This window comes from Leucoraja erinacea, chromosome 11 (genome assembly GCF_028641065.1).
Source record: "Leucoraja erinacea ecotype New England chromosome 11, Leri_hhj_1, whole genome shotgun sequence".
Lineage (NCBI taxonomy): Eukaryota > Metazoa > Chordata > Chondrichthyes > Rajiformes > Rajidae > Leucoraja > Leucoraja erinaceus.
This window is the reverse complement of record NC_073387.1, coordinates 58,419,778-58,563,956: the sequence shown is the minus strand read 5'-3', so window position 1 is coordinate 58,563,956 and position 144,179 is coordinate 58,419,778. Positions and strand designations below refer to the sequence as shown.

The following is a 144,179-nucleotide window of genomic DNA, read 5'->3' as shown; positions in this document are numbered from 1 at the left end:
AACGGGGTACTGATTGGGGATGATCAGCCATGATCACATTGAATGGTGGTGCTGGCTTGGAGGGCCTCTACTCCTGCACCTATTGTCTATTGTCTATTGTCTATTGTCTATTAACTCCAACTCAGCGGGACAGGCAGCATCTCTGGAGAGAAGGAATGGGTGACATTTCGGGTCGAGTCTGAAGAAGGGTCTCGACCCGAAACGTCACCCACCCCCTTCTCTCCAGAGATGCTGCCAGAGGTCCCGCTGAGTTACTCCAGCATCTTGTGTCTATCTTCAGATATCTCCCCTTCTTGTCCTTGTACTCCAGAGAAGACGTGTAAGTAATGTTGAACGCAATATTTTATTTTTAACTCCCTGGTTTTACATTTCGGAGCCGTACACTGTTACAAAGTTGATTAGATTTCTACAGCCTTCAAATAAAACTGGGTGATTTGCTCGTTTAGTTCTCGTGCCCTTTTAATCATTCATTAGCTTGCTATGAGATCAATAACAATGCTGTAATGGCTTCTCAGGCCAGTAGTAAATCTTCCCACTAGCATGGAGATTCTAAACTCAAGAATGATCTCCAATTGTCTCTTGGCAGCAAATTTCACTGCAGTGAGATTGTCAATGCTGGTCTTATGTTCAACTTCTTTACAGTTTCCGAGATGAGAAAAACATTTTTCACACAGAGAATAATAATAAGAATAATGCATTTTATTTGCTGCTGCCTTCCTGGACACCCACAGACACCTACAGGACATAAAGTCACAACGCATTTATCAATATTAAATATTATTATCAATTTATCAATATTAAATATTAAGTCTGAAGAAGGGTTTTGGCCCGAAACATTGCCTATTTCCTTCGCTCCATGCAAAGAGTTGAACAATCTCCACTATAGGAAATAGGTAACGTTTCGGGCCGAAACCCTTCCGGGTTTCGTCCCGAAACGTTGCCTATTTCCTTCGCTCCATAGATGCTGCTGCACCCGCTGAGTTTCTCCAGCTTTTTTGTGTAACTATCAATATTAAAACCAAGTTGATTAAAAACAAAAAATTATTAATACACAAAATATTTAAAGTCATTAAAATCAGGGTGAAGCTGGTGGGAGTTATGTCGAGTATGCTAATCTAAACAGGTGTGTTTTGAGCTGTGATTTGAATTGGTCGATAGTGTCCAGGTGACGTGTGGGAGGTGGGAGAGTGGTCCAGAGACGTGGGGCAGAGCAGCTGAAGGCTCTGGCACCCATGGTGCTGAGTCTAAATGTGGGGACAGTTAAAGTTGCAGCTGAGGAGGAACGAAGGAGTGTATGGTGGCAGCAGGTCAGAGAGGTATTGGGGAGCGAGGTGGTGTCGGGCTTTGGAGGTCAGCGGTAAAATCTTGGCGATTGGCGGCACGACTCACCCGTTGCAGCCTGTCTGTCTTTTTTTAATTTTTTGTCTAATTAAATGTAGTGTTGGTGTTTTTTATTATACTGTTTTTAAATGTGTATATGTGGGGGGGGCACAAAACAGGGGGGGGGGGGGGGGGGGGGCCAAACTGTTGGGTCTCCGTTGTCGTTCTGGGGCCTAGCACCGTGGAGCGGGAAGTAACGACCCGGGGGCTCGGGAGACGGTGGAGCTACGGACTACTCACCAGCCTCGGAGCGTGGGGAGCGGTGGTGACTCGCTGCTGCGACTCGACTCCTGGGGCACGGAGGCTCCGGCAACGCAGCCACAGGTCCGGTGGGAGAGACCGCTTCCCGGAGCTCCCGCAACGCGACTTCTCCAGCCCGTGTCGCGGAGCGGGGCCGTACATCGCCCGGCGCGGCTTCATGGCCGCGGGACTTATCAGCGCCCGCCGGGGGCTCCAACTTTGTGACTTTTAGACGGGGAGCGGGGACCATAACACGCCCCGCGCGGCCTAAAATGGCCGTGGGGTTTATCATCGCCCGCCTGGGGCTTGGGCATCGGGAGAGACACGGAGAACAGGGGAGAGAAAAGACTTTGCCTTCCATCGCAGTGGGTCCACTGTGATGGATGTTTGTGTGAATTAAATTGTGTGTATGTCTGTTGGAAATTGTCTTTGTTTGTATGGCTGTGGAAACGCAGTTCCGTTTGAGCCTCACTGGGGCTGAAATGACAATAAATATTGTATTGTATTGTAGTTAATCCGTTGGTGGACAGGGAGCCAGTGGAGCTGAGTGGGGATGGGTGTGATCTGGTGCGGGTGATGGTCCGGGCTGCAGGGTCCTGAATGCATTGGAGGCGATGAAGAAGTTTATTGGAGGTGCAAGTGAGGAGGGCGTGGCAGTCATCGTTGCAGGATGAGGACGTGTGTATTGTCTTTGGAGAGGGACGGGGCGGAGTCTGGAGGTGTTGCCGAGCGTGTGTGTGTTATTGCTGGTGTGGGGGCCAAAGGAATGTGTACTGTCCAGAATGACCAGAGCGGTGAATCTGTGGAACTCTCTGCCACAGAGGGTAGTTGAGGCCACACAGAGAAGGTTCACCAGACTGATTCCTGGGATGTCAGGACTGTCTTATGAAGCAAGACTGGATAGACTTGGTGGCTAGAATTTAGGAGATTGAGAGGGGGATCTTATAGAAACTTACAAAATTCTTAAGGGGTTGGACAGGCTAGATGCAGGAAGATTGTTCCCGATGTTGGGGGAGTCCAGGACAAGGGGTCACAGCTTAAGGATAAGGGGGAAATCCTTTAAAACCGAGATGAGAAGAACTTTTTTCACACAGAGAGTGGTGAATCTCTGGAACTCTCTGCCACAGAGGGTAGTTGAGGCCAGTTCATTGGCTATATTTAAGAGGGAGTTAGATGTGGCCCTTGTGGCTAAGGGATCAGAGAGTATGGAGAGAAAGGCAGGTACGGGATACTGAGTTGGATGATCAGCCATGATCATATTGAATGGTGGTGCAGGCTCAAAGGGCTGAATGGCCTCTACTCCTGCACCTAATTTCTATGTTTCTATGAAAGCCGAACCCCTTTGATGGACATAAGGATCCTAAATGAAACGAATGTGAGCTGCGTTCCCAGGTCCAGGTCCATGCCACAGAGCTGTATATAATGGGCCAGTAATGAGCAGTAAATTGGCCCAGTCTATCTGGACGCCCGCTACTGCAAGGGATTGCCACGCAGGTGCTGTCGGGAGGTGATTATTTCACAATGTCTCAGCTGCAGCGGCAACGATATTAAATAAACCACAACTCAGTGAGTGGGGGGAGCAGCACCTCTTGTTTGGCATGGGCACCTTACACCCCAGCGGTATGAACATTGACTCCCCTGGCTTCAAGTAAAGGGCCTGTCCCACTTACGCAACTTTTTCGGCGACTCCCGGCACCCGTCATTGTCGCAGCAGGTCTCCGAAAGTTTTCAACATGTTGAAAATCCAGCAGGGACCAGAAAGATGCTACAACTCTTTGGGAGACTGAGGAGACGACTCACGACCGTACAGGCGACATGTCGCGGGGTGAAGCCCGTACGGTCGTGAGTAGTCGTACCTTGTTCTGGTCGCCACTGAGTCGTACCCAAAGAGTCGTACCTTGTTCTGGTCGCCACTGGATTTCGAACATGTTGAAAACTTTCGGAGACCTGCAATGACTATGACGGGTGCCGGCAGTCGCCGAAATAGTCGCGTAAGTGGGACAGGCCCTTTATTCAAACTTTGCTCACCGTTGATAGGGACAAAAAAAGGAGAACGTTCCATTTTCTTTAGTGGGCCTGTCCCACTTACGTGTCCTTGGCAAGCAAATTACGCGACCTCGTGGTCACGTTGAGGCGTACAGTATCGAGACTGAAGAAGAGTCCCGACACGAAACGTTACCCATTGCTTCTCTCCAGAGATGCAGCCGGTCCCGCTGAGTTACTCCTGCATTTTGTGTCCATCTTCAAATGACGTCACACGCTCCAGACGGCTGTGCGGGCGAATGAAATCGCGCGCGACCTTCGTGGGACCGTCGCGCCTCAACGCCACCACGACGTCGCGTAATTAGCGTGCCAAGGACATGTAAGTGGGACAGGGGCATTACTTTCCTGTGGCAGAATAATACAGAAACGAGGCACATTGGTTACATTTTGGCAGCAGATGCTATTGGAGAGAAGAAACATAGAAACATAGACCATAGGTGCAGGAGTAGGCCATTCGGCCCTTCGAGCCTGCACCGCCATTCAATATGATCATGGCTGATCATCCAACTCAGTATCCTGTACTTGCCTTCTCTCCATACCCTCTGATCCCTTTAGCCACAAGGGCCACATCTAACTCCCTCTTAAATATAGCCAATGAACTGTGGCCTCAACTACCCTCTGTGGCAGAGAGTTCCAGAGATTCACCACTCTCTGTGTGAAAAATGGTTTCCTCATCTCGGTCCTAAAAGATTTCCCCCTTATCCTTAAACTGTGTGTGGCCCCTTGTCCTGGACTTCCCCAACATCGGGAACAATCTTCTTGCATCTAGCCTGTCCAACCCCTTAAGAATGTTGTACGTTTAAGAAGTTAGAATACTGTAAAGTGGGCGGTGACTCTACAAGACATTTAATCTGAATGTTAAATGTTGGATGCCGCTGAGTAGGAACATCGTGGGTCAGCAGAGGTGAACTTGTGGTTGTAGCCTTTGATGACAAGGTACCCCGTACACAGACAGCAGCTCCGCCTGTGAACGGAATGATGCTGGCTGTCACCAAATTTGGTCTCCAAATCTGAGGAAGGACATTATTGCCATAGAGGGAGTGCAGAGAAGGTTCACCAGACTGATTCCTGGGATGTCAGGACTGTCTTATGAAGAAAGACTGGATAGACTTGGTTTATACTCTCTAGAATTTAGGAGATTGAGAGGGGATCTTATAGAAACTTACAAAAATTCTTAAGGGGTTGGACAGGCTAGATGCAGGAAGATTGCTCCCGATGTTGGGGAAGTCCAGGACAAGGGGTCACAGCTTAAGGATAAGGGGGAAATCTTTTAAAACCGAGATGAGAAGAACTTTTTTCACACAGAGAGTGGTGAATCTCTGGAACTCTCTGCCACAGAAGGTAGTTGAGGCCAGTTCATTGGCTATATTGAAGAGGGAGTTAGATGTGGCCCTTGTGGCCAAAGGGATCAGAGGGTATGGATCAGCCATGATCATATTGAATGGCTGTGCAGGCTCGAAGGGCCGAATGGCCTCTACTCCTGCACCTATTTTCTATGTTTCTATGTTTCTATGTTTCTATGTCACTCAAAGCCAAAGATAAGACAAGGTGGAATGACACAATGCCAGTTGTGTGAATGGCTGGCTGCTTTTGAAGCATCTGAATGACTTTACAAGCTTGCAGGACCAGGAGACTGCAGTGGTGCAGCGGGTAGAGCTGCTGCCTCACAGCGCCGGAGACCCGGGTTCCATCCTGACTACGGGTGCTGTCTGTACGGAGTTTGCACGTTCTCCCCGTGACCTGCGTGGGTTTTCTCCGGGTGCTCCGGTTTCCTCCCACACTCCAAAGACATGCAGGTTTGTCGGCTAATTGGCTTCTGAGGGATATGGATCACATGCAGACAGAGGGGATTAGTTTAACCCTGGTGGGAACGGACAGTTTAGAGATGCAGCGCGGAAACAGGCCCTTCGGCCCACCTAGTCCGTGCCGACCAGCGATCCCCGAACATTAACACTATCCTACACACACCGGGGACAATTTGCACTTGTACCAAACCGATTAACCTGCAAACCTGCACGTCTTTGGAGTGTGGGGGAAAACCGGAGAAAACCCACGGGGAGAACGTGCAAACTCCACACAGACAGCACCCGTAGTCAGGATCGAACCCGGGTCTCTGGCGCTGTGACACTGCGCCACCGTGCCGGCCCTTCCATGGCCATTCTATGTTCTATGTAAGCGGTCAAACAATTTGGAAACTGAAGGGTCAGAGAAGTGGTGCTGTGTCTTATACAGTGTGTGTGTGAAACCACCTGGGCTATTCTGGACAATGTCTTTGAGTGATGGTACGTAGGTGAGAGATACCAGGGGCACAGGCTAGCTCACTGCGACCATCTTACTTGAGAATCATCTCGACCCGAAACGTCACCTATCCATGTTCTCCACAGATGCTGCCTGACCCGCTGAGTTACTCCAGCACTCTGTGAAACGTCACCTATCCATGTTCTCCACAGGTGCTGCCTGACCCGCTGAGTTACTCCAGCACTCTGTGAAACGTCACCTATCCATGTTCTCCACAGATGCTGCCTGACCCGCTGAGTTACTCCAGCACTCTGTGAAACGTCACCTATCCATGTTCCCCACAGATGCTGCCTGACCCGCTGAGTTACTCCAGCACTCTGTGAAACGTCACCTATCCATGTTCTCCACAGATGCTGCCTGACCCGCTGAGTTACTCCAGCACTCTGTGTGTGTCTCTCTCAAGTTTAGCTTTGTCTCTGAAAGAACCGAACTGTTTAACCCCATTCAGAAATACAAAAATGCAACACCCCCCCCCCCCTCCCACAAATTGAAAGAAAACAAATCATTTTACATAAAAGTGAGCCAATAGCCTTGGGCCCTGAGGCAAAAAAATAAGAAATGAAATTGCAAAAGTGACTGTGCTTCGGATGAAAGCCGCTGTAAAATGGAAATTAGCGATGAGATAGAGGGAGAGGCAATTAGATTTTCCAATTTATTCACCGCCTGCAAATCACTGTCAGAAAATAGTCTGACGTGAGGTTCTGGACGGGTGACAGATGTGGACAACCCGTACATGTTTACAGAGCGTGCAGTCAAATGGCTCTGCATCGAGTATAGAAGTCGGGAGGTCATGTTGCGGTTGTATAATCCGTTGGTGAGGCCGTGTTTAGAAAACATAGGCGGTGCAGGAGTAGGCCATTCGGCCCTTCGAGCCTGCACCGCCATTCAATATGATCATGGCTGATCATCCAACTCAGTATCCCGTACCTGCCTTCTCTCCATACCCCCTGATCCCTTTAGCCACAAGGGCCACATCTAACTCCCTCTTAAATATAGCCAATGAACTGTGGCCTCAACTACCTTCTGTGGCAGAGAATTCCACAGATTCACCACTCTCTGTGTGAAAAATGTTTTCCTCATCTCGGTCCTAAAAGATTTCCCCCCTTATCCTTAAACTGTGTGTGTGACCCCTTGTTCTGGACTTCCCCAACATCGGGAACAATCTTCCTGCATCTAGCCTGTCCAACCACTTAAGAATTTTGTAAGTTTCTATAAGATCCCCCCTCAATCTTCTAAATTCTAGCGAGTACAAGCCGAGTCTATCCAGTCTTTCTTCGTATGAAAGTCGTGACATCCCAGGAATCAGTCTGGTGAACTTTCTCTGTACTCCCTCTATGGCAAGGATGTCTTTTAGTGTATTGTGTTCAGTTCTGGGCACCGTGCTGTCAAGTCAAGTCAAGTCAATTTTATTTCTAGAGCACATTTAAAAAACAACTCTCATTGGCCAAAGTGCTTTAGAAACATAGAAATTAGGTGCAGGAGTAGGCCATTCGGCCCTTCGAGCCTGCACCGCCAGAGTATAAAACCAAGTCTATCCAGTCTTTCTTCATAAGACAGTCCTGACATCCCAGGAATCAGTCTGGTGAACCTTCTCTGCACTCCCTCTATGGCAATAATGTCCTTCCTCAGATTTTGGAGACCCAAAACTGTACGCAATACTCCAGGTGTGGTCTCACCAAGACCCTGTACAACTGCAGTAGAAACTCCCTGCTCCTATACTCAAATCCTTTCGCTATGAAAGCTAACATACCATTCGCTTTCTTCACTGCCTGCAGCACCTGCATGCCTACTTTCAATGACTGGTGTACCATGACACCTAGGTTCTCGCTGCATCTCCCCCTTTCCCAATCTGCCACCATTTAGATAATAGTCTGCTTTCCCGTTTTGCCACCAAAATGGATAACCTCACATTCATCCACATTATACTGCATTATACTTTACATTGGTGGAGGTACTAACGTTATACAACATTGGTTCATAGATTAAGTACATACATCACAACATACATGTAGCCCTCACTCAGAGGACGTCAGGAAAGGCTTGGGAGTAAAGATGAGTTTTAAGCCTCGACTTAAAGGAGTTGATGGAGGGGGCAGTTCTGATGGGAAGGGGGATGCTGTTCCACAGTCTAGGGGCTGCAACCGCAAAGGTGCGGTCAGTCGCCCCTGAGCTTATGCCTAGACCGCGGGATATTCAGCAACCCCAAGTCGCCCGATCTGAGGGGCCAGGAGGTGGAATGGTGGGTGAGAAGACTTTTAATGTAGGAGGGGGCAAGCCCATTGAGGGCTTTGTAGACATGAAGGAGGATCTTGAAGGTTATACGGAACCGCACAGGGAGCCAGCGGAGAGAGGCCAGGATCGGGGTGATGTGGTTCCTTTTTTCGGGTGCCCTAGTATAGGAAAGATGTTGTCAAGCTGGAAAGGGTTCAGAGATGATTTACGAGGATGTTGCCAGGACTCGAGGGTGTGAGCTACAGGGAGATTCTTAAGGGGTTGGACAGGCTAGATGCAGGATGATTGTTCCCGATGTTGGGGAAGTCCAGGACAAGGGGTCACAGCTTAAGGATAAGGGGGAAATCTTTTAAAACCGAGATGAGAAGAACTTTTTTCACACAGAGAGTGGTGAATCTCTGGAACTCTCTGCCACAGAGGGTAGTCGAGGCCACAGTTCGTTGGCTATATTTAAGAGGGAGTTAGATGTGGCCCTTGTGGCTAAAGGGATCAGGGGGTATGGAGAGAAGGCAGGTACGGGATACTGAGTTGGATGATCAGCCATGATCATATTGAATGGCGGTGCAGGCTCGAAGGACCGAATGGCCTACTCCTGCACCTAATTTCTATGTTTCTATGTTTCTATGAGAGGTTGGGGCAGGCTGGGACTCTATTCCCTGGAGCGCAGGAGGATGAGGGGGCATCTTATCGTGTATACAATCATGAGCGGAATAGATCGGGTAGACGCACAGAGTCTCTTGCCCAGAGTTGGGGAATCGAGGACCAGAGGACACGGGTTTAAAGTGAAGGGGAAACGGTTTAATAGGAATCCGAGGGGTACATTTTTCACACAGGTGGGTGGTGGGTGTATGGAACGAGCTGCTGGAGAACGCAGAGGCAAGGACTATCCCGATGTTTAGACAGGTACATGGATAGGACAGGTTTGAAGGGATATGGACCAAACGCAGGCAGGTGGGACTAGTGTAGCTGGGACATTGTTGGCCGGTGTGTACAGGCTGTGTAGGGTGTCCACACTGTATCTCTTTAAGACATTTGTTTGCACAAAGACAAATGCATGAGGTGGGAAGTAACTGGGTTCGATGCACAGGAGCTGAAGATGGTTTCTCAGCTTCACACCAGGAGTGAAGGCATCATGTTGTAGACCTTGGTGAGACCATACTTTTGTGTTCATTTTAATACAGAGCTCCTTAATGCTACACTCATCAAACATCATCTAATCGTTAGGGCGGCACGGTGGAGCAGCGGGTGGAGCTGCTGCCTCACAGCGCCGGAGACCCGCGTTCTATCCCGACTCCGGGTGCTGTCTGTACGGAGTTTGCACGTTCTCCCCGTGACCTGCGTGGGTTTTCTCCGGGCGCTCCGGTTTCCTCCCACACTCCAAAGATGTGCAGGTTTGTAGGTTAATTGGCTTTGTGTAAATGTAAAATTGTTCCTTGTGTGTGTAGGATAGTGTTAGTGTGTGTGTGTCGGCTAGTGTTAGTGTGTGTGTGTAGACTAGTGTTAGTGTGTGTGTGTAGGACTAGTGTTAGTGTGTGTGTGTGTGTAGGCTAGTGTTAGTGTGTGTGTGTAGGTTAGTGTTAGTGTGTGTGTGTGTGTAGTGTAGTGTGTGTGTGTGTGTAGACTAGTGTTAGTGTGTGTGTGTAGACTAGACTAGTGTGTTAGTGTGTGTGTGTAGACTAGTGTTAGTGTGTGTGTGTAGGCTAGTGTTAGTGTGTGTGTGTAGACTAGTGTTAGTGTGTGTGTAGACTAGTGTTAGTGTGTGTGTGTGTGTGTGTGTAGACTAGTGTTAGTGTGTGTGTGTATACTAGTGTTAGTGTGTGTGTGTGTAGACTAGTGTTAGTGTGTGTGTAGACTAGTGTTAGTGTGTGTATGTGTGTGTATGTGTAGACTAGTGTTAGTGTGTATGTGTAGGCTAGTGTTAGTGTGTGTATGTGTGTGTGTGTGTAGACTAGTGTTAGTGTGTGTGTGTGTGTGTGTAGTATGTGAGTGTGTGTGTGTAGGTTAGTGTTAGTGTGTGTGTGTGTAGGTTAGTGTTAGTGTGTGTGTGTAGACTAGTGTTAGTGTGTGTGTGTAGACTAGTGTTAGTGTGTGTGTGTGGACTAGTGTTAGTGTGTGTGTGTGGACTAGTGTTAGTGTGTGTGTAGACTAGTGTTAGTGTGTGTGTGTAGACTAGTGTTAGTGTGTGTGTGTGGACTAGTGTTAGTGTGTGTGTGTGGACTAGTGTTAGTGTGTGTGTAGACTAGTGTTAGTGTGTGTGTGTAGACTAGTGTTAGTGTGTGTGTGTAGACTAGTGTTAGTGTGTGTGTGTAGGGTAGTGTTAGTGTGTGTGTGTAGACTAGTGTTAGTGTGTGTGTGTGTGACTAGTGTTAGTGTGTGTGTGTGGACTAGTGTTAGTGTGTGTGTAGACTAGTGTTAGTGTGTGTGTGTAGACTAGTGTTAGTGTGTGTGTGTGTGTGTGTTAGTGTGTGTGTGTAGGTTAGTGTTAGTGTGTAGACTAGTGTTAGTGTGTGTGTGTGTAGACTAGTGTTAGTGTGTGTGTGTAGTGTTAGTGTGTAGTGTAGACTAGTGTTAGTGTGTGTGTGTGTAGACTAGTGTTAGTGTGGGTGTGAGTAGACGAGGGTAGTGTTAGTGTGTGGGGATCGCTGGACAGCATAGACTAGATGGGCCAAAGGGCCTGTTTCTACACTAGTGTTAGTGTGTGTGTGTGTGTAGGGTAGTGTTAGTGTGTGTGTGTGTGTGTGTTAGTGTGTGTGTGTGTGTGTGTGTAGGTTAGTGTGTGTGTGGACTAGTGTGAGTGTGTAGTGTGTGTGTGTGTAGACTAGTGTTAGTGTGTGTGTGTAGGGTAGTGTTAGTGTGTGTGTGTGTAGACTAGTGTTAGTGTGTGTGTGTGTGTAGACTAGTGTTAGTGTGTGTGTGTAGACTAGTGTTAGTGTGTGTGTGTGTAGACTAGTGTTAGTGTGTGTGTGTAGACTAGTGTTAGTGTGTGTGTGTGTAGACTAGTGTTAGTGTGTGTGTGTAGACTAGTGTTAGTGTGTGTGTGTGTAGACTAGTGTTAGTGTGTGTGTGTAGACTAGTGTTAGTGTGTGTGTGTGTGTAGACTAGTGTTAGTGTGTGTGTGTGTAGACTAGTGTTAGTGTGTGTGTGTAGACTAGTGTTAGTGTGTGTGTGTGTGTAGGCTGGTGTTAGTGTGTGTGTGTAGACTAGTGTTAGTGTGTGTAGGGATCGCGCATGTCGGGCTAGTCCAGTAAGCCACTAAACTCTTCCCATCCACACATGGGTTTCAGCAACTAAGTTACAGAGAAAGGTTGAACAAGTTAGGGCTTTATTCTTTGGAGCGCAGAAGGTTAAGGGGGGACTTGATAGAGGTTTTTAAAATGATGAGAGGGATAGACAGAGTTGACGTGGAAAAGCTTTTCCCACTGAGAGTAGGGAAGATTCAAACAAGAGGACATGAGAATTAAGGGACTGAAGTTTAGGGGTAACATGAGGGGGAACTTCTTTACTCAGAGAGTGGTGGCTGTGTGGAATGAGCTTCCAGTGAAGGTGGTGGAGGCAGGTTCGTTTTTATCATTTAAAAATAAATTGGATAGTTATATGGACGGGAAGGGAATGGAGGGTTATGGTCTGAGCGCAGGTAGATGGGACTAGGGGAGATTATGTGTTCGGCACGGACTAGAAGGGTCGAGATGGCCTGTTTCCGTGCTGTAATTGTTATATGGTTATATGGTGATATCTGTACAAGAGTCATTTACATGTTGTAATTATATCCACTTTGACAGCTTCCAATGGCAGCTCGTTTACAGATGCAGACAATCCTCTGAGTGAAATCGTTGCCCTTGAGGTCCCCTCTTAAATCTCTGCCCCCTCACGCTAATCGTGTGCCCGCTAGTTTTAGAGTCCTCCACCCTGGGAAATAGACTCTGGAGTGGAGACAGTGTTCCGGTGGGATTTTGTGCATGCCTGCCATTTAATTTTCTCTCCAGTGTTGAGATTGTGAATGCTGGGTCCCCTCTAGACCAGGAGCCTAGGGAGAACGATGGCACGTGAGGCGTCTCTCCTCGGCCTCTCCTGTCTGTCTGCTTCCACAACTGCTGTTTTCACAACCTTTTCACTCAGAGGATCGTCTGCATCAGGAACGAGCTGCCATTGGAAGCTGTCGTAGAAACATAGAAACATAGAAAATAGGTGCAGGAGTAGAGGCCATTCGGCCCTTCGAGCCCACACCGCCATTCAATGTGATCATAGAAACATAGAAAATAGATGCAGGAGTAGAGGCCATTCGGCCCTTCGAGCCTGGACCGCCATTCAATATGATCATGGCTGATCATCCAACTCAGTATCCCGTACCTGCCTTCTCTCCATACCCCCTGATCCCCTTAGCCACAAGGGCCACATCTAACTCCCTCTTAAATATCGCAAATGGGTATAATGTTTAAGAAGGAACTGCAGATGCTGGAAAATCGAAGGTAGACAAAAAGTGCTGGAGAAACTCAGCGGGTGAGGCAGCATCTATGGAGCGAAGGAAATAGGTAACGTTTCGGGCCGAACCCTTTGGGTTTCGGCCCGAAACGTTGCCTATTTCCTTCAGGGTTTTAGAAACATAGAAACATAGAAATTAGGTGCAGGAGTTGGCCATTCGGCCCTTCGAGCCTGCACCGCCATTTAATATGATCATGGCTGATCATCCAACTCAGTATCCCGTACCTGCCTTCTCTCCATACCCCCTGATCCCCTTGGCCACAAGGGCCACATCTAACTCCCTCTTAAATATAGCCAATGAACTGGCCACAACTACCCTCTGTGGCAGAGAGTTCCAGAGATTCACCGAATCTTTAGGCCCGAAACATTGAGTTTCCCCAGCGTTTTTGTCTACCTGCTGCTAACTCTACCTCATTCAGTTCCCTTGGACAGGTGTATGGATGGCAAGGGTTTTTCGTTGGTCTTGCCCAATATGCCAAGTTGGCCAGTATGGATAAGATGGTCCAAAGGGCCTGTTTCCATACTGTACTGTTCTGTACTCTTTGACTCCCTGAGTGACTGCATGGACTTTCGAGGGTAAATCTTCCTCCTTGTATCCGGACTGGACAGCGCGCAACACACACTGTACCTCGGTACACGTGACGAGAAGCTGGACACATAACTGAGAACAGACCCAGTGCAGAGTTACACCCCTGGCTGACCTGGCCCTACCACTGTACTGATCAGCCCTGCAGACTTACTGCAGCGGTGAGATACTGGAATCTAATGTGGCCTGTTCTTAATCACTGAATGATTTAATTCACAAGGTCATGTTCGCAAGTGTTAACATAGAAACATAGAAACATAGAAATTAGGTGCAGGAGTAGGCCATTCGGCCCTTCGAGCCTGCACCATTCGCCATTCAATATGATCATCGCTGATCATCCAACTCAGTATCCCGTACCTGCCTTCTCTCCATACCCTCTGATCCCCTTAGCGACAAGGGCCACATCTAACTCCCTCTTAAATATAGCCAATGAACTGTGGCCTCGACTACCCTCTGTGGCAGAGAGTTCCAGAGATTCAGAGTGTTAGGAGAAGAATTAGGCCATTCGGCCCATCAAGTCAACTCCCCCCATTCAATCACGGCTGATCTATCTCTCCCTCCTAACCCCATTCTCCTGCCTTCTCCCCATAACCTCTGACACCCACACTAATCAGGAATCTATCTATCTCTGCCTTAGAACTATCCACTGACTTGTGGCCTCCACAGCCGTCTGTGGCAAAGAATTCCACAGATTCACCACCTTCTGACTAAAGAGATTCCTCCTCATCTCCTTCCTATAGGAACGTCATTGCTACTTGATATTTAAGGCAGAGATAGATAGATTCTTGATTAGTGCGGGTGTCAGGGGTTATGGGGAGAGGCAGGAGAATGGGGTTAGGAGGGAGAGATAGATCAGCCGTGATTGAATGGGGGGAGTAGACTTGATGGGCCGAATGGCCTAATTCTGCTTCAATATGAACATGAATCCTTCATCTGCACCCTCTCCAGAAGCTCCTCGTCCTTCCTGTAACCGATCAGAACATAGAAATTAGGTGCAGGAGTAGAGGCCATTCGGCCCTTCGAGCCTGCACCGCCATTCAATATGATCATGGCTGATCATCCAACTCAGTATCCCGTACCTGCCTTCTCTCCATACCCCCTGATCCCTTTAGCCACAAGGGCCACATCTAACTCCCTCTTAAATATAATCAATGAACTGTGGCCTCGACTACCCTCTGTGGCAGAGAATTCCAGAGATTTACCACTCTCTGTGTGAAAAAAGTTCTTCTCATCTCGGTTTTAAAGGATTTCCCCCCTTATCCTTAAGCTGTGACCCCTTGTCCTGGACTTCCCCAACATCGGGAGCAATCTTCCTGCATCTAGCCTGTCCAACCCCTTAAGAATTGTGTAAGTTTCTATAAGATCCCCTCTCAATCTCCTAAATTCTAGAGAGTATAAACCAAGTCTATCCAGTCTTTCTTCACAAGACAGTCCTGACATCCCAGGAACTGCGTGGAACAGAATACTCCAAAACCAGCCTGAACAAGGGTTTATAAAGCTGTGACTTTACTTCCTGTCTCTTACATGCTCTGCCCCGACCGGTGAAGGCAAGCACGCCAAATGCCACCCGATACACCTGTGTGTGGCCACTTACACAGAGCTATCTAATTAGACCCAAGTTCCCTCTGTATATTACAGCCGTTTAAGGTCCCTGTCATTAACTGTGTCCTTTCCCATTCCATTTGACCTTCTGAAGTGTAGCAGCTGACACTGGACAAGAAAGCTGGAGAAACTCAGCGGGTGAAGCAGCATCGATGGAGCGAAGGAATAGGCGACGGTTCGGGTCTCGATCCAAAACGTCACCTATTCCTTCGCTCCATAGAATGGTGGTGTGGACGTGATGGGCCGAATGGCCTAATTCTGCTCCTATCACTTATCACCTTATGAACCCCACACAGACAGCACCCGAGGTCAGGATCGAACCCGGGTCCCTGGCGCTGTGAGGCACACTGCGCCACCGTGCCGATACTTGAAGTGTATCTACACCATGGTGGAATCTCATGTAGATAGGGTGGTAAAGAAAGCTTTTGGTGTGCTGGCCTTTATAAATCAGAGCATTGAGTATAGAAGTTGGGATGTAATGTTAAAATTGTACAAGGCATTGGTGAGGCCAATTCTGGAGTATGGTGTACAATTTTGGTTGCCTAATTATAGGAAGGATGTCAACAAAATAGAGAGAGTACAGAGGAGATTTACTAGAATGTTGCCTGGGTTTCAGCAACTAAGTTACAGAGAAAGGTTGAACAAGTTAGGGCTTTATTCTTTGGAGTGCAGAAGGTTAAGGGGGGATTTGATAGAGGTTTTTAAAATGATGAGAGGGATAGACAGAGTTGACGTGGAAAAGCTTTTCCCACTGAGAGTAGGGAAGATTCAAACAAGGGGACATGTCTTGAGAATTAAGGGACAGAAGTTTAGGGGTAACATGAGGGGGAACTTCTTTACTCAGAGAGTGGTAGCTGTGTGGAATGAGCTTCCAGTGGATGTGGTGGAGGCAGGTTCGATTTTATCATTTAAAAATAAATTGGATAGTTATATGGATGGGAAGGGAATGGAGGGTTATGGTCTGAGCGCAGGTATATGGGACTAGGGGAGAATATGTGTTCGTCACGGACTAGAAGGGTCGAGATGGCCTGTTTCCGTGCTGTAATTGTTATATGGTTATATGGTAACATGTTCACATTGGTCCACGGGCCATCTTGTCTGCGGGAAACTCCGGAGGACTGTGTCTGTTTCCCCGCTATTAACTTCTACGCTGGAATGCGGGGCCCTGTGAGAAAGGCTTCCACTCACCCCGGCGCAGTCATTAGGAACGTATTAGCCAGCTTTTGCCATCAGTTAATGATGTCAAACTGCCAGAGATTCACACTGCATCACATCTGTCTGCAAGAGGAAGACATTTTAATGAAATCGCCCGATAAATATGGGGCTGTGATGGCAATTAGATGGAAGTGACTGAGTATAGGTTGTTAGCAGAACTACTCAACCTGCAGCTTTTCCCAATATTTCAGCATCTGCCTTCAAGTGAGAAGCAGCGGCTAAGACAGATTCTCAATCTGTGCAGCTCTGACTTCTGTAGTCCCCAGAGAGTTGGTGGAATAAATATTCCATCTTTAATAATTATTAGTAATAGTGATTTACACTTAGATAAGTGCGCGGAAACACACTTAGAGCACCAGCGATCACCCCGCAGACTAACATTATCCAACACACACACACATACACACACCACACACACACACACACACACACACACACACACACACACACACACACACACACACACACACACACACACACACACACACACACACACACACACACACACACACACACACACACTGGGGACAATTTACAATTTTACCGAAGCCAATTAACCTACAAACCTGCACGTATTTGGAGTGTGGGGGAAAACCGGAGCTCCCGGAGAAAACCCACGCAGGTCACAGGGAGAACGTGCAAACTCCGTATAGACAGCACCCGTAGTCGGGATGGAACCCGGGTCTCTGGGGCTGAGAGTCAGCAGCTCTACCCGCTGCACCACCGTGACAATCAAAGGTATTTGAAACAGACTGAGTTTAGTTTATGTTCATGTGTACTGAGGTACAGTGAAAATTTGTTGCGTGCTATCCAGTCGGCAGAAAGATAAGGTGGTTCATTCTAAGTGGAAGCCATTCCTCCTTCTTCTTATCGACCCCACGCACAAGATCAGGAGTTGTTCGGCCAGAGGTGAACACACGTCTCAGCATCTGTGTATACAATGGTGTCCATCTTGTCACTTCTTGCGCTGGGCGGTGGGAAGATTGGCAGAAACAGGGCCGCGATCGACGTGAACGCCTTCCCTTGACCCCAGTGCAGGCCACTGCCTGGATGGTTATTAATACTGTACTCGGGAAAAGGCAGTGAAGAAAGCGAATGGTATGTTGGCATTCATAGCAAAAGGATTTGAATATAGGAGCAGGGAGGTTCTACTGCAGTTGTACAGGGTCTTGGTGAGACCACACCTGGAGTATTGCGTACAGTTTTGGTCTCCAAATCTGAGGAAGGACATTATTGCCATAGAGGGAGTGCAGAGAAGGTTCACCAGACTGATTCCTGGGCTGTCAGGACTGGCTTATGAAGAAAGACTGGATAGACTTGGTTTAACTCTCTAGAATTTAGGAGATTGAGAGGGGATCTTCCGGGTTTCGGCCCGAAACGTTGCCTATTTCCTTAGCTCCACAGATGCTGCTGCACCCGCTGAGTTACTCCAGCACTCTGTGAAACGTCACCTATCCATGTTTCTCCACAGATGCTGCCTGACCCGCTGAGTTACTCCAGCAATTGTTGTCTACCTTTGATTTTTCCAGCATCTGCCGTTCTTTCTTCAACATTATGTATTTACCAAATGTAACTAGGAAAACATCTGCTCGTTGATGGAGCTTCCTGCTAGACTGCCACGGGGAAAAACATCTTTGCGAAAAATAAACCTTCAAACGTTAATTTACTTTCATAAGTGTTCGTTCACAGTTTGAGATTTCACATTTAATTTCTGTCTTCAGTCTAGGAGTTGAGCAAGATGTTCGACTGTCGTGCGTTCAGTCATTAGTCGAGCTATTAAGTTAAATCACTTTTGTGGCAGGCAGTTGAACATTATTCAGTTTATGAAATTATTTAATGTCTCCCAAGATGACTGCAAGGCTAAAAAGAAACATTAGATTCCTTTTAAAGACCTAAGTGGATTGGATTTCTTTAATCATTCATAATTGGTGTCCTGAAGTATCTGGGTGGGATTAAGAGAAAGGTTGTGCATTTGTTCTTTCACGTTGTATAGTCCCGCCATCTGTGGCTCTTCACAGAGGAAGGACCTGCCCAGTGGGACACAGATTGGAGAGAAAGCGACATCATTATCCATTTCACAAATCACTCACTAACATCATGATGTATAAAGGGGATTAATTGTTATCGAAGGGTTGCAAGAACATAGAAACATAAAAAATAGTTGCAGGAGTAGGCCATTCGGCCCTTCGAGCCTGCACCGCTATTCAATATGATCATGGCTGATCATCCAACTCAGTATCCTGTATCTGCCTTCTCTCCATCCCTTTAGCCACAAGGGCCACATCTAACTCCCTCTTAAATATCGCCAATCAACTGTGGGCTCAACTACCTTCTGTGGCAGAGAATCACCACTCTCTGTGTGAAAAATGTTTTTCTCATCTCGGTCCTAAAAGATTTCCCCTTTATCCTTAAACTGTGTGGCCCCTTGTTCTGGACTTCCCCAACATCGGGAACAATCTTCCTGCATCTAGCCTGTCCAACCCCTTAAGAATTTTGTAAGTTTCTATAAGATCCCCCCTCAACCTTCTAAATTCTAGCGAGTACAAGCCGAGTCTATCCAGTCTTTCTTCATATGAAAGTCCTGACATCCCAGGAATCAGTCTGGTGAACCTTCTCTGTACTCCCTCTATGGCAAGAATGTCTTTCCCCAGATTAGGAGACCAAAACTGTATGCAATACTCCAGGTGTGGTCTCACCAAGACCCTGTACAACTGCAGTAGAACCTCCCTGCTCCTATACTCAAATCCTTTTGCTATGAATGCTAACATATTTATGCAGTGCTCCAAGTGCTACAAGTACTCTGGTTGAGGCCTCACTATAGATTTGGAGAAATCTACATCTGGATTGTTCACAGCCAAGTTGCACTAACAGCTAATGGGAAGATGATCTGTTGCAATGAGTGTGAAATGCTCGCGGCCTTTGTCATCCTTCACATAGTCATGTTTGAACAGGTGGCGGAGGTATGCGTTGGGGAACAGTTTGGGTCCAGTGATCACAATACCATTAGTTACAATATAATTATGGAGAGGGTCAGAACTGGACCTAGGGTTGAGATTTTTGATTGGAGAAAGGCTAACTTTGAGGAGATGCGAAAGGATTTAAAAGGAGTGAACTGGGGACATTTTGTTTGATGGGAAGGATGTGGAGGAGAAATGGAGGACATTTAAAGATGACATTTTAAGAGTACAGAATCTTTATGTCCCTGTTCGGTTGAAAGGAAATAGTAAAAATTGGAAAGAGCCATGGTTTTCAAGGGAAATTGGACACGGTTCGGAAAAAGATAGAGATCTACAATAATTATAGGCAGCATGGAGTAAACGAGGTGCTTGAGGAGTATAAAGAATGTAAAAAGAATCTTAGGAAATAAATTAGAAAAGCTAAAAGAAGATATGAGGTTGCTTTGGCAAGTAAGGTGAAAGTAAATCCAAAGGGTTTCTACAGCTATATTAATAGCAAAAGGATAACGAGGGATAAAGTTGGTCCATTAGAGAGTCAGAGTGGACAGCTATCTGCAGAGCCAAAAGAGATGGGGGAGATATTGAACAATTTATTTTCTTTGGTATTCACCAAGGAAAAGGATATTGAATTATGTGAGGTAAGGGAAACTAGTAGAGTAGCTATGGATACTATAAGGTTCAAAGTAAAAGAAGTACTGACACTTTTGAAAAATATAAAAGTGGATAAGTCTCCAGGTCCTGACAGGATATTCCCTAGGACATTGAGTGAAGTTAATGTAGAAATAGCCGGGGCTATGACAGAAATATTTCAAATGTCATTAGAAATGGGAATAGTCCCCGAGGATTGGCGTACTGCGCATGTTGTTCCATTGTTTAAAAAGGGTTCTAAGAGTAAACCTAGCAATTACAGACCTGTTAGTTTGACGTCAGTGGTGGGCAAATTAATGGAAAGAATACTTAGAGATAATATATATAAGCATCTGGATAAACAGGGTCTGGTTAGGAACAGTCAGCATGGATTTGTGCCTGGAAAGTCATGTTTGACTAATCTTCTTGAATTTTTTGAAGAGGTTACTCGGGAAATTGATGAGGGTAAAGCAGTGGATGTTGTCTATATGGACTTTAGTAAGGCCTTTGACAAGGTTCCTCATGGAAGGTTGGTTAAGAAGGTTCAATGATTGGGTATTAATGGTGGAGTAGCAAGATGGATTCAACAGTGGCTGAATGGGAGATGCCAGAGAGTAATGGTGGATGGCTGTTTGTCAGGTTGGAGGCAGGTGACTAGTGGGGTGCCACAGGGATCTGTGTTGGGTCCACTGTTGTTTGTCATGTACATCAATGATCTGGATGATGGTGTGGTAAATTGGATTAGTAAGTATGCAGATGATACTAAGATAGGGGGTGTTGTGGATAATGAAGTAGATTTCCAAAGTCTACAGAGAGATTTAGGTCATTTGGAAGAGTGGGCTGAAAGATGGCAGATGGAGTTTAATGCTGATAAGTGTTAGTTGCTACATATTGGCAGGACAAATCAAAATAGGACGTACAAGGTAAATGGTAGTGAGTTGAGGAATGCAGTTGAACAGAGGGATCTGGGAATAACTGTGCACAGTTCCCTGAAGGTGGAATCTTATGCAGATAGTGTGGCAAAGAAAGCTTTTGGTGTGCTGGTCTTTATAAATCAGAGCATTGAGTATAGAAGTTGGGATGTAATGTTAAAATTGTACAAGGCATTGGCAAGGCCAATTCTGGAGTATGGTGTACAATTTTGGTCGCCTAATTATAGGAAGGATGTCAACAAAATAGAGAGAGTATAGAGGAGATTTACTAGAATGTTGCCTGGGTTTCAGCAACTAAGTTACAGAGAAAGGTTGACCAAGTTAGGGCTTTATTCTTTGGAGCGCAGAAGGTTAAGGGGGGACTTGATAGAGGTCTTTAAAAGGATGAGAGGGATAGACAGAGTTGACGTGGATAAGCTTTTCCCACTGAGAGTAGGGAAGATTCAAACAAGGGACATGACTTGAGAATTCCAGTGAAGGTGGTGGAGGCAGGTTCGATTTTATCATTTAAAAATAAATTGGATAGTTATATGGGCGGGAAAGGAATGGAGGGGTTATGGTCTGAGCACAGGTATATGGGACTAGGGGAGAATGCGTGTTCGGCATGGACTAGAAGGGCCGAGATGGCCTGTTTTCCGTGCTGTAATTGTTATATGGTTATATGGTTATTTGTTACTGACTCTTCCATGCAGTCAATGGGAATTCACAAACGCAAATCATAATTAGGACGTTTATCTAAATGGATGTGAAACGTCACCTATCCATGTTCTCCACAGATGCTGCCTGACCCGCTGAGTTACTCCAGCACTCTGTGAAACGTCACCTATCCATGTTCTCCACAGATGCTGCCTGACCCGCTGAGTTATGGTGCAGCAGCATCTATGGAGCGAAGGAAATAGGCAACGCTTCGGGCCGAAATCCTTCTGGAAATAGGCAACGTTGCCTATTTCCTTAGCTCCATAGATGCTGCCTGACCCGCTGAGTTACTCCAGCACTCTGTGAAACGTCACCTATCCATGTTCCCCACAGATGCTGCCTGACCCGCTGAGTTACTCCAGCACTCTGTGCCGTACAAATCCTTTTTAGGAAACCCTCAGAATTTCAGCTTGCGATCAATTCATTTGACATTTTGCACCATCATGTATGAATAAGCTCTTTGCACTTCCTGTTGTACATTTGTACGGTTTGATTATATTCTTGTACAGCTTCATCTGACTCTAGTGAATAGCGCGCTTTCAAAAACTTTCAACTGTCTTGGTCCATGTCATATTATAATAATAAATTTTGGAGAGACACATATATTGCAGACGCGGGAATCTTGAGTCAAACATTAAGTGGTGGAATAATTCGGTGGGTCAGGCAGCATTCCTGGGGGATATGGATAGATGACGTTTCAGGTCGGGACTTCCTCAGACAAATAAACTCTTTGTTGAAGAGTGAATGTTCCACGTATAAACTTCCTTTAAGGATATTAGGATAAGGGGGAATTCCTTTAGGACCGAGATCGGGGTACTGATTGGGGATGATCAGCCATGATCGGGATTGTTCCCGATGTTGGGGAAGTCCAGGACAAGGGGTCACAGCTTAAGGATAAGGGGGAAATCCTTTAAAACCGAGATGAGAAAAACATTTTTCGCACAGAGAGTGGTGAATCTCTGGAACTCTCTGCCACAGAAGGTAGTTGAGGCCAGTTCATTGGCTATATTTAAGAGGGAGTTAGATGTGGCCCTTGTGGCTAAGGGGATCAGGGGGTATGGAGGGAAGGCAGGTACGGGATACTGAGTTGGATGATCAGCCATGATCATATTGAATGGCGGTGCAGGCTCGAGGGGCCGAATGGCCTCTACTCCTGCACCTAATTTCTATGTTTCTATGTTTCTATGTTTCTAAACCTGACGTTCCTGTCCATGTATCCGATTCCAGTCATCTCTCCCTGAGCCAGTGAAAGGCCTGGAAGATCGAGTTTCAAGAAGGAACTGCAGATCCTTTAGGAAGGAGCTGATGAGGAATTTCTTCAGTCAGAGGGTGGTGAATCTGTGGGAGGTCGTGGAGGCCACAAGTCAGTGGATATCTTTAAGGCAGAGATACAAAGATTCTTGATTAGTGCAGGTGTCAGAGGTTATGGGGAGAAGGCAGGTGAATGGAAAGGGAATTCAGGGAAAGATAGATCAGCCATGATTGAATGGCAGGGTAGACTTGATGGGCTGAATGGCCTAATTCTGCTCTTAACACTTATGCCACTGTCCCTGATCCTGGGACCAGGTCCTGTTTGATAATAGTTTAGACAAACGGCTTTTCTTCATTACTCCAGACCTGTGATCGTGAAGTCTAGGCTCCTGTTGGGATTTTCATCACCATTCTCACTTTGTAATAGGTCCATAAATTATCGGAGCGGAATTAGGCCATTCGGCCCATCAAGTCAACTCTGCCATTCAATCATGGCTGATCTATCTCTCCCTCCTAACCCCATTCTCCTGCCTTCTCCCCATAACCCCTGACACCTGATCTATTCACTGTATGTGAAATGAAAGTGGCGAGCATTGCCACTTTCATTTCACTGCACATCTCGTATGTGTATGTGACAAATAAACTTGACTTGACTTGTATCTCTGCCTTAAAAAAATATCCATTGGCTTGGCCTCCACAACCCGTGACACTCGTACTATCACCAGAGATGTGTGTGACCTGCCAATCCCATCCTCTGGTCCACCTAAACGAGATAGTTTCTCAGCTGACGAAAGTTAGCGTGGGAAGATCGCTGTCAATAATTTAATCCCAACAAGATATTTTTCCTTGTCCTGTCCCACGACCACTCTGAACCAAACTATATTGTAACCATATAACCATATAACCATTACAGCACGGAAACAGGCCATCTCGGCCCTACAAGTCCGTGCCGAACAACTTTTTTCCCCTTAGTCCCACCTGCCTGCACTCATACCATAACCCTCCATTCCCTTCTCATCCATATGCCTATCCAATTTATTTTTAAATGATACCAACGAACCTGCCTCCACCACTTCCACTGGAAGCTCATTCCACACCGCTACCACTCTCTGAGTAAAGAAGTTCCCCCTCATGTTACCCCTAAACTTCTGTCCCTTAATTCTGAAGTCATGTCCTCTTGTTTGAATCTTCCCTATTCTCAAAGGGAAAAGCTTATCCACATCAACTCTGTCTATCCCTCTCATCATTTTAAAGACCTCTATCAAGTCCCCCCTTAACCTTCTGCACTCCAGAGAATAAAGACATAACTTATTCAACCTATCTCTGTAACTTAGTTGTTGAAACCCAGGCAACATTCTAGTAAATCTCCTCTGTACTCTCTCTATTTTGTTGACATCCTTCCTATAATTGGGCGACCAAAATTGTACACCATACTCCAGATTTGGTCTCAACAATGCCTTGTACAATTTTAACATTACATCCCAGCTTCTATACTCAATGGTCTGATTTATAAAGGCTAGCATACCAAAAGCTTTCTTTACCACCCTATCTATATGAGATTCCACCTTCAAGGAACTATGCACGGTTATTCCCAGATCCCTCTGTTCAACTGTATTCTTCAATTCCCTACCATTTACCATGTACGTCCTATTTTGATTTGTCCTGCCAAGGTGTAGCACCTCACATTTATCAGCATTAAACTCCATCTGCCATCTTTCAGCCCATTGTGATCAGTGTTTTCTAAATGCTCCCCCATCGGAGAAATCTCCACCTGTTCTTCCGTTCCGCTTGTCGAGATCCATCGACACTTGGTAGTAAATGCCTACTATGTTCTGTGTGTTGAAGCAGCGCTGTGTGGTGGTGGCAGCAGCAGCGGCAGCAGAGACCCGACTCGGCCCCCAAAATGAGAGAGGAGAGAGAGAGAAGAGAGAGAGAGGTAGAGAAGGAAGAGAGGAGAGAGGGATAGATAGAGGACGAAAGAGAGAGAGGGTGGGGGGGGATAGATAGATAGAAGAGAAAGAGAGGAGAGAGAGAGGAGAAAAGAGAGAGAGAGAGGGATAGATAGAGGAAGAAAGAGAGAGAGAGAGAGGGGGGGTAGATAGATAGATAGAAGAGAAAGAGAGGAGAGAGAGGAGAAAAGTGAGAGGAGAGGGGGATAGATAGAGGAAGAAAAGGAGAGAGAGAGAAGAAAAGAGAGATAGAAAGAGGAGAAAGATATATAGAGAGAGGAGATAGAGAGATAGAAAGAAGAAGAAGAGAGAGAGAGAGAGAGAGAGACAGGAGAGAGATAGATAGAAGAAGAGGGAGAGAAGGTTGGATAGAAGAAAAGGAGAGATAGAAAGAGGAGAGATAGAAGAGAAAGAGATAGACAGAAAGAGAGAGAGACAGAGAGAGAGATAGATAGATAGATAGATAGATAGATAGATAGATAGATAGATAGATAGATAGATAGATAGATAGATAGATAGATAGATAGATAGATAGATAGAAGATCACCACCTCCAGTTTAAATTCCATTTGGAATATTTTGGAGGACCAAGAAACTAAGAAACCACGAAGCAAAGCAAGACTTTCACTGTCCTATCAGGGACACATGACAATAAACTCTCTTGAACTTGGACTTGAACTTGGAAGGAACTGCAGACGTTGGTTTACAACGAAGACAGACACAAAATGCTGGAGTAACTCAGCGGGACAGGCAGCGTCTCTGGAAAGAAGGAATGGGTGGCGATTCGGGTCGAGACCCTTCTTCAGAAGTCTGTAGAACCGTCAGCCATTCCTTCACTCCAGAGATGCTCCCCGTCCCGCTGAGTTACTCCAGCTTCCACCTTCTTTCTTTGTCTGGGAACTTTCTAAACATACAGTACAAAAGTCCCTAATTCCCCCACGCACCAACCTTATTATTTTTTCCAGTCTATTTTGAGATAATTGCTGCTTCCAATTGTGGCAATTTGAAGTACTCTTGCATGTCTGAACTTTGTGTAGCAAACTGCATCCTCCTCATCCAGAATAACACACAAGAGGAATCGAATATAGGAGCAAAGAGGTCCTTCTGCAGTTGTACAGGGCCCTAGTGAGACCACACCTGGAGTATTGTGTGCAGTTTTGGTCCCCTAATTTAAGGAAGGACCTTCTTGCTATTGAGGGAGTGCAGCGTAGGTTCACAATGTTAATTCCCGGGATGGCGGGACTGTCATATGCTGAGAGAATGGAGCGGCTGGGCTTGTATACTCTGGTTTAGAAGGATGAGAGGAAATCTTATTGAAACATATATGAGATTATTAAGGGTTTGGACACGCTAGAGGCAGGAGACATGTTCCCGATGTTGGGGGGAGTCCAGAACCAGGGGCCACAGTTTAAGAATAAGGGGTAAGCCATTTAGAACGGAGACGAGGAAACACTTTTTCTCACAGAGAGTGGTGAGTCTGCGGAATTCTCTGCCTCAGAGAGCGGTGGAGGTTGGTTCTCTGGATGCTTTCAAGGGAGAGCTAGATAGGGCTCTTAAAGATAGCGGAGTCAGGGGATATGGGGAGAAGGCAGGAACGTGGTACTGATTGGGGATGATCAGCCATGATCACATTGAATGGCGGTGCTGGCTCGAAGGGCCGAATGGCCTCTACTCCTGCACCTATTGTCTATTGTCTGACACTAGAACGCACTGAATTCCCCCTCTCACCCTGTACGGGGATGTCGCCAGGACTGAAGTGTAGATGGAGACATTGGTGAGTCTATTTGATGCATGTGATGGACTGGGCTATAACTATCATTCTCTGCAATTCAAATACATATGAGGTCATCACGGTGGCGCAGCGGTAGAGCTGCTGCCTCGCTGCGCCAGAGACCCGGGTTCCATCCTCACTGCAGGTGCTGTCTGTACGGAGTTTGCACGTTCTCCCTGTGACCTGCGTGGATTTTCTCCGGGCGCTCCGGTTTCCTTCCCCGCTCCAAAGACGTGCGGGTTTGCAGGTTAATTTGCTTTGGTAAAATTGTAAATTGTCCGTAGTGTGTGTGTGTGCGTGTAGGATAGTGTTAGTGTGCGGGGATCGCTGGTCGGCACGGACTTGGTGGGCCGAAGGGCCTGTTTCCGCGCTGTATCTCTAAACTAAATGGATATAATGTACAGCATTGGATGCGCTGACTCCGATCTCACTCTTGATTAGTGCGGGTGTCAGGGGTTATGGGGACATACACCTGTCACTTCTGATCTTACGATCACTCCTTGTTTTGTGAATGGACACGTGGAGTTTGCGCTGGACTCTAAACGCTCACGGCTGCTCCACTGCCCCACTAGATTAGGCTCACACTGAGAACATTGATTCTCACATCGCTGAAGTGTAACGTTTATATTTTGTACAGGGTTTTGAATATTTAATTCAGTGTACAGAACATATTAATGTTCCCATTCTCAATTTGATTAATTATTCATTGCGGATTTTATTGGATGCAGTTTCAAGCTCCTTAAAACAAATTTTAAACTTTCTCTGCTGAGATATTTATACAGCTACTTACATCCAGTTGCTCCTTGACTTTAAATTAATTAGTATTCCCGCAGCGACCTCCCGCAATCTGATATTCCCTACTGCAACTGCGCAGCCAATCCACAAACCTCCCACTAAGTTCTGAGCCCAGGACTGCCTGTTTAAGCCCCTGTCCCACTGTACGAGGTAATTCACGAGTTCTCCCGAGTTTTCCCCTGATTCGAACTCGGAGAATGCCCGTAGCGGGTCCGTAGGAGTTTGTGGATGTGTCGTAGCGGCTCGTACGAGTAAAAAATAACCGTTTTTTTCATCGCGAGTCATTTTTTACTCGTGGACATTTTTTCACAGTGTTGAAAAAACGTCACGGGTTTACCGGATTTCCCGAGTACCTACCGTTACTCGTACGAGCCGCTACGGGACATCTACGAACTCCTACGGACCCGCTATGAACATTCGCCGAGTTCGAATCAGGGGAAAACTCGGGGCCTTTAAGGGGCTGTCCCACTGTACAAGCTAATTCAAGAGTTCTCCCGAGTTTTCCCCTGATTCGAACTCGGAGAATTACGGCAATGGCCGCTCGTCGGTCCTCGGGGCTCTCGTGGACATTTTTCAACATGTTGAAAAATCTTCACCAATCTTCCCGAGCTTACCGCGTTTCCCGAGTACCTGCCGTTAGCGTTACGAGCCGCTAAGAGACGTCCCCGAGCTCCGACGTACCCGCTACGTACATTCTCCGTGCTTACCCCGAGTTTGATTTTTTTTGAAACTCAGGAGAGCTCTTGGAATTAACTTGTGCAGTGGGACAGGGCCTTAAGTAGCAAAACTCTTAGAAAGCTGCTATTTCAGAACTATTTCAGAACTATTCAGAACAATAGAAGCAATATGAATGACCACTTGAATGGATGAACATTGTATGGTCACAGTGAAAATCTTTGCTTGTATTCCCGAGGTGTGCAAATAGTAAAAAGGTCATAAGGAATAGGAGTAGAATTAGGCCATTCGGCCCATCAAGTCTACCATTCAATCACGGCTGATCTATCTTTCCCTCTCAACCCCATTCTCCTGCCTTCTCCCCATAACCCCTGACACCCGCACTAATCAAGAATCTATGTATCTCAGCCTTAAATTATCCACTGACTTGTGGCCTCCACAGCTGTCTGTGGCAATGAATCCCACAGATTCACCACCCTCTGACTAAAGAAATTCCTCCTCATCTCCTTCCTGAAAGAACATCCTTTAATTCTGAGGCTGTGCCCTCTGGTCCTAGACTCTCCCACTAGGTTCCATCGAGAGCCTGCTGACATACTGCATTACAGCATGGTATGGCAGCTGCACCATGGCAGACAGGGAGAGGCTTCAGAGGGTAACTAGGACAGCACAGAAGATCATTGGTTGCCCTCTTCCCTCCCTGATGGATATCTACACCTCCCGCTGCCTTAGCAGAGCAAAGAAGATCACCAAAGACAGCTCCCATCCTGCGTTTGGACTGTTTGACCTGCTGCCCTCTGGAAGGCGCTATAGGTGCATCAAATCCAGGACAAATAGACTCAGAAATAGTTGCTTTCCAAAAATTATAACTACTCTTAATTCAAATTCACACATGCACTGACTTCACAGCCCAACACTCGGACTTCCATCTGAATATATGTATGTAGCGCCGCAGAATTGTGCACCTATCCCCCCCCCCCCCCCCCCCCCCCTTCTCCCTTCTGTTTTTGTTTTTCTGTTTCTTGTTTTTTGTGCTAATTGTATGTATGCACTGAGTACGAGCAGCTTTCAGTTTCACTGTACATGTATAGTGACAATAAATGGCATATCTATCTATCTATATCTAGTGGAAACATCCTCTCCACATCCACACTGAAGTCGCCCATAGAGGGCACTAACAAAGTAGTACCCCCGTACCAGTTCCCCCTTTGTTCCCCCTCATGGTGGACCCCCTCACGCCGGCTCCTCCTTCGTCCCTTCCCCCGGCAGCGGCGTCCCCACTTCCACGTGTCCGTCCTCGTCCGCCGCCCGGCGCCATCATCGACCGCCGTGCCGCGCCGACCTGTCCACCATCACCGCTGGCTCCTCGCTGGAATATCGAGTGTTTAATGGGCTGTGGGGAACCTGTTACCGAATATAAAAGTGACCCAGGCATCTCTTTTAAAGAGCTTCAGGTTAGTAAGCAGGAACGATCAGTGGCACAGCGGGTGGAGCTGCTGACTCCGCGATCCAGAGACCCGGGTTCGATCCTGACCTCGGCTGCCGTCTGTGTGGAGTTTGCACGTTCTCCCTGGGACCGCGTGGGTTTCCTACGGGTGCTCAGGTTTCCCCCCACCATGTCTTAAAGATGTGCGGGTTTGCAGGTTAATTGACCCTCCGGTAAATTACATAGAACTGACCCCTCCCAACATAGAACTAGCGTGATCGGTGGTTGGCTTGGACTTGGTGGGTCAAAAGGGCTTGTTTCCATGCAGTATAATTAAACTAAACGGTGCATCTGTGGAGAACATGGATAGGTGACGTTTCACAGAGTGCTGGAGTAACTCAGCGGGTCAGGCAGCATCTGTGGAGAACATGGATAGGTGACGTTTCACAGAGTGCTGGAGTAACTCAGCGGGTGCAGCAGCATCTATGGAGCTAAGGAAATAGGTAACGTTTCGGGTCGAAACCCTTCCGGGTTTCGGCCCGAAACGTTGCCTATTTCCAGAAGGGTTTCGGCCCGAAACGTTGCCTATTTCCTTCGCTCCATAGATGCTGCTGCACCATAACTCAGCGGGTCAGGCAGCATCTGTGGAGAACATGGATAGGTGACGTTTCACAAAGTGCTGGAGTAACTCAGCGGGTCAGGCAGCATCTGCGGAGAACATGGATAGGTGACGTTTCACAGAGTGTTGGAGTAACTCAGCGGGTCAGGCAGCATCTGCGGAGAACATGGATAGGTGACGTTTCACAGAGTGCTGGAGTAACTCAGCGGGTCAGGCAGCATCTGTGGAGCACATGGATGGTTGTCGTTTCACAGAGTGGTGGAGTAACACAGCGGGTCAGGCAGCATCTGTGGAGAGAAGGAACGTCTGTTTTTACAAAACAATGAGAGTGGCAACTTGTCGAGATGTGCGATTGGCGGAGTTTGTCTTCCACGCGACAGGTTTCTGGTCAATTTGCCGAGTTGTAAATCTCACGCCGTTATTTATACATCGTAACCTGGCTCTGTGTGTACAATTACATTGTGAATGCAATATTTAACGCGCAGACTATTTATGCTGGGTGATTAATGATCACAGCTTGAAATGCAAAATAAAATGCTCCCCTATTAAATAAAATATTCTGTTGTTAAACCAGTTAGCGTGTGTAATGTGCCAATGAATTAGAAACGTTGCTCACTTGGAAACTATTGTACAGCCTTAAACCACAGCACAAGTAACAGAAGCCAGAACCAAACCGTACAAGATTATTCTCTCTTAGTTAAAGTACTTCAATTAAAAGTGAGAATATTCCAACAATTTAGATCAGGGATTGGCCACAATTTGAGTGGCAAGCTCTCTCTGCCAGTTAATTAGTTGCTATAACTTCAAACCATATAACCATATAACAATTACAGCACGGAAACAGGCCATCTCGGCCCTACAAGTCCGTGCCGAACAATTTTTTTCCCCTTAGTCCCACCTGCCTGCACTCATACCATAACCCTCCATTCCCTTCTCATCCATATGCCTATCCAATTTATTTTTAAATTATACCAACGAACCTGCCTCCACCATTTCCACTGGAAGCTCATTCCACACCGCTACCACTCTCTGAGTAAAGAAGTTCCCCCTCATATTACCCCTAAACTTCTGTCCCTTAATTCTGAAGTCATGACCTCTTGTTTGAAACCAAATTCAGTATTAACCGTACATTCATTGTTCTTTATTCTCTCTCCAATATATCCCCACGTTGTGGATAGCCCGCTCAGATTCCTATTCAATCTTTTCCCCTTCACCTTAAACCTATGCTCTCTGGTTCTCGATTCACCTTTGTACTTATCTGAATGGTGGCCAATTGGGAAAAGGGGAGATGCAACGAAACCTGGGTGTCATGGTACACCAGTCATTGAAAGTAGGCATGCACACAAAAATGCTGGGGAAACTCAGCATCTATGGAGCGAAGGAAATAGGCGACGTTTCGGGCCGAAACCCGGAAGGGTTTCGGGCCGAAACGTTACCTATTTCCTTCGCTCCATGGATGCTGCTGCACCCGCTGAGTTTCTCCAGCATTTTTGTGTACCTTCGATTTTCCAGCATCTGCAGTTCCTTCTTGAACACATTGAAAGTAGGCATGCAGGTGCAGCAGGCAGTGAAGAAGGGGAATGGTATGTTAGCTTTCATTGCAAAAGGATTTGAGTATAGGAGCAGGGAGGTTCTACTGCAGTTGTACAGGGTCTTGGTGGGACCGCACCTGGAGTATTGCGTACAGTTTTGGTCTCCGAATCTGAGGAAAGACATTCTTGCCATAGAGGGAGTGCAGAGAAGGTTCACCAGACTGATTCCTGGGATGTCAGGACTTTGATATGAAGAAAGACTGGATAGACTCGACTTGTACTCGCTGGAATTTAGAATATTGAGGGGGGGATCTTATAGAAACTTACAAAATTCTTAAGGGGTTGGACAGACTAGATGCAGGAAGATTGTTCCCGATGTTGGGGAAGTCCAGAACTAGGGGTCACAGTTTAAGGATAAGGGGGAAATCTTTTCGGACCGAGATGAGAAAAACATTTTTCACACAGAGAGTGGTGAATCTCTGGAATTCTCTGCCACAGAAGGTAGTTGAGGCCAGTTCATTGGCTATATTCCTCAACTGATCTGGGATGGCGGGACTAGTGACATATGATGAAAAAATGGGTTGACTGGGCTTGTATTCACTGGAATTTAGAAGGATGAGAGGAAGATCTTATAGAAACATATAAAACTCTTAAGGGATTGGACAGGGTAGATGCAGGAAAAATGTTCCCCATATTGGGAGTCACAGTTTAAGAATATAGATGTCGGCCATTTAGGACTGAGATGAGGAAAAACTTTTCCACCCAGAGAGTTGTGGATCTGTGGAATTCACTGCCACAGAAAGCAGTTCACTAGAGGTTTCCAAGAGAGGATTTTCCCAGCATCTGCAGTTCCTTCTTAAACAAGTTGCCAGAGTAGGGAGTTAGGCAGGTTTTATAACAACATTTGAAAGACATTTCAGATTCAGATTCAGATTCAATTTTAATTGTCATTGTCAGTGTACAGTACAGAGACAACGAAATGCATTTAGCATCTCCCTGGAAGAGCGACATAGCAAACGATTTGAATAAATAATAATAAGTGTCCGGGGGGGGGGGGGGGGGGGGGGGGGGGGTAGGGGGTGATTGGCAGTCACCGAGGTACGTTGTTTGAGTAGAGTGACAGCCGCCGGGAAGAAGCTGTTCCTCGACCTGCTGGTTCGGCAACGGAGAGACCTGTAGCGCCTCCCGGATGGTAGGAGGGTAAACAGTCCATGGTTGGGGTGAGAGCAGTCCTTGGCGATGCTGAGCGCCCTCCGCAGACAGCGCTTGCTTTGGACAGACTCAATGGAGGGGAGCGAGGAACCGGTGATGCGTTGGGCAATTTTCACCACCCTCTGCAATGCCTTCCGGTCGGAGACAGAGCAGTTGCCGTACCATACTGTGATGCAGTTGGTAAGGATGCTCTCGATGGTGCAGCGGTAGAAGTTCACCAGGATCTGAGGAGACAGATGGACCTTCTTCAGTCTCCTCAGGAAGAAGAGACGCTGGTGAGCCTTCTTGATCAGAGTTGAGGTATTGTGGGTCCAAGAGAGGTCATCGGAGATGTTGACTCCCAGGAACCTGAAGCTAGAAACACGTTCCACCTCCGTCCCGTTAATGTGGATGGGGGTGTGCGTGCTGCCTCGGACAGGTTTGGACAGGCACGTAGATAAAAAAAGGTTTAGAAGGATAAGTGGCAAACATGGCCAGGTGGGACTAGTGTATGGGGCAGGAGGTAGACAAAAATGCTGGAGAAACGCAGCGGGTGCAGCAGCATCTATGGAGCGAAGGAAATAGGCGACGTTTCGGGCCGAAACCCTTCTTCAGACTGATGGGGGGTGGGGGGGGGGGGGGGGAAGGAAGGAAAAAGGGGAGGAGGAGGAGCCCGAGGGGGGGGGGATGGGAGGAGACAGCTCGAGGGTTAAGGAAGGGGAGGAGACAGCAAGGGCTAGCAAAACTGGGAGAATTCAACGTTCATGCCATCCGGACGCAAGCAACCCAGGCGGAAGTGTATGGGGCAGGTTGGTCGGCAGGGGCAAGTTGGGCTGAAGGGCCTGTTTCATTCTGTTTCACTCTATGAATGTACATAATTGAGTTTCTTCTCGCCACTGGTCCGTAGGTGAAATATAAATGCACTTGGAAATCCCAAAATGTTAGGTGCTGAATACCCGACCAACTAAATATCCATTAATCAAAAGCTTTTAGTGTTAATGGCCGCATCATACTCCTCAAAGTGGTTGTTATATTTTAATAGTTGATAGTCTGATGTAGCGGGGCATTGGTTTCCGATTAATTAATTTGGCATATCATCATTTGTAAAGGCTGGGCGTGGAGATGGCGAATTACAACGCACTTTGTCCAGCTTATTGCTTACAATCAAGTACCAAGCGACCTGTTGTTACATATATCTTGATTGCAAAGGCCTCAGCTTTCTCTGTGTTGTGCAAAACAATTACATGGTTTATGAGTGTCACAAAATCAAAGCAGCAGCCGGGTTTCACGCAGAATGGCCATTGCTTGATCTGTACCGTGAGGTCACTTTAGTTTAGTTTAGTTTAGAGATACAGCGCGGAAACAGGCCCTTCGGCCCCACCGGGTCCGCGCCGACCAGCGATCCCCACATACACTCACCAAGGACAAGGCGTAGTAGATAGGGCATCTCGGTTAGCAGGGACAATTTGGGCTGAAGGGTCTGTTTCCGTGCTGTGTGACTAGGACATGTAGTCACCAAAACCGCTTCAACCTCACAGTTTCCTGAGCTCTTCAATGAAGGTTTAAGTAGTCTAGTTTAGTTTAGTTTAGAGATACAGCGCGGAAACAGGCCCTTCGGCCCATCGAGCCTGCCCCGACCAGCGATCCCCGCACACTAACACTATCCTACATAGAAACATAGAAATTAGGTGCAGGAGTAGGCCATTCGGCCCTTCGAGCCTGCACCGCCATTCAATATGATCATGGCTGATCATTCAACTCAGTATCCTGTACCTGCCTTCTCTCCATACCCCCCTGATCCCCTTAGCCACAAGGGCCACATCTAACTCCCTCTTAAATATAGCCAATGAACTGTGGCCTCGACTACCCTCTGTGGCAGAGAGTTCCAGAGATTCACCACTCTCTGTGTGAAAAAAGTTCTTCTCATCTCGGTTTTAAAGGATTTCCCCCTTATCCTTAAGCTGTGACCCCTTGTCCTGGACTTCCCCAACATCGGGAACAATCTTCCTACATCTACACACACTAGGGACAATTTCACATTTATGCCAAGCCAATTAACCTACAAACCTGCACGTCTTTGGAGTGTGGGAGGAAACTGAAGATCTCGGGGAAAACTCATGCAGGTCACGGGGAGAACGTGCAAACTCCGTACAGATAGCGCCCATAGTCGGGATCGAACCCGGGTCTCCGGCGCTGCTTGTGCTGTAAGGCAGCGACTCTACCGCTGCGCAGAAACCTGGGGTGGGCTCGTAACTCTTCACTGTGATCAGCCACGCTTGGAGACGTCAAGATGCTCTTGTCCCATCACTGCCTGGAACCTCAACCCCAAACTGGACCTGAAGTTGGAGACACAAGAAACTGCAGATGCTGGAATCTTGAGTGAAAGGCAAAGTGCTGGAGGAACTCAATGGGTCAGGCAGCATTTGTGTGGAGGTGAATGGCTAGGCGATCTTTCATGTCGGGACCCTTCTTGATACAGTTGTCCACCACAGATGCTGCCTGACCCGCTGAGTTACTCCAGCACTCTGTGAAACGTCATCTATCCATGTTCTCCACAGATGCTGCCTGACCCGCTGAGTTACTCCAGCACTCTGTGAAACGTCACCTATCCATGTTCTCCGCAGATGCTGCCTGACCCGCTGAGTTACCCGCTGAGTTACTCCAGCACTCTGTGAAAGGTCACCTATCCATGTTCTCCACAGATGCTGCCTGACCCGCTGAGTTATGGTGCAGCAGCATCTATGGATCGAAGGAAATAGGCAACGTTTTGGGCCGAAACCCTTCTGGAAATAGGCAACGTTTTGGGTCGAAACCCGGAAGGGTTTCGGCCCGAAACGTTACCTATTTCCTTAGCTCCATAGATGCTGCTGCACCCACTGAGTTACTCCAGCACTCTGTGAAACGTCACCTATCCATGTTCTCCGCAGATGCTGCCTGACCCGCTGAGTTACTCCAGCACTCTGTGAAACGTCACCTATCCATGTTCTCCACAGATGCTGCCTGACCCCGCTGAGTTACTCCAGCACTTTGTACCTATCTTCGGTTTAAACCAACATCTGCAGTTCCTTCCTTCACTTTTCTTTGAACTAAGTTTGCTTCATTCTTTCTTCTAACTGATGGTGCCTTTAACATTTGTCATGAAGCTTAATCTCCTGACATCGGCAAATGTTGCTGTTACGTTGCAAAGTCCTAATTATTCATGAATATGATAAGAACAAGACCATGTTCTCATGTAATGGATTTCATTAATGAAAGACACTGCTGTAAGTTCCTTTTCCAAAATGCTTTTCAGCCAATTTATGAGCTGAAGAGTGAAAGACTGGTTAGATGGATGTCACTGGACATCCCTCCAGGTCTCTCAATTAGGAGTGGAATGAATTATTAGCATGTTGGGAAATCAATGCCTGGTCAGTAGCATGAGAAGCTTGTCCTCTGACTCGGAAATTAATTCCATTCAAATCATTAGAATCAATTTAAACTACAGAGAGACAGTCATGGTGGTGCAGCGGTAGAGTTGCTGCCTCACAGCGCCAGAGACCCAGGTTCGATCCCGACTACGGGTGCTGTCTGTACGGAGTTTGTACGTTCTCCCCGTGACCTGCGTGGGTTTTCTCCGGGCGCTCCGGTTTCCTCCCGCATTCCAAAGACGTGCGGGTTTGTAGGTTAGTTTGGCTTCGGTAAAATTGTGAATTGTGCGCAGGGTGATGTTAGTGTGCGGGGATCGCTGGTTGGCCTGGACTTGATGGACAGAAGGGCCTGTTTCCCTGCTGTATCTCTAAACTAAACTAAACTAAAGTAAACAGATGGAGTCAGTTGCTTGTGTCTACAGACGAGTTCTTTACTTTGTTTGTTCATCTGTTCTCGTGAGTTTAATGATGTTCGGGATGTGACTAATTGTGTTTCTGGGGATTTCCATAGGCACATTAAAGGCAGGTGATGTGTTGAAGTTATTCAGTCTGGGTCTAAACTACCTGAACTTTGCTGAAGGATCGGAAGTGCTCACGGATTTAAAAACATCTGATGCTTATCAATACTTCCCTGCAAGCCGATAGGTGTATTGATTTGGAATTAGTTGACGTCAGCACAGCATCAAGATTCGCATCTCAACCTCACTCTAACATTATTTTGTCAAATTAAATTGAGAGTGGTCATGAATTCAATTGACTTAGTCGTGGAGTTCTAGAATCATGGAAACCAGGCTATTCTTATTTCAAGTCAAGTCAAGTTTATTTGTCACATACACATACGAGATGTGCAGTGGAATGAAAGTGGCAATGCTCGCGGACTTTTGTGCAAAAGACAAACAACAAAACAACCAAACAAATTATAAACACAATCATAACACACATATTCTTTTACATAATAAATAATGGAAGGAAAAACGTTCAGTAGAGTTAGTCCCTGGTGAGATAGGCGTTTACAGTCCGAATTGCCTCTGGGAAGAAACTCCATTTAGTTTAGTTTCTCTTATTGTCACGTACACCGAGGTACGGTGAAAAGCTTTTGTTGCTGTCCCACTTGCGCGACTTTCTTTGCCGGCTCCTGTCATAGGTTGTTGCAGGTCGGCGAAAATGTTCAACATGTTGAAAATCCAGCGGTGACCAGAAAGACGCAATGACTCTTTGGGCGACTGAGGAGACGACTCACGACCGTACGGGCGACATGTCGCGGGGTGAAGCCCGTACGGTCCTGAGTAGTCGCCCAAAGAGTCGTACCTTGTTCTGGTCGCCGCTGGATTTTCAACATGTTGGAAATTTTTGGCGACCTACCACGGGTGCCGGCAGTCGGCGAAAAAGTCACGTTAGTGAGACAGGCCCTTAACCAGTAAAGCAGAAAGCCAATACATGATTACAATGTCAACAAAATAGAGAGAGTACAGAGGAGATTTACTAGAATGTTGCCTGGGTTTCAACAACTAAGTTACAGAGAAAGGTTGAATAAGTTAGGTCTTTATTCTCTGGAGCGCAGAAGGTTAAGGGGGGACTTGATAGAGGTCTTTAAAATGATGAGAGGGATAGACAGAGTTGATGTGGACAAGCTTTTCCCTTTGAGAATAGGGAAGATTCAAACAAGAGGACATGACTTCAGAATTAAGGGACAGAAGTTTAGGGGTAACATGAGGGGGAACTTCTTTACTCAGAGAGTGGTAGCGGTGTGGAATGAGCTTCCAGTGGAAGTGGTGGAGGCAGGTTCGTTGGTATCATTTAAAAATAAATTGGATAGGCATATGGATGAGAAGGGAATGGAGGGTTATGGTATGAGTGCAGGCAGGTGGGACTAAGGGGAAAAAAAGTTGTTCGGCACGGACTTGTAGGGCCGAGATGGCCTGTTTCCGTGCTGTAATTGTTATATGGTTATATGGTTATTCCTCTATCTAAATGCCTCAACAGCAGTAGAGTAGCTGCTTCACAGCGCCAGAGATCCGGGTTCAATCCTGACCTTGGGTGGTGTTAGTATGGAGTTTGCAGTACGGAGCAAAGAGGTCCTTCTGCAGTTGTACAGGGTCCTGGTGAGACCACACCTGGAGTATTGTGTGCAGTTTTGGTCTCCTAATTTGAGGAAGGACATTCTTGCTATTGAGGGAGTGCAGGGTAGGTTCACCAGCTTAATTCCCGGGAATGGCGGGACTGTCATATGCTGAGAGAATGGAGTGGCTAGGCTTGAATACTCTGGAGTTTAGAAGGATGAGAGGATATCTGACAGAAACTTAAAATTATTAAAGAATTGGACACGCTAGATGCAGGAAACATGTTCCCGTTGTTGGGGGAGTCCAGAAACAGGGGGCCACAGTTTAAGAATAAGGGGTAAACCATTTAGAACTGAGATGAGGAAAAATATTTTCACCCAGAGAGTTGTGAATCTGTGGAATTCTCTGCCTCAGAAGGCAGTGGAGGCTGATTCACTGGATGCATTCAAAAGAGAGTTAGATAGAGCTCTTAGGTCTAACGGAATGGGGGATATGGGGAGAAAGCAGGAACAGGGTACTGATTGTGGATGATCAGCCATGATCACATTGAATGGTGGAAGGTAGATAAAAATGCTGGAGAAACTCAGCGGGTGAGGCAGCATCTATGGAGCGAATGATAGGTGACCCTTGTGGGTCTCGACCTGAAACGTCACCTATTCCTTCGCTCCGTAGATGATGCCTCACCTGCTGAGTTTCTCCAGCATTTTGTGTCCACCTTCGATTTTTACAGCATCTGCAGTTCTTTCGTAAACATCTTTATCCTGTGTGTTTGTTCCAAGTTAGTGAGCTAATGTGACTGTTATCGTGCCAAAAAAACGTGTTGTGAATGGGGAAAGCACTGGCTGTATCAGCCTTTTGATTCGGTTCACTGTGGCACTGATGTGAACACTGAAGGGTTTTGTCAAGGACTCCTGACTTGGGAGACAAGGTCGCCCCTTCTCTGAGGACTTGTAAATCTTGCCACGCCCCCCCCGGGGGGGGTCAGAGACAAAACAGAAAGTTAAAACTTCAACAAATACATTTTGGCGCCTTCAGAACTTTCCTCAGCTCACAGTCTCGCTTTTTAAAAGTGTCTTTTTAATAGACTCGAGTGTTTCAGCTCAACACGTCGAGAATTACGTGTGCTGAATGTTCACTTTCCGAGCTGGAAGGAGGATGTTGCCGGGACTCGAGGGGCCTGAGCTACAGGGAGAGGTTGTACCAGGCTAGGATTTCATTTCTTGGAGTGCAGGAGGATGATCTTATAGAGGTGTACAAGGGGAATTCTTGCTACTGAGGGAGTGCAGCGTAGGTTCACAAGGTTAATTCCCGGGATGGCGGGACTGTCATATGCTGAGAGCATGGAGCGGCTGGGCTTGAACACTCTGTGGAGTTTAGAAGGATGAGAGGGCATCTTATTGAAACATATAAGATTATTAAGGGTTTAAGAAGGAAGTGCAGATGCTGGAAAATCGAAGGTAGATAAAAATGCTGGAGAAACTCAGCGGGTGAGGCAGCATCTATGGAGCGAAGGAAATAGGTGACGTTTCGGGTCGAGACCTTTCTGATGGATATTGACTTCTCTAACTTCAAGTAGCCCTTGCTTTCCCTCTCTCTCCATCCCTCATTCTCCCCCAACTCTAGTTTCACTGTCCTCCTGATTAATTCGCTTGTTTCGCCGAACACCTCCGCTCGGTCCGCAATAACCAAGCTGACCTCCCGGTGGCTCAGCACTTCAACTCCCCCTCCCACTCCGTCTCCGACCTCTCTGTCCTGGGTCTCCTCCATGGCCACAGCGAGCAGCACCGGAAATTGGAGGAACAGCACCTCATATTCCGTTTGGGGAGTCTGCACCCCGGGGGCATGAACATCGAATTCTCCCAATTTTGTTAGTCCTTGCTGTCTCCTCCCCTTCCTCAGTCCCCCTGCTGTCTCCTCCCATCCCCCAGCCTTCTGGCTACTCCTCCTTTTCCCTTTCTTGTCCCCACCCACCCCCGCCCCCGATCAGTCTGAAGAAGGGTTTCGGCCCGAAACGTTGCCTATTTCCTTCGCTCCATAGATGCTGCTGCACCCGCTGAGTTTCTCCAGCTTTTTTGTGTACCCTTCGATTCTCCAGCATCTGCAGTTCCCTCTTAAACTCCTGATTAATTTAACTAATTGTATGCCTCATTGTCACCTTCCCCTCCCCAACAATTAACCATTCTATGTTTCCTTACCATTATCTGCTTTGCTCTGTCATTTTCACACCCTACCCTTCCACGTCTCTATTCTCCCTCTCCCCAGACTGTCATTCTGAAGAAGGGTCTCGGCACGAAACGCTCCGCATTAGTTCGCAGCAGAGATGCTGCCTGACCCGCTGAGTTACTCCAGCACTCTGTGTCTGTCCTGTGTGTAAACCAGCATCTGCAGTTCCTTCCTCCACAAGGCAGATAAAAATGCTGGAGAAACACAGCGGGTGAGGCAGCATCCATGGAGCGAAGGAATAGATAATAATACACAATAGACAATAGGTGCAGGAGTAGAGGCCATTTGGCCCTTCGAGCCAGCACCGCCATTCACTGTGATCATGGCTGATCATCCCCAATCAGTTCCACGTTCCTGCCTTCTCCCCACATCCCCTGACTCCGCTATTTTTATGAGCCCTATCTCGCTCTCTCTTGAAAGTATCCAGAGAACCGGCCTCCACCGCCCTCTGAGGCAGAGAATTCCACACTCACCACTCTCATCGGGAACATGTTTCCTGCCTCTAGCGTGTCCAAGCCCTTAACAATCTTATATTTCAATGAGATCTCCTCTCATCCTTCTAAACTCCAGAGTGTACAAGCCCAGCCGCTCCATTCTCTCAGCATATGACAGTCCCGCCATCCCGGGGATTAACCTTGTAGGTGACGTTTCGGGTCGAGACCCTTCTTCAGACTGATGTGTGGGGGGGGGGGGGGTAAAGAAGAAAGGAACAGGCGGAGACAGTGGGCTGTGGGAGAGCTGGGAATGGGAGGGGAAGGAGGGAGAAAGCAGGGACTACCTGAAATTGGAGAAGTCAATGTTCATACCGCTGGGGTGTAAACCGCCCCGGGCATTTATTTACCCTGTCGCAACTGGAAGCTGAAACATGAAGTCATCAATGTCTTCCAAATGCTGACATCACCAAGAGTGCACTTTCAGTAATTTCTGATTTTATTTGTCTATCAATACCAGATGGGCACATTATTAACGGCAAACTTTGATTTGGCCCAATCGAATGTCCCCTTAATGGGAATTGACTGACATGTAAGTTGCAATTATTTCCCTTTTCTGGAAGATGTCATGGTCTTGGGAAACTAAGTTTGGGATTCTCTTCCCTCCCCCCCTCTTTCCCCCCCCCCCCCCGTCCACAGACATTCCATCCTCTGGCTTCACAATTCCTCACTCTTCAATCCCTTTGTCTCACAACTTTGGTTTTAATTTCTGGCCTTTGTTCCGACCACCTGCATAACAGGAAATAGGCAACGTTTCGGGCCGAAACCCTTCTTCAGACTTCTTAAACACGTCTTAAGACTTCTTGAACATGTGCAAAAAGCAATTGTCTTCCGTTGTGAAGTATCAGTCGAACTTTCTACAGATGTGTGGAGGGTTCTATAAGTTAGAACATAGAATGTAGAACAATACAGCATGGGTGATCGCTGGTCGGCACGGACTGGGTGGGTCGAAGAGCTTGCTTTCACGCTGTGTCTCTAAACTAAACTAAACTCACCTAAACTAAACGTCTAAGCTAAACTAAATGAAACAACCTATCCAGGGGTGATCTTATAGTGGTGTGTAAAATCATGACGGGAATAGATCGGGTGAATGGACAACTGTTTAAGAAGGAACTGCAGATGCTGGAAAAATCGAAGGTAGACAAAAATGCTGGAGAAACTCAGCATCTATGGAGCGATGGAATAGGTGATGTCTCGGGTCGAGGCCCTTCTTCAGGCTCACAGGGTGAATGAACAGTCTTTTACCTTAAGGGGTTGGACAGGCTAGATGCAGGAAGATTGCTCCCGATGTTGGGGAAGTCCAGGACAAGGGGTCACAGCTTAAGGATAAGGGGGAAATCCTTTAAAACCGAGATGAGGAGAACTTTTTTCACACAGAGAGTGGTGAATCTCTGGAACTCTCTGCCACAGAGGGTAGTTGAGGCCACACAGTTCATTGGCTATATTTAAGAGGGAGTTAGATGTGGCCCTTGTGGCTAAGGGGATCAGGGGGTATGGAGAGAAGGCAGGTACGGGATACTGAGTTGGATGATCAGCCATGATCATATTGAATGGCGAATGGTGCAGGCTCGAAGGGCCGAATGGCCTACTCCTGCACCTAATTTCTATGTTTATACACGGAAGGGCAATCAAAAGCAGAGAGTATCGGTAGAAGGTGAGAGGGGAAAGGTTTAATCAGAGCTGGTGAATCAACTGTATCACCTGGAGGGAGGGGGAATGTGGAATGAGCTGCCAGAGATAGTAGTTGTGGCAAGTTCAATCACAACATTGAAAGGACATTGGGAAAGGTCCAGGTACATGGATAGGGGTGTTCTTGAAGGATGTGGACCAAACATGGGCATGTGTATCTAACTTAGATGGAGCGCCCTGGTTAGCATGGACAAGTTGGGCCGAAGGGCCTGTTTCCGTGTTGTGTGGCATTGCAATTGGTCAAGGCAGCCACACTAAGGCCATAAACCAGGGTGGAAGCTGCGATGGGGTTAAGCTTTGACAGGCACCTGTTGGAAGGTAGAAGGTTGCAAGACATTCTTGCCATAGAGGGAGTACAGAGAAGGTTCACCAGACTGATTCCTGGGATGTCAGGACTGTCTTATGAAGAAAGACTGGATAGACTCGGCTTGTACTCGCTAGAATTTAGGAGATTGAGGGGGGATCTTATAGAAACTTACAAAATTCTTAAGGGGTTCGACAGGCTAGATGCAGGAAGATTGTTCCCGATGTTGGGGAAGTCCAGAACAAGGGGTCACACAGTTTAAGGATAAGGGGGAAGTCTTTTAGGACCGAGATGAGAAAAGCATTTTTCACACAGAGAGTGGCGAATCTGTGGAATTCTCTGCCACAGAAGGTAGTTGAGGCCAGTGCATTGGCTATATTTAAGAGGGAGTTAGATGTGACCCTTGTGGCTAAAGGGATCAGGGGGTATGGAGAGAAGGCAGGTACAGGATACTGAGTTGGATGATCAGCCATGATCATATTGAATGGTGGTGCAGGCTCGAAGGGGCCGAATGGCCTCTACTCCTGCACCTGTTTCTATGTTTGAAGGGAGAGAACATGTCAGTTCCCCATTTGTGATCCAGCCCATAGACCAAGTTGGAATCTCTGGCCTGCAACGGAGTGGAGAGACAGGGGAATCCCAGCAGAGGATGGAGCTGGGGGAGAGACTGTTCATGCCATGTCCATCTCCTCCGAGACCTCGGCATTCTTTATGGATCAGCAGAATTTTTGAACAGTTCTTATCGGATTGCATCTTTCAGTGGCTTTGACATAATTGTTTTGGTTTTTTGTGACTTTCCATTACGATCAATCAGAGATGACTGAAAACACAATTACGATCACCAATTGTATTAGCCAGAGCTGGAGCAGTAATTGGAAAGGCCAGTGAGACTGTAAAAAATATCATAAACACAATCTCTATTATGAAAGCTTGCAATAAGGGAGGATCAGCAGTATTGATTAAACCATTATCTCATGTGCCCATGTCTTGCATTCAATTAAAAGTTGGCCATAGTAGATTTCTGAGGAGGCTTGTGGGACTAGCAAACATCTAAAGGATTATTCACAATTACAGGTTGGGCTGATCCACCATCGCTTCTAGAGCCTTTCAAAATGGGGAATATGTTCGAATATTGTCTATTGGACTTGGATAGGTGACGTTTCACAGACTGCTGGAGTAACTCAGCGGGTCAGGCAGCATCTGTGGAGAACATGGATAGGTGACGTTTCACAGGGTGCTGGAGTAACTCAGCGGGTCAGGCAGCATCTGTGGAGAACATGGATAGGCGACGTTTCACAGAGTGCTGGAGTAACTCAGCGGGTCAGGCAGCATCTGTGGAGAGAAGGAATGTGTGACGTTTCGGGTCGAGACCCTTCTTCAGACTGATGTGGAGATGAGACCTCCCCTCCCCCACATCAGTCTGAAGAAGGGTCTCGACGTCAGTCTGAAGAAGGGTCGTCAGGTAGGCATCGTGGCATTTACACTACCAACCCAGCCACTTCTCTGCCGGAGATGAGAACAAAAGTGGACACAGAGTGCTGGAGTAACTCAGCGGGTCAGGCAGCATCTGCGGAGAACATGGATAGGTTCCAGCAAATATTAACCAATTGCAGAATGTAAATGGTTGAGATCAGCAGCACTCTGTTTTGAACATGGATAGGTGACGTTTCACAGAGTGCTGGAGTAACTCAGCGGGTCAGGCAGCATCTGTGGAGAACATGGATAGGTGACGTTTCTCACACAGAGTGCTGGAGTAACTCAGCGAGTTTCAGAAATCCTGACCCAAGGTTCCAGCAAATATTAACCAATTGCAGAATGTAAATGGTTGAGATCTCAAATAGAACTTTATTTGGAACAAAGTAATTGAACATAGAACATTACAAGACCAGTCCCACGCAACAAAAGCTTTTCGCTCTGCCCCGGAACACGTGACAATAAACTAATCTCAAACTAAACTCAAACTCAGGTCTTTGAGTCCACAGTGTCTGTGCCGAACATGATGTCAAGACCAACTCTTATCTGCCTGCACAAAATACGTAGAACAATGAAGACGTCTGCAGAAGGGTCGCAGCCTGAAACGTCACCTATCCATGTTCTCCACAGACGCTGCCTGACCCGCTGAGTTACTCCAGCACTCTGTGAAACGTCACCTATCCATGTTCTCCACAGATGCTGCCTGACCCGCTGAGTTACTCCAGCACTCTGTGAAACGTCACCTATCCATGTTCTCCACAGATGCTGCCTGGCCCACTGAGTTACTCCAGAATTTTGCGTCTTTCATTGATCCTGTAAAAACATTTCACAATTCTAGGCCAGAATTTGGTTGACATTATTCTCTCAGCTCAAACACTGATTGAGGAAGAAGGGATTTCCATTAAAGAACTGATTGCCAAAATTATGCTTTTCTCAAACAACAAGTCTGATTTGGACTTCTTATATTTTCATTATATATACTTAGCAAAAGGATTTGAGTATAGGAGCAGGGAGGATCTACTGCAGTTGTACAGGGTCTTGGTGAGACCACACCTGGAGTATTGCATACAGTTTTGGTCTCCAAATCTGAGGAAAGACATTATTGCCATAGAGGGCGTACAGAGAAGGTTCACCAGACTGATTCCTGGGATGTCAGGACTGTCTTATGAAGAAAGACTGGATAGACTCGGCTTGTACACGCTAGAATTTAGGAGATTGAGAGGGGATCTTATAGAAACTTACAAAATTCTTAAGGGGTTGGACAGGCTAGATGCAGGAAGATTGCTCCCGATGTTGGGGAAGTCCAGGACAAGGGGTCACAGCTTAAGGATAAGGGGGAAATCCTTTAAAACCGAGATGAGAAGAACTTTTTTCACACAGAGAGTGGTGAATCTCTGGAACTCTCTGCCACAGAGGGTAGTCAGGGCCACAGTTCATTGGCTATATTTAAGAGGGAGTTAGATGTGGCCCTTGTGGCTAAGGGGATCAGGGGGTATGGAGAGAAGGCAGGTACGGGATACTGAGTTGGATGATCAGCCATGATCATATTGAATGGCGGTGCAGACTCGAAGGGCCGAATGGCCTACTCCTGCACCTAATTTCTATGTTTCTATGTTTCTATTAACAGAAATTGTTACCGGTACGATCATAACATTCAACAAACATTTACGACAGGTTTAGAGGGATATGGACCAAATGCAGGCAGGTGGGACTAATGTAGTTGGGGCATGTTGGGCAGCATGGGCAAGTTGGGCTGAAGGGCCTGTTTCCACGCTGTATGACTCTATGCTAGGATAGGTTCAGAGGGATGTGGGTTTGTATTTTCTAAAAAATCAAATTTGTTACGTAGAAATAAACGCTTGGTTTGTTTAATAAGGACCAAGTATTGAAGTGTTTGCGTTATAGTGTGACCTCTGACCCCACACTCAGCCTGGGTCGACTGTAATAATGTCAGCCTCTTCATTCAGTCACTGCTTTTTCATAGCGTGGCAGAACACGTGATGTTGATGCATGTTCAATGTTCATATCTGGGTTTACACGATGGCAGCCTGCAAACAGCAATTAGCCCATCTGCTTCTGGCTGTAAAGTTTGATGGAATATTCCTTGTTCTGCTCTGAATAATGGCCTGAGGTTTTAAATATCTCATTGCCCAATGACATCCATGGCTTTCCCCCACCTACATCAAAAGTCTTCTCACCCACCACTCCACCTCCAGGCCCCCTCAGATCGGGGTTACTGAATATCCCGCGGTCTAGGCATAAGCTCAGGGGCGACTGACCGCACCTTTGTGGTTGCAGCTCCTAGACTGTGGAACAGCATCATCCCCCTTCCCATCAGAACTGCCCCCTCCATCGACTACTTGAAGTCAAGACTTAAAACTCATCTTTATACTCAAGCCTTTCCTGACGTCCTCTGAGTGAGGGCTACATGTATGTAGTGATGTATGTACTTAATCTATGAACCAATGTTGTATAACGTTAGTACCTCCACCAAAGTAAAGCGCTTTGGTCAACGAGAGTTGTTTTTTAAATGTGCTCTAGAAATAAAAGTGACTTGATAAGGTCATATGAGTGATAGGAGCAGAATTAGGCCATTCGGCCCATCGTCTACCCTCTGTCTTTTCATCTTTTTTTTGTCATTTTTAATATTTTTTAAAAGTTTGTGTAGTTGTTCTCTGGTTTGTTTTTATGTGGGAGAAGGGGGTGGGGAGGGAGGGGGGGGGGTGGGGAGGGGGTGGGGGTGGGGAGGGGGTGGCGAGGGGAGGGGTGGGGGGGTAGGGGGGAAGGGGGAAGGGGGTGGGAGGGGGAGGGGGAGGGGGTGGGGGAGGGGGAGGGGGCAACTTATTTTCAATCTCTTACCTTGCCGGAGGTGCGATTGTTTTCCGGATCGTATCACCGGTCACTCTGCAGCCTAACATCAAGGCCTTGCTCGAGACTGACTTTGTTTTTTAAATGTGCTATAGAAACAAAAGTGGCTTGACTTGACTTTTTACATTAATATCACCTCTGGAGACGTGAGCTGAGATCGTCCAGAATGGACGACGGAATAATGAATTAAACCGAATCAATGCTTTGGTTTTTCAGTGAAAGCTTAAATTTCTCATAACAAACATGGAAACGGGTGATTTATGGAATCGGTTCACCATTAGTTAACATCCCTGGTTGGAATCAAACCATTTCTTGTAAATGTATTAACAATCTTTTTTAAGAGATACAGCACGGAAACAGGCCCTTCGGCCCACCGGGTCCGTGCTGTCCAGCGATCCATGTGCACTAACACTATCCTGCACACTAGGAACAATTTACAATTTACAGGAGCCAATTAACTTGCAAACCTGTACGTCTTGTTGGATGTGGGAGGAAACCAGAGCACCCGAAGAGAATCTACGCGGTCCCGGGGAGAACGTGCAAACTCCGTACAGACAGCACCTGTAGTCAGGATTGATCCCAGGTCTCCGGCACTATGAATTTGCACGTTCTTCCTGTGACACATCCCAACGACGTGGGCCGAAGGGCTTGTTCCCATGCTGTACCTCTAATGTCTAAAGTCTGATGTCTAGCAAGCTCTTAGTCAGTGCATCGCAAGGTCTAATTCATAACATTCTGGATCTTGAAGCACCAAATGGCGGGACTGTCATATGCTGGGAGAATGGGGCGGCTGGGCTTGTATACTCTGCAGTTTCGAAGGATGAGAGGGCTTCTTATTGAAACATATAAGATTGTAAAGGGCTTGGACATGCTAGAGGCAAGAAACATGTTCCCGATGTTGGGGGAGTCCAGAACCAGGGGCCACACACAGTTTAAGAATAAGGGGTAAGCCATTTAGAACGGAGACGAGGAAACACTTTTTCACACAGTGAGTGGTGAGTCTGTGGAATTTGCTGCCTCGGAGGGCGGTGGAGGCCGGTTCTCTCGATGCTTTCAAGAGAGAGCTAGATAGGGCTCTTAAAGATAGCGGAGTCAGGGGATATGGGGAGAAGGCAGGAACGGGGTACTGATTGTGGATGATCAGCCGTGATACCATTGAATGGCGGTGCTGGCTCGAAGGGCCGAATGGCCTACTCCTGCACCTATTGTCTATTAATAGATATACCATCTGGACCCAATAGTACTATGGGGAGCCTGGAAACCGTGACCTCCAGGTTGAAGAACAGCTTCTTCCCAACAACCATCAGGCTGTTGAACACTGACCTCGGCAACTGTGGTCTTTGGCTGAGCTGCTGTACAGATGTTGCAGTAATATTCATTGTATTCACCTGTGTGTGAGTGTGTTTACGGGGCCTGTGACACGGCAACAAGTAAGAATATCATGGTTCCATTGTCGATACCCATGACACCCTGGACTCTGGGCAGATGATCTTGCCTTTTGGCAACAATAACTATCATAGTCTATTGTGTTTCGGAGCTTATTTGAGGTTGTTGTGTTTAATAGCCTGATGGCTGTGGGGGAAGACTCTGTTCCTGAACCTGGGCGTTACAGTTTTATGACTCCTGTACCTTCTTCCTGAGGGCAAGGGTGAGATGTCCAAGCAGTTATACAGGACATATGTCTTCCACAAGTGCTGAACATTCAAGCAACCTATGCCAGAACAGCTATAATGGGTGGGTGGGGTGTGGGGGTGGGGTGTGTTGAACAGCTAGGGGGGTGGGGGTGGGTAATGGGGGGGGGTGGGGGGGGGTGTTGGGGTGGTGGGGGAGGGGTGGGGGGGGGGGTGTGGGGGAGGGGTGTGGGGGAGGGGTTTGGGGGGGGGGTGTGGGGGAGGGGTGTGGGGGGGGGGGTGGGGGTGGGGGTGAGGGTGAGGGGGGGGGGTGGGGGTAGGGGGGGGGGGGGGGAGGGGGGGGGGGGTGGGGTGCGGGGGGGGGGGGCCTGGGGGGGAGGGGTGGGGGGAGGTAGTGTGTCGGGTGGGGGAGGGGGGGGGGGGAGGGGTGTTGGGGGGGGGGTGTGGGGAGGGGTGGGGGGAGGGGGTGGGGGGGGGGTGGGGGGGGGGGGGGGGGGGGGGGGGGGGGGGGCCCCTGGAGGGGTGATGATCAGCCCAACAATAACCCAGCTGTATCTTGTTTAGTAAAAGCAAGACAAATCTAACCCAATTAATTAATTACTGCCCAATTAGTTTTCTCACAATCACCTGCAAAGTGTTAAAAGCTGGTAATGTTAACACTATAACAAACCCCACCAATAGCTTTCTATAACCTTCCTTCCTCTCTCCAGGTTCCCCCTCTCTCCCTTCCATCCATCACCCCACTGCCTTCCCACCCACCCTCCTCCGCCTCTCCTCTCCCCAACACTCCCCCTCCTCCCCTTGTCCCCTCCCCACTTCCCCCTCCCTCTTGCCCCTGCTTCCCCCATCCCCTTACCTCCCCACCCTCTCCTTCCCCACCGACCACTCCCCCTCCTCCTCCCCCCCACCTCCCCCACTCTCCCTCCCCACCAACCCCTCCCCCCTCCCCCACCTCCCCCCTCCCTCCCGTATCCTAGACCCCCTCTCTCCCCCTCCTCTCCCCCCTCCCCTCTCTCCACCCCAATCCTCCCCCACCCCACCTCCCCCATCCTCTCCCACCCCTCCTCACCCCCATCCTCCCCCACCTCTCCCCACCTCCCCTCCTCTCCCCACCCCCCCCCCCCCCCACCCACCTCTCCTCACCTCCCCCAAGTTCCTCCCCCCTCCTCACCCCCCCCTCTCCTCACCCCCCCCCTCACCTCCCCCCTCACCCCCCCTCTCCTCACCCCCCCTCTCCTCACCCCACCCCTCCTTCTCCCTCCCCCCCCCTTTCTCCCTCCCTCTGCCCCCCCCTCTCTCCACCCCCGTCTCCCCCCCCCCCCCCCTCCCCCCCCCCCCCCTCCCTCCCCCAGTTCTCCCACCAGTATTACTGTCTCCACCAATATTCTATCTTTGTCCCTCCCCCGACATCAGTCTGCAGAAGGGTCTCGACCTGAAACGTCACCCTTTCCTTCTCTCCATTGATGCTGCCTCACCTGCTGAGTTCCTCCAGCATGTTGTGCCTACCTTCGATTTAAACCAGCACCTGCAGTTCTTTCTTAAACAACCCAGCATCCACCTGTTCCCTGGTTACGGGTGTGGCTTGGCTGGGACCGTTTGGCTTGAGTCTTGGTCAAGCGTGGTCTACAGAAGTGAGAATGTGTGCTCTCTACATCACGGCAGTGTTCAACAAAGTGTGGCATGAAGGCTTCCAGGTAAATGTTGTTAATACAATAGTGTGTTAGTTGACACACACACACATGCCCCTGTACAGTGAGATTAATTTTGTATATGTTACACATGTGGCCGATGACATTATTGGAGACATGGTCCATTTGGCCCACGTGCTTGGAGTACTGGCAGGTTCCTGGGGTGGAGGGCGAGGCTCTTAATTGAAGTCATTTCTCACAGTAATGGGCCCGTCCCACTGTACGAGATAATTCAAGAATTCTCCCGAGTTTCCCCTGATTCGAACTCGGAGAATTACGGTAATGGCCGCCCGTAGGTACTCTGGGCTCTCGTGGACATTTTACAGCATGTTGAAAAATCTTCACGAGCTTACTGCGTTTCCCGAGTACCTGCCGTTAGCGTTACGAGCCGCTAAGATACGTCCCCGAGCTCCGACGTACCCGCTACGTACATTCTACGTGCTTACATTATAAATGTGAGGTTATCCATTTTGGTGGCAAAAGCAGGAAAGCAGACTATTATCTTAATGGTGGCCGACTAGGAAAAGAGATGCAGCGAGATCTGGGTGTCATGGTACACCAGTCATTGAAAGTAGGCATGCAGGTGCAGCAGGCAGTGAAGAAAGCGAATGGTATGTTAGCTTTCATAGCAAAAGGATTTGAGTATAGGCGCAGGGAGGTTCTACTGCAGTTGTACAGGGTCTTGGTGAGACCACACCTGGAGTATTGCGTACAGTTTTGGTCTCCAAATCTAAGGAAGGACATTATTGCCATAGAGGGAGTGTAGAGAAGGTTCACCAGACTGATTCCTGGGATGTCAGGACTGTCTTATGAAGAAAAACTGGATAGACTTGGTTTATACTCTCTAGAATTTAGGAGATTGAGAGGGGACCTTATAGAAACTTACAACATTCTTAAGGGGTTGGACAGGCTAGATGCAGGAAGATTGTTCCCGATGTTGGGGAAGTCCAGGACAAGGGGTCACAGCTTCAGGATAAGGGGGAAATCCTTTAAAACCGAGATGAGAAGAACTTTTTTCACACAGAGAGTGGTGAATTTCTGGAACTCTCTGCCACAGAGGGTAGTTGAGGCCACAGTTCATTGGCTATATTTAAGAGGGAATTAGATGTGGCCCTTGTGGCTAAGGGGATCAGGGTGTATGGAGAGAAGACAGGTACGGGATACTGAGTTGGATGATCAGCCATGATCATATTGAATGGCGGTGCAGGCTCGAAGGGCCGAATGGCCTCTACTCCTGCACCTAATTTCTATGTTTCTATGTTTACCAAGAGTTTGATTTTTTTTTAAAACTTGGGAGAGCTCTTGAATTAGCTCGTGCAGTGGGACAGCCCCTTTTAGGAGAACAAACTTCTTCAGAGCCTTATCTTTAGCCTTTGCATCTTGAACTGCTTCGCATAATGACTAGGTTATGATGTGTGGATTAGGGGTGTGATCTACAGGTAGAGGTAGGTCAGACTCTCTCTGTCGCTCTGGAGGACAAGAGACAAAATGATCAGATCTGGCAGACAGAATGGTTTTTTTTCCTCTGCGTGATGGGGAAAGTCAAATACTAGAGAGCATAGTTTTAAGGTGAGAGGGACAAAGTTTAAGGGAGATGTGCGGGGCAAGGTTTTTTTTTTAATACATGGTGCTGGGTGCCTGGAACATGTTGCTGGAGGCAGATACGATAGTGGTGTTTGAGTGATTTTGGATATGCAGGGAATGGGGGGGGTATGCATTATGTGCATGTATGTAGGAGTTGGATAGCATCATGTCTGGCACAGACATTGTGGGCCGAAGGGCCTGTTCCTGTGCTGTACTGTGTTCTATGATGAAGCAGACTACTGCCCACATTTGTAAACTGTCCTGACCTGAAACGTCACCTATCCATGTTCTCCACAGATGCTGCCTGGCCCGGGCCGCTGGAAAATAGTTACTCCAGCACTCTGTGAAACGTCACCTATCCATGTTCTCCACAGATGCTGCCTGACCCGCTGAGTTACTCCAGCACTCTGTGAAACGTCACCTATGCGACATAGTGTTAGGGGCCAGGTCACGCTCCACAGATGCTGCCTGCCTTGACCCGCACCACTCACGTTTGTGCGTGGTGCAGCAGCATCTATGGAGCGAAGGAAATAGGCAATGTTTCGGGCCGAAACCCTTACCCTAGAATTTAGAAGATTGAGGGGGGATCTTATAGAAACTTACAAAATTCTTAAGGGGTTGGACAGGCTAGATGCAGGAAGATTGTTCCCGATGTTGGGGAAGTCCAGAACAAGGGATCACACAGTTTAAGGATAAGGGGGAAATCTTTTAGGACCGAGATGAGAAAATCATTTTTCACACAGAGTGGTGAATCTCTGGAACTCTCTGCCACAGAAGGTAGTTGAGGCCACAGTTCATTGGCTATATTTAAGAGGGAGTTAGATGTGGCCCTTGTGGCTAAAGGGATCAGGGGGTATGGAGAGAAGGCAGGTACGGGATACTGAGTTGGATGATCAGCCATGATCATATTGAATGGCGGTGCAGGCTCGAAGGGCCGAATGGCCTCTGCACTATGCCTTCTGCACCTATTTTCTATGTTTCTATGTTTCCCAAGCCATGAGGTCCACCACCAAGATGTAGTTACAAGGGACCGCCATCAGGGTCTAATGTTGCATCTTATGTGAAGAGACATAATGTTCTATCTATTTATGTAATAATATTTCTTATACATCATCCTGAATTAGTTCATAGCAGAAGCATTATTCCTTTTGAAGGTTAATGTAGAAATAAGAGAGTTACACAAAGAGGCTGTTGATATTTGGCACATGTTTATTAACATTGCAACTTCGATTTTTCTCAAAAAATGAATATGTTGTACTCTTCAGAAAGGCAACTGTATTACTGAGGAACAGCGTCTGACCCTTGTGGAACTGGATGTTAGCAAATAATTTCAAAGCAAACTGCATAAATATTAATAGTAACGCAAGGTTGTACAAGTACCAAAAATCCTTGGAAATTAATTGATCGAAAATATAAATTTCAGATTCAGAAAACTTTATTGTCTGTCGTAACAGAAAATCTTCTTTGACGTGGCTCAACATACAGACAGGACAATGTACTGATAAGCAGTCATACAGCACAGATTTCTGCGAGCACACACAGTGTGTATCGATCTTAAAAGCAAATATAAAGATTAAAAACTGTAAAGATAGACAAGATAAAAGTTGTGGATGCGTGCAAAGTGACAATGCGTCAGGGTTAATTTGTCCATTGTTCATTTTTTATTTAAGCTGTTTATGGCAATGGGTATGAATGAGTTTTTGTGGATGTTTTTCTTGGATAGGGGGACTTTATATTGGCGGCCTGTTGGCAGAAGTTGGAAAGACTTGTGCAGGGGGTGGGTGGGATGCTGTGTGATGAGATTGGCTTTCCTTTGTCCTTTAAAGTTTTCGAGTGCAGTTGTCCTCTTAAATATTGATGTTGTCCCCAATTAAAGATCTTTTGCACCCTGGCTATTTTCTCCGTTCCCCTCCCACGCTGGGCGGAAGGCACAAAAACATGCAAGTGTATATCGCCAATTCAAGGACAGCTTCTTCCCTGCTGCCGTCAGCCAGTTGAACAAAAGCATTCCGCTGTACCTCTGTACACGTGACTATAAACTAAACGGAATGGCCCTCTGCTAAGCTGGGTTGTAGGACTGGTTTTCCATTGTCCTTATTGCAGGCCCTGGAGTCTTTCCGCTGGAGCTGTAATGCCCCTGTCCCACTTAGGAAACCTGACCGGAGAGTTTGCGCCCCACCCAAGGTTTCCGTGCGGTTCCCGGAGGTTTTTGTCAGTTTCCCTACCTGCTTCCACTGCCTGCAACCTCCGGCAACCTCCGGGAACCTCCGGGAACCGCACGGAAACCCTGGGTGGGGCGCAAAGTCTCCAGAGGTTTCCGCTTGGGTTTCCTAAGTGGGACAGGGGCATGATGCCATATTACTGCAATACGATGATGCAGAATTAGAGTTGCAGCGCCAGAGACCCAGGATAGACCCTGACTAGGGGGTGCTGTCTGTACGGAGTTTGCACGCTCTCCCAGTGACGACGTGTGCAGGTTTGTAGGTTAATTGGTTTCTGTGAATTGTCCCTGGTGTGTTGGATAGAACTGGTGTATCGCTGGTTAGCATGGACTCAGTGGGCCGAAGGGCATGTTTCTATGCTGTATCTCTAAATGAAACAATTTTTCTCTTTGCATGGCCAGTTGTACATGTGTATGGCTTGCGTATGTATAGCATGAACTAACTGGACAACATTCACACTTGGGCTGATCGCTGTATCTCTGTACACCTGAGATCATTATCCCATGACAATAATGAAATGATTGAGGGGTTGAAACAGGCAGATGTACATTTCCACAAGGCATTTGCTAAACGCAGGAACGATGTGGAGCCTTTGGAGAGAGTGCAGAAGAGGTTTAGATTGGAGCATTGGAACAACTCAGCAGGTCAGGCAGCATCTGTGGAGAACATGGATGGGTGATGTTTTGGGTGGGGTACCATTCAGACCCCTGACCCAAAATATCATCTATCCATGTTCTCCAGTAACCTGTTGAGTTCCTCCAGCACTTTATTTTGTTGTTGTTGCCCAGCACCTGCAGTTCCTTGTGTCTCTAGATGTAAGGTGAATCTGGACAGGCTTGGATTGTTTTGTCTGGTATGTCAGAAGATGTGGGGAGATCTGATAGAAGTGTTTAAAGTTGAGGCGTAGGGAGGTCAGTAGCTGTGATGGACCTTCGATGGTGGGGAGGTCAGTACCTGTGATGGACCTTCAAGTTCAAGTGAGTTTATTGTCATGTGTCCCTGTATAGGACAATGAAATTCTTGCTTTGCTTCAGCACACAGAACATAGTAGGCATTTACTACAAAACAGATCAGTGTGTCCATATACTATAATATAAATATATACGCACATGAATAACTAAACTGATAAAGTACAAATAACAGAAAATGTGTTATTAATGATCAGAGTTTTGTCCGAGCCGGGTTTAATAGCCTGATGTCTGTGGGGAAGTAGCTATTCCTGAACCTGGACGTTGCAGTCTTCAGGCTCCTGTACCTTCTACCTGAAGGTAGCAGGGAGATGAGTGTGTGGCCAGGATGGTGTGTGGGTCTTTGATGATACTGCCAGCCTTTTTGAGGCAGCGACTGCGATAAATCCCCTCGATGGAAGGAAGGTCAGAGCCTTAGATGGTGGGGAGGTCAGTAGCTGTGATGGACCGGGCAGTGACTGGGCAATAATCCATGAGATTTAAGTACCTGCACCTTTTCTGTACTCTGGCTGATTTAAGACTATTAGATTTCAGTACAAGATTACCAGACACAGACTGTAAAAAACAAACCCCAAACTCATTAAGTTTTATATTTCGCACTAAGATGCAATATCTTATTTATGACTTGCTGTGTTCAAAGGCTGTTGTCTGCTTTGGAAACTTGTTAAGTGAGCTTTCACCCCCCGGCAGTATTGCAGGAACCTCCCATGCTGTGTATACTGTAAATGCTTGCCCCAGACATCACCTTTAAACTACAAACAACTTGTATCCCTCCATTCCCTGCGTATCTCTGCGCCTATCCCAAAGCCAATGTTGTATCTGCCTCCACCCCCTCACCCCTGGCAGTGCGTTCCAGACAACCACCACCCTCTGTGTAGAACAAACTTGCCCCATGCGTTGCTTTAGACTTTCTCCCTCCCACCGTAACATCCTCTAGTCTTTGACATTTCCATCCCGTCAATAGTTAAAGGTATTTTGAAGCATTTATAAGAGCCCAACATATATAGAGTTTTTTCCCCATTACTCCAAGAATAAGCAGTAAGCCATTTAGAACGGAGATGAGGAAACACTTTTTCTCACAGAGAGTGGCGAGTCTGTGGAATTCTCTGCCTCAAGAGGGCGGTGGAGGCAGGTTCTCTGGATACTTTCAAGAGAGAGCTAGATAGGTCTCTTAAAGATAGCGGAGTCAGGGGATATGGGGAGAAGGCAGGAACGGGGTACTGATTGGAGATGATCAGCCATGATCACAGTGAATGGTGGTGCTGGCTCGAAGGGCCGAATGGCCTACTCCTGCACCTATTGTCTATTGGCATGGCAGAATATTGTTGGGGCTACAACATACCTTTTAGCAACTAAAAGATTAGATTGATATTTTGGATAATTGATAATGAGTCAATGTTTTAAGACGAGCATGTGCCGGGAATGTGAATCTGGCAATGCTGGCAAATGCCACAGGATAAGGCAGCATCTGTGGAAAGCAAAACAGTCCATACAACTGAACTCCCACTCTGATCCGTCTGCCGTGACCTCTTGCACTGTTCCGATGGAACCATCACACGCTCCCAAGTGCAACACATCATTGGTTTGGGCGTGTGGCAGCCTTCTCATCTCAATGTCTAATTCAAGTTTACATGACAGCTTGGACAGTCCGGAGTCGCCTTCCAGAGGGAAGTGATTCAAAGAGTTTGTGGCCAGGGTGAGAGGGGTCAGAGATGATCTTGCCCGCTCGCTTCCTGGCCCTTGCAGTGTACAGTTCATCAATGGAGGGAAGGTTGCAGCCAATAACCTAAGTATTGAACGAAAGTTTGACGGTTGTGTTCACGTTGACTCTTTGTATTGATGACGAGTGTCGGGGGTAGCGGGGAGGAGGCAGGAGAAAGGGGTTGAGAGGGGAAAGATAGATCAGCCATGATTGAATGGCAGTGTAGACTTATAACCATATATAACAATTACAGCACGGAAACAGGCCATCTCGACCCTTCTAGTCCGTGCTGAACACATATTCTCCCCTAGTCCCATCTACCTGCGCTCAGACCATAACCTTCCATTCCTTTCCTGTCCATATAACTATCCAATTTATTTTTAAATGATAAAAACGAACCTGCCTCCACCACCTTCACTGGAAGCTCATTCCACACAGCCACCACTCTCTGAGTAAAGAAGTTCCACCTCATGTTACCCCTAAACTTCAGTCCCTTAATTCTCAAGTCATGTCCCCTTGTTTGAATCTTCCCTACTCTCAGTGGGAAAAGCTTTTCCACGTCAACTCTGTCTATCCCTCTCATCATTTTAAAAACCTCCATCAAGTCCCCCCTTAACCTTCTGCGCTCCAAAGAATAAAGCCCTAAACTTTCTCTGTAACTTAGTTGCTGAAACCCAGGCAACATTCTAGTAAATCTCCTCTGTACTCTCTCTATTTTGTTGACATCCTTCCTATAATTAGGCGACCAAAATTGTACACCATACTCCAGAATTGGCCTCACCAATGCCTTGTACAATTTTAACATTACATCCCAACTTCTATACTCAAATGGGCCGAATTCTATACTTGATGGGCCGAATGGCCTAATTCTGCTTCTATAATTAATATCTTGTGTCTGTCAGTGATGGGGGGGGTTCTAAACTCTGGGGCAGACTGAATGCTACACACTAGGGGCAATTTACTGAGTGTCGTTGGCATGTGGGAGCAAACCGGAGCACCCTGAGGAAGTCCATGCAAGCACGGGGAGAACGTGCAAACTCCGCACAGACAGCACCAATGGCCAGGATGGAACCTGGGTCACTGGTGCCGTGAAACAACAGTTCGACTGCTCTGCACCCTCTGAAACCTTTCAAATTATAATTTTTTTTATCCCCAGCTCAGGGTGACCCCAAAACAAACAATTGTGGTCTTACAATCATCAGTCTGAAGAAGGGTCTCGACCCGAAACGTGGCCTATTCCTTATTTGTGCCTTCCACCGCAGTGAAGAATGCTGTGGTGGATGTTTGTGTTAAATTCTATTGTGTATTGTGTGTTCTTTTTTTAAGTGTATCGCTGCTGGCAAATTCATTTCACTGCACCTTCGGGTGTATGTGACGAATAAAACTGCCTTTGACTTTGACTTCGCTCCAAAGATGCTGCCTCAACCGCTGAGTTCCTCCAGCACTTTTGTCTACCTTTGGCTTTCCCAGCATCTGCAGTTCTTTCTTAAACATTGTGGTTCATTTGTCTTGTTAGCAGTCCATTCCCACTTGTTCTTTGTTTAGTTTATCTTTTGTGGACCAGGTTCACGTTTGTGTTGGGAGGAACTGCAGATGCTGGTTTAAACCGATGATAGACACCAAATGCTGGGGGTGACTCAGCGGGACAGGCGGCATCTCTGGAGAGAAGGAATAGGTGACGTTTCGGGTCGATTCCCTTCTGAACTTCCATGACTATTCCACAATTGTGCTTCTGCTACTGAATTTGCTCAGTGACTTTCTGTAATTTGCAGTTTAAAAGTTGAAGATTTAATTGCAGAGGCTTTAGAATAATTGCCTGACGTCTTGGTCAGTTATTGATCAGAGTGTTGGTATAACTGCATTTATTACCAGATGTAACTGTTTTAAACATTCGATTAGATAGAACCATGCGTGTAAGCCTTGGTGGCTTTGAATCCTCCTCTGCTCCCTTGGCATATGGGGTTCCACAGGGCTCAATTTTAGGGCCCCTGCTTTTCTCCCTTTATCTACTTCCACTGGGCTCAATTTTAAGAAGGCATGGCACCTCCTTTCACTTTTATGCGGATGATAGCCAGTTGTACATGCCACTCAGGAAAGAAGATAATTATTCCCTAAAATCACTTCTGTCTTGTCTTGAGGACATTAAGTCCTGGATGGCCTTAAACTTTCTGGGGCTTAACGAAAAAAAGACAGAAGTGATTTTGTTCGGCCCTAATGGCTGCCGTGAACCTCCCTCTGTTGACTTGGGTCCACTTGCAGTGTCCGTAAAGCCAACAGTTTTAAACCTGGGTTTTATGATGGACGGTGATTTTAAATTAGATAAACAAATAGGCGCAGTGGTTAAGTCCAGCTTCTTTCACCTAAGGAAGCTGGCAAAGGTGAAGCCTATTCTCGAGCAGCAGCATTTTGAAACAGTAATTCACGCCTTTATTTCATCTCGGCTGGATTACTGTAACGCACTCTACTCTGGAGTCTCACGAGCTTCGTTGGCTCGTCTCCAGTTGGTCCAAAATGCTGGCGCTCGACTTTTAACCGGAACTCGAAAGAGGGAGCACATTACGCCAATTTTGGCCTCCCTTCACTGGCTCCCAGTGCACTTTCGAGTTCATTTTAAAATTATTTTATTTGTTTTTAAATCATTTAATGGCCTCGCCCCGCCTTACCTCTCTGAGCTGCTCCACCCATACGCTCCTGCCCGGTGCCTCAGGTCAGCGGATCAGCTGCTCCTTGAGGTACCAAGGTCTAAGCGGAAGCTCAGAGGGGATAGAGCCTTTTCTGTTGCTGCCCCAGCACTCTGGAACACCTTGCCGCTGCAGATCAGACAGGCCTGGCTTGTTCACTGGCTTTCGACACTGGCTGAGGCTTTGTTCCTGTTTTAGTGCTTTTAATGTCTTTTAATTTTTACTGTTTTTATAGTCCTGTCGTCTTAATGGTTTTAGTAGTTTGTAATAACTTTTTGTTGACTTCCCATGTACAGCACTTTGTGGTAACTGATGTTGTCTAAAAGCGCTTTATAAATAAAGTTATTATTATTATTATTCGATAGCAACGCAACACTCGGGGAAAGCTGAGAAGGTACTGACAATATCAGACGATAACATCATTACGTCCAATGCAACAAAGCCAGCAAAAAATACACAGTGCTGGAGTAACTCAGCGGGTCAGGCAGCATCTGTGGAGAACATGGATAGGTGACGTTTTGTGTCGCGACGCTTCAGACCAGAGAAAGGAAATGTCACCTATTCCTTTTCTCCAGGGGAATTTAGTCCTGAAATGTCATGGGTTATGGGGAGAAGGCAAGGATGAGGGGGAATGATACATCTGCTATGATGTGAATGGCAGTGTGGACTTGATGGGCCGAGTGGTTTAATTCTGCTCCTATCACTTGTGAAGTTGGGTAATCATTCTGTTTATGGAGTTGTTTGAAAGAGATAAGTTCTAATAGAAACATAGAAACATAGAAATTAGGTGCAGGAGTAGGCCATTCGGCCCTTCGAGCCTGCACCGCCATTCAATATGATCATGGCTGATCATCCAACTCAGTATCCCGTACCTGCCTTCTCTCCATACCCTCTGATCCCCTTAGCCACAAGGGCCACATCTAACTCCCTCTTAAATATAGCCAATGAACTGTGGCCTCAACTACCTTCTGTGGCAGAGAGTTCCAGAGATTCACCGCTCTCTGTGTGAAAAAAGTTCTTCTCATCTCGGTTTTAAAGGATTTCCCCCTTATCCTTAAGCTGTGACCCCTTGTCCTGGACTTCCCTAACATTGGGAACAATCTTCCTGCATCTAGCCTGTCCAACCTCTTAAGAATTTTGTAAGTTTCTATATGATCCCCTCTCAATCTCCTAAATTCTAGAGAGTATAAACCAAGTCTATCCAGTCTTTCTTCACAAGACAGTCCTGACATCCCAGGAATCAGTCTGGTGAACCGTCTCTGCACTCCCTCTATAATAAAGTTAGAAACTGTTACCCCTCGGGTTCCTAGTAGTTAATAGGAATCTGAGGGGTAACTTTTTCACAGAGGGTGGTGGGTGTATGGAACGAGCTGCCGGAGGAGGTAGTTGAGGCTGGGACTATCGCAACGTTTCAGAAACAGTTAGACAGGTACATGGATAGGACGGGTTTAGAGGGATATGGGCCTAATGCAGGCAGGTGGGACTAGTGTAGATGGGACTTGTCGGTAGGTATGGACAGGTTGGGCTGAAGGGCCTGTTTCTGCGCTGTAGGGGCTCTGCAGGAGAACGTGCGTCTCTATTCTGGCTTCTTCTGGGAAGTTTAATCTGTTTCTGGAGGTGTTTGATACCAAATGAAAAGTGACAGGTTCTAATGGATTGTCCAAGGTGCTCAGACACCTGTCAACTCATCACCTGCCAGAGCCCGCTCCAGCTGAGTCTCCTCCAGCTGGGATCATCCACTCCTTGACAAAGTGGCTAAACCACTTCAAGAACCGATCACAAAAGTTTGTTTCCAAAACTTTCTGCCTGCGACGAGATGAGTGGAACTGTGGAACGGACAGAGAGTTGTTGGGGAAACGCAGCAGAATGAGCAGCTATTATCACAGGGGCATTGCTGACACAAGGAGAGCCAGCATCTGTTGCAGCTCCTGTCCTTTAATGAGCAGAGCGGTGTAATATCAAGGCAGCTGTAATAGTTGTGAGGTTATCCATTTTGGTGACAAAAACGGGAAAGCAGACTATTATCTAAATGGTGGCAGATTGGGAAAGGGGGAGATGCAGCGAGACCTGGGTGTCATGGTACACCAGTCATTGAAGGTAGGCATGCAGGTGCAGCAAGCAGTGAAGAAAGCGAATGGTATGTTAGCTTTCATTGCAAAAGGATTTGAGTATAGGAGCAGGGAGGTTCTACTGCAGTTGTACAGGGTCTTGGTGAGACCACACACTGGAGTATTGCGTACAGTTTTGGTCTCCAATTCTGAGGAAGGACATTATTGCCATAGAGGGAGTGCAGAGAAGGTTCACCAGACTGATTCCTGGGATGTCAGGACTGTCTTATGAAGAAAGACTGGATAGACTCGGTTTATACTCTCTAGAATTTAGGAGATTGAGAGGGGATCTTATAGAAACTTACAAAATTCTTAAGGGGTTGGACAGGCTAGATGCAGGAAGATTGCTCCCGATGTTGGGGAAGTCCAGGACAAGGTGTCACAGCTTAAGGTTAAGGGGGAAATCCTTTAAAACCGAGATGAGAAGAACTTTTTTCACACAGAGAGTGGTGAATCTCTGGAACTCTCTGCCGCAGAGGGTAGTCGAGGCCACAGTTCATTGGCTATATTTAAGAGGGAGTTAGATGTGGCCTTTGTGGCTAAGGGGATCAGAGGGTATGGAGAGAAGGCAGGTACGGGATGGTCAGCCATGATCATATTGAATGGCGGTGCAGGGCCGAATGGCCTACTCCTGCACCTAATTTCTATGTTTCTATCCCTTGTTCAACAAGAGGTGATCTTTATCTTGCTAGTGTCTTTGCAGGTTGTTCCTTTCTACGGTATGATGTGATTACACTTCAAAAGTATATAATTGGTGGGGAGATATATTGTGATGTTCTGAGCTATGGGGGAAAAAATAACTATGGGCTAAATTCTTCTTCCGTTCTGTAATTAGTTTTGAAGTCGAGCCTTCAACAGTCATATGGGCGTTGATGCCAGCAGCCAATTTGCACAGAAGGTTTGAACAAAGGTCTTGAAGGAACCTTTCATGAGGGGAGAGGCCAGTTGATCCATGTGCCCTGCCTGTCCAGAGAGCAAACGTCAACTTGTTAGTCACATTTATCTTTGACTCAACTTCCAAGTTGTTGCCAGTTGAGTCAAGTCGCATTTATTTATACAGCACATTTAAAAAAACAACTCGTTGGCCAAAGTGCTTTACATTTGTTATAAGAATATTATATACAAACAGCCTACATACATAGTCTGTTTATGTCCAGTCTGAAGAAGGGTTTCAGCCCGAAACGTTGCCTATTGTCCAGGACAAGGGGTCACAGCTTAAGAATCCTTGTACTCGCTAGTACGGCTTGTACTCTCTAGAGTTTAGGAGATTGAGAGGGGATCTTATAGAAACTTACAAAATTGTTAAGGGGTTGGACAGGCTAGATGCAGGAAGATTGTTCCCGATGTTGGGGAAGTCCAGGACAAGGGGTTACAGCTTAAGGATAAGGGGGAAATCCTTTAAAACCGAGATGAGAAGACCTTTTTTTTCACACAGAGAGTGGTGAATCTCTGGAACTCTCTGCGATAGAGGGTAGTTGAGGCCACAGTTCATTGGCTTATATTTAAGAGGGAGTTAGATGTGGCCCTTGTGGCTAAGGGGATCAGGGGGTATGGAGAGAAGGCAGGTACGGGATACTGAGTTGGATGATCAGCCATGATCATATTGAATGGCGGTGCAGGCTCGAAGGGCCGAATGGCCTCTACTCCTGCACCTATGTTCCTATGTTTCTATTTCCTTCGCTCCATAGATGCTGCTGCACCCGCTGAGTTTCTCCAGCTTTTTTGTGTACCTACATACATATAGCCCTCGCTCAGTGGACGTCAGGAAAGGCTTGGGAGTATAGATAAGTTTTTAGTCTTGACTTAGTCGATGGAGGGGGCAGTTCTGATGGGAAGGGGGATGCTGTTCCACAGTCTAGGAGCTGCAACTACAAAGGTGCGGTCGGTCGCCCCTGAGCTTACGCCTAGACCGCGGGATGTTCAGCAGCCCCAAGTTGGCCGATCTGAGGGACCTGGAGGTGGAGTGGTGGGTGAGAAGGCTTTTAATGTAGGCGGGGGCAAGCCCATTGAGGGCTTTGTAGACATAGAGGAGGGTCTTGAAATGTATACGGAACCGCACAGGGAGCGAGTGAAGAGAGGCCAGGATCGGGGTGATGTGGTCCCTTTTTCGGGTGCCCGTCGGGAGTCTGGCTGCAGCGTTTTGGACCAGTTGCAGGCGGGACGGGGAAGATTGGCTGATGCCAGTGTGTGCCAATGGTCTCTCTTCCTTCTCACCCCCTCCCCCAGACTCGTCACTCTTTGTTTTTGGTGGCCACCTGCACTGGGTCACAGTATGCCATAGGAGCAGAATTAGGCCATTCAGCCCATCGAATCTATTCCTATAACATTGTGCCCAGAATTGAACCCAATACTCTAAATGCGGTTTCACCAATGTTAGAGAATGGAGCGGCTGGGCTTGTACACTCTGGAGTTTAGAAGGATGAGAGGGAATCTCATTTAAGCATATAAGATTATTAAGTGTTTGGGCACGCTAGAGGCAGGAAACTTGTTGGGGGAGTCCAGAACCAGGGGCCACACAGTTTAAGAATAAGGGGTAAGCCATTTAGAACGGAGTCGAGGAAACACATTTTCTCACAGATATTGGTGAGCCTGTGGAATTCTCTGCCTGGAGGCAGGTTCTCTGGATACATTCAAGAGAGAGCTAGATGGGGCTCTTAAAAATAGCAGAGTCGGGGGATATGGGGAGAAGGCAGGAACGGGGTACTGATTGGGGATGATCAGTCATGATCACATTGAATGGTGGTGTTGGCTCGAAGGGCCGAATGGCCTACTCCTGCACCCATTGTCTAGTGTCTTATACAACTGCAACATGACCTCCCAACTTCTATACTCAATACTCTGACTGATGAAGGCCAAAGTGCCAAAAGCATTTTTGACCACCTTATCTACCTGTGTCTTGACCTTCAAGGAACCATGCACCTGTACTCCTAGATCCCTCTGCTCTACAACACTGCCCAGAGGCTGACCATTCACTGTGTTGGTCCTGCCCTTGTCCAAAATGCAACACCTCACACTTCTCTGTATTAAATCCCATGAACCATTCCTCCGCCCACCTGGCCAATCGACCCAGATCCTGCTGCAATCGTTCACGACCATCTTCACTATCTGCAAAACCACTCACATTTGTATCGTCGGCAAACTTGCTAATCTTGCCCCGTGTGTTCTCATCCAAATCATTGATGTAGATCGTGGCTGATCTATCGTTCCCAACTCAACCCCATTTTCCTGCCTTCTCCCCGTAACCCCCGACACCCGCGCCACTCAAGAACCTGTCAATCTCTGCTATAACAACCCCCCTTGGGCTTGACCTCCACAGCTGCCGGTGGCAATGAATTCCACAGACTCACTGCCCTCTGGCTAAAGAAACTCCTCCTTGTCACATTTCTAATTGAGCGTTCATTCATTCTGAGGCTGTGCCCTCTGGTCCAGGAGTGGGGGGGGGGGGGGGGGGGGTGCAGAGAGAGGGGGAGAGGGTGGGCAGAGAGAGGGGGGTGCAGAGAGGGGGGCGGGGGGCAGTCGGTGGGTGAGGGGGTAGTGGGTGGGTGGGGGGGTGACAGAGGGGGGGGGTAAGAGAGGGGGTGTGCAGAGAGGGAGGGGGGGAGGGGCAGGGAGGGAGGGGGGCAGAGAGAGAGGGCAGAGATGAGAGGGAGGGGGGGAGGACAGTGGGGGGTGGGTGCAGAGAGGGGCAGGGGGTTGCAGTGGGTGGGGGGGGGAACAGAGTGGGGGTGACAGAGGGGGGGGGGGTAAGAGAGGGGGTGTGCAGAGAGGGGGGGAGGGGGGGCAGGGAGGGAGGGGGGCAGAAGGGAGGGGCAGAGATGAGAGGGAGGGGGGGAATTGGAAACATCCTCTCCACATCCACTCTGTCCAGGCCACACATTGTTCATATTTTAGTTGCAAATCTCCGTGACCAGATATTTACAGATGAGAGACTTTCTACTCGATCTTTCTAAACATTTAGTGAATGAGTGCCCTTGCAGCTGACTGACAAATCTGCATGCCAATCACAGCTTGCTTTGTAACAGTCATTTTCACCCAGAGAGTTGTGCCTCTGTGGAATTCTCTGCCGTGGAGGCCAGTTCACTGGATGTTTTCAAGAGAGAGTTAGATATAAATATGAAGGAGGGATGCATCCCTCCTCTCCAGAGATGCTGCCTGTCCCGCTGAGTTTCTCCAGCATTTTGTGTCCATCTCAGATATAGCTATTGGGGATAGTGGAATCGAGGGATATGGGGAGAAAGCTGGGACGGGGTACTGATTTTGCGTGGTCAGCCATGATCATATTGACAATAGGCAATAGGTGCAGGAGTAGGCCATTCGGCCCTTCGAGCCAGCACCGCCATTCAATGTGATCATGGCTGATCAATAATTAGCTTTTGTTTTTTTTTAAATGCTGGTAGGTTTGGTATCCAACTGGTGTAGCTGGGACATGCCCTGTGCACACTAACAATAGACAGTAGGTGCAGGCAGGGGGCGGATTAAGGCTCATTGGTGCCCTAAGCACTGACCAATCTTGGTGCCCCCATCCTTTCCACACTGACCCAGTCCATTTTAGTTGTTGCCCCTTGTGGTACACCTGGGAAGATTACCCTAGGGTGCACCATGATCAAGAAACAGAATATTATGATCAATTTGCACTAGTTTTATCAATTAAAAAAAAAAAATTTTTTACAAAAATTCATTTTTTTTTTTTTTCTTTTCACCCTTTTTCCCAACTTTGTGGTGCCCCCTTTGGCCCTGGTGCCCTAAGCACGTGCTTAGTCTGTGTAATGGTTAATCCGCCCCTGGGTGCAGGAGTAGGCCATTCGGCCCTTCGAGCCAGCACCGCCATTCAATGTGATCATGGCTGATCATCCCCAATCAGTACCCCGTTCCTGCCTTCTCCCCATATCCCCTGACTCCGCTATCTTTAAGAGCCCTATCTAGCTCTCTCTTGAAAGCATCCAGAGAACCGGCCTCCACCGCCCTCTGAGGCAGAGAATTCCACAGACTCACCACTCTCATCGGGAACATGTGCTCTCTCTTGAAAGTATCCAGATGGGCCGCATGGCCTACTCCTGCTCCCATTTTCTATGCGTCTATGTTTCAATACACCTCTGTGCAGTGGTGCATCTGAGGTTTTGGAGGGATCGGAGGCAACTTTAGCCGGCATTGGTCCTCAGCGCTGTAAACAGCTGCAGAGAGTACAGAGAGGGATCATCTATCAGACAGCGGTCATGGGCAAACGCATTCCATTCTGAGCTGACTGGTTAAATAGGAACTCCATCACACTGTTATTGGCAATGTTTCGCTCGATGTGATGCCAAAATCATTATTTTAAACTCTCTTGTTGAAATGCATTGTGAGCACTTATTTCTGTTTGTACATTGGGGGCAATCCACTGATAATTGCTTCGATATTTCTCATCAATCCAGCAAGAGGTGACTGTTTCAGCATACAATAGGTGCGATTATCTTTGTATTTCCTGGTAATTTGCTCAATATCCAAGTTTAGTTTACGCACTGGTTTCTGGCACGGTGGCGCAGCGGTGGAGTTACCGCCTTAAAGGGCCAGTCCAACTTGGCGTTTTAAAAAATTTTTTTTTTTTTTTTTTTTTTTTAATTTAAATTTTAATTTATTTTTTTTTGCCTCGTTTTTTTCGACGACTGCCGGCGTGATATCAGTGTCTCCAAAAGATTTTGTGCATTTCAAAATGCAGCGGCGACAAAAAAAATGTTGCGATGCTTGAAAAATCACCGCGCATCAAAATGGCATCACGCCGCTTATTTTTTTTGTGTTGCCGGCAGTCACCGTAAAAATCGGCAAGTGGGACAGGCCCTTGACAGTGCCGGAGACCTGGGTTTGATCCTGTACAGTTTCTCTGGGTGCTCCGGTTTTCTGCCACAATGCAAAGATCTACAGGTTTGTTAGTTAATTGGCCAGTGAAATTGGGAAAACTGTCCCTAGTTTCAGTTCAGTTTTAGTTTATTGTCACATGTACCGAGGGGTTGGACAGGCTAGATGCAGGAAGATTGCTCCCGATGTTGGGGAAGTCCAGGACAAGGGGTCACAGTTTAAGGATAAGGGGGAATCCTTTAAAACCGAGATGAGAAGAACTTTTTTTCACACAGAGAGTGGTGAATCTCTGGAACTCTCTGCCGCAGAGGGTAGTTGAGGCCAGTTCATTGGCTATATTTAAGAGGGAGTTAGATGTGGCCCTTGTGGCTAAGGGGATCAGAGGGTATGGAGAGAACGCAGGGATGGGATACTGAGTTGGATGATCAGCCATGATCATATTGAATGGCGGTGCAGGCTCGAAGGGCCGAATGGCCTCTACTCCTGCACCTAATTTCTATGTTTCTAATATATCTCCACGTTGTGGATAGACTGCTCAGATTCCTATTAAATCTTTTGTGTGTGTGCGCGCGCACAGGTTGATCGCTGGTCAGCACGGGCTCGTTGGGCCGAAGGGCCTGTTCCTGATCTGTATCTCTCGAACCAAAACTAAATAACTTGAGGAAAAACTGGGGCCCAATTAGGGTGGCCAACGTTCTCACTCCCCAAATAAGGGACAAGAGGTCAAAATACGGGACAAATTCCCGACAGCAATTCGTTGACCGACTGGGCCGTGGCTGGGTGAATGATGAGTTGGACTGCACACAAAGCCCAGCCGGCGGGCCATCTGAGGAGTTTTGGCCCGGATGTTGGACTTTGAGCTGCATGCAAAGTCCGCCGCCCCGTCCAACTCGTGAACCGATGATCGGCCACGAGAAAGAGGGGTGGGTGGCGGTGGTGTCGGCGGTGAGCGAAGGCCCGAAGGTCGGACAGCTGGCCGGGTTGCCGACCGACCGACGGGGCCACGGGCGAGGCGCTGCTGCTGCTGCTGCTGCACTCCATGGGCTGCACTACGTCGGGACGGGTGAGGCAGGGCAGGATGTGGCGCTCCGACCCGACAGTCCCCTCGACCCGAGTAGTAGCGGTCAAATACGGGACAAGGGCGGTCCCGTACGGGGCAAACCAATTTAGCCCAAAATAGTGGATGTCCCGGCTAATACGGGAGAGTTGGCAACATTAAGCCCAATAGCTCCTCAACTCGACTCCACTATTAAGATATAGGAGCAAAACTAGGCCATTCTGCCCATTGTGTCTACTCTAACATTCAATCATGGCTGATCTATTTTCCCCCCCACCACAGCCCCCGCTCAAAAAAATAAATACGTGGAAAGAGTTGCTCTTGTATTTTGCACAATGAGAAATATAGATGAACAAGCCCCACCGTAGATACAACAGCCTGCAGATGCTGGCAGCTTCAACAAGTAACCAAGCAACTCAGTGGGTCAGGCAGCATCTCTGGAGGATATGGACAGGTGACCTTTCCAGTCGGGACCCTGAGAGATTCTTAAGTGCGAGTAACATATCACAACATGATACTAAACAAGTCTGAAAAAGTGCCTCGACCAGTAATGTCACCTATCCATGTTCTCCACAGATGCTGCCTGACCCGCTGAGTTACTCCAGCACTCTGTGAAACGTCACCTATCCATGTTCTCCACAGATGCTGCCTGACCCACTGAGTTATGGTGCAGCAGCATCTATGGAGCGAAGGAAATGGGCAACGTTTCGGGCCGAAACCCTTCTGGAAATAGGCAACGTTTTGGGCCGAAACCCGGAAGGGTTTCGGCCCAAAACGTTGCCTATTTCCTTAGCTCCATAGATGCTGCTGCACCCGCTGGGTTACTCCAGCACTCTGTGAAACGTCACCTATCCATGTTCTCCACAGATGCTGCCTGACCCGCTGAGTTACTCCAGCATTTTGTGTCTATCTCCAGTGTAAGCCAGCATCTGCACTTCCTTCCTACACATTCAATAGACAATAGGTGCAGGAGTAGGCCATTCGGCCCTTCGAGCCAGCACTGCCATTCAATGTGATCATGGCTGATCATCCCCAATCAGTACCCCGTTCCTGCCTTCTCCCCATATCCCCTGAGCCCTATCTAGCTCTCTCTTGAAAGTATCCCGAGAACTGTCCTCCACTGCCCTCTGAGGCAGAGAATTGCACAGACTCACCACTCTCTGCTTGGGAAAAAGTGGTTTCTCATCTCCGTTCTAAATGGCTTACTCCTTATTCTTAAACTGTGTGTGGCCCCTGGTTCTGGACTTCCCCCAACGTGGGGAACATGTTTCCTGCATTCGGGCTGTTCAGCAGTTTGTTTTCCACATCACCAGAGGGAGAATGGATTACTAGTGACCTGTGGTGATAAAACTGAATGGGGAAACACATTCTTGGGCCTGCAAATTAACTGACAAATAAAAAAAACCTATTGGACTGTTTGAAGCACTTTCCTTCGAGAATCAGTGACTGACCCAGAGAAATACAAGCATTACAATTTACTTGTATGTCCAAACTTACAAGTACATATAAAAACAATCTTCCGACAAGCAAAAAAAAAAACAGCCTTTAATATAATCATAATAATACTTTATTAGCCAAGTATGTTTTGCAACATACGAGGAATTTGGTTTGCTAGACAGTCGTACTAATAGAAACATAGAAACATAGAAATTAGGTGCAGGAGTAGGCCATTCGGCCCTTCGAGCCTGCACCGCCATTCGATATGATCATGGCTGATCATCCAACTCAGTATCCTGTACCTGCCTTCTCTCCATACCCCCTGATCCATTTAGCCGCAAGGGCCACATCTAACTCCCTCAAGGGCCATATCTAACTCCCTGACTCCGCCATTTTTAAGAGCCCTATCTAACTCTCTCTTGAAAGCATCCAGAGAACCGGCCTCCACCGCCCTCCGAGGCAGAGAATTCCACAGACTCACCACTCTCTGTGTTTTTCACCCATAAATGTATTTAAATCCAGCAGAGATTCTGCACTTATTTTTCAAACTGTAACTGAGCAATAACAAAATTAAATAATCTCGACTAGTTTAAGATGGCCATCAACCTATTGCGGCTTATACTCGCTAGAATTTAGGAGATTGAGGGGGGATCTTATAGAAGTCCAGGACAAGGGGTCACAGCTTAAGGATAAGGGGTAAATTCTTTAAGACCGAGATAAGAAAAACATTTTAAAAGAGCCCTATCCAGCTCTCTCTTGAAAGCATCAAGAGAACCTGCCTCCACCGCCCTCTGAGGCAGAGAATTCCACAGACTCACAACCCTCTGTGTGGGAAAAAGTGTTTCCTCGTCTCCGTTTTAAATGGCCGACCCCTTATTCTTAAACTGTGTGTGTGGCCCCTGGTTCTGGACTCCCCCCAACATCGGGAACATGTTACACAAAAAAGCTGGAGAAACTCAGCGGGTGCAGCAGCATCTATGGAACGCTGCGAAGGAAATAGGCAACGTTTCGGGCCAAAACCCTTACGGAAATAGGCAACGTTTCTGGCCGAAATCCTTCTGGAAATAGGCAACGTTTCGGGCCGAAACCCTTATGGGTTTCGGCCCGAAATGTTGCCTATTTCCTTCGCTCCATAGATGCTGCTGCACCCGCTGAGTTTCTCCAGCTTTTTTGTGTAACCTTCGATTCTCCAGCATCTGCACAGTTCCTTCTTAAACATCGGGAACATGTTTCCTGCCTCTCAGTGTCGACCCTTCTTCTTCGACTCCGTTGTAATCCCAGATGTCGTTCTGCCAGTATCTGGCGCAGGTCGCAGCTGGTCGGGTCGGGTCGGGTGGGTTCAGCCAGGTCCTGGGGGCTGCACTGGGGGGCATCGTCACACTCCAGTAGGTGGGACATTGTCTGTACTGCTCCACAGCTACATGTATCTTCTGCCTGGTAGTTCCATGCTTTCATCAGTGCTTTGCACCTCCCCTGCTCCACTGGTAATCTGTTGAGGGTCTTCCAGGTTGGCCATGGGAGGTCGTGCCCGCTGGCGAGGCATTCAGTCGGAGTGAACCCTCTCTCCATCCAGTCGTGGGCTCGTGTGTTGAGCTGGTTCCATTCATCTTTCCAGATGTTGGTCCTTGCTGTTTCTTTGGTTGTCTGGAGAGGTGGGACTGTCTGCAAGAAACTGGCTCTAGATTTCAGTCGGGGTGGAGGAGGTTGGGAGAGTTTGTGGGCATCCCATGAGATGCTCAGTTGTTTTCCTGCATCTCGACCCGAAACGTCATCTATTCCTTTCCCCCAGAGATGCTGCCCGGCCCGCTGAGTTACTCCAGCTTCTTGTGTCTGTCTAATGAACTCCGGCAACTTTGCTGGATGTGATAATGAGTTGTTCCTGATGCCGAAACACGTTTTAAATTGTTTAAATACGTACGGCTCCAATCAATAAATAACTGTCATAACAGCCAGTAATTGATCGGGTTAAATCAATTGATTTAATCAGGTCTAACTTTAGAGTTTCAAAGCACAAATTAAATCAATTCTGCTCATTGTGATGTAAAATATCCTAATTAAAATCAGGTTGATGAAACCGATACACTCTTGTAACATACTGATTTTGTTTTCAAATTTTGGAGAAATTGTTCCATTAGATCTCTCCCTCTCCCTCTCCCCCTCCTCCCTCCCCCTCCCCCCTCCTCCCTCTCCCTCTCCCCTCTCCCTCCCCCCCCCTCCCTCTCTCACTCTCTCCCTCCCTCTCCCTCTCTTCCTCTCTCCCTCTCCCCCTCCTCTCCCTCTCCCCCTCCCTCTCTCCCTCTCGCTCTCTCTCCCTCTCCCCCTCCCTCTCCCTCTCCCCTCCCCCTCCCCCTCTCCCTCTCCCTCCCCCCCTCCCCCTCTCCCTCCCCCTCTCCCTCTCCCTCCCTCCCTCCCCCCCCCCCCCTCCCCCCCTCTCCCCCTCCCCCTCCCCTCCCCCCCGGTGAAGCCCCCCCCCCCCCCAAGCTTGTTCTCTCTTTGAATACCCCTCTACAAAAGATTCAAGGATCCTTAGCTGACATCCATGCAAGCGATTCCGACATAGAAACATAGAAACATAGACAATAGGTGCAGGAGTAGGCCATTCGGCCCTTCGAGCCTGCACCGCCATTCAATATGATCATGGCTGATCATCCAACTCACTATCCCGTACCTGCCTTCTCTCCATACCCCCTGATCCCCTTAGCCACAAGGGCCACATCTAACTCCCTCTTAAATATAGCCAATGAACTGGCCTCAACTACCTTCTGTGGCAGAGAATTCCACAGATTCACCACTCTCTGTGTGTGAAAAAGTTCTTCTCATCTCGGTTTTAAAGGATTTCCCCCTTATCCTTAAGCTGTGACCCCTTGTCCTGGACTTCCCCAACATCGGGAACAATCTTCCTGCATCTAGCCTGTCCAACCCCTTAAGAATTTTGTAAGTTTCTATAAGATCCCCTCTCAATCTCCTAAATTCTAGAGAGTATAAAACCAAGTCTATCCAGTCTTTCTTCATAAGACAGTCCTGACATCCCAGGAATCAGTCTGGTGAACCGTCTCTGCACTCCCTCTATGGCAATAATGTCCTTCCTCAGATTTGGAGACCAAAACTGTACGCAATACTCTAGGTGTGGTCTCACCAAGACCCTGTACAACTGCAGACATGTTTATCATTGTGATCCCACAGTGTTCTGTAAAGTGCCAAGGGGTTTTTGCAAGGACTTTAGTTCAGAGACCGTGTGGACTACGGGTCCATGGTACAGATGGCACCCGTAGTCAGGATTAAACTCTGGTCTCCAGCGCTACAAGTGCTGTAAAGGGCGTGTCCCACTTACGCGACTTTATGTCACCCATCATAAGTCGCTGAAAATGATCAACGTGTTGAAAATCCAGCGGCGTCCAGAAAGACGCTACGACCCTTTGGGCGACTGAGGAGACGACTCACGACCGTACAGGCGACATGTCGCGGGGTGAAGCCCGTACGGTCGTGCTTGTCCTCGCTAGAATTTAGAAGATTGTGAGGGGATCTTATAGAAACTTACAAAATTCTTAGGGGGTTGGACAGGCTAGATGCAGGAAGATTGTTTTTTCTATGTGAGTAGTCGCCCAAAGAGTTCTACCTTGTTCTGGTTTCCCCCCCCCATGGATTTTCAACATGTTGAACATTTTCAGAGACCTACAACGGTCTACGATGGGTGCCGGCAGTCGCCGAAAAAGTTGCGCAAGTGGGACAGCCCCGTAAGGCAGCAAGTCTACCGCTGCCAGGACTCGAGGGGCCTGATCTGTACAGAGAGGTTGGGCAAGCTTTAATTAGTGATCTGATTATTGATCTGCTATAAACTTTGTACATCTTACAGCATCGTGTTAGTTGCCTCACAGTGCCGGAGACCCTACAGTAGAGGTTCTATCCTGACCTCGGGTGCTGTCTGTGTGGAGTTTGCACGTTCTCCCTGTGACCGCGTGGGTTTCCTACGGGTGCTCCGGTTTCCACGGCCCTCTGTAAACTTTCCCAGTGTGCAGGGAGTGGATGAGAAGGTGAGATAACATCGAACTAGTGTGAGCGGGTGGTGGTTGTGTACGTGTGTGTGTGTGTGTGTACGTGTGTGTGTGTACGTGTGTGTGTGTGTGTGTGTGTGTGTGTGTGTGTACGTGTGTGTGTGTGTGTACGTGTGTGTGTACGTGTGTGTGTGTGTGTGTGTGTGTGTGTGTGTGTGTGTGTGTGTGTGTGTGTGTACGTGTGTGTGTGTGTGTTACGTGTGTGTGTACGTGTACGTGTGTGTGTGTGTGTGTGTGGGTGTACGTGTGTGTGTGTGTGTGTACGTGTGTGTGTGTGTGTGTGTGTACGTGTGTGTGTGTGTACGTGTGTGTGTGTGTGTGTGTGTGTGTACGTGTGTGTGTGTGTACGTGTGTGTGTGTACGTGTGTGTGTCAGTGCGTGTGTGTGTGTGTGTGTGTGTGTGTGTGTGTGTGTGTGTGTGTGTGAATGTGTGTGTGCACGTGTGTGTGTGTACGTGTGTGTGTGCGTGTGTGTGTGTGTGTGTGCGCTGAAGGGCCTTATTCCACGCTGTACCTTTTAATAGTACAACCATCCTCCTGCAATGTTAACTATCTTATCCTCGTCCCAGCTCGAAGGAATTTTCGTTGAGATGAATCACTGACTAACCACTGCGCAACGTTTGGGCATGTTGTCAATTTAAACTATACCTGAAAAGGGGAATGATTGTGCTGTGGTTTTACTGGATCACTTTGCCGGAGAGGAGACTGTTTTCTCTATAAATTCGGCCGTCTAAAGCTGGCTTACACAACAGTGCTGTTTGATGAGACTGTAACATATTGTTTATGGCTGCTCATGAAACCACATTTATCTGCTCAAAGCTGTTTGCATTCAGGGTTTTTGTGTGCGATTGTGTCTTGTCTTCCCAGTAAATGATAAACAGCTTGAGGTCTCTCTCTCTTTCTCTCTCTGTTCCAAATTAAATTATGCAGCCGGATTTCTAATGGGCAATTGCGAACTATATTCTGAATCTTCACAGCCGTTTTTGTGTGTAATCAATGGAGTCCGAATCATCAGCGGCAGCCACTCAAAACGAGAGTGTGACTGTCCTCTCCTCTCCAGAGGGTCGTCTACTTGTGGCTCTGCAGATGTCTGTAGACTCGCCTTGACCGAGTGTGGGATGCTTCCGATACGCGATGGGTGCATGTGGGCACTGGTGTAACATAGTCACAGAATCACACAGCATGGAAGTCTGGTTTCAGTAAAACACGGACTCCATTGCTTAATCAACTACATTTTACGGTCAGCGACTGTGTGTGGGGTTGGGGTGGGGGGGGGGTGGGGGTTGGGTGGGAGGCCCTTCGGCCCAACTTGCCCCTGCCAGCTAACAAGCCCCATCCACACTAATCCCACCTGCCTGCGCTTGTCTCGTGTCAAGAGACAGGTGCAGGCGGCTTGGAAGTGGGCCATTTTTGAGTAAATACCATACCCGGTGCTAGGAAGGGGCGTGGCTTTGCTTAAAACAATCGCCATCGCAGCAACTTTGACTTTTTGGGGGGGGGGGGGGAGGTGACTGGAGAGATAAGTTTTTATGGCCTTCCAGTTGTGATAATGGCTAGTTTATGAAATTATGTCCCTCCCCCTATTTGTCTGTAATGTATGGCTGCAGTAACGGCGTTTCGTTTGGACCTCAAGGGGTCCAAATGACAAATAAATTGTATTGAATTGAATTATTTTACCAAATTCCCGTCACAGATCACACACTGTACCTATCCCCCGCTGTGGGTTCGATCACAGTGTCTATCTGTTCCAGACCTCGCTCACACAGAGGCACTGCAGAAGATCGACCCCGAACTTCGTGATTGTGGCCTTTTATATGCCCCGCGAACCTGAGGTACAGAATCACACGGGGGTTGTCTTCCAGTTACCCAATAACAGATATCGATTAACCCCATACATAACACACATGTCCCTAACCCAATGATACAACAAATCAATGCATTGGATTCACAGCGGACTTCGAGATGAAGTCAACTTGGAAACATGTACCCTGATGAACAGAACTCTCAGACAAGGCTCAACACCCCATCCAATAAACATTCAGCAGAGGCAACATTATTTACACAATGTATATCTAGTTTTCAGCCACCCAATCCATTCTCTGCATTTTGCACCAGATTGACATGGCTTGCAAGGCTTCCCATTCATTGCATATGAATTGTATCTAAATTCCAGACTCTCTGGCACCTCTCACAGTCTGTCCCAGCTCTGCAGAGAGCAAGCCCTGAAACTCAACCCCATTTTGAAGTCCTGACTGGTCCGATTTAGCCTGGATTAACAGTTGGTATTGAGGATTGCAAGATTGTGCTTTCTTTTAAGGTACACAAAATTACTGGAGAAACTCAGCGGGTGCAGCAGCATCTATGGAGCGAAGAAAATAGGCGACGTTTTGGGCCGAAACCCTTCTTTAGACTGATGGGGGGTGGGAGGGGAGAAGGAAGGAAAAAGGGGAGGAGGAGCCCGAGGGCAGGGGGATGGGAGGAGACAGCAAGGGCTAGCAAAATTGGGAGAATTCAACATTCATGCCATCCGGATGCAAGCTGCCCAGGCGGAATATGAGGTGCTGTTCCTCCAATTTCCGGTGTTGCTCACTCTGGCAATGGAGGAGACCCAGGACAGAGAGGTCGGATTGGGAATGGGAGGGGGAGTTGAAGTGCTGAGCCACCTTCTTGTGCTTTCTGTGCTTTCTTTTAGTTTGATTTAGAGATACAGAGTGGAAAAAGGCCCTTCGACCCACCGAGTCCGTGCCAGCCAGCGACTCCCCCGCACATCAGCACTACCTTACACGTACTAGGGACAATTTACATTGACACCAAGCCAATTCACCTACAAACCTGCTTGTCTTTGGAGTGTGGGAGGAATCCGAATCACCCGGAGAAAACCCACGCAGGTCACAAGGCGAACGTACAAACTCCGTACAGACAGCGCCCGTAGTCGGGATCGAAACCCGGATCTCCGGCGCTGTTCTACCCGCTGTCGTTCCCCACGTCCTTTTTTGCCACCATTCAGGCCACGTTGATGTCCCCTATCAGAGAACATTATTTTAGAAAGGGGATGAATAGTCATTTTGTTTTTGTTCTTCTGGGAAGTAAAATGGTGACAAGTTTGATCTTCCCTCTGCCAGTGTGATGTTTGTTTACAATCCAGATGTTGGCTGGGCTACATCCGAGTTCTGTGACCAAGATCACCAGCTATAATAATTCTGGAATAAAGGCAGCTGTGCGTGTAGCTGGCAGCCGTGTGTGGTTTAATGATTATTGCAGCATCAAGACTGTCTGGGGGGGGGGGGGGGGGGGAGAGAATCATTCTAATTAATATTTTGAACAACAAATATTGCACTAATCTTTCCTAAAAGCGAGGGCATCATTATTTAATGAGCAGTTTTTGAATCATTTTGTTTTGCAGCAAGAGCTCTCAGCTGAGAATTTCTCCTCCTCCAGAGCAGAAACAATCTCAAAACTGGATTATCAATTTCTTTTTAAATCTTGCCCTGTGTGTCTCTTTAAAACTTTGGCGATTATCTTCAGTTTAAACCAGCATCTGCAGTTCCTTCCTAGACATAAGGCCAGTGAAATCTGATCAAAGATAGTCCAAAGTCCTGTCATTTATTTATTTATCCACTGTTGGCTATTTGGTGTTTTCTGCAGCTTGTTGGACATTAGTCTAGTACGGGTCACATTAAACATTGAAAAGCCCTGTAGATTCCAGCTCCTCTAAGGTGCTATGGTGAGGGTGGATGAGTGATGATTGATAGACAGAAATGCTGGTGAAAATCGGAGGGTGAGGCAGCATTTATGGAGCGAAGGAAATAGGCGATGTTTCGGGTCGAGACCCTTCTTCGGACTGATGTGGGGGGAGGATAGAAGAAAGGAAGAGGCGGAGACAGCGGGCTGAGGGAGAGCTGGAAAGGGGAGGAAAAGGCAGGGGGCTGGGTGGAGATGGCCATCGGCCAAGAACATGAACCAATTGTCGGACACGGGGGAAAAACTCCAAGATCCAAACTGAAGCGATTCCAATATTCCCGTGACTTTTCAGTTTTTTATTTGTAAAAAAAAATTGAAAACCATGTATCATTTGCCTTCCACTTCACAATTATGCGCCACTTTGTGTTGGTCTATCACATAAAATCCCAATAAAATACATTTACGTTTGTGGTTGTAACGTGACAAAATGTGGAAAGGTTCAAGGGCTATGAATACTTTTGCAAGCCGCTGTACGTATCTATTGAGAATGACTATCAGTACCGGCAAAAGTCTTTGCCTCCTGCATGTCCCAGCAACAATTAAATGTTAATTGTCTTCCATCAGTGATTGTCTCTGCATTAATTAATAATCTACAACGTTGGATCAATATACCAATAAGTCACAAGATGAGCAAACTGTTCTCTGCTCTATATTGACTCTGGTCAGGCGGAGGGCTAGCGTAAGTCATCTTCGAATGATTGGATTGAGTTGTAGCAAGTAGCCAAGGTTGTACCTTCAGAAGGGTCTCGACCCGAAGCGTCTCCCATTCCATCTCTCCAGAGATGCTGCTTGGCCCGTTGAGTTACTCCAGCATTTTGTGTCTATCTTCGATTTAAACCAGCATCTGCAGTTCCTTCCGACATTGTACATTTAGATGTTTAAGAAGGGAACTGCAGATGCTGGAAAAATCGAAGGTAGATAAAAATGCTGGAGGAACTCAGCGGGACAGGCAGCATCTATGGAGCGAAGGAATGGGTGACGTTTCGGGTTGAGACCCTTCCTCAGACATTTAGATGTGACTTTAACTGTATTTGAAGGTCTAGTTTAGAGATACAGCAGGGAAACAGGCCCTTCGGCCCACCGAGTCCACACCGACCAGCGATCCCCGCACGTTAACACTACCCTACACGTACTAGGGACAATATACATTTATACCAATCCAAGTAATCTACAGATCTGCACGCCTTTCTAGTGTGGGAGGGTGAACTGTTTTAAATATCTGGGAGTCCACATCTCCGAGGATATGACATGGGCATCACACGCCTCAGCACTCGTGAGTAAGGCAAGGCAGCGCCTTTACCACCTCAGGCAATTGAGGAAATTAAGAGTGTCTCCGAGGATCCTCCAGTGCTTCTACGCAGCGGCGGTGGAAAGCATCTTGTCCGGGAACATTACCATCTGGTTTGGGAATTGCTCTGCCAAGGACAAGAAGGCTCTGCAGAGAGTAGTGCGTTCGGCCAAACGCACTATGGGAACTTCACTCACCCCCCTGCAGGAACTATACAACAGGAGGTGCAACTCCAGAGCAAATAAAATCATGGGAGACCCCTTCCACCCCTGCAACGGACTGTTCCAGCTGCTACGGTCAGGCAAACGCCTCCGTTGCCATGCGGTGAGAACGGAGAGGTTGAGAAGGAGTTTCTTCCCAGAGGCAATTCGGACTGTAAACGCCTATCTCACCAGGGACTAACTCTACTGAACGTTTTTCCTTCCATTATTTATTATGTAAAAGAATATGTGTGTTATGATTGTGTTTATAATTTGTTTGGTTGTTTTGTTGTTTGTCTTTTGCACAAAAGTCCGCGAGCATTGCCACTTTCATTTCACTGCACATCTCGTATGTGTATGTGACAAATAAACTTGACTTGACTTGAACCAGGGCACCCGGAGAAAACCCACGCGGGTCACGGGGAGAACGTGCAAACAGGCGTCACCCCACCACATGTCGTGACTCCTCGCCCAAAGGGTCGTCCCTTTTTCTGGTCGCCGCTGGATTTTCAAAGTGTCGAACATTTCCGGCGACCTGCTGTGACTATGACGGGTGTCGGCAGTCGCCGAGAAAGTTGCGTAAGTGGGACGGGGCCCCTTCAGTCTCTCAAAGGGATGATCAGACCTATCCTCATCCATTGATGCAGTCTGCTAACACTACAACACTTCCATTCATCTCCTTCTGCTAGTTTTTATTCTCTCATTTCAAGCCCCGTGTGATATTGCGTACAGTTTTGGTCTCCAAATCTAAGGAAGGACATTATTGCCATAGAGGGAGTGCAGAGAAGGTTCACCAGACTGATTCCTGGGATGTCAGGACTGTCTTATGAAGAAAGACTGGATAGACTTGGTTTATACTCTCTAGAATTTAGGAGATTGAGGGGGGATCTTATAGAAACTTACAAAATTATTAAGGGGTTGGACAGGCTAGATGCAGGAAGATTGCTCCCGATGTTGGGGAAGTCCAGGACAAGGGGTCACAGCTTAAGGATAAGGGGGAAATCCTTTAAAACCGAGATGAGAAGAACTTTTTTCACATAGAGAGTGGTGAATCTCTGGAACTCTCTGCCGCAGAGGGTAGTCGAGGCCACAGTTCATTGGCTATATTTAAGAGGGAGTTAGATGTGGCCCTTGTGGCTAAAGGGATCAGAGGGTATGGAGAGAAGGCAGGTACGGGATACTGAGTTGGATGATCAGCCATGATCACATTGAATGGCGGTGCAGGCTCGAAGGGCCGAATGGCCTACTCCTGCACCTAATTTCTATGTCGCAATTTTCCGTCACTAAATTATCTTCAATTCAAAACCAAACATGGCTGTGAAAATAAATATCAGTTTAATTCTTTAAAAGTGGATGAGGTGATTTTTATGTTTAAGATATGATTTCTGGGTTTTATTGACCGCTATGGGAACAAGATATCGGCTATGCAAGCGAGCTCAAATTAGAATCTAATCGGCGCAGCGGTGGGTGAGGCACAGGCCAAGATGGATTTCGGATTGACTGACACACTTTTATCATTTCCTTCCGCCACTTACAAAGATTAATATCCTTTGGGATCCGCGCACTTTAGTCCGTTAATGGGCGACGCAGTTGGCCACTCGCAGAGCAGTTCTCATTAAGTGCGAAAACAACATTTCAGCGCTGGAGAGGGTGAGCAGTTGTGTGTTGGACCTAGAGAGAGAGGGGGAGAGAGAGGGACAGAGATGAGAGCATCTGGATCAGATTCAAATTCCGATTCAAATATTATTGTCATTGTGCAGTGTACAGTACAGAGACAATGATATGCAGTTAGCATCTCACCCAGAAGAGCAAACATAGAATAATGAACAATAAATATATATATATATATATATATATATATGCACATTCAGTCATAGTAGTGCAATATTTCTGGGGGAAGGAGTGTCTGGGGGTGGGGTGATTGGCAGTCACCAAGGTGCAGAGATAAGTTGTGTAACAGCCGCAGGGAAGAAGCTGTTCCTGGACCCGCTGGTCCGGCAACGGAGAGACCAGTAGCGCCTCTCGGATGGTAGGAGGGTAAACGGTCCAGCCTTCCCTGCCGCTGTTACACAATTTAACTCTGCACCTTGGTGATTGCGTACAGTTTTGGTCTCCTAATCTGAGGAAAGACATTCTTGCCATAGAGGATTTGAGTCTAGGAGCAGGGAGGTTCTACTGCAGTTGTACAGGGTCTTGGTGAGACCACACCTGGAGTATTGCGTACAGTTTTGGTCTCCTAATCTGAGGAAAGACATTCTTGCCATAGAGGGGGTACAGAGAAGGTTCACCAGACTGATTCCTGGGATGTCAGGACTTTCATATGAAGAAAGACTGGATAGACTCGGCTTGTACTCGCTAGATTGAGGGGGGATCTTATAGAAACTTACAAAATCCTAAAGGGGTTGGACAGGCTAGATGCAGGAAGATTGTTCCCGATGTTGGGGAAGTCCAGAACAAGGGGTCACAGTTTAAGGATAAGGGGGAAATCTTTTAAGACCGAGATGAGGAAAATATTTTTCACACAGAGAGTGGTGAATCTCTGGAATTCTCTGCCACAGAGGTAGTTCATTGGCTATATTTAAGAGGGAGTTAGATGTGGCCATTGTGGCTAAAGGGATCAGGGGGCATGGAGAGAAGGTAGGTACAGGATACTGAGTTGGATGATCAGCCATGATCATATTGAATGGCGGTGCAGGCTCGAAGGGCAGAATGGCCTCTACTCCTGCACCTATTTTCTATGTTTCTATGGTTGGGGTGAGAGCAGTCCTTGGCGATGCTGAGCGCCCTCCGCAGACAACGCTTGCTTTGGACAGACTCAATGGAGGGGAGCGAGGAACCGGTGATGCGTTGGGCAATTTTCACCACCCTCTGCAGTGCCTTCCGGTCGGAGACAGAGCAGTTGCCATACCATACTGTGATGCAGTTGGTAAGGATGCTCTCGATGGTGCAGCGGTAGAAGTTCACCAGGATCTGAGGAGACCTTCTTTAGATCCATCTGTGTGTAGGTGACTGGCCTCCTGGTACTCTGCGGCGGGCAATCCTACTGTACAGGGACTGTGGCTGCTTCTGGTCAGGGGACATAGAGAGAACAGAATGGTACAACACAGGAACAGGCCCTTCAGCCCATCAGCAGCGGTGGAAAGCATCTTGTCCGGGAACATTACCATCTGGTTTGGGAATTGCTCTGCCAAGGACAAGAAGGCTCTGCAGAGAGTAGTGCGTTCGGCCGAACGCACTATGGGAACTTCACTCACCCCCCTGCAGGAACTATACAACAGGAGGTGCAACTCCAGAGCAAACAAAATCATGGGAGACCCCTTGCACCCCTGCAACGGACTGTTCCAGCTGCTACGGTCAGGCAAACGCCTCCGTTGCCATGCGGTGAGAACGGAGAGGTTGAGAAGGAGTTTCTTCCCAGAGGCCATTCGGACTGTAAACGCCTATCTCACCAGGGACTAACTCTACAGAACGTTTTTCCTTCCATTATTTATTATGTAAAAGAATATGTGTGTTATGATTGTGTTTATAATTTGTTTGGTTGTTTTGTTGTTTGTCTTTTGCACAAAAGTCCGCGAGCATTGCCACTTTCATTTCACTGCACATCTCGTATGTGTATGTGACAAATAAACTTGACTTGACTTGACAGTGCCGACACTGAACCAAGTTCCTCCGCCTGTAAGTGTTCCGTGTCCCTCCATTCCCTGCATATCCATGTGTCTGTCTATCTTATCTGCCTCCACCGCCACCCCTGGCAGCGCGTACCGGGCACCCACCACCCTCTGTGTGTGTAAAAATAAAAACTTGTCCTGCACATTGACTTTAATCTTTCCCCCTGTCACTGTAATGCCCACTGTCCCACTTAGGAAACCTGAACGGAAACCTCTGGAGACTTTGCGCCCCACCCAAGGTTTCCGTGCGGTTCCTGGAGGTTGCAGGTGGTTGCAGGTAGTGGAAGCAGGTAGGGAGACTGACCAAAACCTCCGGGAACCTCACGGAAACCTTGGGTGGGGCGCAAAGTCTCCAGAGGTTTCCGTTCAGGTTTCCTAAGTGGGACAGGGGCATAAAGCTGTGCGCTCTAGTCTTTGACATTTCCACTCTGGAAAAGGTTCTGCCTGTCTACCCTCTCTATGGCAGAAGGGAATATGTGTTCCTGTGAAAATACAAGGGTAAAGCATCGATAATATCTCTCTCATAACGTCCCAAAGCACTTCACATTAATTAAAGGTGGGCAAAAGTGCTGGAGTAACTCAGCGGGTCAGGCAGCATCTGTGGAGCGAAGGAAATAGGCGATGTTTCGGTTCGAGACCCTCCTTCACATCAAATAAGTTATTTTGAAGACCCTCCTTGTGGTCAAATTCGAAATGCAATAAAGGTACATACAGTCTTCACCTATGACTGCACACCTGTACATGGTACTAACACCATCATCAAGTATGCAGATGATACAACGGTGATTGGCCTCATCAGCAACAACGATGAGCTGGCCTACAGGGAGGAGGTCCAGCACTTAGCAGCATGGTGCGCTGACAACAACCTGGCCCTTAACTGCAAGAAGACCAAGGAGCTCATTGTAGACTTCAGGAAGTCCAGAGGCGGCACGCACACCCCCATCCACATTAACGGGACGGAGGTGGAACGTGTTTCTAGCTTCAGGTTCCTGGGAGTCAACATCTCCGATGACCTCTCTTGGACCCACAATACCTCTACTCTGATCAAGAAGGCTCATCAGCGTCTCTTCTTCCTGAGGAGACTGAAGAAGGTCCATCTGTCTCCTCAGATCCTGGTGAACTTCTACCGCTGCACCATCGAGAGCATCCTTACCAACTGCATCACAGTATGGTATGGCAACTGCTCTGTCTCCGACCGGAAGGCATTGCAGAGGGTGGTGAAAATTGCCCAACGCATCACCGGTTCCACGCTCCCCTCCATTGAGTCTGTCCAAAGCAAGCGCTGTCTGCGGAGGGCGCTCAGCATCGCCAAGGACTGCTCTCACCCCAACCATGGACTGTTTACCCTCCTACCATCCCGTAGGCGCTACCGGTCTCTCCGTTGCCGAACCAGCAGGTCGAGGAACAGCTTCTTCCCGGTGGCTGTCACTCTACTCAACAACGTACCTCGGTGACTGCCAATCACCACCCCCCCCCCCATGGACACTTATTATTTTTTTAATTCAAATCGTTTGCTATGTCGCTCTTCAAGGGAGATGCTAAATGCATTTTGTTGTCTCTGTACTGTACACTGACAATGACAATTAAAATTGCATCTGAATCTGAATCTGAATCTAGAACGTTCCCACCAGCATAACATGGTAATCTTCATACGGTACGGAAACAGGCCCTTCGGCCCCAACTTGCCCATGCTGGACAAAGATGCTCCATCAATGTGGCAAGGTGGAGCAGCGGGTAGAGTTGCTGCCTCACAGCGCCAGAGACCCGGGTTCCATCCTGACTGCGGGCGCTGTCTGTACGGAGTTTGCACGTTCTCCCCGTGACCTGCGTGGGTTTTCTGAGATCTTCGGTTTCCTCCCACACTCCAAAGACGTGCAGGTTTTGTAGGTTGACACAAAGCCGGAGTAACTCAGCGGGTTAGGCAGCATTTCTGGAGACGAGGAATGGGTGACGTTTCGGGTCGAGACCCTTCTTCAGGCTCTGAGATTGTGGAATCTCACTGATGGATATATCTTTGAGTTTGGGTAGGCGAGGAGAGGCATTGCCAACGGCTTAAATTTCAGGTGATTCATGTGTAAATTGAATGTGGAGAGGATGTTTCCACTAGTGGGAGAGTCTAGGACCAGAGGGCACAGTCATAGAAACATAGAAATTAGGTGCAGGAGTAGAGGCCATTCGGCCCTTCGAGCCTGCACCGCCATTCAATATGATCATGGCTGATCATCCAACTCAGTATCCCGTACCTGCCTCCTCTCCATACCCCCTGATCCCCTTAGCCACAAGGGCCACATCTAACTCCCTCGTAAATATAGCCAATGAACTGTGGCCTCAACTACCCTCTGTGGCAGAGAATTCCACAGAATTGTTTTTCTCATCTCGGTCCTAAAAGATTTCCCTCTTATCCTTAAACAGTGACCCCTTGTTCTGGACTTCCCCAACATCGGGTAAAATGATGTTCCTTTACGAAGGAGATGAGGAGAGATTTATTTAGTCAGAGGGTGGTGAATCTGTGGAATCTTTTGCCACAGACGGCTGTGGAGGCCAAGTCAATGGATTTTTTTAAGGCAGAAATTAGATAGTTAGATTCTTGATTAGTGCGGGTGTCAGGGGTTATGGGGAGAAGGCAGGAGAATGGGGTTAGGAGGGAGAGATAGATCAGCCACGATCGGGGAGGAAAAAAATGCTGGAGCAACTCAGCGGGTGAGGCAGCATCTATGGAGCGAAGGAAATAGGTGACATCACCTATACATTCGCTCCATAGATGCTGCCTCACCAACTGAGTTTCTCCAGCATTTTTATCTACCAGCCATGATTGAATGGTGGAGTAGACTTGATGGGCCGAATGGGCCTAATTCTGTCCCTATCCCTTGTGGCGTACCTTCAGGGGAGGAGGTACTTGTCGGGGTTTGGACACGCTAGAGGTAGGAAACATGTTCCCGATGTTGGGGGAGTCCAGAACCAGGGGCCACACACAGTTTAAGAATAAGGGGTAAGCCATTTAGAACGGAGACGAGGAAACACTTTTTCTCACAGAGAGTTGTGAGTCGGTGGAATTCTCTGCCTCAGAGGGCGGTGGAGGCCGGTTCTCTGGATGCTTTCAAGAGAGAGCTAGATAGGGCTCTTAAAGATAGCGGAGTCAGGGGATATGGGGAGAAGGCAGGAACGGGGTACTGATTGTGGATGATCAGCCATGATCATTTTGAATGGCGTTGCTGGCTCGAAGGGCTGAATGGCCTACTCCTGCATCTGTTGTCTGTTGTCTGTTGTCTGTTGTCTGTTGCCTGTTGCCTGTTGCCTGTTGCCTGTTGCCTGTTGCCTGTTGCCTGTTGGGAGTGGCAGAGAATTCATTTTACCACTCAGGTGATTGTCAAACAATTCTAGGTGGCCAGCACAGGTGGAGCAGCAGGGTCCTGTTGAGATGTTGGGTGATGTTGTACCACCACTCCTGTGGTGTGCGGGCAGCTTAAGTATCGATCATTCAGCAGCAGCGGTGGTCAGTATCTCTCCCTGCCGATGGACACAACCGGCTGGAGAAATAAACCCATGTGAATCAGATGGAGCTCATCTAAATTCAGTTCAAATTAGTTTCTGCAGAAAAGCTTTTCATGCTGCCAGTAACCATAGCCACTACCTGTTTTTTTTTTTTTTTAAACCATTTCTCATTAGCAACATGTAGATGTAAAATATTTCAGGCAATTTACTCAAATTAGAATTCCACACATCTCTCCCCCCCCCCCCAAACCCCCCCTCCCCCCCCCCCCTCGCCAGAACATTACAAATAGATGGTTAAGAACCAGACAGATCCCAGTTTGCAAATCAATATTTAAGTGGTCTCTGCTTGGCCTGTAATTGCTTGTAATGGGACAAGAGTCCCCCAGCTCATCATGTTGTAAAATATGTGCCAAGAATGAGGGGGAAATAAATTAGTTTGCGACATTCTACAGCTGTTTTTGAAAATGATTATTCTTGTTTTGATGGGTTAAATAATGCAGCTGTGTTTGAGTGGAGAATTGTTCAGACAAACACAGTAACGGCTTGGATCGGAGGCTGCCAGTCCGGTGTTGCCAAGGAGATTCATTTATCTTGCCGGAGATATTTGGGCCCAGATGTGAGATTCTAAAATTATTTTCTTTCAGATTGGATTTGTACAGATGCTGATGGCTTAGTTTGATTTTTTGTTTAAATGGGATGTTATTGTGTAGGATTTTTGTTTAAGAATCAATAGACAATAGGTGCAGGAGTAGAGGCCATTCGGCCTTTCGAGCCAGCACCGCCATTCATTGTGATCATGGCTGATCATCCCCAATCAGTACCCCGTTCCTGCCTTCTCCCCATAGCCCCTGACTCCGCTATCTTTAAGAGCCCTATCTAGCTCTCTCTTGAAAGTATCCAGAGAACCTGCCTCTGAGGCAGAGAATTCCACAGACTCACCACTCTCTGGGTGAAGAAGTCGGGCTTTGCCCTTGCTGAGGGACATCTGGGATTGCAAGACTTGTAGCAAGGTGTAGCATTTGACTCATGCACTTACTCTAATACATCTTCCCTGAAGGTCTGAGTCACCGTAATTCCAAAACATTCAGAAGATTAAAATGTAGAAATGCATCGCATGGAGAGACAACTCGGATTTTATTCCCACCTTGTGGCGTTCCAAACTATATCCCGACATCACAGCCCAATGGTGAGAATATGGGATTCTCCCATTTTATGTGTATTCTGGAGGTTGGAGGATGAGAGGATATCTTATTGAAACACATAAGATTATTAAGGGTTTAGAAACATAGAAACATAGAAATTAGGTGCAGGAGTAGGCCATTCGTCCCTTCGAGCCTGCACCACCATTCAATATGATCATGGCTGATCATCCAACTCAGTATCCCGTACCTGCCTTCTCTCCATACCCTCTGATCCCCTTAGCCACAAGGGCCACATCTAACTCCCTCTTAAATATAGCCAATGAACTGACCTCGACTACCCTCTGTGGCAGAGAGTTCCAGAGATTCACCACTCTCTGTGTGAAAACAGTTCTTCTCATCTCAAGTTTGGACACGCTGGAGGCAGGAAACATGTTCCCCGATGTTGGGGGAGTCCAGAACCAGGGGCCACACAGTTTAAGAATGAGGGGTAAGCCATTTAGAACGGAGACAAGGAAACAAAGAGTGGTGAGTCGGTGGAATTCTCTGCCTCAGAGGGCGGTGGAGGCCGGTTCTCTGGATGCTTTCAAGAGAGAGCTTGATAGGGCTCTTAAAGATAGCGGAGTCAGGGGAGAAGGCAGGAACGGGGTACTGATTGGGGATGATCAGCCATGATCACATTGATTGGCGGTGCTGGCTGGAAGGGCCGAATGGCCTACTCCTGCACCTATTGTCTATTGTCTATGTGATACCCCTCCTGATCTCCTCTTCTTCCCTCCCGTCCACTTCACCCACGATCTAGCCCCAGTCACTCCGCTCCTTTCCTCTCCATCAAACTTATCTCCCATCCCCAACACCATCATTTCCCTTTTATTGCCCCCTCCCCCTCCTCCTCCTCCCATTCCTTCCACCCCCCCTCCCCATATCCCTCCCTCCAGCTTTATATTTCACTCCACACATACTCCACCCCATCACCCATCTCCTCACCTGTATCCACCTATCGCTCACCACTTTGTCTCAGCCCCATCTCCCTTTTCCAGTACCCTCCCCCCCCCCCCCACACACACACACCATTGGTGGTCTGAAGAAGGGTCCTGACCCAAAACCTTGTTAGTCCATGTTCTCCACCAGTGCTCTGACCCGCTGAGTTACTCCAGCACTCTGTGAAACGTCACCTATCCATGTTCTCCACAGATGCTGCCTGACCCACTCAGTTATGGTGCAGCAGCATCTATGGAGCGAAGGAAATAGGCAATGTTTCGGGCCGAAATCCTTCTGGAAATAGGCAACGTTTCGGGCCGAAACCCTTATGGGTTTCGGCCCGAAACGTTGCCTATTTCCTTAGCTCCATAGATGCTGCTGCACCCACTGAGTTACTCCAGCACTCTGTGAAACGTCACCTATCCACGTTCTCCACAGATGCTGCCTGACCCGCTGAGTTACTCCAGCACTCTGTCTTTTTTGTAAACCAGCAAAAAGATGATATTAAGCGAGCATTTTTCCCTCTCTCTCTCTCGTTAATTTTGCTGTTTACTGTGTACAATGTTTAGATATTCTATGTGCTGCTTGAAGGAAGAATGTCATTATTCTATCCGTTACAGATGATAATAAAACACTCTTCAATCTTTATTTTGAGCAATCTAAATTTGACAGTTTCACACTTAAGAGTTGTTAAAAGGGAAGATTTCCCAGTCTGTTGTGCAAATGGTTAGTAATTCAATGTTTTGATGATCATTGCATTATCTGTGTGACATTGTGTTTCTCTGCATGTTAAAGCTGCAGCAAACGAGACTCGCATTGTTCTGTGGCCAGCTCATATGATGACCACTCTCGACATGGGAGTTAAGAGTCTCTTGACTTGGAGTTTCATCACAATGTCTGTTGCTTGGCTATGCTTCAGACAATAGACGATAGGTGCAGGAGTAGGCCATTCGGCCCTTCGAGCCAGCACCGCCATTCAATGTGATCATGGCTGATCATCCCCAATCAGTACCCCGTTCCTGCCTTCTCCCCATATCCCCTGACTCCGCTATCTTTAAGAGCCCTATCTAGCTCTCTCTTGAAAGCATCCAGAGAACCGGCCTCCACCGCCCTCTGGGGCAGAGAATTCCACAGACTCACAACTCTCTGTGAGAAAAAGTGTTTCCTTGTCTCCGTACTAAATGGCTTACTCCTTATTCTTAATGTGTGGCCTCTGGTTCTGGACTCCCCCAACATCAGGAACATGTTTCCTGCCTCTAGCATGTCCAAACCCTTAATAATCTTATTTGTTTCAATGAGATCTCCTCTCATCCTTCTAAACTCCAGAGTGTACAAGCCCAGCCGCTCCATTCTCTCAGCATATGACAGTCCCGCCATCCCGGGAATTAACCTGGTAAACCTACGCTGTACTCCCTCACTAGCACGGATGTCCTTCCTCAAATTAGGGGACCAAAACTGCACACGATACTCCAGGTGTGGTCTCACCAGGGCTCTGTACAACTGCAGAAGGACCTCTTTGCTCCTATACTCGATTCCTCTTGTTATGAAAGCCAACATGCCATTGGCTTTCTTATTAAAGAAATAATGCTAAAGTTCACTATAACAGGGTGGCGCAGCGGGTAGAGCTGCTGCCTCACAGCGCCAGAGACCCGGGTTCGATCCCGACTACGGGTGCTGTCTGTATGGAGTTTGCACGTTCTCCCCGTGACCTGCGTGGGTTTTTCCCCACACACCAAAGACGTGCAAGATTGTAGGTTAATTGGCTTCTGTAAAATGAAAGTGTACTGTCCCTTGTGTGTAGGGTAGCGATGTTGTAGGATAGTGTTAGTGTGCGGGGTGATCGCTGGTCGGCACGGACATGATGGGCCGAAGGGCCTGTCTCCATGCTGCATCTCCAAAGTCCTAAACTTGTAGCAGTAATGTGGGCACCTGTGTTTGTGGAACTATAGTGCCTGTGTGCAGTTTTGGTCCCCTAATTTGAGGGAGCCCAGCGTAGGTTCACCAGGTTAATTCCCGGGATGGCGGATCTGTCATATGCTGAGACAATGGAGCGGCTGGGCTTGTACACTCTGGAGTTTAGAAGGATGAGAGGGCTTCTCATTGAAACAATCTTATATAAGATTGTTACGGGTTTGGACACGCTAGAGGCAGGAAACATGTTTCTGATGTTGGGCGAGTCCAGAACCAGGGGCCACACACAGTTTAAGAATAAGGAGTAAGCCATTTAGAACGGAGACGAGGAAACACTTTTTCTCACAGAGAGTGGTGAGTGTGAAACTCTTTGCCTCGGAGGGCGGTGGAGGCCGGTTCTCTGGATGCTTTCAAGAGAGAGCTAGATAGGGTTCTTAAAGATAGCGGAGTTATGGGGAGAAGGCAGGAACGGGGTACTGATTGTGGATGATCATGCATGATCACATTGAATGGCGGTGCTGGCTCGAAGGGCCGAATGGCCTCCTCCTGCGTCTATTGTCTGTTGCCAGATTTGTGCATTCCGCATCGCGCGGAACTGAACTGGGGAGGATTAACACCGATGAAGGAAATCTGTGTGATGGAGAGGAGCTAACTGAGATCCGTCACGCTCTCGGCTCAAGAGACAAGGACGGTGAATAGATTGTGGAGCCAGTCTTCCCAATTGACTGGTGGTTTTCAGCTTTGAGTGTGAAAGTCTTGGATAACAAGACCCGCAGAGACCCCCTCGCAGCTTCTAAACGTCAATTTCTGCTTCACTCCTTTATCCACAGGAATAAACGAGGGATTTGTTTCTCAGACTTACAACTGAGCATTCGATTCCAAAAGCGAATCTCCGCTATAAAACGGTCCTCCACCTTCCAAAACTACTTTTAATCTGACACTCAGTATCGGTTCCGAATGAAGAATCTGACCCAGTTTCCGTCCTGTGGCTTGAATTCACCTCCAGCTTCAACCGGACACTGAGTTCAAAATCAGCCTTGTGTAAGAAGGAACTGCAGATGCTGGTTTAAACTGAAGATAGACGCAACATGCTGGAGTAACTCAGAGGGACGGGCAGCTAGTGATGCGTTTAGGAAGGAACCAGCAGATGCTGATTCATGCCAATGGTTGACACAAAGTGCTGGAGTAACTCAGTGGGTCAGGCAGCATCTAAATGGTGGCCGACTAGGAAAAGGGGAGATGCAGCGAGACCTGGGTGTCATGGTACACCAGTCATTGAAGGTATGCATGCAGGTGCAGCAGGCAGTGAAGAAAGCGAATGGTATGTTAGCTTTCATAGCAAAAGGATTTGAGTATAGGAGCAGGGAGGTTCTACTGCAGTTGTACAGGGTCTTGGTGAGACCACACCTGGAGTGTTGCGTATAGTTTTGGTCTCCAAATCTGAGGAAGGACATTATTGCCATAAAGGGAGTGCAGAGAAGGTTCACCAGACTGATTCCTGGGATGTCAGGACTGTCTTATGAAGAAAGACTGGATGGACTTGGTTTATACTCTCTAGAATTTAGAAGACTGAGAGGGGATCTTATAGAAACTTACAAAATTCTTAAGGGGTTGGACAGGCTAGATGCAGGAAGATTGTTCCCGATGTTGGGGAAGTCCAGGACAAGGGGTCACAGTTTAAGGATAAAGGGGAAATCCTTTAAAACTGAGATGAGAAGAACTTTTTTCACACAGAGAGTGGTGAATCTCTGGAACTCTCTGCCACAGAGGGTAGTTGAAGCCACAGTTCATTGGCTATATTTAAGAGGGAGTTAGATGTGGCCCTTGTGGCTAAGGGGATCAGGGGGTATGGAGAGAAGGCAGGTACGGGATACTGAGTTGGATGATCAGCCATGATCATATTGAATGGCGGTGCAGGCTCGAAGGGCCGAATGGCCTACTCCTGCACCTAATTTCTATGTTTCTATGTTTATATGTTTCTATGTTCTATCCCTGGAGGGAACGGAATGGGCGATGTTTTGGGTCGAGACCCTTCAGACTCGAGAGTGATGGGTGGATACAGGGGGAGGGGAGGACTGGACAGATGTGTGGTGGAAGAAGTAACGAAGGCTGGGGGTGAAAAGGAGACAAAGGGATCTGAGGAAGAGTGAGATGTAACGTTGGGGGGGGGGGTTAGGTTATAGGTGGATGGGGACGGGGAGGGGACAGAGGGGGGGGAATAGAAGGGAACTAAGAGATTTGTGGATAGGATGTTGTACGTACAGAAGAGTGGAAATAACTGGGGTGGTGGAGGTTTAGTTTAGAGATACAGCGTGGAAACGGGCCCTTCGGCCCACCAAGTCCGTGCTGTCCTGCAATCCCATTATTTTACCAAGCTTAATAACCGACAAACTTGTGCGTCTCTTGGAGTGTGGGAGGGAACCGGAGCACCCGGAGTAAACCCACGTGGTCGCGGGGAGAAGGTACAAACCCCGTACTGACAGCGCCCGTGGTCAGGATCGAACCCGGGTCTCTGGCGCTGTGAGGCAGCAGCTCTACCAGCTGCGCCACCGTGCCGCCCGGAGATGGCGGGAGAAATGTGTGTGTGTGTGTGTGTGGTCGAGATCTTTCACCTTGGGTCTCACCTCAGTCTCTCTCAACCCTCGTCTCACACGTTCACAAGGTATAGCAGTAGAATTAGGCCGTTCGGCCCATCGAGTCCATGCTGCCATTCAATCGCGGCTGATCTATCTCTGCCTCCTAACCCCATTCTCCTGCCTTCTCCCTGTAACCCTTGACACCCGTACTAATCAAGAATCTATCCATCTCTGCCTTAAAATATCCACTGACTCGTGGCCTCCACAGCCCTCTGAGGCTAAGAATCCCACAGATTCACCACCCTCTGATTAAAGAAGTTCCTCCTCACCTCCTTTCTAAAAGAGCGCCCTTTAATTCTGAGGCTGTGACCTCTGGTCCTAGACTCTCCCACTAGTGGAAAAATCCTCTCCACATCCACTCTACCCAGGCCTTTTACTAGTGGGTGAAGTTTCAATGAGGTTCCCCCTCAGTCTTCTAAACTCCAGTGAGTACAGACCCAGTGCCGACAAAAGCTCATCATAGGTTAACCCACTCATTCCTGGGATCATTCTCATAATCCTCCTCTGGGACCTCTCCAGAGCTGGGACATCCATCCTCAGGGATGGGGCCAAAATGTGCTCGCATGCTAACATTTCAAATTAATCATTGTGCCCCTTCCCCGAGCTCTCTAATATATGCCTAGAATATGTTCCCATATCCAACACTTATTTCAATGTAGCCTCAGTAATAGTGTTACAATTAACTGCCCTCAACAGGTCGAGCAGGTTTGATTAACTTCCATTATTTTGGTTACATTAGCAATTTTGCTGAATATATTAATATCACAACAAAACTGCTCTTTTCCACATTAGTTATTGTGCAGGAAAATAAACACTGCATCAATTATGTTAGAAGGAACTGCAGATGCTAGTTTTAACCGAAGAAAGGCACAAAGTGCTGGAGTAACTCTGGACAATAGACAATAGACATTCGGCCCTTCGAGCCACGTGTCTGAGATAGACAGAACAACAGCAGATAGAGTATAATCTGACTTGTGTGGACCATCACAGTACTGACCTCCCCACCATTGAAGGGATCTACAGGAGGCGCTGCCTCAAAAAGGCAGCTGGCATCATCAGAGACCACACCACACTGGCCATTCAATGTGATCATGGCTGATCATCCACAATCAGTACCCCGTTCCTGCCTTCTCCCCATATCCCCTGACTCCGCTATCCTTAAGAGCTCTATCTAACTCTTTATTGAAAGCATCCAGAGAACCGGCCTCCACCGCCCTCTGAGGCAGAGAATTCCACAGACTTCACAACTCTCTGCGTGAAAACGTTTTTCCTCGTCTCAGTTCTAAATGGCCTCCCCATTATTCTTAAACTGTGTGGCCCCTGGTTCTGGACTCCCCCAACATCGGGAACATGTTTCCTGCCTCTAGCGTGCCCAATCCCTTAATAATCTTATACCTTTCAATAAGATCTCCTTTCATCCTTCTAAACTCCAGAGTGTACAAGCCCAGCCGCTCCATTCTATCAGCATATGACAGTCCCGCCATCCCGGGAATTAACCTGGTGAACCTACGCTGCACTCCCTCAATAGCAAGAATGTCCTCCCTCAAATTTGGAGACCAAAACTGCACACAATACTCCAGGTGTGGTCTCACTAGGGCTCTGTACAACTGCAGAAGGACATCTTTGCTCCTATACTCAACTCCTCTAGTTATGAAGGCCAACATGCCATTCGCTTTCTTCCCTGCCTGCTGTACCTGCATGCTTACTTTTAGTAACTCAGCGGGTCAGGCAGCATCTGTGGAGAACATGGATAGGTGACGTTTCACAGAGTGCTGGAGTAACTCAGCGCGTGCAGCAGCATCTGTGGAGAACATGGATAGGTGACGTTTCACAGAGTGCTGGAGTAACTCCGCGGGTGCAGCAGCATCTATGGAGCTAAGGAAATAGGTAACGTTTCGGGTCGAAACCCTTCCGGGTTTCGGCCCGAAACGTTGCCTATTTCCAGAAGGGTTTCAGCCCGAAACATTGCCTATTTCCTTCGCTCCATAGATGCTGCTGCACCATAACTCAGCGGGCCAGGCAGCATCTGTGGAGAACATGGATAGGTGACGTTTCACAGAGTGCTGGAGTAACTCAGCGGGTCAGGCAGCATCCCTGGAGAGAAGGAATGGGTGACGTTTCGGGTCGAGACCCTTCTTCAGACTGATGAGAGGGGGCGAGACAGAGAGAGAATGTAGTGGGAGACAGCCAGACTGGCGGGAGAACTGGGAAGGAGGAGCGGATGGAGAGAGGGAAAGCAAGGGCTATTTGAAGTTAGAGAAGTCAATGTTCATACCGCTGGGGTGTAAACCGCCCAAGTGAAATATGAGGTGCTGCTCCTCCAATTTGCGGTGGGCCTCACTCTGACAATGGAGGAGACCCAGGACAGAAAGGTCAGATTGGGAATGGGAGGGGGTGTTGAAGTGCTGAGCCACCGGGAGATCAGGTTGGTTTAGGCGGGACTGAGCGGAGGTGTTGGGCGAAACGATCGCCGAGCCTGCGCTTGGTCTCGCCGATGTCGGTGGCAATGACATCTTCTAAGCTGCTGAAGGGCCTAAACCGCCTGATTTAATTAACAAATTATTAAAAAACTTGAATCCTTTGCCAATGTAATGTGTAAGTTAGTGGAGATGGAGGCCAGTGAGTTCCGTCAACCGCTGCGTGTTGGTGTTTGGAGCTGTTTGCTTTCTGTGTCGGGCTTGTCCTGGTGATTTTCATTCACTGCGGTACTGGGGTGGAAGTCAGTAGTTTAACAAAGCAAACCAACGACTGTATTAAATAAAAGAACAGCTTGCAGTAGGAGACATCTATTTTGGTTGTTTATATATACACACACACACACAGACACACAGACACACACACACACACACACACACAGACACACACACACACACACACACACACACACACACACACACACACACACACACACACACACACACACACACACGCACACACGCAGACACACACACACACACGCACACACGCACACACACACACACGCAGACACACACGCACACACACAGACACACACACACTCACACACACACACACACACACACACACACACACACACACACACACACACACACACACGCAGACACACACACGCAGACACACACACACACACGCAGACACACACACACACACACACACACACACACACACACACACACACACACACACACAGACACACACACACACACACACACAGACACAGACACACGCAGACACACACAGACACACACACGCAGACACACACAGCCACACAGACACACACAGGTTTAAAGCTGCTCCATGTAACAACATCCAGAACATTTGCTCATGTGTCGCTAGTGAAGCTTGAAATAGAGCATCACAGACGTGACAATGGCCAGACAATGTGCGGGAAGGAACTGCAGATGCTGGTGTACACAGAAGATGGACACAGTATAACTCAGACACCCTCTGCCCGAAACGTCACCCATTCCTTCTCTCCAGTGATGCTGCCTGTCTCGTTGAGTTACTCCAGCATTTTGTGTCTGTCTTTGACGTAGACAGATTGCCTCCCTGAACCAAGATGGAATATTTGAACTACAGCAGAGACCAAGGGCTGGAGTAACTCAGCGGGTCAGGCAGCATCTGTGGAGAACATGGATAGGTGACGTTTCACAGAGTGCTGGAGTAACTCAGTGGGTCAGGCAGCATCTATGGAGCTAAGGAAATAGGCAATGTTTCGGGCTGAAACCCTTCCGGGTTTCAGCCCGAAACGTTGCCTATTTCCATAAGGATTTCGGCCCGAAACGTTGCCTATTTCCATAAGGATTTCAGCCCGAAACGTTGCCTATTTCCATAAGGATTTCGGCCCGAAACGTTGCCTATTTCCTTCGCTCCATAGATGCTGCTGCACCATAACTCAGCGGATCAGGCAGCATCTGTGGAGAACATGGATAGGTGACGTTTCACAGAGTGCTGGAGTAACTCAGCGGGTCAGGCAGCATCTGTGGAGAACATGGATAGGTGACGTTTGTGTCTGAAGGGTCGCGACCTGAAATGTCGCCTATTCCTTTTCTCCGGGGATGCTGCCTGTCCTGCTGAGTTACTCCAACACTCCACGTCTCTCCTCGGTCTAAACCAGCATCTGCAGTTCCTTCCTACACAGGTCTGTAAGGCAATTGGCTTCTGTAAATTGTAAATTGTCCCTAGTGTGTAAGATGGAGTCAGTGTACGGGGTGGTCACTGGTTGGCGTGGACGTGTTGGGCCAAAGGGCCTGTTTCCGTGCTGTATCTCATCTGAAGAGTAAGTTATTGTTCCCCCTTCAAAGCTGCCTACCATTCAGTACGATCATCTCATACGTATGTTTAACATAAACGACTTGTACTTAAATCAGCCATAGAAACATAGAAACATAGAAATTAGGTGCAGGAGTAGAGGCCATTCGGCCCTTCGAGCCTGCACCGCCATTCAGTATGATCATGGCTGATCATCCAACTCAGTATCCCGTACCTGCCTTCTATCCATACCCCCTGATCCCCTTAGCCACAAGGGCCACATCTAACTCCCTCTTAAATATAGCCAATGAACTGTGGCCTCAACTACCCTCTGTGGCAGAGAGTTCCAGAGATTCACCACTCTCCGTGTGAAAAAAGTTCTTCTCATCTCGGTTTTAAAGGATTTCCCCCTTATCCTTAAGCTGTGACCCCTTGTCCTGGACTTCCCCAACATCGGGAGCAATCTTCCTGCATCTAGCCTGTCCAACCCCTTAAGAATTTTGTACGTTTCTATAAGATCCCCCCTCAATCTTCTAAATTCTAGCGAGTACAAGCCGAGTCTATCCAGTCTTTCTTCATATGAAAGTCCTGACATCCCAGGAATCAGTCTGGTGAACCTTCTCTGCACTCCCTCTATGGCAATAATGTCCTTCCTCAGATTTGGAGACCAAAACTGTACGCAATACTCCAGGTGTGGTCTCACCAAGACCCTGTACAACTGCAGTAGAACCTCCCTGCTCCTATACTCAAATCCTTTTGCAATGAAAGCTAACATACCATTGGCTTTCTTCACTGCCTGCTGCACCTGCATGCCTACCTTCAATGACTGGTGTACCATGACACCCAGGTCTCGCTGCATCTCCCCTTTTCCTAGTCGGCCACCATTTAGATAATGGTCATAATGAATGGTGGTGCTGGCTCGACGGGCCGAATGGCCTTACTCCTACACCTATTGTCTGATAAATATTGTCTACTGTCTTTTAAATGAATATTAACTGTTGCGTTCTATTTCTTCTCAGGAGATTGCTTTTTGAGGTGGCCCCGTTCTGCAAGAGACCTGGTAAGCACTTTGTACCCACTATGGCCTGGGCACAGTTGGAGTTTTGCATTGCATTTCTGGTTGCCCATTAGGGGGCAGGATGTTGCGAGCCTTTGGAGAGGATGCACAGGTTTACCAGAACGTTGCCTGGATTACAGTGTTTCAGCTGGTACACAAAAACGCTGGAGAAACTCAGCGGGTGCAGCAGCATCTATGGAAATGGGCTCCAAAATCAGTATGAAGAAGGGTTTTGGCCCGAAACGTTGCCCAATTCCTTCGCTCCATAGATGCTGCTGCACCCGCTGAGTTTCTCCAGCATTTTTGTCTACCTTCGATTTTCCAGCATCTGCACAGTTCCTTCTTGAACACAGGGTTTTCAGCTACAAGGCGACGTTGGGCTGAGTTGGATTACTTTCTCTGGTCTGCTGGAGGGACTAACTCTACTGAACGTTGTCCTTCCATTATTTATCATGTAAAAGAATATGTGTGTTATGATTGTGTTTATAGTTTGTTTGGTTGTTTTGTTTGTTTGTCTTTTGCACAAAAGTCCGCGAGCATTGCCACTTTCATTTCACTGCACATCTCGTATGTGTATGTGACAAATAAACTTGACTTGACTTGACTTGGTTGTTGGGGAAACCTGCTGGAAGTGTGTAAGATTACGAGAGGCGGAGATAGGGTAGAGAGAGTCACAACCTTTTTCCTCCCCCCACCCAAGGGTGAAATATCAAAACTAGAGGCCATCAAAACTCTAAGGACTATAGTGTGTGGGCAGGTTTTTATTTCAGGATGGAGAGGGGCAGGGGGTGGTTGAAGCAGACGTGATGGTGGTATTTTAGAGACTTTAGGATAGGCATGTGAATATGAAAGGAACGGAGTGATACTGGTTATTTAATGCAGATAGTCTTGGCACATTATGGGCCGAAGAGTCTGTTCCTGTGCTGTACTCGTCTACGTAAGAACTGGAGCCTTGTTTTTAATGCAGTGAGATATTTTGATATGGGTGGCATGTCTTGAGAACTGTCACTGTATGTGTCGCCGTCACTTGCGGGCGGAGCACCGAGGCAAATTCCTTGTATGTGAATACTTGGCCAACAAACTTATTCATTCATTCATTCACGTCCTGAAGAAAAATTCAGGAATACTTTTCTGATCTCCTCTGTCTCCCTCTATTCCCTGCACCACCATGCGTCTATCCAAGAACCTCTTAAACACCACTATCTCCACCACTACCCCTGGCAGCACGTTCCAGGCCTCTGTGTGTGTATAAACCTGCCCCACACATCTCCTTTAAACTTTGCCCCATCTCACCTTTCCACTCTGTCATTTCGTGTTGGATATTTCGTAAGGCTCTGACTGTCTATCTATTTTTTTCATACAGAGAGTGGTGAGTCTGTGGGATTCTCTGCCTCAGAGGGCGGTGGAGGCCGGTTCTCTGGATACTTTCAAGAGAGAGCTAGATAGGGCTCTTAAAGATAGCGGAGTCAGGGGATATGGGGAGAAGGCAGGAACGGGGTACTGATTGTGGATGATCAGCCACGACCACAGGAGCACCTCAAGGCTGCGTGCTCAGCCCCCCTGCTGTACTTTATACTCGTGACTTTCTGCGTATCGAGAAAGCTCATCAGTGCCTCTACTTCCTGAGAAGATTACGGAGAGTCGGTTTGTCAAGGAGGACTCTCTCTAACTTCTACAGGTGCACAGTAGAGAGCATGCTGACCGGTTGCATCGTGGCTTGGTTCGGCAACTTGAGCGCCCTGGAGAGGAACAGACTACAAAAAGTAGTAAACACTGCCCAGTCCATCATCGGCTCTGACCTTCCTTCCATCGAGGGGATCTATCGCAGTCGCTGCCTCAAAAAGGCTGGCAGTATCATCAAAGACCCACACCATCCTGGCCACACACTCATCTCCCCGCTACCTTCAGGTAGAAGGTACAGGAGCCTGAAGACTGCAACAACCAGGGTCAGGAATAGCTACTTCCCCACAGCCATCAGGCTATTAAACCTGGCTCGGACAAAACTCTGAACATCATTAATAACCCATTATCTGTTATTTGCACATCATCAGTTTATTTATTCATGTGTGTATATATTTATATTATGGTATATGGACACACTGATCTGTTTTGTAGTAAATGCCTACTATGTTATTGTGCTGAAGCAAAGCAAGAATTTCATTGTCCTATACAGGGACACATGACAATAAACTCACATTGAATGGCTCGAAGGGCCGAATGGCCTACTCCGGCGTCTATTGTCTATGGTCTATGGTTGTAAGCAGAGGCTGAGTGAACAAACTAATTTGCAAGATCTTTCAGACACAGAAAACGTGAACAGTCATTTGGGAGAACACTGTCAAAACAATTTGTATTTATTTGTCCCTCTGGTTCCCCGACTTTTGTCACATTTGCTAATATGTTTTACATTAAAAAAAATAGTTTTAAAGAGCAGTTGCTGTTTGGTGCCTTCTAGGCAACGTTTATCTTGTAGTGTCGTGAGGTTCTGCAGATGCTGGTTTACACCGAAGATACACACAAAATGATGGAGTAACTCAGCGGGACAGGCAGCATCTCTGGAGAGAAGGATGGGTGTACTTTTAGGGTCGAGAGCCTTCTTCAGACTGATGTCCAGGGGAGAGGGAGACCAGAGATATGGAAGGGTAAGGTGTGAAAAGGATCAAAGGGGATACTGTCAAGGACATGTAGACGTGCATTGTTTGCTGAGGGGGAAGGTGGTGACGAGTGGATAACCGGGAAAATATCAGTGCAACTAATCAGGACGGTGAAACTAGTGGGAGAACTAGCGTTTGCCTTTCTTGCTTCAAGCTTTCAGTTACTCGAATAGATTGCTTTGAGTGGTAAGGGCCTGTCCCACTTAGGGGATTTTTTTTAGGTGACTGGCGGCAACTGTCATAGTCATAGCAGGTCGGCGAAAAACCGGCAACTGGACTAATGGGCTGTCCCACTTAGGGGATCTTTTTAGGCGACTTTCAGCGACTATGACAATGGAATTCATTGAAGTCCGGCACCAGCGACAAGCCCACGGCAGGAGGAGTCGAGCTACGACATGCCCACGGTCACCGACTGTCATCGAAAGGTTTTGAACGTTTCAAAATCCAGCGGCCACCAGAAAAACGCTACGACTCTTTGGGCGACTGAGGAGACGACTCACGGCCGTACAGGCGACATCCTGGTGACCATGTGGAGACTGCCTGGTCGCCTAAAATATTGCCTAAGTGGGACAGGCCCTTTAAGGTCAACAAAGTTTTGCGAGAGAGAGAACGAGAGAGAGAGAGAGAGAACGAGAGAGAGAGAGAGAGAGAATGAGAGAGAGAGAGAGAGAATGAGAGAGAGAGAGAGAATGAGAGAGAGAAGAGAGAACGAGGGAGAGAGAGAGAGAACGAGAGAGAGAACGTGAGAGAGAGAGAGAGAACGAGAGAGAGAGAGAGAGAGAGAGAGAGAGAGAGAGAACGAGAGAGAGAATGAGAGAGAGGGAGAGAACGAGAGAGAGAGAGAGAAGAGAGAGAGAGAAAGAGAGAGGAACGAGAGAGAGAGAGAGAAAGAGAGAGAGAGAGAGAGAGAGCGAGAGAGAGAGAGAACGAGAGAGAGAGAGAGAGAGAGAGAGAGAGAGAGAGAGAACGAGAGAGAGAGAGAGAGAGAGAGAGAGAGAGAGAACGAGAGAGAGAGAGAGACGAGAGAGAGAGAGAGAGAGCGAGAGAGAAGAGAGAGAGAGAACGAGAGAGAGAGAGAACGAGAGAGAGAGAACGAGAGAGAAGAGAGAGAGAACGAGAGAGAGAACGAGAGAGAGAGAGAGAGAGAGAGAGAGTGAGAGAACGAGAGAGAGAGAACGAGAGAGAGAGAGAACGAGAGAGAGAACGAGAGAGAGAGAGAGAAGGAAAGAGAGAGAGAACGAACTTTGTGTTAAACCTTGTCTTACCAAGACCCTTCTCTCGTTAAATGGATTGAAGCGTACAACAACAAGATTGGTTTTAAAAATGGAAAAAAAAATTTCCCTTCGTAATATCATTAGAGGATGTCTTTGAGCAACTGAAAATTGAAAAGGGAGTATTGTGCCCTGTGGCAGATGTGTAGTTAATAACTTTAATGAAGAGTTGGTGCTTTAAGGGCCATCGTGGAGGTGAGGAGCTGAGAGTGGAATTGTTATTGGGGAGATTCAGATAACAGCCGTTGTCTCCCGTGTTGAGACGTAGAGAGTGAAAGCCAACAGGAAGAGCAAGACGTGAGTAGAGGGTTAGACCAAAAATACCCAGGTCCACCCCTCCCCCCACGCTAACACTATCCTACACACACTAGAGACATTTTACACGTATACCAAACCAATTAACCTACAAGGTAGACAAAAATGCTGGAGAAACTCAGCGGGTGCAGCAGCATCTATGGAGCGAAGGAAATAGGCAACGTTTCGTGCCGAAACCCGGAAGGAAATAGGCAACGTTTCGGGCCGAAACCCGGAAGGGTTTCAACCCGAAACGTTACCTATTTCCTACGCTCCAAAGATGCTGCTGCACCCGCTGAGATACTCCAGCACTCTGTGAAACGTCACCTATCCATGTTCTCCACAGATGCTGCCTGACCTGCTGAGTTACTCCAGCACTCTGTGAAACGTCACCTATCCATGTTCTCCACAGATGCTGCCTGACCCGCTGAGTTTCTCCAGCATTTTTGTCCACCTTCGATATTCCAGCATCTGCGCAGTTCCTTCTTAAACAATTAACCTGCAAACCTGGAGTGTGCGTGGGAGGAAACCGAAGAAAACCCACGCAGGTCGCGGGGGGAGAACGTGCAAACTCCGCGCAGGCAGCAACTGGTGGACCGGCACCTCCTTTAATCCGGCTAGAACGACAAAGCGCTCGTTCTTGAAATCTCCCCCTGAAAACGTGGCTGATCCCGACCTTGTCTGAACGTCCGCGCTAATCGGTGGGTCGGGTTTGCCCACTGTGACTGGGGGGGGTGGGATCTAGAACGATGTCATTCTTTCTTGCCACAGTTCAACAAAAAGTCTGCAAGAAAACAACAACGCACCGATAAATATATAATGATCAATAATACAATGGATCAATAACCGTAGGACCAGGTAACCATATAACCATATAACCATATAACCATATAACAATTACAGCACGGAAACAGGCCATCTCGGCCCTACAAGTCCGTGCCGAACAACTTTTTTTCCCCTTAGTCCCACCTGCCTGCACTCATACCATAACCCTCCATTCCCTTCTCATCCATATGCCTATCCAATTTATTTTTAAATGATACCAATGAACCTGCCTCCACCACTTCCACTGGAAGCTCATTCCACACCGCTACCACTCTCTGAGTAAAGAAGTTCCCCCTCATATTACCCCTAAACTTCTGTCCCTTATTTCTGAAGTCATGTCCTCTTGTTTGAATCTTTCCTATTATCAAAGGGAAAAGCTTATCCACGTCAACTCTGTCTATCCCTCTCATCATTTTAAAGACCTCTATCAAGTCCCCCCTTAACCTTCTGCGCTCCAGAGAATAAAGCCCTAACTTATTCAACCTATCTCTGTAACTTAGTTGTTGAAACCCAGGCAACATTCTAGTAAATCTCCTCTGTACTCTCTCTATTTTGTTGACATCCTTCCTATAATTGGGCGACCAAAATTGTACACCATACTCCAGATTTGGTCTCACCAATGCCTTGTACAATTTTAACATTACATCCCAGCCAGTGCAAAACCAGGTCCGCATTGTACGCAAAGCCACAATCTGTAGAAGGTCCCAGTCGCTGAGGTCAGTGTTGTGCAGTGTTGTTGGGAAGAAGCTGGTCTTGAACCTGGAGGTCACGGTTTTCAGGCTCCTGGACATTCTTCCCCGTGGTAGCAGTGAGATGAGAGCGTGGCCAGGGTGGTGTGGGTCTCTGATGATGCTGGCTGCCTTATTGGGGCAGCGCCTCCTGTAGATCCCTCCGATGGTGGGGAGGTCAGTACTGTGATGGACCTTCGATGGTGGGGAGGTCAGTACTGTGATGGACCGGACAAATTAGATTATATCCCATCTGCTGCTGTTCTGTCTATCTCAGACAAGATGGAATGTTGTACCTAATATAGTTAAGATCCCTTTTGCTGAACTAATGGTCTTCATACGAGGGAGTTCCGTTTCCTTTCTCTGGTTTGGCTTTTGTACAAGGTTACAACTGCTCGTGACTGACTCGTAAACACAGCTTTGGGAACTGAAAAGGTCACCCCCTCAAGCTCCTATTAAATCTTTCCTTCATTTTAAACCTATGTCCTCTGGTTTAGTTTAGATGCAGGGTAGAAACAGACCCACCGTGTCCGCGCCGACCAGCGATCCCCGCACGCTAACACTATCCCTACACACGCTGGGGACAATTTACATTTGCACCAGACCAATTCATCTACAAACCTGCACGTCTTTAGAGTGTGGGAGGAAAGGGCAGAAAACCCACGCAGGTCACGGGGAGAACGTGCATACTCTGCACAGACAGCGCCCGTAGTCAGGATTGAACCCGGGTCTCTGGTGCTGCAAGCACTGTTAGGCAGCAACTCTATCGCTGCTCCACCGTGTGCCCCCCCCCCACTGTTAACTGTGATTAACAATCTGAGAATGATCCGAAGTGTAACTTTTTTTTTTTTTAAAGTGGAGTCAGTTCTTAAACTGTTCAAGAAGGAACTGCAGATGCTGGAAAATCGAAGGTACACAAAATTGCTGGAGAAACTCAGCGGGTGCAGCAGCATCTATGGAGCGAAGGAAATAGGCAACGTTTCGGGCCGAAACTCTTCTTCAGACTGATGGGGGTTGGGGGGGGGAGAAGGAAGGAAAAGGGGAGGAGGTGGTCGAGGAAGAACCGGAGGGCTTTGAGGTCATCCTGGTGGGGGATGGAGGTGTTTAGTGACTTGACATCCATGGTGAAGATGAGGGGGTGAGGGCCTAGAGAGTGGAATGCGCGGAGGGGGCGGAGAGTGTCTGAGGTGTCTAGAACATAGGTGGGAAGGGATTTGACCAAGGGGGATTGGATGGAGTCAAGGTATGTGGAGATGAGTTCGGTGGGGCAGAGACAATGGGTCTGCCGGGAGAGCCGGGTTTGTGGATTTTGGGGAGGAGGTAAAAACGGGCCGTGCGGGGCTGGGGAACGATGAGGTTGGAAGCTTGGTCGGGCAGGGCGTGGGAATTGATGCAGTCGGTGATGGTGCTAGATATGGTGGCCTGGAGCTCGTCAGTGGGGTCCTGGTCCAAGGGTAAGTAGGAAGAGGTGTCCGAGAGTTGGCGCGTGGCCTCAGCTTTGTAGAGATCGACGCGCCAGACTACCACGGCACCTCCCTTGTCAGCTCCCTCCTCCCCTTTTCCTTCCTTCTCCCCCCCCCACCCCCAATCCGTCTGAAGAAGGGTTTCGGCCCGAAACGTTGCCCATTTCCTTCACTCCATAGATGCTGCTGCACCCGCTGAGTTTCTCAAGCAATTTTGTCTACCTTCAGTTCTTAAACTGATCATTTTAATTGCAGGCAAGATATAGAGCTTTGGAAATAATTCAAAGGCCGGATGTCAAGATGAATTGGGATCAGATATTGGAAATTAAGAATGAAAAGGAGGTAATGTGTTTTTCTAAGGACTAAAGAAAGATGAAGTTGACACAGTAATGGGGCAAAGTGGATGAAGAGATAAATCCAGCGCGCGGGTGGGAGCCAGACGCACAAATCCAGGAGGGTTACGCCAAATTAATCTATTAATGAAGATCATCGGAAGCTAATGAGGTCGGGAAGTGAAGCTATTATATGTGAGAAATATCACTAGAGAGAGTGAGAGAGGAGATCACGTGAAAACACTGGGAGAAACGTCGTAACGCCCGTGGTAGATTATCAACCAGCTTGGATCATTGATTAATGACACAACATGGAAACAGGCCCTTCAGCCCACCAGGTCCACACCAGCCATTGATCACCCATTCACACCAGTCCCCATCATCCACACTCTACACACCAGTCATGTCGCACAGCAAAGAATCTGGGCCAACTCGTCAATGCCCCGTAGAACGTCCCATTTGATCCATATCCCTCGATGTACATCCAGTCTGAAGAAGGGTTTCGACCCGAAACATAGAAATTAGGTGCAGGAGTAGAGGCCATTCGGCCCTTCGAGCCTGCACCGCCATTCAATATGATCATGGCTGATCATCCAACTCAGTATCCCGTACCTGCCTTCTCTCCATCCCCTTAGTCACAAGGGCCACATCTAACTCCCTCTTAAATATAGCCAATGAACTGTGGCCTCAACTACCTTCTGTGGCAGAGAGTTCCACAGATTCACCACTCTCTGTGTGAAAAAAGTTCTTCTCATCTCGGTTTTAAAGGATTACCCCCTTATCCTTAAGCTGTGACCCCTTGTCCTGGACTTCCCCAACATCGGGAACAATCTTCCTGCATCTAGCCTGTCCAACCCCTTAAGAATTTTGTAAGTTTCTATAAGATCCCCTCTCAATCTCCTAAATTCTAGAGAGTATAAACCAAGTCTATCCAGTCTTTCTTCATAAGACAGTCCTGACATCCCAGGAATCAGTCTGGTGAACCTTCTCTGCACTCCCTCTATGGCAATAATGTCCTTCCTCAGATTTGGAGACCAAAACTGTACATAATACTCCAGGTGTGGTCTCACCAAGACCCTGTACAGCTTGTGTGTTTCCAAATTGCGTTGTGCTGCAGCAAGCAACAATGTCATTGTTCTATCTCTGACACATGGCAATAAAACTCTTGACTGTGACTGAACAGATTTCTCCTCATCTCCTTCCTAAAAGAACGTCCTTTAATTCTGAGACTGTGCCCTCTAGTCCTAGACTCTCCCACTAGTGGAAACATCCTCTCCACATCCACTCTATCCGGGCCTTTTACTAGTGGGTGAAGTTTCAATGAGGTTCCCCCTCCCCCCGCCCTCAGTCTTCTAAACTCCAGTGAGTACAGGCCCAGTGCCGACAAACGCTCATCATAGGTTAACCCACTCATTCCTGGGATCAATCTCATAATCCTCCTCTGGGACCTCTCCAGAGCCAGCACATCCATCCTCAGGGATGGGGGCCAAAATGTGCTCGCATGCTAACATCTCAAATGAATCATTGTGCCCCTTCCCCGAGCTCTCTAATATATGCCTAGAATATGTTCCCATATCCAACACTTATTTCAATGTAGCCTCAGTAATAATGTTACAATTAACTGCCCTCAACAGGTCGAGCAGGTTTGATTAACTTCCATTATTTTGGTTACATTAGCAATTTTGCTGAATATATTAATATCACAACAAAACTGCTCTTTTCCACATTAGCTATTGTGCAGGAAAATAAATACTGCATCAATTATGTTAGAAGGAACTGCAGATGCTAGTTTTAACCGAAGAAAGGCAACAAAGTGTTGGAGTAACTCAGGACAATAGACAATAGCCATTCGGCCCTTCGAGCCATGTGTCTGAGATAGACAGAACAACAGCAGAAGGTTCAACTGTTGGGTATAAATGCAGGAATAGCAAGATGGATTCAACAGTGGCTGAATGGGAGAAGCCAGAGGGTAATGGTGGATGGCTGTTTATCGGGTTGGAGGCAGGTGACTAGTGGGGTGCCTCAGGGATCTGTGTTGGGTCCTTTGTTGTTTGTCATGTACATCAATGATCTGGATGAAGGTGTGGTAAATTGGATTAGTAAGTATGCAGATGATACCAAGATAGGGGGTGTTGTGGATAATGAAGAGGATTTCCAAAGTCTACAGAGTGATTTAGGCCATTTGGAAAAATGGGCTGAAAGATGGCAGATGGAGTTTAATGCTGATAAATGTGAGGTGCTACACCTTGGCAGGACAAATCAAAATAGGACGTACATGGTAAATGGTAGGGAATTGAAGAATACAGTTGAACAGAGGAATCTGGGAATAACCGTGCATAGTTCCTTGAAGGTGGAATTTCATATAGTTAGTGTGGTAAAGAAAGCTTTTGGTATGCTAGCCTTTATAAATCAGAGCATTGAGTATAGAAGCTGGGATGTAATGTTTAAATTGTACAAGGCATTGGTGAGACCAAATCTGGAGTATGGTGTACAATTTTGGTCGCCCAATTATAGGAAGGATGTCAACAAAATAGAGAGAGTACAGAGGAGATTTACTAGAATGTTGCCTGGGGTTTCAACAACTAAGTTACCGAGATAGGTTGAATAAGTTAGGTTTTTATTCTCTGGAGCGCAGAAGGTTAAGGGGGGACTTGATAGAGGTCTTTAAAATGATGAGAGGGATAGACAGAGTTGATGTGGACAAGCTTTTCCCTTTGAGAATAGGGAAGATTCAAACAAGGGGACAAGACTTCAGAATTAAGGGACAGAAGTTTAGGGGTAACATGAGGGGAACTTCTTTACTCAGAGAGTGGTAGCGGTGTGGAATGAGCTTCCAGTGGAAGTGGTGGAGGCAGGTTCGTTGGTATCATTTAAAAATAAATTATAGGCATATGGATGAGAAGGGAATGGAGGGTTATGGTGTGAGTGCAGGCAGGTGGGATTAAGGGAAAAAAGTTGTGTCGGCACGGACTTGTAGGGCCGAGATGGCCTGTTTCCGTGCTGTAATTATTATATGGTTATATGGTATATAATCTGACTTGTCTGGACCATCACAGTAGTGACCTCCCCACCATCGAAGGGATCTACAGGAGGCGCTGCCTCAAAAAGGCAGCCGGCATCATCAGAGACCCACACCACCCTGGCCATTCAATGTGATCATGGCTGATCATCCCCAATCAGTACCCCGTTCCTGCCTTCTCCCCATATCCCCTGACCGCAACGTTTAAGAGCCCTATCTAACTCTCTCTTCAAAGCATCCAGAGAATTGGCCTCCACCTCTGAGGCAGAGAATTCCACAGACTCACAACTCTCTGGGTCAAAAAGTGTTTCCTCGTCTCCGTTCTAAATGGCCGACACCTTAATCTTAAATTGTGGCCCCTGGTTCTGGACTCCCCCAACATCGGGAACATGTTACCTGCCTCTAGCGTGTCCAAACCCATAATGATCTTATATGTTTCAATGAGATCTCCTCTCATCCTTCTAAACTCCAGAGTGTACAAGCCCAGCCGCTCCATTCTCTCAGCATTTGACAGTCCCGCCATCCCGGGAATTAACCTGGTGAACCTACGCTGCACTCCCTCAATAGCAAGATTGGTCCAGGGGAGTTATGGCTGGGGATTAAATAAATGGCTCACTAACTCCCACAGCAAGGCTATAGACTATCGCCCACTGCATGTTTTAACAACTTTCCTGCAACTGTTGTATATTATCCCAAAGATATACAGTGTTTTTCAAAAAAAAAAATCCAGATTAATGAAGCAGCGATTTGCACTGGCTGCCGACATTTTGAAACATGCGACTCGTGTGGGAAGAGTTGTATTAACAGCAATGAAATATCACCAGTTAATCGTAGCACCGTTAGAGTAATATATCTAGAAAGTTACTTAACCAGTCTGAATTTTGGAAATCCTGGTTATAGATTGAGCTGTTGTTACAGCCACAGGGAGTATGTACAGTCACGGCAATATTTAGCTTTAAGCTTCAGTGTACACATGTTCCTTGATTAATGAAAACACTTGGTTTACAGATTTCCTCACCCCCACCGCTGGTCTCTGGAGGCTGCCGTGTACAAGGCTGTTTCTCACAACAATGAACTGCATGTCACTTTCTGCACATCGCTAACACTGCACGATACACGCGCGCACACACACACGTACACACACACACGCACACACACACACACGCGCGCACACACGCACACACACACGCACACGCACACACACACACACACACACACACACGCGCACACACACACACACACACACAGCGCGCGCGCACACACACACACACACACACGTACACACACACGCACACACACACACACACACACACACACGCACACACACACACACACACGTACACACACACACACACACACACACACACACACACACACACACGCACACACACACGCACACACATACACACACACGTACACACACACACACACACACACGTATACACACACACGTACACACACACACGTACACACACACACACGTACACACACGCGCGCACACACGCTCGTGCACACACGTATCCACGCACACACACGCGCACACATGTGCACACGCGCACGCACACACACGCGTGCGCACACACGTGTAGAGGGAGTACAGAGAAGGGTCACCAGACTGATTCCTAGGACGTCAGGACTTTCATATGAAGAAAGACTGGATAGACTCGGCTTGTACTCGCTAGAATTTAGAAGATTGAGGGGGGATCTTGTAGAAACTTACAAAATTCTTAAGGGGTTGGACAGGCTAGATGCAGGAAGATTGTTCCCGATGTTGGGGAAGTCCAGAACAAGGGGCCACACAGTTTAAGGATAAGGGGGAAATCTTTTAGGACCGAGATGAGGAAACATTTTTAACACAGAGAGTGGTGAATCTGTGGAATTCTCTGCCACAGAAGGTAGTTGAGGCCACAGTTCATTGGCTATATTTAAGAGGGAGTTAGATGTGGCCCTTGTGGCTAAAGGGATCAGGGGGTATGGAGAGAAGGCAGGTACAGGATACTGAGTTGGATGATCAGCCATGATCGTATTGAATGGCGGTGCAAGCTCGAAGGGCCGAATGGCCTACTCCTGCACCTAATTTCTATGTTTCTATGTTTCTAACATTTCAATGCCCCTGTCCCACCTGAACGGAAACCTCTGGAGACTTTGTGCCCCCACCCAAGGTTTCCGTGCGGTCCCGGAGGTTTTTGTCAGTCTCCCTACCTGCTTCCACTACCTGCAACCTCCGGCAACCACCTGCAACCTCCGGGAACTGCACGGAAACCTTAGGTGGGGGCGCAAAGTCTCCAGAGGTTTCCGTTCAAGTTTCCTAAGTGGGACAGGCAGTGGCGGACTGGGTCTAAAAATATTGGTTGCCAGGAGACAAAGGGGGCCCACTTGCCATTGGGGACAGGGGCATTACTCTTTAGTTTGCGTTTGGCCTCAGCTTGGCAGCGGAGAAGGCAGAGAACTGACTGGGAATGGGACCCGGGACTAAGGTGTTATACAGACTGACGTCTCCCAATACGAACTTTCTCCCGAAGCTTGAAAGCGCGCACCACCAGACTCAGGAACAGCTTCTTCCCCTCCGTTATCAGGCTTGTGAACGGCCCTTCCAAAAGCTAGGGTGCTGTCCGATTCACCTCTACCCAATTGCGGACATTGGACTTTGTCTGTGGAACTGATGCTGATGCTACAATGCTGAGAACTATATTCTGCACTCTGTATCTTCCCCTTTGCTCTACCTACATAGAAACATATGTACAATCGGTGACTGCCAATCACCACCCCCCCCCCCCCCCAGACACTATTATTATTTATTCAAATCGTTTGCTATGTCGCTCTTCCAGGGAGATGCTAAATGCATTTCGTTGTCTCTGTACTGTACACTGACAATGACAATTAAAATTGAATCTGAATCTGAATAATAGAAACATTGAAATTAGGTGCAGGAGTAGGCCATTCGGCCCTTCGAGCCTGCACCGCCATTCAATATGATCATGGCTGATCATCCAACTCAGTATCCCGTACCTGCCTTCTCTCCATACCCTCTGATCCCCTTAGCCACAAGGGCCACATCTAACTCCCTCTTAAATATAGCCAATGAACTGGCCTCGACTACCCTCTGCGGCAGAGAGTTCCAGAGATTCACCACTCTCTGTGTGAAAAAAGTTCTTCTCATCTCGGTTTTAAAGGATTTCCCCCTTATCCTTAAGCTGTGACCCTTTGTCCTGGACTTCCCCAACATCGGGAACAATCTTCCTGCATCGACCTGTTGGACTGGAGTTTGTGTTGATTGTGTTTATGTATGGAAGATAGATACAAGGAGCTGGAGTAACTCAGCGGGACAGGCCGCATCCCTGGAGAGAAGGAATGGGTGACGTTTTCAGACTTTCCGGGTGAAAGGGAAAAGAAAGATACATGGATATAGACGTGATGTAGAAACATATCGTACAATGAGTGAAAGATTTGCAAAAATAATGATGAGAATGAAAACAGGCCATTGTTAGCTGTTTGTTGGGTGAGAACGAGAAGCTGGTGTGAATTGGGTGGGGGAGGGATAGAGAGAGAGAGGGAATGCCGGGGTTACCTGAAGTTAGAGAAATCAAGATTCTTGCCACTGGGGTGCAAGCTGCTCAAGCGAAATATGAGATGCTGTTCGTCCAATTTGCGTTTAGCCCCACTCTGACAATGGAGGAGACCCAGGACAGAAAGGTCTGTGTGGGAATGGGAAGGGGAGTTAAAGTATCCAGCAACTGGGACACCAGGTAGGTCCTGGCAAACTGAGTGAAAGTGTTCAGCCCAGTCTACTTTTGGTCTCGCCCATGTATAATTTATGTAATGTGAGTCTGGATAGATCATCTCTGACCCCTCTCAACCTGGCCACAAACTCTTTGAATCACTTCCCTCTGGAAGGCGACTCCGGGCTGTCAAAACTGCCAACAGCCAGACATAAAAACATTTTTTTTCCACAAATAGTTGCTCTACTCAACAGCCAAAAATCTGTAGCCTCCCTTTGCTCTGGTATTTTATTTAATTCACATGTTTAATCGATAATGTTTTATTATTAATGTGTAATGTCTTGTGTGTCATTCCTAACTGTCACTGTATGTCATGTTGTCACTTGCGGGAGGAGCACCAAGGCAAATTCCTTGTATGTGAATACTTGGCCAATTACCTTATTCATTCATTAACGATAGACAATAGGTGCAGGAGTAGGCCATTCGGCCCTTTGAGCCAACACTGCTCGATCATGGCTGATCATCCACAATCAGTACCCCGTTCCTGCCTTCTCCCCATATCCCCTGACTCCGCTATCTTTAAGAGCCCTATCTATCTCTCTCTTGAAAGCATCCAGAGAACCGGCCTCCACCGAATAGTGGGCAAGATAACTATTTTCTCAGTGCCTCGGTGTATGTCGATAATAACAAACCTAAACCGACTGCGTAGAATTCAGAGCAAGCAAGAGCCAAAATGAAGAGCCTTTTAGAATATTAATGTTTTTTTGCCATGTTTCTTCAACAATGGGGGAAAAAAAGACAATGCATAACTTGGGCAGCAGCTGCTGAAGGCATGCAGTGCAGATTATTGTGAGAATTCTCCAGGTTGCTCAGAGGTGTATGATAGTCATCTTGAAGCGACTCTTCCCAGAAGATTTTGAGGGAACGGAGAGCTGTGTTTGGGGGAAGTGTGCTCTTGGAGCAAAGGCATATTCCAACCCTGTGGAGTAGCCTCCAGCAACCACAATACATTGATGTTTAATGCCAGCTATCTCTCCCCATCTGCCGACTGCCATCGAGCTAGGATTGTCCTTAGTGCATTCACTTCTGTTGTCCGTATAGAACAGCATTTACAAACCAATCTTTTGTATTAAAGTCATCTGCTGCCTTTTGCATTTGGGAACTGAGCCACAGTTGGGATTTTGAGGTGTTAGAGATAACAAACCAGACTGGCGGAGATACTGCCTGGTACAAAGAACGCAAACCAAAAAAACATGTTTGTTGCAGGTGCTTGGGCGATTTATATAACAAAACTTTATTCCTAGTTTAGATTCTGTTCTTCTTCCCCAGCCTACAAGTTTCCATCCCTGGGCTGGTACCCGCTGGAGTTTGGGATGATGAGGGGGGAACGTCATTGAAACTTATCAAATAATGAAAGGAGGTGGATGTGGAGAGGATGTTTCCACTAGTGGGAGAGTCTAGGATCAGAGGACACAGCCGAGGGATAAAAGGACGCACCTTCTGGAAGGAGATGGGGAGCAACGTTGGCTTTCATAGCAAAAGGATTTGAGTCTAGGAGCAGGGAGGTTCTACTGCAGTTGTACAGGGTCTTCGTGAGACCACACCTGGAGTATTGCGTACAGTTTTGGTCTCCAAATCTGAGGAAGGACATTATTGCCATAGAGGGAGTGCAGAGAAGGTTCACCAGACTGATTCCTGGGATGTCAGGACTGTCTTATGAAGAAAGACTGGATAGACTTGGTTTATACTCTCTAGAATTTAGGAGATTGAGAGGGGATCTTATAGAAACTTACAAAATTCTTAAGGGGTTGGACAGGCTAGATGCAGGAAGATTGTTCCCGATGTTGGGGAAGTCCAGGACAAGGGGTCACAGCTTAAGGATAAGGGGGAAATCCTTTAAAACCGAGATGAGAAGAACTTTTTTCACACAGAGAGTGGTGAATCTCTGGAACTCTCTGCCACAGAGGGTAGTTGAGGCCACAGTTCATTGGCTATATTTAAGAGGGAGTTAGATGTGGCCCTTGTGACCAAGGGGATCAGAGGGTATGGAGAGAAGGCAGGTACGGGATACTGAGTTGGATGATCAGCCATGATCATATTGAATGGCGGTGCAGGCTCGAAGGGCCGAATGGCCTACTCCTGCACCTAATTTCTAGGTTTCTATGTTTCTATGTAACATAGTTCTCAGCATTGTAGCATCAGCATCAGTTCCACAGACAAAGTCCAATGCCCACAATGGGGTAGAGGTGAATCGGACAGTACCCTAGCTTATGGAAGGGCCGTTCAGAAGCCTGATAACAGAGGGGAAGAAGCTGTTCCTGAGTCTGGTGGTGGTGCGCGCTTTCAAGCTTCTGTACCTTCTGCCGGACGGGAGCGGGGAGAAGAAGGAATGACCAGGGTGGGACAGGGACAAGTCCTTATGTTGACTGCTTGAGGAATCAGAGGGTGGTGAATCTGTGGAATTCTTTGCCACAGATGGCTGTGGAGGCCTTCTGTGGCAAAGACTGTATTTAAAGTCCCATGACTTGCTGTCTGAAGAAGGGTCTCGACCCGAAACGACACCCATTCATTCTCTCCAGAGATGCTGCCTGACCCGCTGAGTTACTCCAGCACTCTGTGAAACGTCACCTATCCATGTTCCCCACAGATGCTGCCTGACCCGCTGAGTTACTCCAGCACTCTGTGAAACGTCACCTATCCATGTTCTCCACAGATGCTGCCTGACCCGCTGAGTTACTCCAGCATCTGTGTCTATCTTTCTACGACTTTGTATTTCTTTATTGAAGCTCCTCTCGGCAAATCATGAGATTGGGTTTATTCCCAATGTTTACCCATGAATAAATACATTTAAAAACCATCAGACAAAGGACTAGGGAAATGCTTCAGTAAATCCGAATACTAATCTCATTTTAAATGTATTGAAGTTAGGTTTTTGGAGGAACATTCTCACCTTATCCCACAAAATATCAATTATTTTCTGCAAATTCCGTTCCTCTTTGGATGTAACGTAAAAATAACATGAAACATAGGAGCTGACAATCACACTCAGTAGCTCATTGGTTTACAATAGACAATAGGTGCAGGAGTAGAGGCCATTCGGCCCTTCCAGCCAGCACCGCCATTCAATGTGATCATGGCTGATCGTCCCCAATCAGTACCCCGTTCCTGCCTTCTCCCCATATCCCCTGACTCTGCTATCTTTATCTAGTTCTCTCTTGAAAGCAACAGAGAACCAGCCTCCACCGCCCTCTGAGGCAGAGAATTCCACAGACTCACAACTCTCTGTGTGAAAAGTGTTCCCTCGTCTCCGTTCTAAATGACTTGCCCCTTATTCTTAAACTGTGGCCCCTGGTTCTGGACTCTCCCAACATCAGGAACATGTTTCCTGCATCTAGTGTGTCCAAACCCTTAATAAACCTATATGTTTCAATAAGATCTCCTCTCATCCTTCTAAATCCCAGAGTGTACAAGCCCAGCCGCTCCATTATATCAACATATGACAGTCCCGCCATCCCGGGAATTAACCTTGTAAACCTACGCTGCACTCCCTCAATAGCAAGAATGTCTTTCCTCAAATTTGGAAACCAAAACAGTACACAATACTCCAGGTGTGGTCTCACTAGGGCTCTGTACAACTGCAGAAGGACATCTTTGCTCCTATACTCAACTCCTCTTGTTCTGAAGGCCAGCATGCCATTGGCTTCATTCACTGCCTGCTGTACCTGCATGTTTACTTTCAGAGATGGTTACTTTAGGTAAATCATTTTTGCATGTCAGTGATTTGAGAGTAAACACAGTATTGTTGGGTTTAAGTTGATTATTGTCACGTGTGCAGAGATGCAGTGAAAAGCTTTGTTTTGCATGCTATCCAAATTTGTGTATAAAATCATGAGAAGAATAGATCGGGTAGATGCACACAATCTTATGCCCAGAGTATGGGAATCGAGGACCAGAGGACAAAGGTTTAAGGTGAAGGGGAAAAGATTTAATTGGAATTTGAGAGGTTCATCAGTCACTGAAAGTAAGCATGCAGGTACAGCAGGCAGTGAAGAAAGCGGATGGCATGTTGGCCTTCATAACACGAGGAGTCGAGTGTAGGAGCAAAGAGGTCCTTCTGCAGTTGTGCAGAGCTCTGGTGAAACCACACCTGCAATACCTATTAGAGAACTTAAATAATAATATTGAAGAATAGAATCTAAATTATGAACTATGGTCACGGTGGCGCAGCGGTAGAGTTGCTGCCTCACAGCGAATGCAGCGCCGGAGACCCGGGTTCGATCCCGACTACGGAGTTTGCACGTTCTCCCCGTGACCTGCGTGGGTTTTCTCCGGGTGCTCTGGTTTCCTCCCACACTGCAAAGGCGTGCAGGTTTGTAGGTTAATTGGCTTGGTGTAAATGTAAAAATTGAGTGTAGGACAGTGTTAGTGAGCGGGGATCGCTGGTCGGCACGGACTCGGTGGGCCGAAGGGCCTGTTTCGGCGCTGTATATCTTTAAACTAAACTAAACTAAATTTGACACCTGACCTTAAAAACAATATTTTTGCTGGCTGCATTCTTCATGCCAGGGAATACCTTAGAGAGGCTGAGATGTTATCTGTCTAAGGCCTCACAATCTCTGCTACTGTGCCGTTCCCTAAAGCAAACACACCGTTCTCATACAGATATTATGAAGTGATTTAGCACAAAAGACCACTGTAGTTTAGAGCATGCACACTACCTTATGCACATGCATGGCCAGGGTACTGATTGGGGATGATCAGCCATGATCACATTGAATGGCGGTGCTGGCTCGAAGGGCTGAATGGCCTCTGCTCCTGCACCTATTGTCTATTGTCTGTAATCAACTCACATCAATCAATGGGAATGAGATGCTGCCTTCAGCATTGAAACCAGTGCAGGAGCAGCAGTGTGACAGTCTAGACTGAGATCACCAGTGACCACCTCTGCTGGCAATCGTCTAGTTCCATCAGACGAGAATTAAATGGGCGTTCGGTGACACCACCAGCGCTTTCATTCCCGTCTCTGTCAGCAAACGCCAGTCTCAATTACGCCCGAGTGACAGGGTGATTTACAGATAATAAACACTGATCTTGGGAGACTTAAATTAATAAAACAAAAAGCAGAATTAACATGCAAATTTATGTGACTGGTACTGAGAATTATAAATGGATAATTAATTAGACTGGTTTTTTTGAACAGATCCACCCGCTGTGATTTCAGCGTTACTGCTTTGGAAAAGAAGTTCTTATAATGATTTGCAATCTCCCAATCTCAAATATAGTTTGAGGTTATTTCTTAATATGTCCCCAACCTGTCCCGCACTTGTGATCTGCCTGTAGGGTCGACACGATATTAGAACGGATACTAATTGTTCAGCCCCCCCTCCCCCCCCTCCTGGGTGGCTGGATTTCAATCAGTATATTTAAGAGCAATTACCTGCAAATCTTTCTTTAATTGATCACTGCAGGCAGACTGAAGTCTTCGCAGATGCCCCGTCAGGCTGCAACTTGTGACCAGATCCACAGACTGTGGGGGTGATGATTAATATTTCATTTGCAATTCAAAGCGTGCAAGGCCGGCACGGAATGTGGTGGATCCCGAGAAAGTCAGGATCCTCTCCAAGGGCCCGGCTTCATCCACAAGCAGCAATTAGAAGGGAAGGTAGATAAAGATGCCGGGGAAACTCAGCGGGTCAGGCAGCACCTGTGGAGAACATGGATAGGTGACGTTTCACAGAGTGCTGGAGTAACTCAGCGGGTGCAGCAGCATCTATGGAGCTAATGAAATAGGCAACGTTTGGGGCCGAAACCCGGAAGGGTTTCGGCCCAAAACGTTGCCTATTTCCAGAAGGATTTCGGCCCGAAACGTTGCCTATTTCCTTAGCTCTATAGATGCTGCTGCACCATAACTCAGTGGGTCAGGCAGCATCTGTGGAGAACATGGATAGGTGACGTTTCACAGAGTGCTGGAGTAACTCAGCGGGTCAGGCAGCATCTATGGAGAACATGGATAGGTGACGTTTCACAGAATGCCATTCTGAAAAGGACCCGTTAATTCCTACCCATTGCTTCCTGTCAGCCAACCAGTTCTCTATCCATGTCAATATCCTACCCCCAATACCATGTGCTCTAATTTTGCACACTAATCTCTTGTGTGGGACCTTATTAAAAGTCTGAAGAAGGTTTTCGGCCCGAAACGTTGCCTATTTCCTTTGCTCCATAGATGCTGCTGCACCCGCTGAGTTTCTCCAGCTCTTTAGTCTACCTTCGATTTTCCAGCATCTGCAGTTCCTTCTTAAACAAGGGCAGTGGAGGCCGGTTCTCTGGATGCTTTCAAAAGAGAGCTAGATAGGGCTCTTGAAGATAGCGGAATCAGGGGATATGGGGAGAAGGCAGGAACGGGGTACTGATTGGGGATGATCAGCCATGATCATATTGAATGGCGGTGCAGGCTCGAAGGGCTGAATGGCCTCTACTCCTGCACCTATTGTCTATTGTGTTTAGTTATCAAGGTAGGATTTGGGGTTGTGAGGGCCGGTTCAAGACCCTGATGGCTGCGGGGAAGTAGCTGTTCCTGAACCAGGTGGTGGGGACTTCATGTTTCCGACGGAGGCAGTGAGAAGCGGGCGCGACCTGGATGGTGGCCGTCCTCGATAATAGACGCCGCCATCTTGAGTTAGCACAAAGACATTTGCAATAGACAACAGGTGCAGGAGTAGAGGCCAATCGGCCCTTCGAGCCAGCACCGCCATTCAATGTGATCTTGGCTGATCATCCCCAATCAGTACCCCGTTCCTGCCTTCTCCCCATATACCCTGACTCCACTATCTTTAAGAGCCCTATCTAGCTCTCTCTTGAAAGCATCCAGAGAACTGGCCTCCACCGCCCTCTGAGGCAGAGAATTCCACAGGCTCACCACTCTCTGTGAGAAAAAGTGTTTCCTCGTCTCCATTCTAAATGGCTTACCTCTTATTCTTAAAAGGAATGCAACTTGCTAACGTCGTCCAACCGGTGGCTGACACGGGCTGTCGGAGTCGGGATAGCACAGCTCGTTATGAGGATTGATGAAAGTTACATGCCTGACCCGCTGAGTTGCTCCAGCACTTCTTGATTTGCGAGTCAGGTCCAGTGGGGGGGGGGGGGGAGTTCCCCCCATCACGGGTACCGTGTAATCCCGTGCTACCTGCTCCACGGTGAGATAGACAATAGAAATAGGTGCAGGAGTAGGCCATTCGGCCCTTCGAGCCTGCACTGCCATTCAATGTGATCATGGCTGATTATCCCCAATCAGTACCCCGTTCCTGCCCACTCCCCATATCCCCTGACTCCGCTATCTTTAAGAGCCCTATCTAGCTCTCTCTTGAAAGTATCCAGAGAACCGGCCTCCACCGCCCTCTGAGGCAGAGAATTCCACAGACTCACAACTCTCTGTGTGGAAAAAGTGTTTCCTCGTCTCTGTTCTAAATGGCTTACCCCTTATTCATAAACTGTGGCCCCTGGTTCTGGACTCCCCCAACATCGGGAACACGTTTCCTGCCTCTAGCGTGTCCAAACCCTTAACATTCTTATATGTTTCAATGAGATGCCCCCCTCGTCCTTCTAAACTCCAGAGTGTACAAGCCCAGCTGCTCCATTCTTTCAGCATATGACAGTCCTTCCTCAAATTAGATGACCAAAACTGCACACAATACTCCAGGTGTGGTCTCACTAGGGCCCTTTACAACTGCAGAAGGACCTCTTTGCTCCTATACTCCACGACTCTTGTTATAAAGGCCAACATGCCATTGACTTTCTTCACTGCCTGCTGTACCTGCATGCTTACTTTCGTTGACTGATGTGCAAGGACCCCCAGATCCCCTTTTCCCAACTTGACGCCATTCAGATAGTAATCTGCCTTCCTGTTTTGTACAATCGTTCAAATATTGTGACCATGGGGGAATTGAATTCTTACTTCCAGCAGCATAACATGTGTGTAAACTCAATATACCTACATCATAGTTAACAACATACTACTTGATTAGTTGATAGCCACAACAACAATGCAAAATAAAAGTCTGTGGTGCAACTAACGGGTGATGAAGAGCGTGATGTTTAGAAACATAGAAACATAGAAATTAGGTGCAGGAGTAGAGGCCATTCGGCCCTTCGAGCCTGCACCGCCATTCAATATGATCATGGCTGATCATCCAACTCAGTATCCTGTACCTGCCTTCTCTCCATACCCCCTGATCCCTTTAGCCACAAGGGCCACGTCTAACTCCCTCTTAAATATAGCCAATGAACTGTGGCCTCAACTACCTTCTGTGGCAGAGAATTCCACAGATTCACCACTCTCTGTGTGAAAAATGTTTTTCTCATCTCGGTCCTAAAAGATTTCCCCCTTATCCTTAAGCTGTGACCCCTTGTCCTGGACTTGCCCAACATCGGGAACAATCTTCCTGCATCCAACCTGTCCAACCCCTCAAGAATTTTGTAAGTTTCTATAAGATCCCCTCTCAATCTCCTAAATTCTAGAGAGTATAAACCAAGTCTATCCAGTCTTTCTTCATAAGACAGTCCTGACATCCCAGGAATCAGTCTGGTGAACCTTCTCTGCACTCCCTCTATGGCAATAATGTCCTTCCTCAGATTTGGACACCAAAACTGTACGCAATACTCCAGGTGTGGTCTCACCAAGACCCTGTACAACTGCAGTAGAACCTCCCTGCTCCTATACTCAAATCCTTTTGCAATGAAAGCTAACATACCATTCGCTTTCTTCACTGCCTGCTGCACCTGCATGCCTACCTTCAATGACTGGTGTACCATGACACCCAGGTCTCGCTGCATCTCCCCCTTTCCCAATCGGCCACCATTTAGATAATAGTCTGCTTTCCCGTTTTTGCCACCAAAATGGATAAGTTTGTGGGGAAGTAGCTGCTCCTAGACCTGTACGTCAGTTTTCAGACTCCTGTTCCCGATGGCAGGGGTGAGATGAGAGCGTGGCTATTTCTACATTGTATTATTCCACCTGGGATGATTCGACTGCATTCTTCATTGCTGTGACCTCCTTTCCCCTCGCATTCCCGAGTTCATCGCTAATTCTATTATTAAGCTGCTTGAAGTCAACTTCTGCCTGATATTTCCATTTAAAGGACAGAACTATTTGAAATGCCTTCACTGCGCTGTCTGCTGAGTTTATTGTTGCCGCTGCTTATCTGCGTTCCCCGAGCCCGCTTGGTTTTGGTGTTTGTTGTGTTTGACTCGTCCTTGTGTGTTTCTCCTTCCGATTGCTTTGTCTAAATACAATGAAAGACTTAATTATCCTTTGAATACAAAGTGGGAGCGGAGAATATTCTAAATGAGTTTGGCAGGCGGTGTGTGTGTGTGTGTGTGTGTGGCTTCTGCCGTTGTCTTATGGTGTGGTAATTATCACGGCGCGTACACAACACACACACGCTGCATTTGTTGTTGTCTTATAGGGTGATTTCACCAAATGTCAAATGAGCGTAGATCCCCCCTCACGTGACCGAAAATTTTAACTGGAGGACATATGTCACTTCGGTACATGTTAGTGAATGGGGAAACACGCACTTTCACACCCGTTAAAAACATGGAAAACGGCCGATTTTTGAGCTGTAATGTTCTGTGCTAGTCGGGGTGACCGTGAAGCACAGCGACCTAAATTTTCAGGCAAAAAAAAAGATAGAAAGTAAGGTAATTACAAGAGGGAACTGAAGGTGGAAAAACAGCGGACATTTGCCGTGGAGATTTAAAGGTACAAAATATCGGGAATTATCGCTTTGCTCGCTGAATTTCATCAAAAGTAAGGCATTATTAACTTACTTTTGATGAAATTCAGCGAGCAAACGCGATAATTCCCGATATTTTGGATCTTTAAATCTCCACGGCAAATGTCCGCTGTTCACTTCCGCTGTTTTCCACCTTCAGTTCCCTCTTGTAATTACCTTACTTTCTATCTTTTTTTTTGCCTGAAAATTTAGGTCGCTGTGCTTCACGGTCACCCCGACTAGCACAGAAAATGTCAGCTCAAATATCGGCCGTTTTCCATGTTTTTAACGGGTGTGAAAGTGCGTGTTTCCCCATTCACTAACATGTACCGAAGTGACATATGTCCTCCAGTTAAAATTTTCGGTCACGTGAGGGGGGATCTACGCTCATTTGACATTTGGTGAAATCACCCTATTGAAGCCCGTAGATTATGGACTCCTTTTTATCATAATTGTCACACTCCAGAGAAGCGAGCAAGACACGGAGGTCATTAGTGAAGTGTAATTAGGTGTGAATTCCTGAAGCAGGCTCTGAATAAGCCGCTGGTTTAACATTTAGGACGCAAGAGCTAATACGTGGCATTCAAGGCTCACAGGTGAGGACAACTCAACACACCTGTGTGGGCTTCAGTCCATTGGCACGTGTAGCAAGTTGTCCAGTCAGCGGAAAGACGTGGTTGGGTGAATAACTGTGGAAGCGGATGCCTGCGGTTAATTGGGGAGAGGGTGCAGGTAAGGTCACATTTACACTAACAGGGCCAGAGTGGACACATATAGAAGATAGGTGTCTGAACTGTTCTGGGTTTCGGCCCGAAACGTTGCCTATTTCCTTCGCTCCATAGATGCTGCTGCATCATAACTCAGCGGGTCAGGCAGCATCTGTGGAGAACATGGATAGGTGACGTTTCGGGTCGAGACCCTTCTGGAAATAGGCAACGTTTCGGGCCGAAACCCTTCCGGGTTTCGGCCCGAAACGTTGCCTATTTCCTTCGCTCCATAGATGCTGCTGCACCTGCTGAGTTTCTCCGGCATTTTTGTTGACAAATATAGGTCCCTTACAGTTAGAGACAAGCAAATTTACAAGGAAATGGCAGAACAGTTCAATGAGTACTTTGGATTTAACTTAGGAACACTAAGGAAGACACAAACAATCTCTCAGAAATACTAGGCCACCGAAGATCCAGTGGGAGGGAGGAACGGAATGGAATCCACATCAGTCTGTAAATGGTGTTAGGTAAACTGTTGGCATTGAAGGCAGATAAATCCCCAGGTCTGATGGTCTGCATCCCAGAGGACTCAAGGAGGTGGCCCTAGAAATCGTGGATGCATTGGTGATCATTTTCCAATGTTCTCTCGACTCTGGATGAGTTCTTGTGGATATAGAAACATAGAAATTAGGTGCAGGAGTAGAGGCCATTCGGCCCTTCGAGCCTGCATCATGGCTAATCATCCAACTCCGTATCCCATACCTGCCTTCTCTCCATACCCTCTGATCCCCTTAGCCACAAGGGCCACATCTAACTCCCTCTTAAATATAGCCAATGAACTGTGGCCTCAGCTACCCTCTGCGGCAGAGAGTTCCAGAGATTCACCACTCTCTGTGTGAAAAAAGTTCTTCTCATCTCGGTCTTAAAAGATTTCCCCCTTATCCTTAAGCTGTGACCCCTTGTCCTGGACTTCCCCAACATCGGGAGCAATCTTCCTGCATCTAGCCTGTCCAACCCCTTAAGAAGGAGGGTAGCCAATGTAACCCCATTTTTTCAGAAAGGAGGGAGAGAGAAATCTGGGAACTATAGACCAGTTAGCCTGACATCGGTAGTGGGGAAGATGCTGGAGTCGATTATTAAAGATGGCATTTCAGCGCATTTGGAAAGCAGTGACAGGATCGGTCAAAGCCAGCATGGGAAAATCATGCTAGTCTAATCTTCTGGATTTTTTTGAGGATGTAACAAGTAGAATGGATAAGGGAGAGCCAGTGGATGTGGTGTATCTGGAGTTTCAAAAAGCCTTTGACAAGGTCCCACACATGTGATCAGTGTGCAAAATTAGAGCACATGGTATTGGGGATAGGGTATTGACATGGATAGAGAAGAAGTTGGCATACAGGAAGCAAAGAGGGCAGAATGGCAGGCAGTGACTAGTGGGGTGCCGCAAGGCTCGATGCTGGGACTCCAGTTATTTACACCTTTATTTAGGCCTAAATAAATTATTTAGGCAAGGTAATTAAATGTGACATCGCCAATTTTGCAGATAACACGAAGCTGTGTGGAGGATGCTATGATGCTGCATTAAGTCACTGAAAGTAGGCATGCAGGTACAGCAGGTAGTGAAGAAAGCTAATGGCATGTTGGCTTTCATTGCAGGAGGATTTGAATTTAGGAGCAAGGAGGTCCTACTGCAGTTGTACAGGGCCCTGGTGAGACCACACCTGGAGTATTGTGTGCAGTTTTGGTCTCCTATTTTGAAGAAGGACATTCTTGCTATTGAGGGAGTGCAGCGTAGGTTCACCAGGTTAATACCCGGGATGGCGGGACTGTCATATGCTGAAAGAATTGGTCGACTGGGCTTGTATTCACTGGAATTTAGATGAGAGGGGATCTTATTAGAAACATATCAAATTCTTAAAGGATTGGACAGGCTAGATGCAGGAAAAATGTTCCTGATGTTGGGGAAGTCCAGGACAAGGGGTCACAGCTTAAGGATAAGGGGGAAATCCTTTAAAACCAAGATGAGAAGAACTTTTTTCACACAGAGTGGTGAATCTCTGGAACTCTCTGCCGCAGAGGGTAGTCGAGGCCAGTTCATTGGCTATATTTAAGAGGGAGTTAGATGTGGCCCTTGTGGCCAAAGGGATCAGGGGGTATGGAGAGAAGGCAGGTACGGGATACTGAGTTGGATGATCAGCCATGATCATATTGAATGGCGGTGCAGGCTCGAAGGGCCGAATGGCCTCTACTCCTGCACCTAATTTCTATGTTTCTATGTTTCTATGTTTCTAACACTGCAGAGTCAGGCTAGATGCAGGAAAAATGTTCCTGATGTTGGAGGAGTCCAGAACCAGGGGTCACACAGTTTAAGAATAAGGGGTCGGCCATTTGGGACTGAGATGAGGAAAAACCTTTTCACCCAGAGAGTTGTGAATCTGTGTAATTCTCTGCCACAGAAGGCAGTGGAGGCCGATTCACTGGGTGTTTAATAAATTGAACTAAAAGTGCTACTGAGATAGTTGGATATTTACTGAGCCCAATATGATGTAGCTGAGATACTGCTAGTGGTGATGGTCATGATATCAACTTCAGCATCGATTGAAACAAGAAGATTGTGTGTATTAATATCTGCCTTCATCACCACCCTGCCAACTTATAACTTTCATTTCCCTCAATCCCATCCGATTTTTGTAAATATGAGATCTACACAAAACGTAACTTAAGATCATCTTTAATCCACATACAGCATGTTAGTAGTCACTGCCGGCTACCGAACTGCGGAGCATAGGAAGTGGGTGTTAATATATATGATACAGTAAGGACTCCTGAACAAGGGGTTACCGTTTAAGGATAAGGAGGAAATCTTTTAGGACCGAGATGAGAAAAACATTTTTCACACAGAGAGTGGTGAATCTCTGGAATTCTCTGCCACAGAAGGTAGTTGAAGCCACAGTTCATTGGCTATATTTAAGAGGGAGTTAGATGTGGCCCTTGTGGCTAAAGGGATCAGAGGGTATGGAGAGAAGGCAGGTGCAGGATACTGAGTTGGATGATCAGCCATGATCATATTGAATGGCGGTGCAGGCTCGAAGGGCCGAATGGCCTACTCCTGCGCCTATTTTCTATGTTTCTAAGGTGGAGTTAGTGATGCTAACCTATATATGATTGGTTGCATGCAAAAACCAATCTACAATATTGATTTTAAAGCAACCATTGACATCTTGCGATAGAAAACGAGTTCTGCAGGTAACTCCTTTGGACAGAGGGCAACAGAGGAGTGTGTGAAATTCTCTGCCTCAGAGGGCGGTGGAGGTTTTCTGGATGCTTTCAAGAGAGAGCTAGATAGGGCTCTTAAAAATAGCGGAGTCAGGGGATATGGGGAGAAGGCAGGAACGGGGTACTGATTGGGGATGACCAGCCAAGATCACATTGAATGGCGGCGCTGGCTCGAAGGGCTGAATGGCCTACTCCTGCACCTATTGTCTATTGCCTGAACTTTGTTGCGTTCCCTCACAGTGGGGAAACTTTGATTCCACTATGTGATGCCCCTGTCCCACTTAGGAAACCTGAACGGAAACCTTTGGAGACTTTGCGCCCCACCCAAGGTTTCCGTGCGGTTCCCGGAGGTTCCTGGAGGTTTTTGTCAGTCTCCCAACCTGCTTCCACTACCTGCAACCTCCAGCAACCTCCGGGAACCGCACGGGAAACCTTGGGTGGGGCACAAAGTCTCCAGAGGTTTCCGTTCAAGTTTCCTAAGTGGGACAGGGGCATTAAAGACTATCGTGTGCTGTAGGACGACCACAGATTTCACTGCACCAACTGGTACATGTGACAATAAATGTCTCTTGTCTTGTCTTGTCTTTGAATATTAATCCCCGCAGGGTTGTTTAAATTTCTTGATTTCTCTTTAAAAGACTCACCAGTGGGAGATTCCCAGCTTCAGATAAAGCCCTGATGGAAATGTTCACACATGTAAGCGGTTCCTAAAGAGGGAAGTTCTTCTTTAAAGAGCGGCTGTGATTTTTTAAATTTTTTTTTTATCCCTCGCTGCCAGAATTCCTTGTGTGAAATTACATCAATCCACTGGATGTTCAGTTTGTAAAGTTTCGCATTACATGGTTTCTGCCCCATTTAACAGTGTATTATTGAGCTAGCATTTACCTGCCTGCGCTCATTTTCGAGCCAGTGCCGTGTGTCAAGTGGTTGAGAGTATAAATAAGGGAAATTGCTGGGGTCTGCTTTACATGCGGTGATGTATTCAGTGATCCAGTCGATAAGCTGGTGAAGGAATACAGAAATACAGCAGCAGAAAACGGCAGCACACATGTCTGCAAGAATAAACCTCATGCATCATCAAGGACCCACACAATATTGTTAAAGGTTTGGACACGCTAGAGGCAGGAAACATGTTCCCGATGTTGGGGGAGTCCAGAACCAGAGGCCACAGTTTACGAATAAGGAGTAAGCCATTTAGAACGGAGACGAGGAAACACTTTTTCTCACAGAGAGTGGTGTCTGTGGAATTCTCTGCCTCAGAGGGCGGTGGAGGCAGGTTCTCTGGATGCTTTCAAGAGAGAGCTAGATAGGGCTCTTAAAAACAGCGGAGTCAGGGGATATGGGGAGAATATCTAAAGGTGATCAACTTTGGGAAGTTGTGTTACATTTCAGTTTAGTTTTCTCCAGAGATGCCGCCTGTCCCGCTGAGTTACTCCAGCACTTTCAGTTGAAACCAGCATCTGCACTTCCCTCCTACACATACAGTTTAGTGCTGCCTGCTCTGAGGTATTTTACGATATGAAAAGGAAGTCAAGTCAAGAGAGTTTTATTGTCTTGTAACATATAACCATATAACAATTACAGCACGGAAACAGGCCATCTCGGCCCTACAAGTCCGTGCCGACACAACTTTTTTCCCTTAGTCCCACCTGCCTGCACTCATACCATAACCCTCCATTCCCTTCTCATCCATATGCCTATCCAATTTATTTTTAAATGATACCAATGAACCTGCCTCCACCACTTCCACTGGAAGCTCATTCCACACCGCCACCACTCTCTGAGTAAAGAAGTTCCCCCTCATGTTACCCCTAAACTTCTGTCCCTTAATTCTGAAGTCATGTCCCCTTGTTTGAATCTTCCCTATTCTCAAAGGGAAAAGCTTGTCCACATCAACTCTGTCTACCCCTCTCATCATTTTAAATACCTCTATCAAGTCCCCCCTTAACCTTCTGCGCTCCAGAGAATAAAGACCTAACTTATTCAACCTATCTCTGTAACTTAGTTGTTGAAACCCAGGCAAAATTCTAGTAAATCTCCTCTGTACTCTCTCTATTTTGTTGACATCCTTCCTATAATTGGGCGACCAAAATTGTACACCATACTCCAGGTTTGGTCTCACCAATGCCTTGTACAATTTTAACATTACATCCCAGCTGATAGGACAATGACATTCTTGCTTTGCTACAGCACTACAGAATATAATAGGCATAAATACAGATCAGATCAGTGTGTCCATATTCCATAGAATATGTATATACACACATAAATACACAGATAAAGTGCAATAGGCTGTTATAGTTCAGAGTGTGTTTGAAGTTGTGTTTAATAGTTGTGGGGAAGTAGCTATTCCTGAACCTGGATGTAACAGATTTCAGGCTCCTGTACCTTCTACCTGAAGGTAGCGGAGAGATGAGTGAGTGGCCAGGATGGTGTGTGGGTCCTTGATGATGCTGGCAGCCTTTTTGAGGAACCATATAGACAATAGGTGCAGGAGAAGGCCATTCGGCCCTTCGAGCCAGCACTGCCATTCAATGTGATCATGGCTGATCATCCCCAACCAGTACCCCGTTCCTGCCTTCTCCCCATATCCCCTGACTCCACTGTTTTAAGAGCTCTATCTAGCTCTCTCTTGAAAGCATCCAGAGAACCCGCCTCCACCGCCCTCTGAGGCAGAGAATTCCACAGACTCACCACTCTCTGTGAGAAAAAGTGTTTCCTCGTCTCTAAATGGCTTACTCCTTATTCGTAAACTGTGTGGCCCCTGGTTCTGGACTCCCACAACATCGGGAACATGTTTCCTGCCTCTAGCGTGTCCAAACCTTTAATAATCTTATATGTTTCAATAAGATTCCCTCTCATCCTTCTAAACTCCAGAGTGTACAAGCCCAGCCGCTCCGTTCTCTCAACATATGACAGTCCCGCCATCACGGGAATTAACCTGGTGAACCTACGCTGCAGTCCCTCAATAGCAAGAATGTTCAGATTATTGATGAGTGGAGCATGCAAACTGAACATCCAGTGAATCGATGTAAGTTTACACCAGGAGTTCTGGCAGCGATGGAGGAAAAATCACAGCTCTCACTGCCTGGCGTGGGTGGGAGGTGGTGACAAATGGTGCATATTGGCACCTTCCTGCTCACTAATATTATTTAGGAAAGAGGGTCTCCAGCCCCTGTCTAGACTGGCTCAGTGTAACGCTGACAATTCCAACCATATGACCCATTCTTCACTGCCCTCTGACAGGACCCATTAAGTACGAGGAGCGGCTGTAAACGTTGACCTTGATGGTGTCGCTAGCAACCGTAGATGAAGAAAAAATATAAAACACACAGTTCCTCAACGGGTGACGAGAAGTCTGAGTGGGTGGATGTTTGCTCTAATGGCTCATAACTGTAGATTCAAGCAGGGACGCACGGTGGTGCAGCGGGTAGTGCCGCTGCCTCACAGCGACAGAGATCCAGGTACGATCCTGACAGCGGCAGGGAGGTGGTGAGCAGCAAACGGCTGCCTGCAGCCACGGCACATTAGAGCCATTGTCCATCGGCCAGCGCAAGTTAGGCTCTCTCCCCCGACTCTCAGTCCGAAGAAGCATCTCGACCCGAAACGCCACCCATTCCTTCTCTCCAGAGATGTTGCCCGTCCCGCTGAGTTACTCCAGCATTTGTGTGTCTAACTTCGGTTTAGAAACATAGAAAATAGGTGCAGGAGTAGAGGCCATTCGGCCCTTCGAGCCTGCACCGCCATTCAATATGATCATGGCTGATCATCCAACTCAGTATCCCGTACCTGCCTTCTCTCCATACCCCCTGATCCCTTTAGCCACAAGGGCCACATCTAACTCCCTCTTAAATATAGCCAATGAACTGTGACCTCAACTACCTTCTGTGGCAGAGATTTTCCACAGATTCGCCACTCTCTGTGTGAAAAATGTTTTCCTCATCTCGGTCCTAAAAGATTTCCCCCTTATCCTTAAACTGTGACCCCTTCTTCTGGACTTCCCCAACATCGGGAACAATCTTCCTGCATCTAGCCTGTCCAACCCCTTGTGAATTTTGTAAGTTTCTATAAGATCCCCTCTCAATTTTCTGAATTCTAGAGAGTATAAACCAAGTCTATCCAGTCTTTCTTCATAAGACAGTCCTGACATCCCAGGAATCAGTCTGGTGAACCTTCTCTGTACTCCCTCTATGGCAATAATGTCCTTCCTCAGCATCTTAAACCAGCATCTGCAGTTCCTTCCTAAACTTAAAGTTCCCTGTTTCTCTCAGCCACACACTGGCAGCATGGGGATTTTTGCTTTGCTCTTGTAAACAGCAACAGGAAGACACAACATGCTGGAGAAACTCAGCGGGTGAGGCCACAGCTCTGAGATGAGCGCTACTGCGGGCAGTGAGATGAGTTTATTGCCACGTGCACAGAGGTACAGTGAGAAACATTTGTTCTGCTGTCTCACCGCACCAGAGACCCGGGTTCGATCCTGAGTAACTCCAGCAATTTGTGTCTGTGGAATTCTCTGCCTCAGAGGGCAGTGGAGGCCGGTTCTCTGGATGCCTTCAAGAGAGAGCTAGATAGGGCTCTTAAAGATAGCGGAGTCAGGGGATATGGGGAGAAGGCAAGAACGTGGTACTGATTGGGGATGATCAGCCATGATCACATTGAATGTCTCGAAGGGCCGAATGGCCTACTCCTGCACCTATTGTCTATTGTCTATTGCCTATTGTATATCTTTGGTGTAAGCCAGCATATACAATAGACAATAGGTGCAGGAGGAGGCCATTCGGCCCTTCGAGCCAGCACCACCATTCAATGTGATCATGGCTGATCATCCACAATCAGTACCCCGTTCCTGCCTTCTCCCCATATCCCCTGACTCCACTATATTTAAGAACCCCATGTGGCATCTGTCCAGTTCCTTCCCACTACAAGCCACCTCTTGCACTACCACAGACTTATTTATTTTTTCTAATTGTATTTTAGCGTCAATATCATTTGTTTCGCAGGCTTTAACTTTGTACACTTGCAGGATTCTTGTCCAAGTTATGGGTTGGTGCGTTTGTCTGGGTCTATGCGCCTGTACGGGGTAAGCAGGATTTGGCCCCGTACAGCTCCTTGGTACATGTTGGGTCCCCGGCCCTAGTTCCCTACTGTACTAATTTGCGGCAGGATTAGTGATTGACAACGTTGGGACTCTCGCAGTGAATGCACGACACTTATAGAAACTTACAAAATTCTTAAGGGGTTGGACAGGCTAGATGCAGGAAGATTGCTCCCGATGTTGGGGAAGTCCAGGACAAGGGGTCACAGCTTAAGGATAAGGGGGAAATCCTTTAAAACCGAGATGAGAAGAACTTTTTTCACACAGAGAGTGGTGAATCTGTGGAGAACATGGATAGGTGGCGTTTCACAGAGTGCTGGAGTCGAGAACCCGAAGGAAGGTCTCGACCCGAAACGTCACCTATTTCTTCACTCCACAGATGCTGCCTGACCCGCTGAGTTACTCCAGCACTGGAACTCTGGAACTCTCTGCCGCAGAGGGTAGACGAGGCCAGTTCATTGGCTATATTTAAGAGGGAGTTAGATGTGGCCCTTGTGGCTAAGGGGATCAGAGGGTATGGAGAGAAGGCAGGTACGGGATACTGAGTTGGATGATCAGCCATGATCATATTGAATGGCGGTGCAGGCTTGAAGGGCCGAATAGCCCACTCCTGCACCTATTTTCTATGTTTCTATGTTTCTATGACACAGTTGCTCAAATCACCAGCCAGTTCAGATTCTGAACATTGATTATTTCCCAGCAAGATGACAGCAGTTGCAATGATTTTGTTTTCATACAGCTATATCAATAAAGTGCTTTTCATTTACCTTGTGTCTCCGAATGTCTGTAACTGAAAGACTGCGAGTCTAAATGGATATTAGGAGGATTTCCAACCCATTTAATCAACCTTGGAGTTCAGCTATTCATTAGAAGTTTTGATTTGATTTTTATGGACCTTCTGTCAGAGTTGGGACGTTGGAATCAGTCACAGCAAACAATCTCGGTGTCTGTAACTGAGAGTGCGTGATGTTCAAGGAGTGCTCTGCACGGAGTCTTTTATTTACTTGTAAGTGACAGCGCTGTGCAGAAATGCCAGAATGTCCTCATATTTATAGAAACCTAGAAACATAGAAATTAGATGCAGGAGTAGAGACCATTCGGCCCTTCGAGCCTGCACCGCCATTCAATATGATCATGGCTGATCATCCAACTCAGTATCCCGTACCTGCCTTCTCTCCATACCCTCTGATCCCCTTAGCCACAAGGGCCACATCTAACTCCCTCTTAAATATAGCCAATGAACTGTGGCCTCAACTACCCTCTGCGGCAGAGAGTTCCAGAGATTCAACACTCTCTGTGTGAAAAAAGTTCTTCTCATCTTGGTTTTAAAGGATTTCCCCCTTATCCTTAAGCTGTGACCCCTTGTCCTGGACTTCCCCAACATCGGGAGCAATCTTCCTGCATCTAGCCTGTCCAACCCCTTAAGAATTTTGTAAGTTTCTATAAGATCCCCTCTCAATCTCCTAAATTCTAGAGAGTATAAACCAAGTCTATCCAGTCTTTCTTCATAAGACAGTCCTGACATCCCAGGAATCAGTCTGGTGAACCTTCTCTGCACTCCCTCTATGGCAATAATGTCCTTCCTCAGATTTGGAGACCAAATTTATGAGTGAGATGTAACTTTCATCAATCCTCATAACGAGCTGTGCTATCCCGACTCCGACAGCCCGTGTCAGCCACCGGTTGGACGACGTTAGCAAGTTGCATTCCTTTTAAGAATAAGGAGCAAGCCATTTAGAACGGAGACGAGGAAACACTTTTCTCACAGAAAGTGGTGAGTCTGTGGAATTCTCTGCCTCAGAGGGCGGTGGAGGCAGGTTCTCGGGGTGCTTTCAATAGAGAGCTAGATAGGACTCTTAAAAATAGCGGAGTCAGGGGATATTGGGAGAAGGCAGGAACGGGGTACTGATTGGGGATGATCAGCCATGATCACATTGAATGGCGGTGCTGGCTCTAGGGGCTGAATGGCCTTTACTCCTGCACCTGTTGTCTATTGCAAATGTCTTCGTGCTAACTCAAGATGGCGGCGTCTATTATCGAGGACGGCCGCCATCCAGGCCGCGCCCGCTTCTCACTGCCTCCGTCGGAAACCGGAAGTCCCCACCACCTGGTTCAGGAACAGCTACTTCCCCGCAGCCATCAGGGTCTCGAACCGGCCCTCACAACCCCAAATCCTACCTTGATAACTAAACACAATAGACAACAGGTGCAGGAGTAGAGGCCATTCAGCCCTTCGAGCCTGCACCGCCATTCAATATGATCATGGCTGATCATCCAACTCAGTATCCCGTACCTGCCTTCTCTCCATACCCCCTGATCCATTTAGCCACAAGGGCCACATCTAACTCCCTCTTCACTCCACAGATGCTGCCTCACACACTGAGTTTCTCCAGCTTTTTGTCCACCAGTGAATTAATAAGAAGTTTTTTATTTTCTTTGTTTATTTTATTAGAAGCAATTGTACAAGAAGAAAGAAATCGACATAAACAATGATACAATTTTGATACAGCTTCAGTTTTAACATTTTGTAAACTGACAATAGACAATAGGTGCAGGAGTAGGCCATTCGGCCCTACGAGCCAGCACCGCCATTCAATGTAATCATGGCTGATCATCAACAATCAGTACCCAGTTCCTGCCTTCTCCCCATATCCCCTGACTCCGCTATCTTTCAGAGCCCTATCAAGCTCTCTCTTGAAAGCATCCAGAGAACCGGCCTCCACCGCCCTCTGAGGCAGAGAATTCCACAGACCCACAACTCTCTGTGAGAAAAAGTGTTTCCTCGTCTCCGTTCTAAATGGCTTACCCCTTATTCTTAAACTGTGTGGCCCCTGGTTCTGGACTCCCCCAACATCGGGAACATGTTTCCTGTCCAAACCCTTAACAATCTTATATCTTTCAATGAGATCGCCTCTCATCCTTCTAAACTCCAGAGTGTACAAGCCCAGCCGCTCCATTCTCTCAGCATATGACAGTCCCGCCATCCCGGGAATTAACCTTGTAAACCTACGCTGCACTCCCCTCAACTGATAAGTGAATCGGGAAAAAAGTAAAAAGGAAAGAATGTAGAAGAAGAAGAAAAGTACAAAAAAAAAGAAAAAGCGGAGATATGTCCCACTATCCTTCCCTACGCGCACTCACACGACCCCAGCATCGGTTTTGAATTTGTGTTCAACCATTCTGTTGTTGAAGAAATTCAATGAAAGGAGACTATCTTTTGGAAAATTGGTCTGATTTATCAGTCCAAACAAGCCTTATTTATTCTAAATGTAGTGTCTCGATCATTTCTGCGATCTATATCTTCACTCTAGGGACTGTTATCTTTTTCCAGAATTTAAGTATAAGTTTTTTCGCAGTTATTAAACCGTAGTCAAGGAAGCGTCTTTGGAATATCGTTAACTTAGGGCAGCCCTCTGACACTCCTAATATTATTCATTTTGAAACTGACTCCAATTGAATTTGAAGTGTTTTAGAAATTATATTGAATATTCCCATCCAGAAATGTTGTATTTTTATCCTTGTACTCGCTAGTACGGCTTGTACTCGCTAGAATTTAGAAGATTGAGGGGGGATCTTGTAGAAACTTACAAAATTCTTAAGGGGTTGGACAGGCTAGATGCAGGAAGATTGTTCCCGATGTTGGGGAAGTCCAGAACTTGGTGGGTGGAAAGGCCTGTTTCCGCGCTGTATCTCTAAACTAAACTAAACCAAATTAAACTGCAAACTTGCATGAGTTTGGGACAAGAGAGAAAACCGGATAACATGGAACTGGTGTGAACCAGTGACTGATGGTCAGCATGGACTCAGAGGGCCGAAGGGCCTGTTTCCAAGCTGCTGGGGAAGTCCAGAACAAGGGGTCACAGTTTAAGGATAAGGGGGAAATCCTTTAAGACCGAGATGAGAAAAACATTTTTCACACAGTGAGTGGTGAATCTGTGGAATTCTCTGCCACAGAAGGTAGTTGAGGCCACAGTTCATTGGCTATATTTAAGAGGGAGTTAGATGTGGCCCTTGTGGCTAAGGGGATCAGGGGGTATGGAGAGAAGGCAGGTACAGGATACTGAGTTGGATGATCAGCCATGATCATATTGAATGGCGGTGCAGGCTCGAAGGGCCGAATGGCCTCTACTCCTGCACTTATTGTCTATGTTTCTATGTTTTTGTGAATGGGTTAGGGTAGCTTCTTGGAGGTGATATTTATCGCAGAGAGGGAAGACAGTTGGGAAAATCTTATTCAAAGTGTCTGAGTAGTATAACCTATGCAATACTTTGAATTGTATCGGGCGATTAATAAGAAGTTATGTCCGACAATAATCGTTTCAGCAATTCCTTCGAGTTCAATGAAGGGGCTTTTGAAATGTAATCCCATTATTGCACTCCTAATGTAACTAGTTGCCTGACTAAACGAGAGTATATAACCTGGGGTGTAAACTCAGTAGAATGTGCTGCCTGCTCGACACTTACAACTGATTCACTGCTCCACACATTAAGTCAGTCTGAGTGAGAGAGAGAGAGATATATAGATAGAGAAATGGCTTTGGATTTACCGTTTTTAATGCCTTAGCAGAAAAGAAGCCTTATCAGGAGCTGTGCAAAGTGGAATTGACTGAATTCCATAAAGACCTGATAGTGATCTTCAGGCTGCAGTGATTCCAAGTGGAGGCTTGGCTTGTGCCTCAGAGGAGCAATGCAATGGAAGATGTTTAAGAAAGAACTGCAGATGCTGGAAAAATCGAAGGCAGACAAAAATGCTGGAGAAACTCAGCGGGTTGTACAAGGCCGGTCCCATGAGCATGCACCTGCATGCGGCAAGCGCGACCTAACGTGGTCGCTTGAGCCGTACGACCTCGCGGGGCCGGTCCCACTTCGATCGCCGGAGCCGTATGGAGTTGTGCAGAGCTGGTCCCTCCACTCCCCGCATGTCCATGCACCTATCTAAAAGCTTTGAACGCCATGACACTATCTGCCTCCACCACCACCCCAGCCAGAGGTTTCCTGGTACCTACCACCCTCTGTGTATAAAAGAAACTTGTGCGCACATCTCCTTGAAACTTTAAACTCTGAAATAGAAACATAGAAAGTAGGTGCAGGTGTATGCCATTCGGCCATTCGAGCCTGCACCGCCATTCAATATATCCAAAATCACTACCTCATTCCTGCTTTCTCCCCATATCCCTTGATTCTGTTAGCCCTGAGATCTAAATCTAACTCTCTCTTGAAAACATCCAGTGAATTGGCCTCCACTGCCTTCTGTGGCAGAGAATTCCACAGATTCACAACTCTCTGGGTGAAAAAGTTTTTCCTCATCTCAGTCCGAAATGGCCGACCCCTTATTCTTAAACTGTGTGTGACCCCTGGTTCTGTACTCCCCCCAACATTGGGAACATTTTTCCTGCATCTAGCCTGCCCAATCCCTTAAGAATTGTACATGTTTCTATAAGATCCCCCCCTCTCATCTAAATTCCAGTGAATACAAGCCCAGTCGACCCGCTCAGATGATTCCACCTCTTTCATAGGGGCTCCGAAAAACTGACCGTGTTAAAAAATTCCGCGCGACAACGGCCTGCCGGCCCGCAGCCGCCTCGACGCCGTACACACCGCCCCGACATCGTATGCACCGCGCGAACTTCCCGCGGACTTCGCTCGCACTTCATGTCACTCAATCGACCTCCGTGCGGTTCCCACTTCTGGTTTGGTCGCGCTTGCCGCATGCAGGTTGCATGCTCGTGGGACCGGCCCTTTAGATCACGCTTGCCGCATGCAGGTCGCATGCTGGTGGGACCGGCCCTTTAGATCACGCTTGCCGCATGGAGTCGCATGCTCGTGGGACTGGTCCTTTACCCAGGCAGCATCTATGGAGCGAAGGAATAGGTGACGTTTCAAGTCTGAAGAAGTGTCTTGACCCGAACCTTCACCTATTCCTTCGCTCCATAGATGCTGCCTCACCCGCCGAGTTTCTCCAGCAATTTTGTCGACCAAGGAACTGTAGATGTTGGTTTAAACTGAAGATGGACACAAAATGCTGGAGTAACTCAGTGGGACGGGCAGCATCTCTGGAGAGAAGGAATGGGTGACGTTTTGGGTTGAGACCCTTCTTCAGACTGGTTAAGGCTGGGATAAGACTGCTTGTCCCGCTGAGTTGCTCCAGCTGATTGAGTGGAATGGAAGGTGTGGGCCACCTCAGCGTGCAGCGGCCGCAGGGAGTGTTCCTCTGCCACTCCTGGAGCTGCTGTGAACTCCTGCGCCACTCCACAAAGACCACTCAGAACATAGAACAGGACAGCACAGGAACGGGCCCTTCGGCCCACAATGTCCGTGCCGTTCAAGATGCCAAGACCAACTCTTATCTGCCTGCACATGATTCATATCCCTCCACTTAAAGATAGCGGAGTAATGCTACTGTCCCACTTAGGAAACTTGAACGGAAACCTCTGGAGACTTTGCGCCCCACCCCAAGGTTTCCGTGCGGTTCCCGGGGGTTTTGTCCAGTCCCCTAATTTCTTCCACTTCCCGCAAACTCCCGCCACCCCCCGCAACCCCCGGGAACCGCCCGGAAACCTTGGGGGGAGCGCAAAGTCTCCAGAGGTTTCCGTTCAGGTTTCCCAAGTGGGACAGGGGCATCAGGGGATACGGGGAGATGGCAGGAACGGGGTACTGATTGGGGATGACCAGCCATGATCACATTGAATGGTGGTGCTGGCTCGAATTGGCCTACTCCTGCGCCTATTGTCTATTGACTATTGTCATTGCCTGCATATCCATGTGCCTATCCAAAAGCCTCTTAAACACTAGTATAGCATCTGCCTCCACCCCCACCCCTGGCAGCGCATTACAAGCCCCCACCACCCTCTGTGAAAAAAAAACCTGCCCCACACATTGCTTTAAACTTTGCCCTCTCACCTTAAAGCTACGCCCTTTGACTTTGAGAGACATCTATACCCGTTGATTCAAGATTCAAGAGAGTTTATTGTCATGTGTCCTTGTTGGACAATGAAATTCTTGCATTGTTTCAGCACCCAGAACATAGTAGGCATTGACTACAAAACAGATCAGTGTGTCCATAATTATGAAGCAGATGTGTGTGTGTGTGTGTGTGTGAACATTTTGACTTTGTTATTTGGTGGATAGAGGGGCCTGTGCTTATTTACCCGGTACTGGACTATCAAACATAACTGGACCAAGAGATGGAATGTTTTGAGGATATAAATGGTGACTCCCACCAGCTGACACGTTGGTAATGACAGGGTGAATACTCTAGATTAGTATCGGCTATCCTGAACTCCAGAAAGTACATTTTATAAGAGGCACAAGGAACTGCAGATGCTGGAGTCTTGGGCAAGACACAGAGTGCTGGAGGAACTCAGCGGGTCAGGCAGCATCTGTGGAGGGAATGGACAGATAATCCAATCGGGTTAAGGCCCTCCTACAGACCGAATCAGTCTGAAGAAGTGTCCCGACCCGAAATGTCGCCCATCCAGTTGCCCCACGGAGGCTGCCTGACTTGTGGCGTTGCTCCTGTACCTGTTAAATATCGTGAATGGTTTGGTTGAGAAGGAACTGCAGATGCAAGTAGATGATAAAAAATGCTGGAGAAACTCAGCGGGTCAGGCAGCATCTCTGGAGAAAGGGAGTACGGGACGTTTCGGGTCGAGGCCCTTCTTCATACTTGATCCATGATTTGGATGATTTGCAGATGGTGCCAAGGTTTGTGTGGGGGTAACGCCCACTGTCCCACTTAGGAAACCTGAACGGAAACCTCTGGAGACTTTGCGACCCACCCAAGGTTTCCGTGCAGTTCCCGGAGGTTTTTGTCAGTCTCCCTACCTGCTTCCACTACCTACAACCTCCGGCAACCACCTGCAACCTCCGGGAACCGCACGGAAACCTTGGGTGGGGCGCAAAGTCTCCAGAGGTTTCCGTTCAGGTTTCCTAAGTGGGACAGGGGCATAATGTGCTGGATATTGTGCACAGTTTAATTTACCAGTATGTATGTGTTCATATTAAATGTCAGTGAAAAAATAATATAACCCAGAGCGGAAAAATCTATCTGAATCGTTTTAGTTTATTAGCTTCCAAAGAATCGCACACTCAATGGCATGAAGCGACAAGCCAAGAGTCTACGGGTTCATTTCTCTCAAAGCAAAGTATTCTGATTCATCTTTGTGCAAAACCTTGCTGGATTTTCAGCTCATTTACTGAGTGCTGCTGCGATCTCTCAACACAGGATACAGAGGCTTCTGAAATATTCAAATGACAGGTTGCAAGAATTATAATCCAGTTTATTTGCGAGCAGGCGATGTTATTTTCAATTATAAAAATGTGTAAGCATGTGCATTTGTGTTTGTAAATGCTGGTCCAATATATTTCTACACACGGCAAACACCAGCTCTGGCAGTCGCGTAAAGATTCGCCTGAGCGGACATGTCCCACTTAGGCAACTCTTTACGGACGGCCCTGTCCCACTTGGAGGTTATTTTCGGCAACTGCCGGCATCATTGACTGATGTATCAGGTCATCGAAACGTCTGAGGCATGATGGCGTATTGACCCGCGGAGTTTTTTCAAGCATCGCAACATTTTTTTTGTCGCCACTGGATTTTGAAATGTTCAAAAATCTTTTGGCGATACTGATATGATGCCGGCAGTCGCTGGAAAAATCGCCAAGTGGGATTGGCCCTTAGGCGACTGCCTGGGACTAGTTTTAATGGAATTCACCAGCGACACCTGGCGACAACCTACAAAACCTGGCAAAAATTGTCGCCACTGCCGCCGTGTTGCCAAAAATTCGCCTAAGTGGGACAGCCCAGAACACCATAGTCTGCACTCTGGTATATTTATCTTTGCACGTGTAGGGTTTTTGCACAACCTGTGTACTTGTGCAAGGCGTGATTATACTCGTGCATGGCGTGATGTGAGTGTAGCGCGGGCAAACTAAAGACTTTCACAGTCTCTCTGAACACGTGACAATAACAACCCAATCTGTGTTCCATTATTGTCCCGACCTGAAAGGTCACCTGCCCATTTCACCCCACGGATGCTGCCTGACACGCTGAATTCCTACAGCAATCTCCGATTGAGTTCATAAGATACAGGAGCAGAATTGGGACATTCGGCCCATCGAGTCTACTCCGCCATTCAATCATGGCTGATCTATCTCTCCCTCTCAAGTCCATTCTCCTGCCTTCCCCCCGTAACCCCTGACACCCGCACTAATCAATCTCCTGTTTCCACACTAATCTCTAAAGTCCCAATTACCACCCCCCCCCGGACACTTATTATTAATTATTCAAATCATTTTCTATGTCGCTCTTCCAGGGAGATGCTAAATGCATTTCGTTGTCTCTGTACTGTACACTGACAATGACAATTAAAGTTGAATCTGAATCCGAATAATTTGGTCTCCGTCCTCCACCCACCTGCCGATTGGCGCCCCCCCCCCCCCCCCCCCCTCACCTGTATCCACCTATCACCTGCTAGACTTCATCCCACCCCCAACCTCTTCCGGCTATCTCCCCTCTACTGCATCAGTCTGAAGAAGAGTCCCGACCTGAAACGTCACCTATCCACGTTCTCCACAGATGCTGCCTGACCCGCTGAGTTACTCCACCACTCTGTGAAACGTCACCTATCCATGTTCTCCACAGATGCTGCCTGACCCGCTGAGTTACTCCAGCACTCTGTGAAACGTCACCTATCCATGTTCTCCACAGATGCTGCCTGACCCGCTGAGTTACTCCAGCACTTTGTGGGTTTTTTTGTTGGTAAACCAGCACCTGCAGTTCCTTCTGTCTCCACCCTCACACATTCATCAGCTTCTGTTGCACACTATGCAACACACACCTTCTCAGCATTCATTGTGTGTCGTCCACTTATTGGCAAAGATGTTGTCCAGGTCAAAGTGGATGCAGTGTCCATACAAGTGAGTGTTACTTTAGGCTTTAGAGATACAGCACGGAAACAGGCCCTTCGGCCCAACATGTCCGTGCCGACCAGCGATCACCAGCACTATCCTACACACAATAAGGACAATTTACAATTCACAGAAGCCAATTAACCAACAAACCCTTAACAATATACAATAGGCGCATGAGTAGGCCATTCGGCCCTTCGAGCCAGCACCGCCATTCACTGTGTTCATGGTTGATCATCCACAATCAGTACCCCGTTCCTGCCTTCTCCCCATATCCCCTGACTCCGCTATCTTTAACATAGAAACATAGAAATTAGGTGCAGGAGTAGGCCATTCGGCCCTTCGAGCCTGCACCGCCATTCAATATGATCATGGCTGATCATCCAACTCAGTATCCCGTACCTGCCTTCTCTCCATACCCCCTGATCCCCTTAGCCACAAGGGCCACATCTAACTCCCTCTTAAATATAGCCAATGAACTGGCCTCGACTACCCTCTGCGGCAGAGAGTTCCAGAGATTCACCACTCTCTGTGTGAAAAAAGTTCTTCTCATCTCGGTTTTAAAGGATTTCCCCCTTATCCTTAAGCTGTGACCCCTTGTCCTGGACTTCCCTAACATCGGGAGCAATCTTCCTGCAGTCTTTAAGAGCCCTATCTAGCTCTCTCTTGAAAGTATCCGGTGAACCGGCCTCCACCGCCCTCTGAGGCAGAGAATTCCACAGACTCACAACTCTCTGTGTGAAAAAGTGTTTCCTCATCTCTGTGCTAAATGGCTTACCCCTTTATTCTTAAACTGTGTGTGGCCCCTGGTTCTGGACTCCCCCCCCCAACATCGGGAACATGTTTCCTCCAGAATGCAGGGGGAAACCGGAGCACCCGGAGAAAACCCACGCAGGTCACGGGGAGAACGTGCAAACTCCGTACAGGCAGCGCCCGTAGTCAGGATGGAACCCGGGTCTCTGGCGCTGTGAGGCAGCAACTCTACCCGCTGCGCCACCGTGACTGGCCTTTAGTCAAAGAAAAATCCATCTCAGAACTAGATTTTTAAACTTCTCTTGAATATTAGAAAAAGTTAACGAAATGAAAGGTAGAGGACATGGGCGGCTTCTGCAGAGACTCCATTAATAACACCAGTCACCAGTGGTTTAATTAATGGTGCCAGTGAATGTAATGAGGCAGATAGACTTGATAAGGTTGGAGGAATGTTACAAGAGTCATTTGCGTACTACATTAGTTTGAGTGTAATTAATGGAATTCGAATCGCAGGCTAAATGAGAAGAATTCCCCCGCATTAATCGGCCAGGTTGTGTAGATGGGTTGCCCAGTCTGTGATGCCTGCTGGAGGGCCACTGAGAAATTGAGGCCGGAGCCTCGCGGGTTGGCAAGGCCGGCGGCCATCGGCTCCTGAGTCTGTGGGGCCTCGGGTTGGGGCCTGGGTCTGTGGGGCCTCGGGTTGGGGCCTGGGGCGATGGGGCCTGGGGTTGAGGCCGGGGTCTGTGGGGCCTGGGGTTGGGGCCTGGTTCGGTGGGGCCTGGGGTTGAGGCCTGGGCCTGTGGTACCTGGGGGTGAGGCCTGGGTCTGTGGGGCCTGGTGCTGAGGCCTGGGTCTGTGGTACCTGGGGCTGAGGCCTGGGTCGGTGGGGCCTGGGTCTGTGGGGCCTGGGGCTTGAGGCCTGGGTCTGTGGGGCCCTGGGGCTGAGGCCTGGTTGGTGGGGGCCTGGGGCTGAGGTCTGGGTCGGTGGGGCCTGGGGCTGAGGTCTGGGGGTCGGTGGGGCCTGGGGCTGAGGCCTGGGTCGGTGGGGCCTGGGGCTGAGGTCTGGGTCGGTGGGGCCTGGGGCTGAGGCCTGGGTTTGTGGGGCCTGGGGCTGAGGCCTGGGTCAGTGGGGCCCACAGCTGGGGCCTGGGTCGGTGGGGCCTGGGGCTGAGGCCTGGGTCGGTGGGGCTGGGGCTGAGGCCTGGGTCAGTGGGACCTGGGGCTGAGGCCTGGGTCTGTGGGGCCTGGGGTTGAGGCCTGGGTCGGTGGGGCCTGGGGTTGAGGCCTGGGTTGGTGGGGCCTGGGACTGAGGCCTGGGTCGGTGGGGCCTGGGGCTGAGGTCTGGGTCGGTGGAGCCTGGGGCTGAGGCCTGGGTCTGTGGGGCCTGGGACTGAGGCCTGGGTCAGTGGGGCCTGGGGCTGAGGACTGGGTCAGTGGGGCCTGGGGCTGGGGCCTGGGTCGGTGGGGCCTGGGGCTGAGGCCTGGGTCTGTGGGGCCTGGGGCTGAGGTCTGGGTCGGTGGGGCCTGGGGCTGAGGCCTGGGTCTGTGGGGCCTGGGACTGAGGCCTGGGTCGGTGGGGGGCCCGTGGCTGGGGCCTGGGTCTGTGGGGCCTGGGGCTGAGGCCTGGGTCAGTGGGGCCTGGGGCTGAGGCCTGGGTCGGTGGGGCCTGGGGCTGAGGCCTGAGTCGGTGGGGCCTGGGGCTGAGGTCTGGGTCGGTGGGGCCGTGGCTGGGGCTGAGGCCTGGGTCAGTGGGGCCTGGGGCTGAGGCCTGGGTCGGTGGGGCCTGGGTCGGTGGGGCCTGGGGCTGAGGCCTGGGTCGGTGGGGCCTGGGGCTGAGGCCTGAGTCAGTGGGGCCTGGGACTGAGGCCTGGGTCAGTGGGGCCTGGGTCAGTGGGGCCTGGGCTGTAAGCTACCCAAGCGAAATATGAGATGCTGTTCCTCCAATGTGCGTTTAGCCCCACTCTGACATTGGAGGGGACCTGGCATCTAAGCATAGGCCAGAAGCATAACCTTGTGCTGTGCCACGTGTTTGACGTTGACCCCAGGTGTA

The 144,179-nt window shown here is 47.8% G+C and overlaps 1 protein-coding gene across 1 annotated transcript in view; it reads right to left on the bottom strand.

Annotated features, from left to right (window-relative positions):
* Window positions 1–142,590: 142,590 nt before the first annotated feature.
* The window catches only part of LOC129701386 (uncharacterized), a 12,404-nt gene continuing 10,815 nt past the window's right edge, over window positions 142,591–144,179 (bottom strand). The window contains exon 2 of the mRNA XM_055642524.1: window positions 142,591–143,504. Coding sequence (XP_055498499.1) covers window positions 142,591–143,504 — 914 coding nt within the window. The remainder of the gene's footprint in view (window positions 143,505–144,179) is intronic.